Raw genomic sequence first — 144,179 nt, forward strand, 5'->3', positions numbered from 1 at the left:
GCTAACCTTGACGGAAGCGGAAGACGCAGCCTTGTGTCAACAAATTTAGGATGGCCTAATGGTCTTGCACTTGATAAAATTGGTTAGTTCTTTATGATATATTATCATGTAGCACTTTCTCAAATTTCACGTGCTTTCAGAAATAAACTCATTCTTTTTTTTAAATTAACACTGCATCACAAAAATATCTCTTGATAATCACATAGATCGTTAAGATACATTGATCAAACACAAACTTAAAACAGCTATATATCCCTTGCATTTTGACATTGTTTCAACGAGACTAACTAGAAAGCGATAAGACAATATCTCATTTCTTATCCAAAGGAAATAAACTCTTGTGAGTCATGAATATTTAGCGTGTATCTAATGAATAATCATGTCTACTAAGACCCATCATGCAACGGTAAATCACTGAAAGAACAATACAGGTGAAGACAGTTTGATTGGGTGTTTCATGGCAGTCGAGGAAATAACTTTCCTGAACCCAAACTTTATACCTTTATTTCCTAGCGTGGCATTCCACTTTAAAAGGAGTGTTACTACTAGCATATTATTTCGTGTTCAACATACACATATATGTTGACCAATCCAGTGTGTTTCACCTGTGTATGTAAGTTTTTGTATGATGGGCCGTGGCCATTTACCGAAATAAAATTATTATTATTATTATTATTATTATTATTATTATTTCGTGTTATTTCGACCGAATTCATTCTTTAAAAACTGAAGTCACCAGGAAGAAACAAATGTAAAGTACTCAATCCCAAAGCGTACTCACTTCACTTCCCTAGAACAGACTTGATGAGACATTCCCCTATATAGTCTTTTCTGAAAGAAGTCACAAACATATATTAAAAGTCACACTAATATGTCAATAAACTTAACCTCACAGATCAAAAGCTCTTTTGGTGTGATGCTGCACTTGATTCCATCGAATATTACGACTTACGTATTGGTACACGTCAAAGACTAATAACTCTATCTGATCCTGATGCCCACCCATTCGGTTTGGCAGTAGTTGGTGACTACCTCTACTGGACACAATGGGATAAAAGCCAACTACAGAGGGCTGATAAACACACTGGCAACAATGTTATCAGTGTTGGACATCAAATATTTGAGAGACCAAATGACATCCACGTATTTAGTTCTGCAGGTAGGTTTACAGCACTTGGAGAGAGAGAGAGAGAGAGAGAGAGAGAGAGAGAGAGAGAGAGAGAGAGAGAGAGAGAGAGAGAGAGAGAGAGAGAGAGAGAGAGAGAGAGAGAGAGAGAGAGAGAGAGAGAGAGAGAGAGAGAGAGAGAGAGAGAGAGAGAGAGAGAGAGAGAGAGAGAGAGAGAGAGAGAGAGAGAGTAATATCAAGTAATTCAATAAGACAGTGATTGCCAACTTATATGTACCCTCAAATTTAAAGGATTCAAATGGGAAGAAAGTGGGTTTTAAAAAAAGATACTGTAAAAATCGATCGCTATCTGTATGTATTTATTTCTCTTTTTCTCTTTGTCAGCAGCACCAACAACACTACCAACAACAACAACAACAACAACAACAACAACAACAGACATTCCAACAACAACAAATCGAACACCAAAAGAATCAACAGAGTCAGCCTCTAATAATTCAAAGCAATCATCTTCAAGTATTGCGATTGGGGGAGCTGGAGCAGGAGGAGGCATCTTGGTTGTCACCATCATCATTATAGTAATATTGGTCCTGTATTGTAGGTAAGAAAGATTGAATGTAAACTTGTTGTTTCGTGTGGAGTCTGTAACATCCACAGACATTCCCAAGATTTATTACAAGATACAGGCAACTCAACAACATTTGTCTTTCTAACACTTAATTATACATGCAAAATAAACGGAAGTGGTCTCGTGATAGCAGTCACAACAATATGGCTTCCCATACCCAGCGTGCACCTGTCGGTCAACCCAATTACAACTGTGAGGGCGCAAAGCCCATAAGCAATCTCAAAAAGATTATATTTCCATGCATTGTTTCGAAATATCTTGACATCATTAGGACGATATTTTGAAGATAATAATAACCATAATATCATTGTAATATTTCAATCAAAACCACTCATTTTCTTTCCTATACAGAAGAAAGAACAAAATAAAACGTCGCGACAACCATGACAACAACATGGTGATCTATGATGTATTAAATGACCCAGGTAAAGAGGGCATTTGTATTAATACAACAGCACAGATTTATGGTGATCAGGTTATTCCTTCTGCTCCACCTGCACCTGGGAATGTACAGCATGGATCAGAAGTCGACATGTGCAGGGCATCTCGTTTATACGAAGAACCCGACAAAAGAAAGACGAGAGAGAACCCTTATACATTTTATGATGGTTCTCATGTCGCATTACCGAGGAAACCAGATATCGATTTAAAGAAGGCATCTGGATACTACGAAGAACCTGTTACAGGTGAACTCCAAGCACAGAAAAACGCTGCTTCCGATAAAGCCAAGTTTTTTGATCACACATACATGGATGTGAATCATCATGCACCAGAGCAGCATCATCACAGTGGTGGTGGAATTGTTCCAAAGCCTTATCAGGAATACCTTCAAGTTGATATGAAGCAACCACGTCATGAGCAGCAAGGATTGGACCAGACTAGAATGAAACCATCACTCTATCAAGATATAAAGCAAACAAACCCCCAATATTCACAGTACCAAGACTTGAAACGACCCCAGCCGTCAGCCCAAAATGGATTGAAGATGGAGACAACCCCGTCACCTCAACACATCTATATGTCCATGAAATCAGACCCATCAACTGAAGCACAGTATGATTCTCTCAAGCTCGATGAGGGAATACAATCACCATGGTCACCACCACAACAAGGCGGTACAGTTGAGCTGGCCAAAGAACAACAGAGTGTAATGGAGCCAACCCAAAATCAGAACCAACAACAGCAACTCTACACCTCCATGAAGCCGTAAAGATCAGAGTATGCCGACATGGCGCCACAGCAGAATGTTGAACTGCCATTGTCTCCACCTCAGCAAGAAACAAAGTCACAACATCAACCTAACACACACTAGAACAATAAGCTCCAAGTCTGAATCAAATTCTATTATATAAAAAGGATTATGGTTTCAGGTAGAATAGAATATAACAGAATAGTATAAAGCAGAACAAAAGATGTTGTGTAATCAAGAAATTCCGACGATAACATCTCTTGGCGTCATCTCTTGGATGTTGGGACGGTTGCATGTTAGTACGTCCCCCACATGTTTACGACTACCATTATCCAGAAAAAAATTGACTAATCAAAAGTGTTAAAATCATAGACTGTCCTTGTAGATATGTCAGATTAAGACAAGGGTATCCATTATGGAAATGCAAATCATGTTCATTTTGGTCACTCAACTAGGGAATAGAATAGAATAGAATGGAATAGAATAGAATAGAATAGAATAGAATAGAATAGAATAGAATGGAATAGAATAGAACAGAATGGAATAGAATAGAATAGAATAGAATAGAATAGAATCAAGATAAGATATAAGAGAATAGAATAGAATGGAATGGAATATAATATAATTAGAATAGAATAGAATAGAATGGAATAGAATGTAACAACAACAAAATTAAATTAAAAAACTAAACTAAACAAAAATAAAATAACATTAAAAAATGAAAATAAAAATAAAATAAAATAAAATTAACGTTATTGTTCATAGTCTATACATTCGGTATTAGTTACGTTAAAGCTGATGACATACACATATAATAATCAAAACAACAGCAATAATAAAACGAAAGAAACTGATAACATAATAACTCAAATTACATACTTTGCGATGTTTCGTTTCCGGTTACCCGACCCCAACCTAGACTTCACTGAACTTTTGTTACATATTCGAGAAAAAATATATCAAAATAACGAAATTATGAAATGTCGCCAGGAATAGTGAATGGGGAAACTGACACCAACTTAAAAAGACAATATAAAACTGTTTTTTCCAATCTGTAATGGCTGTACATCTGATAGGAAGAAATAAACAACACAGAGACCATTTGGAAAACAATGAAAAACCTGAATTAGACACTCACACATGAACAAAATATAATAAAATAAAATAGAAAATCTACTACCCCACCTATTCTAGAATTGAGTAACCAGAACCACACAATTTTTTTTATATTAGGCCTAACAGACAAAGAAAACAGAGAGAAGATAGCAGGATAAGATAGTAGGGCTTAGTGTAATTTTAGGCCAGACATTAAACTTATTTTACAAGTCCTATAAGATGATAACAAATCAACTAGTTCTTATTTTGTCATCCAACTTACTATCTGCAAGTTTAGGAAGTAATCACATGTTGCTATGCAGACATCTGTGTAATAAACTACGAAGACATCATATTCATAGTTTGATCTGTAGATGTTAATCTGTAACACCAATTAATACTGAGAGAAACATCTTGTTGGTACTCTTCCTGTTTATTCCATGTGTTTAGTTTACATACTAATTTTGCTTAAAGGTTTAAATGTTATTTCTTTTTCAAAACTTATTTTCATTTTTCCTGTGTATATGTCATGTCTTCTGAAGTCCCTGTTATTGTTTAAATTTAGACCTTTGTGGATTGACATTTCACTAAGGGGACCTTACTTGAGTATAAGTAGTGTTTAAGACCAGTGTTGTTAAATGAAAGCTGGCACACACTGGGAATTCATACACAGTCGTGTTATATACTGTATTTCATTCGTATTGTACCCGGGATGATGATGATGATGATGATGATGATGATGATGATGATGATGATGATGATGATATGATGATGATGATGATGATGATGATTTTTTATTTGAATTTACATATTGATTAATAACCGAGAAACAAATTAAAACATTTATCCATTCACGTTATCTGAAAATATCACTAGATCATTACAACAATAATCTGATTTCATCGTATAACTTTATGTTATGTTTTTTTAGTTATGTTATGTTATGCTTAGCTACATAATGTTACGTTGCATTACGTTACATTGCTATGTTATGTTACGCTTACGTTATGTTAATATGCTATCGGCGTCATTTAAGTACTATAACATTTTTGAGACTACAAGAATCAGACAATGTTATATAGAAAGTGTGTTTAGTTGTCAGTGATATCGTACATCCAAGAATAACACAGACTACTCAAGAATGGTTGAAGGGACCATATTTGCATATTCAGTAATATATATATATATATATATATATATATATATATATATATATATATATATATATATATATATATATATATATATATGTGTGTGTGTGTGTGTGTGTTATTTACACTGCTCTACATACATATGTATTTAGCACCGTTTACTACAGCATAGACATTTTACATATACTGAGTTTATATATATATATATATATATATATATATATATATATATACATATACAGCTGAACTATAACTATTTTCTCCCCTAATATCAGATTAAAGTGACAAAATAACAAAATAGTGTAAAACCTGTCTATACACTAGACACAACTATAACACATCTATTATTCATAAACTGACAGTCATAAATTGTAAATGCAAGTCGATATTTTGAATATGAGTCGATGTTTATGAACAGATTTGTCACTGTATTTAAACAGAATTTAAAAAATATTAAACACGGTTTTAATACAGCTATGTAGTATGTCTTTAATTCTCCTTTAAGTTGCAATTTCGATAGTGTCGATAGTCCAGCAGTTATTGAACACATATTGCCTGGCCATGAGGGCTATAGCATCAGTTTATTACACCCGAAGGACTTACCAGAATCACATGCTATTTCCCGAGGCCGCAGGCCGAGTGAAATAGCATATGATTCTGGTAACTCACAGTCACGAGGGGGTAATGAAGGGGTGCTATAGCCCGAATATACCTCATGCTGTGAACTCGCGGTGGCAGACGACATCGCCAGAAGCTGCCATTTTGACCTGCTAAGACCTCGCGGTGGTCACGTGACCATGTAATAGTTGATGGTACTATTCCCCTATAGGGAAATAGTCATTCTATTTTCCTATCACGTGACTGATTCTAGCGAATCATGGCACAGCATTATCACTAGGTATATTATAATAAGCTTTTTTTCTCCTTTTTTATATTAATGTTGTTTTCCTTTATAAATTTCTGCGATTTTTCAAATTTGAAAGTCTTCATTTACAGATGACTGAGGAGTAAAAAGAAGCACTCTAATTTCATCTTGCCTGTGATCCGCTATTTTGGAAATCTGGGTTCATGGGTAAAGGGAGGTGTTGCCCCGAGCCTCACTCTGAGAACGCTTCCTTTCCAAAAGCCTCACTCTGAGTAACAGTTTCCCCAGTTGGACACTAGAGGGACGCTTTAAGCCTCATTCTGAGTACATTTATCGTGGCTGGACACTAGGGAATGCATTTGTCAGAGCAATATGGCGAACTACATGAACAATACCTAATATCATTCTATATAGCATATGCTTAGTGACAATATCATAGTTTCATAAGCAAAGTAGAACAGTAAGAAAGTACCCATTAGAAGGTAAAATAACAGCTTGCTGGACCTTTCCTTTCTGTAAATGTCACAGATTGGGCATTCCCTCCCCTTTGTGGGTTTACACATTGAGTATGATTTATATGCCAGTTACTGTCTTAAAAGTAGATTAATTGCATTGAATGTACTCTCAATATAACATAACCGCTGTGGACGTAAATAATGCCCCTTAGTTGATCGTACCATCTATATATGCCATTATCAAAGTCTGGGTTTTTAATGAGGAAGAAAGTATGAAATATATGATCATTAAGACTCCAATAAAGAAAGATGTGAAATGACAGTAAATTTTGTCATATATCGTTATAATGGACATTTAGTCATAAGTTAGAGAATCCTAATTTGGTATGAACTGTTGTATGGGAGAAGGGTATATGAATGTGAGAAGAGAAAGGTATATGAATGTGAGAAGGGTATATGACTGTGAGAAGGGTATATGAATGTGAGAAGGGTATATGATGTAATGCGTTAGTACAAATGATCTGTAATTTTAAATGCTATAAGTGCAACCAGTAGCTCGATCGCTGTGAGCTATGTCGCAGTTGGCAACTTGGCTTCTCATGATCAATGTCAACCTGGTGTATAGTGAAGAATTGTGAGTTTAACCATCCATGTATATGTTGTGTGGTTCATATCTGCAATACAGTTGTCCAAAGGGCAACATACCCAGCTTCATATTAGGTACACACTATAGAAACCACAAACCCAATTCACACAAACGTTCAGTGGTCATCCGATATACTTGTCCTAATGGAGCTTTTACTCCTAAGATCTGACCATCACATTGAATTTGACTTCTTGTGTTCCGCTAGAGGAAAAAACCATTCTGATTACAAATCATGTAATTTTTCGTCAAAAATAAAGGTTTGTTAGGGCGTGCCTAGCTATTGGCTAGGTTTTCGTAGCAAGGGACCCCAGGCACACCTGCTTGAATATGACAATTGTTGTATTTAAATGCTTCGTTTGTACGTTGTAACAGCTGTTCACCTGCTTTGTGAAAGGTCGTCAAAGTGAAGTCTTGTGCAGCTAGCCAAAATACAATCACCCTAGCACATACTTATTGAGAGTATTGCTAATCCATATTATCTCTATATTTACATTGTGATGAGACTCGAGTTTATAAGAAACTGGTAATTAAACACACACACATGTACATACTTGCGCGCGCATACACGCAAACAAACAAACAAACAAACATACCATATAATACATATATGATTTAAATTACTGACAAAGCTAAACAGAAATCATGACAATATCGTCTAAATATTAAGTTATACATGGAATATATCTCATCCATTTCTCATTTGAATTTCACTTGGTTTGATATTATTGACAAATACTTTCAAAACTATGGCACCATCTTAGAATTTATCTAATTGATAATGGTCACGAGCGTGTGTTTTGACAATTGCTGTTTATATTCTAAAGTGTCGATAATTTCATATAAAACTGATCGTAAATAATTCTATGTTGACAATGCTATTATTTTCGGTATCATATTATTTATAAAATGTGGGCAATCAGCCGTTCTCTTGATAATGTTTGCATATAATTTAGTTACTAATCAAGGATGTAACTTAATACATGGAGCACTGTCATTCAGATATGCCACTTACAGTTGGCGGACCTATTAATGAAACAGACAACACAAATCAAAATCAAATTTCTTGAATAAGACAGAGACGAACTCTGTGTATAAATGCACTGAATATGCACTGAATGTCACAATACTGTATCAGCTTTTCTTTGCTACTAATATTGCATCGAGCACTGTTCTCTCCAGTGTGAAACTTGCGTATACATACGTATTTATTGCTTTCCAAACTAATTGAGCGCTCTGCTTGGCGAAAGAAGAATAAAACTATGTGGGTGTGTATATATATAGTCTTTATCCAAGAGAAAAGGGACGTTATATGCCGAGTTTGACGCTTCCACATAGAGCATCAGGCGACTGATGACATTGAGATTATCAAGGTCGATATGTATACACGTAAATATCTGTGTATACACTGCTTAACAAAGTCAGACTAAACTTTTCCTTACGGAGGTTTACTTCTAAGGTTGATTAGGGAATATTCATTTTCATGGTGACATTTGACGATTAATTAAGATTTGTTGTTTAGTAGCATGCTTTTTTCAGCATTGATGATATTGCATCGAGAACTAATATATTGCATCGAGCACTGTTTTCTCCAGCGAGACACTTATATGTATATGTATTGTAGTGGAATTGGGCGTTGCCCAAAACCAACACAGTATCAAACCAGACTAAACTTGACCAAAGTCGGCTCTCTTGTATTTCCTGAGATATTAAGAGGACAGCACCTAACACTGTAATAGTGTGAACTACCGCCTTGAGACAACCCTTGTTCCTCACACACACAAGATCTTGGGATGAGATCTACAAGAAATATGAGCGATGCTGATCACATCAAAACTAACAGTTCACAGTGCCATGGTAGAATGGAGACTGTCCTGTGACAGATTAGGGAACCACCCCTCCAGACTCGGATCAGATGATCTGTCCGTGGACCATCCACACACATGAATTCACCACATGTGCAAGCCCCATACATGCACACACATAACCTGCTAAAACAAGGCTAATCACAGACCACATCATTTACTGAGGGTACTGTGACGATTCCATAACAATATTATATATATATATATATATATATATATATATATATATATATATATATATATATATATATATATATATATATATATATATATATATATATATATATATATATATATATGAATATATAAATTTCTGCACATGCCAAAAGCAATTGATACCTAAATGTGTTTTAGTAAACGGAATACTATAATTATCGTCTGCCATGCTGCATAAAACCAAAACAAGTACAATTGTATAAACAAAGCTTGAGCCCTTATACATCTTCATTTCTGACATGAGTATTATATTAAACTCTGTCAATTTCAGCAAAGCCTGTATTAATTACAATATCTACACGGTCCGTGTGATCACTAACCATAATTTCCGATATGCCTCATGTACACTTCGTACTCCCACACTAATAACAGATCAATTTCCGACAATTAAACTAAGTATCTAGAATTAAATAAGAACAACACGGTGGCAACGATAATGAAATAACAACCTCTATAATGACATAATTGCAAAACGTTTTTAAGTGTAGAAATGGTGAGATTATGATATAGACTGCTGCTACCAGAATGTTTGACGTTGACCGTATACACACCGTATATATATATATATATATATATATATATATATATATATATATATATATATATATATATATATATACTTAATGTATGATTTATTAATAGTAAGGTGATATTGTAGCATTCGTTTCGATCATAGTGGTGGGTGGTTGGCTGGATGTGTAGGTTGACGGGCGGAAGTACGACTGGGACTGGTAAACACTATTTCCTCTTTAGTGGTATTATTTTAAGCCTTGAATGTGTCATTTGTGAGGTATACACGGTGTGACAGTCTGATGAATCTCAGTTCTTCCACATCTGCATAATTTATGTCTGAAACCATACGAGATGGGTACTAGTGTCACCACACAGAATCTGTCCATGGATTGGAGGGGGGGGGGGTGTTCTTGACATGCCAAAGTATTTTCATTTGATACAAGTACTAGTATTCAAGTTAATGTACTAAATTCTTGTAAATATTTTTGATGTGACACATATCTCGCCAAAAGAATAGTAATTAAATTACCTCTTAGACATATCTTTAATTGGACAGTGTGTTCAAATTCCACACTCCCAGAACGCTGCAAACAATTCCAAAGATCTGGAATCAATCTTTCCAAGAACAATCATACTATTGTACAAGGTATATATATCCTTTAAATCTATTAAATAGTTGTCCTCTTCGACGGCTATAACCATCGGGTAGTAAAGAGTTGGGATGGAGTAAGCATGGTGCATACTTTGAATCATCCATGACAAATACGAAATTAAATAATCAAGTGCTATAATTATGATCCAATACAGTCTACACCTACGTGCACTACATATAATTGATTATTTTAATTATAGTTCTGTGAAGGTATATTTTTTTTTCAAAGTGTCACCTTAAGTTAACTTTGCGATGTAATTGTAAATTGAGGATTAGAATATGTATTATATAGCTAAATTGGTTCAATATATCAACAGGAAAATCTTACAAAGGAAAATATATTTCCAGTTTTTACCTCTTAAATTTCACGCGTGATTAATGTTTTTGAAAAATCCCAATTAGGGACACTAATATTATGTATGAGCTTGCCACACAACAATACATATATGGCAATGATTTATACTATAAGTGGTTGCATCCATTTTAAAGGAAAGGGGAATGATGGAGCACTCATTTGTCTCATAGCAAATGGTCTGGGGCTTCACCTTTCAACTTTACTCATCAGATGTCGTGAACAAAATGTTCCGACGACAGAAACGTCCCACAATTTCAGACTGAAAGTGTAATTCTTGAATCATACATGTACGCGGCAAAGTGAAGAGGATTGGGTGTATAGTTCAGTGTTCATAGTTTCCAATATGTGATCGGAAGAGCTTCTGGGAGGAAACTCGAATGCCCATTGATCATGACACAGTGTAGTGCAGTGCTGTGTTCTATTCCAAATGGTCTTGTTGCTGACCTGACGGGATGCCCACCATAGAAAAGTATACGGGGATGTGCGACCGAACTGGATCACAAGTTTACTACAAAATCACTAAATATTGGTACACTTTTCATCAAAATTCCGAAATCCTGATGTCGATAGCATGCTATAACGTCTTCATGATTTAGAAATACCTCCACAGTATCAGAATAAAGGCAATTGGAGGGTGATATCCCCCAAATCCTCTCAACGGGTCTGTTTTTGGATGATACATGGGTAGATGTACTTGGAGTAAACATGCCCCTATCCCCCACCCCCAACGTACATTTCCTGAATACCTGAATTACATGTACAGAATACATTGTCTTAAATGTTGAACGACGTAAGATATGCATTCACATTTTGATGAATAAAGTCCTAAACCCGACCTTCACCGAAATCCTTTAGTTTTTATGATGAACTTGAAAAACAAGAAAATTTTAGTATGCTATGAACAATTAATTGACTAGACTAACAATTTAATCACTTGAAAATCCTCCTTTATTTCATTCTCTTAACTTCTTACAGCAATGCTGTAATGTCTCATAAATTGAAATATTGAAAAAAAAATGAAATATTGACAAATCAGGTGAAAATTGTCAAAAGAATACACTAAACAGCGATGGATATAAAGTGTCATTCGACTTCAGGTTAGTATTGTTCACTCCTATTGGGTGTCCACCATTCTAGGAACCAATCAATAACCTTGTCTTTTACTCTCTCCTCTTTGCGTCCACGGAACGTCGACGATTAAAATCGTACTTGTCCACGAGGCGCTTTCTTGTTTCCAATTTCTTATCGGCTGAAAATACAGAAAAGGAATGCAATCAAGTGAATATGAATATTCTAGTTTTATGGGAAATACATGGGTTTCCTCAATGTATATTTATGTATGCACCAGACATACAAACATACGGATACACAGACAGACAGACAGACAGACAGACAGATAGATAGACATGGAAGATGACAATCAATAACGCCTTTTTGCTGTAGGTTGTTGAGGTATGTACTGTGGATTCATATGAGAAAACTTGTACATGTAGAGTAACATTAGGGGATGATGTTCACTCAACATAAAAGTAAACCAGAGTACATCATGAACTTTTCATAAGGAATGCATAGCTGTGATTCACAATCCTTTGAAAGTATGATTAACTTAGTTTCAGAAGAAATATTGAAAAAATGTAATACCTTGTTCTACGTCTTCGAATGGTACTCTTCGCTTGCCACTGAGGAAAAGATGACCGCCTTCGACTGTTTGTACATAGAATACCGTTAGGAGTGCTACAACAAAGAGACTCACTAGGATTGTGTGCTTCATTTTTCTAGAAGGGAGAAAGTAATATATTTAGAAGGTGCTATCTATAATACTATGATATAATAAACTACAAATGAAGTTAGTAAACTTCAAACCAGACGGCAATCTGCTTTATATTTTCACGGCTGCATTCGTATGGAATTCAGAGTAAAAACAAAACAAAACAACCAAAAAACCTGTTCTGTCAGCAATGTAACAATGTCATAACTAATTCCAGAGATTATCCATCATTCAATAAATTGTTAACATATAAAAATCATATGACTGGCTTAGGTTTGTCCTCAACATTTTTGTAAAGAAAATTTTAAGACTACATGTGAAGCATTTACAGAATAGCCCACAAGAATACCATGCACAAATATTTCAGATTTCATGATAAAATAAAATTATGTAATTTCCGATATAGTTATGGGGGGGGGGTACTCCTCAAATTTTAAGATGGGATGTGCGACCCGGCTGCATACATGTAACTACAGGATTGTTATGATGTTATCCTATCTACCAATATCGACACATTTTTGTTTCACAACTGTGCAAAGTGAGATTATTTTTACAACCAATCATTTTCAGAATTAATTTATCCATATTCATACTTCTCGTGTTTTATTCAATCATATTTAAAATTATATTTTCAAGTGATAGTTGCACCACGTTACACTTTACGACCATCGTTTCAACTAGTGCTGTGTGTGACCAACACAACCAAATAACAGTCACTGTGTAAACATGTAATTTAATACCATGTATGCAATTAAATATACAATGCCTTCGTGTGACCACTTATTTATGTCAAATTACTGTGTACAATTTTAATTAAAGTCAAACCTGAATCAGAATATCGCCCACACCAACGATATTTTCACTTGTATTACAGTAACATTATATATTTCGTTTTCTGGTGTGTTACAATCTTGTCAACATTGCCACAGTGGCAACGTCTTTGCTAAAGTTATCACTACCTTAACATATTGTTGCTAAATTATTGACAATGTAACAAGTTTTATCGTATAAGTACTCCAACGTGCAAAAATAGGCCCTTATCTTTCACACAGTGTATCAATATTGGATTGACATCCAACGAAAATGTAGCAATCCTTAAAATCATATGTTTGTATGATAATGGTATATCGCAATGGTTCAATAGTACAATTTGTGTCCAGCAGACGATGAAATGTATGTCACGCAAGATGGAGGAATGTATGGACAAACATTTTAAGAATTTTGTTGTGCCAGACGATGAAAAACATGTAGCAATGTTTAGGATTTTTTGTTGAGCAGACGATAACATATTTGTAGCAATGTTGAAGATTTATATCGCGGGAAACGTGGAAATGCAACAATGTTACTAATATGATTATATGCCGAGCCAGACGACATTTTGTTTCACGTTTATTGTTTTAAGTAGATATAGACGATTTGTGTCCAACATTGAATATCTGTAACGCCGATCTAATATTGCCATGATGCCAGGCTACGACTAGTTCATGGGCCGACTTATTTCAAAATATACAACATCTCGCCAGAATTGGGTGGAATTTCAAAGTTCATGACAGACATATATCCATGAACTGAATTGTAATGTATATACGGAAATTATGAAAATTATCCCTGGAATGAATGTGAAAAGGAAACTGAGAGAACATAGGCTCAAAATAAGTGAACAAGTAAACAATTAATAATTATACACTTGTCTTCCATTTTTAAATATAAACAACAACATGATGGCGCAGTCTAAATTTTCAAATAATATACTTGTTTCTAGTTTAATTTGTACGCAACAATGACTGAAAAATCAATGCAGAAAAATACAACTTTTCAAGTATCAGATTTATAAAGTGATTTGCATGAACCTGGCATAAGCAATCTATAGTGGTTGTTTATTCGACACATACGAGTGATAAGTATTTGAGGATTCGTGATGATTTGAAAACTTTTATCTGTAGAATAATACAGACCGGAGATGTTATCTTTGAATTGAATAGACGATAATACTGATTTTAAAACCTTCGGAGTGACATCGAAAAATCGTAAAAAAGATAAACTCACCCTATGTGTCTTACTTGGTCCGAAATGGTTCAATGATTCTTCGTCGTTAGTCGCGATAAGTGTGAGCTTGCGTTACAAGTCACTGGCTTTAAAGAACTGTTAATTAGCATAATGAACCACGGTTAATCATTTTATCAATTTCCGGCATTTACAAAAGGGGCAATCATTATGCTATATGTTTGATGGCAAATGCACTAATAGTTGACAATGCCAAGATAATTATATGATTTTAAGGTCTCCAAGAATTAAACAGTGTGGTGGAAAAATATGACATCGTATTATTTTTATCACTAACAAAGTTTTCAATTACCGACAGAAAGGATTAATCAAAGTTCCTTATTGTATTTATTTCATTGAAATTTTAAAAAGATGTAGAGCATGAACACACTTAAAGCAATATTTTACTGTGACACTGTGTAAAGAAGGAGATAGGCAGAAAGCTCGAGAGGTGAGTGACAAACAGAGAGACAGAAAGAGCCCAACAGACATACCAACATACAGATTGTAATAATGAAAAAAAAACAATAATCAGGCAGATAGACAGAGAGAACGAGGCAATGAAAGCAAAGCTGTATTAAATTTGATGAATATGGGAAAAAGTAATAATTGTAATAACTGCAGTTAGTATATATATATATATATATATATATATATATATATATATATATATATATATATATATATATATATATATATATATATATATATATATTTGGCCGTTGCAACAAGCAAATCATCTACGTAACAAATCAAGTGTTAGATTTTAGATTTGCGATTGTGCCTTTTAGTTTTGAGTTTAAGCCAATGGTTTAAACGAGCTTAGTCATTGAAATGGGTTGACGTGTATTACAAGCTGCAACTGGAGAGAATTTTGGAAATGTTTTGTTAGATATAGGAATTTGCTCATTATATTCTGAACTGTGTAGAGTCACGTGTTAATAAAATGATTTATGTAGCTGTACACATCATATTGTTTCAAAATATCCATTGAAATCGATAGTTTACTTGGGTCTGAATCTTAAAATCAGCGCCCCCAATGTGACCACAATTTCAACTTCTACTTATTACGGATACAATTGCCCTCTGAGTAACTTGTCGGTGTCTAATTAGTGGTATTTTATCAATTTTCAGTGAATATATTGTCTGATTATGGACAAACTGAAATTACAGCCAGTGCAGCCTTCAATTCTGAGAGATCGAAATGCATATTTAGAGAAGATTTTTGTGGAGTGATTCGCAAGGCCTCTTTCATTCACAGTCTGTCACAACTTTTGGATGTCGACTAAAAGGCGCCACATATGCCCACCTCCATGATTTATTTCGTTTTGATGAGAGGCGCCAACCCTTTTATGAGATCATTGGAAAATAATGCGTGAATCAAACAACGATTATAGTCATTCGAGTTACGTTGTCGTCCATATAACAATGTGTTTTATCACCACGTCTAATGTAATATATTTGTAATTATAACCCTTTCAGAGGGGATTCCGAATTCATTCATCAAATTTAACTGACGCGTATAAAATATTACAATATACAGATATATGATTTATTACACATTAGTTGCTGATATATGAATCAATAACTGTAGTTCAAAACCACAATTTACCTTTACTCTAAATTTATCACGTCTGGGAAAGTCAATCGGTTCCTTCAATATGTAAATGTAATAACTAGTTACCTTGCCCTTCTCAGCAAGGGAGACTAATCAAACGTAGATGTCATGTCAATGTTAGTCACATGACTCGGAGACGAATACTTTCCATTTATATTGATTTTTTATGTTATTGATAACTTTATTCAGTTTACTGATTTAGCTTTTTAATTAGTAGCCGATTGATATAGTTAGGATGCAAAAGGGAGCCAAATAGGAGAGAATGTTCGTAGCCTTATTGCTACCGCCATTACGGTACATAGCTAGAGTGAAGGGTGAACGTACGGTTACGCTTTACTGAAAATTTAATGTGTTCTGCATTTGAAGTAGTCAGCGTGACCTCACCTCTTTTGTGTTTGTTGGGTAATAAATAGTTCTATGCAACAGCGTGAATGCAACTGAAAGGCATGGGGAAGTTGTTTGTTCATATATTTCAACAGACGATACAACAACTTAATCTTAATTATTAACCAAAGAAATCTCGGATTTATTATATGCTAACCTTTACTGGTTGAATGAATGTAACAAAGCAAGCGAACTAACAATCACTAAAGGTTCAGTGACGTCGTCAGCCCCAGAGCAGAGCCCCAGAGTTGGGACATGAAAGAAATTCTATTCAGCGGTCAGTGCCGTGTGAAGGAAATAACACAACTCCAGGAGAGGTGTGCCGAGTTAGAAGGTAAGAGAAACACATACAACAACAACAACAACCGAAAAGGGTGCCGTCTGGTTCGGCAAAAATCTTGAAGTTACTAACAGTAAATAAGTGGTACATGGTGTCGTCTGGAGCGACACAAATTAAGTAAATTCTTTACATTTTCAGCCAGGCTATTAGGGTGTGGGTAGCATAAAGTCAGCCTTGACAAGGTAAATGTACCATAGTTGGTAGGATTTTAGGAAAGATTTTTGCCGCATCCGATGAGAGAATGTAACACAGCCAGTAAGATTATTTTGAGTCGGACAATGCTTTGTTTGAGGTTATCTGGTTCCTATTGTATGATAACATGATTTGTTGGTATCAGTACGGTCTACTAAGGAATCGAACGAGTCCCTCTCACTAGTGACACACCTACATTAAAGTGAAGGGTAGTTTGTCCTAGTACATTGTGTTGTATTTCGGGGGTATACTCCCATAGAAAATATACGGAAATGCGCCTCCGACTGGGTCAAATTTTCTTAAAAATTGAAATTTGTAAGACGTAAAAATCCCTAAAAATGGGTTGACTTTTCATCAGAAAATCCCCAATCATGTCGAGGACATCAGAAAATGTCCATATGCTGTAGCAATACCTTCTCAGCACCAGTGTAAACCAATCCATAACAATGGGTCTGTTTTTTGGATTATATATGGGTTACACCCCGTATGAAAATCTGTGGTGAGGTCATATTTAACTTGTCCAAACTTTGAGTTTTTTATAATTTTGGCATCCCACTGCTGCCACCAGTGTCACATATTCCACAGCTGCCAGATCCCACCATTGCCAACATTGTACCAAAATATCACAACTTATCAGTCAAATAGCTATTGACAATGAATGCAGTGAATACACTAGTTGTGCCGTCATGAGGGATGGGCCTCATAGAAGTGGAGGGTGGATTGTGTGGTTAGATATTGGTGATAATGTGGTGAAATGGGGATTTTGACAGTCCCGATAAGGTCGGTAGTGCAATATCTGTAGTCTTTTGGAGTTGTAGGTTTCATCTTTACCAATTGGACTCAAACACGGCAACTAATTAATGCAATGCCTCCTCACAAATCCACTGTGCTGGTAATAGTGGACCGGAAACAACTAAATTTCTTTAAAATTGTCGACGTGGTGGCAGCAGTGGGATCGAGTCCTTGCCTACTTATTCCGGGACTTGTGTCCCTTTTCATGTTTAGCAGGTTTTAAACGCATTTAAAAAAAAAATATTTCAACGGCGGGTTGGGGGGGGGGGATATGTTTTAAAGAAAGGCTATTCAGTATGTGCACGTGGGCGGGTCACTTTTAAGCAAACGGAATGAGGGGAGGGGGGATTTTACATAGCAGACCATGCTAGGTTTTCCTTGGCCCTTCCCCCTAAGCTTGTAGTTACTGAACGCGCCCTTACACATTAATGCCACGTGTGCAGTCAACAGTTTTCAAGGTATGGGCTTACAAATTATTACATTACGCTGGTATTGTTTCAGCAGCTTCCCTCTGGTATTGTGCATGACACCATTTATTAATGTTTCTTACGTTTAGAGATTTAAAAAGGGATTGCTTTACTTCCGTGTGAATGTAGAATTGTCTACGTGTCAGCTGGTACTTGGATTAAATTATCATGTTGTAATGTTTAATACGCGTGATGCGTAATTTGATTGACAGTTAGAAAATAAGTTATTGTTATTGTTGTTGTTGTTGTTTTTGTTGTGTGACTACAGAGGTAAACCTCTATAATGGGTTGTCAAAGTACGAGAGCGAGATCGAGAGAGGGAGACAAACAGACAAACATACATACATACATACATACATACATACATACATACATACATGTCATACATACATACATACATACATACATACATACATACATACATGTCATACATACATACATACATAGACAGAGACAGTAACTAACAGACAAAGAGACAGAGACAGACAGAGACAGACACAGATCAACAATAACACAGATACAGGAAGAAACTTAACTATAATTCATTTGGGGTCAATAGAAAAATATGTTTTATGAATTCTGCATGTTAGCAAGTAGTGCCGAGACTAAGTTTACCGATCGTAATACCTAAATATTGTTTACAAAACAAGGGATCGAAAGTTATACATTGAGTGCAGGGTTACATTTGGGGGCAAGGCTAAATATGTATTCACTGAGTTCAATACACCACGCCCATTGTGACGTCATGGCAAGCGAGTATATTGCGTCTAGACTTTGCATGTATGCATATCACGGCAAAACAAACGGACTCGTGTTGAATCGCGTGTAAACAAAGAATACATGATAGGTTCCATCACATTTCGTATGAGAAGACTAGAAAAATGTCAATCGTATTGCCAGGTAAATTAAGAGGAGATATTGTGTAATCTGACATCGACGAAAAATACAGTTCGGAGAGATAGAATACGCATGTTTACATAAATCACCTTCCTGAGGCTGAGACCATTCCATAGCTCACAGGTATGTATTTTCTTGTGTTGTGATAGTAAAACACCCTTCAATGTATGCCTGTGTAAAGTCTTTCATCTGGTTATAAAATGGATGAAATAATTAATTAAAATAAAGAGGGGGGGGGGGGGGGGCTGTATTTAATGTTCATACAGCTCAGGGCCCCTTTTACAATAAATTCACATTGTACAGGTATCACTTACATTATGTTATGTTATATGAAATGGCGGCCTACCCGTATGGTGTAATCAGTATTAAACGTTGATTTCGCATGCTATCGACTACTGTATTCGTTGTCGGCTGCAAAATATGTTTATAAAACGTCGTCTATTTTAGTGATGTTGAAGGTTGTTCTTCTAATCAGAGGAAGCGACATGCTAATAATATTGTCTGTTTGCATCATTTCATCTTTGTGATCACCAATCTAAAATATAACCCTTTTCAGTTTTTTGCTGATCTGTATTTCTATGGTTACAGTGTGGGTCCTGATTTCAGGAATAAAACACCGGAAACTTATCCTTTTTTTTGTTCAATGATAAAGATATTAGTGTGAGGAGATAATTATGTCGTACGGATACCAAAGAGCAGCAATTATAATTCATGCACCCCGACCACTCTGTCGCATACGCAAATGAAGAATGACAGACAGACAGACAGACAGACAGACAGACAGACAGACAGACAAACAAACACATAGACATAGTCAGGTACTCAGAGGAACACGAAAAGAAAAAAGAATGGGGAGATGTAAATTATTTGTAGCAAATGTTGCCAACCTCAATTACCTTTTTTTCCTAAAAAATTACATAATATACAAAGTGGTATGTGGAAACACAATAATATTATCATATAGTTGAGACTAAGTAGGTATGTACAGTTGTAGGAGAAGCTTTTAAAATTGACTATAATTCATAATTTGACACGCCCTTCTCATTTCGTAGTAATATACAAAAATAACGACTACATATGTGATGGCAATAAACGCCCACTCGAACTATTGTATTCATCATTATTCAAGCTGTTTATTGAAGAATTGCACACGATCGACAGTCGGCACAACGCTGATTTGAACGACAACACCCTCTGTACGTTTAACCTTTTGCAGACAATACACAGTTGATTCTGAAGTTGAATTGGTGTCGTTCAACTCAAGGTGTGAACGTTTATAATGTACTGATTTGAACGTTGTTTGAATATAACACCACATGCATTCGGTTTAATATACCATAGCATTTTATCTTGCATTTGAGTCAACCTTTTACTTCAGTTATTGACCATAATAATAATAATTATTATATTATTGATTTTGTTAAGTAAGAAATGGATTCTGGTTTTACAGCAAATTTTATAGCAATAATTTAGAGATGAAAACGAACAGCTGCACAGCCGATTAATGAACACAATCAAAGCATGCGCATTGAAAATTTGAATGCGATTTTTCGGGTCAGTGTTCACTTAGAAATATACAAAACATCAGGACATAATACACCACAGAAAATGCACGACACGAAAATGTGAAGGATTTATATTTTTCCCAAATAAAAATTGAAACTGAATTTAGAGGAATTCGTCCCAATGCATGAATGCGATTAGTATAAAATATTTAAAGTGACAGAATAGAATTGTTTTGGAAAGCGGTCATCACTTAACCTCATTTAACCTTTGACATGTCACGTGATATAAATACAGAAGTAAATGTCAGCGGTGTCACTAACTTGACTGTACTTGGTGGAAAACTGAGTGAAATCTAGAAAGCTTACTTGGTATAGAGTGCATATCTCTGTCATGCAGTGCTTAGCCGTCTGAATACCTAAATAAAAGCTAGCCACATTAGTAATTTACTCTGGTGTTTCTATCCATAGTTTTTCTCATGAATAGTACGCCGACTATTTACTTGAAATTATTTTATCACCAACAAAGTGTTCTATCCACAATTTATGAATTAAAAGCCATCGATTAAATTAAATTGGCTGTTAATTGATTGCACTACTGTCGTGTTCCAGCCATATTTTGTTTTTTTATTGATTAAACTGCTCCCAATTTAATTAAAAATTCAAATTATCATTAACAACAGGGTGTTCCATGCATATCTTGTTCTGATTAAAAGACGTCGATTTAATTAAAAATGAAATTTAAACAAATTACAAACCACTGCAATGGATATATGTTAATATGCAATATTCACTTTTAGCAAATTAAAATGTTATTTTAATTAAAATATGGTAACTGTATGAGAAATGCCAATGAAATATGTTTCAAACTTCATCTTCCTGTGTCTCGACTAAACTTAAGATTCGTCCCTACAAAAATATACTTCAGTCGTATTTGTTTCAAGCAGTCTTTCCTCGCCGTTTCATCTTGATTCATCCAAAGAGTTCATTAGACGCACGAACAATTCAAAATATAACCACAAACCACTACTACTGTCGGAGGAAATTATTTTGAATTTTAAAAATGTACCAGTGAACATAAAGGCCAGATCCGACAGCCGTGTCAAACTGTCCATTTTATTGCGTCACTTCAAAATACGTGAACATGTAAAAGCTAAAGTGTCACCGTTGACAAAAAAGTATTAAAAGTACTACCATGGTACTTATGTGACAGTGCATAACTGAATACTGGCCCTATCAGAAGAGATTATAAAGCTTAAACATTGTTTGTAAGCAACAATAGATTTGCGGTCGTAACGTATAATTTACTTCTTGGGGTGTGACAAGAATTGATAGGGTGTCAGATGTTGGGCATAGTTGAACGACACTACACTATGACCACTAGCATAAGGTGAGGATGAGGTCACAGACAAGTAAGAAGATAATTGTCTGTAATGAGGCTGAGTGCTATGCTTTTACTCTTATTGTTCGTATCGTCTTGTAGGAAATATCCTAAAATTTTCTCTAAGCGTTCCTACATTAATTACATGTTCAAAAACGGTTGACCATAACGAATCTGTAGACGGAGCTTTTAAACAGCAGGTGTTGGAAAAGTGTTTGTCAGGTCACACTGTCCTGCTAATGCCGGTCGAGACGACCTTGGATATCCTTTTCTGTTTGTAACATCAAAGTATTTTCAACAATAGGTTACTTGTGTTTACATCATGGAAGTAGCGACGCGATTCCAGTAAACATGTTATTGATGTATATTTTCTTTTGTTTGATTTTATGAATGCAGGCTCTGCCGATTCTGCGTATGGCCGTTTGAGTTCATCCACAATGACCTTTATATACCCCTATTGTATGTATTATTAGTTTTGAATTATAAAAAGGTTACTACCCATATTAAATATGATTACGTCATGATATCTGATTTGCACATTGTGTGGTTGTATGCGCGATATATGCTAACAATTCCTTTCAGTAACTTCTACAGAACTTGTATATGTTGTTCTGATAGGTATATGTTTTCGACTATGACTGTTATTTTCATTAATTTCATTTCATGTGATTAGTTTACTTATAAATATACTATGTGAGTTTTTGTTTTGTTTTCTTTATTGTACAGTTACGCATAAACATATTTTATTATCTTTATAGTATCGGGGCCATAGACTAGACTAGTTCTGCTTGAACTATTTCTATGTCCCTCACCAGGTACAGTTTTTCTTTTCTTTTCTATCAGTTGTGTATCATTTTCCCTTTGTGTCTGGTGAAAATAAATAATATGAATATGAATATGAATGAATATGGTGTTTGTGATATTATGATATATTGTGTTGTGTTGTTTTGTGTTGTGTTGTGTTGTGTTGTGTTGTGTAGTGCTGTGTTTTGCTGTGTCGTGTCGTGTCGTGTCGTGTCGTGTCGCGATCGTGCGGTGTGGTGTGGTGTTGTATTGTATTGTGTTGTGTTGTATTGCATGATCCTCTGTTTTCGGTAAACCTTTTTTCAGGTTATCCGTAGACGATCTCGCAGCTTGTCAGAAAAATATATTAGGAGCATTCCTATAGTTTCCCAACAAATATAGATGTTAGCTAATGGGGCTTACATAACACAAACTTCTAAACAACCAACTTCAAATGTGACCATTTATAACTGTACTAGATTTCTGTAAATGATAACATATATAATATATATTTATTTATTTATACAGGGATTAGCAAGAAAACAATTCAAGACTCTAGAAAAAACGTTTACTAACAACATCTGTCATAGATGGCCATAACGTGAGTCACTTTTTCTATACTATAGTATAAATATTTGCACTGATAATGTCATAGATCATTGTATTTCTGTATTGATAGACTATGAGGGAATCGCATTTGCGACGCGATTGCTATAAAAGTTAGCCAATTGATATATAATAATGTGTTTCATTTGAATATGAAATATTTGAATATAATCATATTAATGTATGTGAATGTATGTATACTATCGGAATTGTTGTTGATTAAAAATAATTATAAACATATCACAAAACACACACTTCATAACTCATGTTTCGTTTGAAACATGTTGAAACCCTGTTTGTTGTTAGTAAAACTATATACATTCGTTTCGTAAATGTACCAATTGAGTTATAATTTCATATTCCCCTGCTATAGGAAAGAAGACCTTGTGCCACTGGACGAGTGCAGTACAGAATATGTACAGCTTTGCGAAAACACTGGCCTGGGTACGGAGAATTCAATCCAAGAAGATTTTCTGAGTGCTGTTGAGAAAAGTAATTATGCTCGAGTTGAAGAAATCTTGTCTCAACATCAGGTACAGTTCTATTTTAACCCTATCACAAGCTTTAAAGCCATTCCAGACTAGTTACTCATAACAGGTATACAGAGCAGGGTCAGCTGTACAGGTCATCTATGTCTCACCTCGTGTAAAGCTCTTCCAAATCAGTTGTTAATGACGTATGGACCAAACCATACCAGGACAAAGCAAATCAAATCAGGCCAAGGTCGAGTCAAACTGAGCAGACACACAACATTAGAACTAAAGTTTAAGAAACATCTAAATAATTACATCACGCGCTGAGTTCCATAGGCATACGGCAAGATAAGCTACAATACAATTTGTCATGCCTTTTTTTCTCTCATTTGATATATGAAATAATAATGTGTCTCCTACACTCGTGTCTTATTCTTTAAAGATATTTGAGTTCCTGATTGTAACTAGCATTATAATATTGGCGTAACTTCAATGACGCTTAAAAATATTCAAAGGACCTCATTGGATTTGAAAGAAATATGATATGAAAATTAATTACACTAGAATTTCATTCGTCTTCTCTTGGTTGTACAGTGTGCAGAGCTTTGCAGCTATCAAGGTAAAAGGAAAGGGATATCCATAAAAGCTTTGGAAATAGCGGCAAAACGAGATGATTTCTTCATGATCAAATTGTTGCTGGAAAATGGAGCGAATTTGTTGGAAAGACCAGATTTTGACGGTAAGAAAGGTTTCTGTTTTGGTATCATATTTTATACAGAGCCTTCACATTTGTGCGTCATGGCTATTGAAGAAACTTGGCTTGAAGCATTACAGCTGATGAAAGTGATATCGTTAAATTATACATTACATTTGATTTGTTATTTGTTTCTTGGGAAGGGGTAGAGACATTAATGTTTAGAGCCAGATATATACCATGCCTCAAATACTGCACATTGGATTACTTTATCACAAAAATTATAACATTTATTGGCTAATAATGCACTACAAGCAGCAATGATCGTATGTATGTATGTATGTATGTATGTATGTATGTATGTATGTATGTATGTATGTGTGAGTGTGTATGTGTGTGTATGTGTGTGTACGCATGCAACTATGGGTGTGTGAGTGTGAAGATCTTCATCAAGAAATAAGCCTTGTTAACCCATGTTCAATAGTTAGTATTAATCATTTGTATGCGAAATCGTGATTTCTTATCAGATCCTACAACATTAATGGAAGAGAAGATTAATATGTACAGTGCTGTATCAAGTCCAGCATACATAACAATGACATATCTATATTTGGAGAGAAAGAACTCAAAGGAAGAAGGGAAAAAGAATTCAAAGGAAGAATTTAAAGATTTTATGCAAACGGCGTTTCATCTGATAGAAGAATTGAACGACCTACTGAAGGAGGAAATTTCCTTAATTTGGAAGGTTAGATTTATTCGTATTTTAGAGTTCTAAAGTGTGAACCTGTGTCAATGACAATTATAATTCTAAAATCATCATCATCATCATCATCATCAGCAGCAGCAGCAGCAGCAGCAGCAGCAGCAGCAGCAGCAGCAGCAGCAGCACGACCACCACCACCACCACCACCACCATCCTCCTCCTCTTCCTCCTCCTCCTCCTCCTCCTCATCATCATCATCATCACTACCACCACCACCACCACCACCACCACTATCACCACATCATCATCCGATCAGCATCACCTTTTCAATGTTCCATTAAAACGACGATGGCGACCATGACAATATTACTGAAACTATGTCAGAGAGACACATTTTGTAGTATTCAATAAATCAATTAATTTCCTCAGTACAGCAATGCCACACCATTTGATACAATGGAATACAGACATATTTTAATTGCTTTCAACCTTATATTCAGAAAAAAATATTTTACTGCTCATTTTATTAAGAATCTCTGCTTTTCAAAATTACCAGATTTTCTTCAACCTCACCCTTTCGAATGAGTTCAACAAGAAGATCACCGTTTCAAATGAATTATATATCGAAAACAACTAGGAATGTGATCGTTACCCCTTTTGTCTAAGATGTGCCGTTGATGATGCCGTTACATCTAATCCTGCCATGAATTATGAGAAAATCTCTCGTGGTGACATCATATTTACCATAATTTCTTTGACACGAATATCAAAACAAGATGACATAACAGCGGAAAATTACGTCTCAAAAATGTCCAATGAAACATGCAATGTATATATGTTTTTCACAGGCAAAGATTGCAGCTCTGCAGCATCGCTTGAAAGTGTTCACACTCCATGTGTTGCAATGTTGTCATTCAGTTAACGAAGTGAAGTGGCTCTTAGGCGGAGGCTATTATGATACTCATGACGACAAAGATGATCACTCCTTATGTGATGGTAGACACTATACTCTGTTATCTATGCTCACACTTGAGCGCAGACCAAAGCGTTTCCTCATCGCAGAGAAAGCCATAGCAACAGAGCAGAAAGAGGTAATATATCTTTACGTGTACTAGTTCACATAGACTTTCAACAGCCCGATGGTGGTGATAACAATCACTGTCTGTCTGGCAGACTAGAAACAAAGAAAAACTTGGTTCTACAAATATGAATGATCATTGGCTATACCTAAATTCGTATTGCTTCACTGATGAGATAACATTAATATAAGAACCTGACATTTATGTTTGATATTTCCTTCATAACAATGAAAAGATTATTTTAAAAGCATTGTGGTAAATTCTAAACTAGTTTATATATATGGAAATATGATCCGGCTAACAAAGATATCCTGTAGCAACTCTTACTTTTATTGTGGATGTTCTGTTCTCAAAAGCCTTCCCAATGTTTACCAAACGTTTCTAGTAAGTTATCAGGGATGTTTGATTATCTTAATGTTTGTTCTTTTAATACCTCAAGTACCAGCAAGTTACTTTTTATTTCCTTCTCCTTTTCTTAAGGGGTGAGTCCTACTTGCTATAATAGTATACACAATACTTTGATACCAACAGGAATAGCAGTGGTGTGGAAGCCATGCAAAAAAATACACCCATCGCGACTCTGTCTCGTTCCACTAATTTTAGACTTCAGTGCCTGATTCTGCTACGTGAAAGGAAAAGATCATTTGTTGGCTTGTGGTGCGGGTTATAATAAAATTAACGCAGAATACTTGTTTTCTTACAGTTTATCGCACATCCAATGGTGCAGAAATTTCTTCGAGGTCAGTGGACATGCGGACAACCTGAATGGACACAGAAAAATGGATTTGGATGGGAACTGCTATACGCTATCTTTGCTTTCTTTGTATTTGGCATCCTGCATCAAATCTTCCCAGTTCACATTATCTTCTGCACTAGAACAAGGCTGCATCACCTCTATGACAGCCCAAAGGCCAGCTTCCTTAGTCACTACTTTCATTACGCTTTCTTCTTAATCTTAATGTTTATATATGAAGTATTAGTACAGTTCAAAATTGAAGGTTCTGAAGTCAGAAATGAAGGCTATATGATGATAAACCATAAAATCATACTAGCAATTCTGATCATTTGGTTTATCACGTTATGCTTTATTGAGCTGGGGCAATTGATAACATATGGAGTAACTGGTTATTTTAAGAGTAACTGGAACCTATTAGATCTGTTTATTCTGGCAACGTTTTTCATCAGCATAATTTTAGCCAATCCGGACATAGTTGGTCAGATTTATGGAAATCCCTACATTTACATAATTTTGAGTAAGTTAACTGCTTTCACTTATGTCTGTGCTTTACTGCGATTCTTAAAGCCATTTCTTCTGTCTCACTACCTTGGACCAACTTTGCTCGTATTTACGTCAATGAGGCACGACATCATCCGATTTCTTATCATCTTTACCTACGTCATTGTGGCTTATGCTCTTGCCATGTATTACTTCTATGTGAATGTTGGGCCAGAAAACTCCGTCTTTGCAAAGTAAGTACTAGTCTGTAAGCTACGCATCATTAGGGTTACCTCACACATCGACCCACCCATTCACGAAAAAGGCCGTTGAAGGCATTAATATATATATATATATATATATATATATATATATATATATATATATATATATATATATATATATATATATATATATATATATATATATATATATATAAGCTTTAACTCAACTATCACAACTTTAACATTTTTATGCAATCACGGCCCTCTAAATACGTATAAGCAAGAACGTCAATTCAAAGGCTAATACAATACTATTTACATATTGTCTACAGGTTTTCATCATCGTTGACTGTTCTAATGACGAGTATATTTGGAGGAGTAGGTACCGAGTCGTTGGAAATAAACAGTCTAGTATGGCAGAACATATCGAATGAACACAATGAGTGGGTAGATATAACTATAAGATACTACACTGCAATGGGCTATATACTCTATGTATCATTTGGACTTATTGTCTTGATAATGCTGTTAAATCTATGTATTGCCATGCTGTCAGACAGGTACACTAAACTACAGGTATGTTATTGTCATCTACTGTCAATAGGCATGTATGTATGTATGTATGTATGTATGTATGTATGTATGTATGTATGTATGTATGTATGTATGTATGTGTGTTTTGTGTATGTATGTATGTATGTATGTATGTATGTATGTATATGTGTTTTGTGTATGTATGTATGTATGTATGTATGTATGTATGTATGTATGTATGTATGTATGTATGTATGTATGTATGTATGTATGTATGTATGTGTGTTTTGTGTATATGTGTTTTAAGTGTTTTTAATTGATAAACATGTACTATCATCAAGATGTATCTATTTTCACGAAGGTGACTTTCATATTGATGGCGAAGCGTGTTAAGGAATGATTTGTCGTCGTTGTTGTTGTTGTTGTTATTGTTGATATTATTATTATTACTGTTGTAGTTGTACTGCCGCACTCTCCGTTCAAAAGTGTCACAGTAACGCACAGATTTCCTAATTAAACATAACATTAACTTATAATAACTAAACTAACGTAAACTAAAGTAAACTGCTCAAATAATCAAAATAAAGTAAGGTAAAGTAAAGTATAGTAAAGTAAACTAATTTAAACTTTTAATAAACTTCATAATACGAAAGAAAACTATCAATTTTAGGTGGAATTGAACTGAAAGGATTGAAAATGACGTAATGGTATGACGTAATGGTATGACGTAATGGTATGACTAAATATAGATATATATATGCTTTCTTGTCACTTGTTTCATATCTTGTTTTGTTTTTACCATTAGGAAAACATTGATAGAGAATGGAAATTCGAAAGATCTTCAATATGGTTGGATTACATTGGATCAACAGGAGCGAATTTGAATTCATTGTCAAGTGTAGTTTGTTTATTGGTCGGTATTATTTGCACGGTTTGCATGATGTGCTGCAAATGTTGCAAGTGTGGTTTCGCTGAAACCGATGGGCCAGTCAGAGAAGTATCGCCAACGGTAATTGTAGTATCTCATTTCGTAGCTGTTACAGACAGACAGACAGACAGACAGACAGACAGACATAGACAGACAGACAGACAGACAGACAGACAGACAGACAGACAGACAGACAGACAGACAGACAAACAGTACAGGCGATGTTATCCATTCTATTTTAAAAACCTACACTACCAGAAAGCACGATATTTGATTTGCCTTTAGCACCCCACGAATCTAAGCACCCCACTACACCATGGCCATGTACATGATTTTGCCCAAGAATGGTTAATGCAGGCAATATGTTTACTTATATTACGTACTGATCAATGTTTTAATTTAGTGTCAAACGAATTGAGGTATTCCTCGGCGTTTATTCACATTTTCCTCGAACCTCGATATGAAAATGGTTCTCCAAAATGACTAAATGAAATTTAACTACTTCGACATATTTCAAGGTTTTTGTTCAGGTTAAGTGGTACATTATTGATTTTGATAAACATCTAAAAAGATCAGTTCTCGTTGAACTGTACATGCACAGTATGCGTTAAAGGGGGACACAAGCTCGTTTATATATGCTAACGTTGGAGGCCTAATACGTTAGGGGCGTAATAGTTGCTGTATATTTAAAAGGTATTCACATCATTCTACTTACTGAAGATGCTTTAGGATCACTTGTGATTGGCAGAACTCAAATTTGGTATTACGATATATCTTATATACAATCCGATGACGTAATTTATCATACGTATAGAAAAATGGTGAAGAAATCCCTATTATGCAATCAATTATTCTAACGATGCCATAAGACACTCTCAATGTCAAGGACAACATGCATGGACATTAATATTATACTAGAACAATTTAATTAAGGTTTTATGTAAGTATTTTCATTTGAGTAAAAAGTTTTTAAACTCAGTTTGTATCACTGTAATCGTTTTTGACTCCTTTGTACTAAATGTACATCTCTGTTTTTCAGAAAACAGACAAGCTTGAAATGACTGATGTCGAACCAAGAGTAAACACTGTTGCACTTCAGGTCAGCTATATCTTGAGATAGACTTATAACTATTGAAAAGTCATATTCGTGTAATATCAGGGCGTGTCGATTCGAGGAATAGTTTATACAAGGATATGTTAATATTCTTACCAATGATTATGTAAATCACACGACATCTCGCAGACAAACAACCTTATAGGAGAATTATGCGTCGAGATTTTCAAATCGGATTATCAACTCTTTGCAAATGTACCGTAGTTACTAGCATGGTCTGAGAGATACACGGAATACCACTAGCACCGCCGTAAATAAGCTACCATGGTTGACAGATTATTATACAAGTATGTATATACGAGTGCGATGTGATTGTGTAACATTGTGTAACTTTGCAAAGGAAACATATACGAATTAACACTGTTCGAATTTACATAAGATGACCGATTCAATGACTGATTCCGTAACTAAACATTTTCATCCACTATCACCATCATCACAAACACAGCAATCACTATCGAAACCACAACTATAACAATTCCCACAACAGCAACAAATATATCACCCCAAGAACCAAAGCCATGACCACCCCATCATCATCACAACTACCACCACCATAGCCACTATAAAGACCATCATCATCAACTGACACCCTAACAACCCCCCTCAACCACCATAACAACCACCACCACCCCGTCATCCTTTCAGCCATCACCGTCGTCACCGCCACCATCACCCGAACATTATCACAAAAACTTTCAGTCACCTTCAGAACCACTACCACTACTACCATCACCATAACCACTAACACCATTACACCCACATCATGCTACAGCCATCACCACCCTCAGAGCCACCAGTGTTGCAACCAACCATGGAGGTACCTCCATGAACCAACCAACCAACCAACCAACCAACTAACCAATACCAACAACAGGAAGACCTACCGCGACTCAAACACTATACTGTGCTTTGGTCATCCTGCTAGCATTACTACTACCTGTATTGTTTACAAATATATCATACAACGTATATGCTAGAATAGGTGACAAAAACCTTTCGTTCATTTCAGCTGGACGATGAACGTGGATATGGGAGTCTCCAGCAGAAGAGAGAACAGCCTACACATACTCCATGCCCAGCTTATCGCCAAGTTAGTATCTTCTCCTTCTCAGACTTTTGGTAAAACTGTACTGTGACAGAGTTTATTATAACATTTCAACTTACTATAGTGTGTGGTCTTAATCCATAATATGGCAAGCCTATTGATAATAATCGTAAAAGTTATTTGTACGATTAGTAATACGTTGTTCATTTTTTCTGTTTTCAGGGAGCAAAGCTAAAATACAAACAGGTAAAAGTGTCTAAGTATCCTATATAAAAATGTGAAGCTTTTGCAATTAACAGTTTCTAAACTGTACATATTAGGCAGCCATTCAATACGATGCAATGTAAACATATGGACGGATGAATGGATGGATAGATGGGGAGATGGAGGGAGAGAGGGATGGATGGATGAATGAGGAGTTATAGGGGATGGGTGGAGGAAGTAAGTTTGGATGGATGGGTACGGAGGGGTGGCTAGATGGATGGATGGGTGAGTGGGTGGTTTGTTGGGTGCATGAATGAATGGGGAGGACGGATATACGGAATATCAAGTATTGATGGCCAGAAAGATAGAGATATGTAGCTCCAGATTAGGTATTACGATAATCACAGATAATCCCATAGTCCTTTGCATCTGAGCATGCTCAGTATGAATTACAAGTTCTCTATTAGAGAATTGGAGACCGTGTGTCACGCATGCGTGCAAGTGTGTCTATGAGTTAGGCTTCAATTTCTAAAATACTAAATTAAGGACATATTTCTCTGATGAAAAATGCTTCATTTCCTATGTCTTACAGATATTGAATGTTTTACTAAAACGGTACATTGATAAGCACGTTGACCCACAGAAGGAGACCGCGTCTGCTACAAATATCCAACCGGAAGGATCTCATTGAGCGACAGCGTGAACGCAAACTATGTTACATCATCATACTCAATGTTGAAGTCTACTGTGGTACAACCAACATAATAAACTGTCTGTACTTTATGACTTCACGAATACTAGAATTCTTTTTCCGGTTTTGATGTTGTATCTGAGCATCCCGAATAATCGAATCAACCAAGCATATCATAGAAAGTATAATCATGAACACTTTTAGTAATTAATGTTGGGGAATAGATGATAATAATAGTGATGTGAAATCATGAAATGACTCTCCAGAACCCAAAGTTTATTTAAAAAATATCGTCATTTCCTGGAGTGGTGTTCTCCTTAAATTCTAATAATAATTATTAGTCTTCAGTTTAATTAACATTGATGGTTTACAGAATCATGGGTGTTCAACATTTTAATTTAGATATGTTTTAATTAAGTGATTATACTTTCGAAAGTTTTCTTTTGGTGGGGGTGGGTGTTCGTTGATAAGTTACTACATTTTGTTCTATATGATCATGTGCGCCATTTGAAACTTGTACACTGAGGTTATAAAACGAAGATAATAATATTTTCTGTTGTCTGAGTCGGTCACAATCAAACTTAGCTTTAAGTTTACAGATAAGGTATTTTTTCAGGTTAGTGTCCAACTCCTCACAACAAAGTAACCAGAACATCACTTCAATACATAACACTACCTACCTATTTCAGAATCAATAAACATTCTGGCCGACTGGCATATTTCCAGACATTCTATCCACATCTAAATTTTGATTTCTGCTTTTTATCTGGGAAATTCCATGTGCTGTAATTTTACCAGAAAAAGGATTAGAACATTTGTGTCTCGTCTCACTGTTTACCAAAACACTGTCAATTATCATTGAGAAGGTCGCTTGTCGTAGACTTGGCCAATGGCAAGGATAGTGTCACACAGTAAACTACTACAGCTGCAATGTCTACACAAGTTATATCTCTTCACATTCGACCCACTGACTCCCATTATGACCATTTATTGATGGCAACCACAGGGGCATGGAATTTGCCATATTTGTTTACAAATAGTTGTGTTTTGTTCATCATTTAATATCTCCTTCTTTTTTTTTACAAAAATTATTTGTTTACTCTTTTGTTTTGCTCTTTAAAATAACTTTTCCCTACCAGGTGCCATGTAATAAAGTAATGATATGAAAATGTGTTTTCTTTTTAAAAAAATAAATTTTAACTTGATGGTTTTAACAAACCAGTTTTACTATGACTATCTTATTAATTATTTAAAAGTTTGTTCTAATCAGCGCCCTCAACCATTGATCCTTCCTTGGTCCGTGCCTCAGTCCCACTCACCATGTAATTAGTCTTTTTCATGAAAATGGTGAGGAAGTCCGAAGGAGGGTCAGCTGTTGAAACTGAGCATAATGTTGGTGATGTAAAACCATAATATGACTTTCCAGAACCAAAAGCTCATGAAAATGCCATCATTTCCTAGAGCGCATGTGGCATTCTCCTTTATCAAACACAAACACACACACACACACACACACATTTACACTTTATAAACCCATTGCATGATCAACTCAATTCACCTTGACTTCTCTTTCAAATAAGCAGTCATGTGTAAGATTACTTCCCGATTCCAAAATAAACATTTAATACATATTTTACAGTCTGACAAAATTTTATCCAAATAATGAACTTTTATATCAACAACATCTGATTATATATTTACAAAGTACCAAGTGAGTTGTTACTTATTTAATGTAATTACATCATCCAATCCTATATAAAATCTATTAAAGCTGCAATGGAATGTTCTTTTTTTGAAAAGTACAATGACTTTCTCATAATATCATACACCGTAACAGTATTGCATCACCTGTACACGTAGGTAAACGTATAGTGTAGCTGTATACATGATAAATCCAATCATATAGATTTTTGGATCGCATCCAAAAATTAGCGCCCTCAACGGTGAGCAAGATTTCAGCCTCTTGCTGTGCTGATTATGGGAATATCTACCATTTGATTAATATGTCCAATGTCTAATAATTGGTACCTTAACAATGTTCAGTAGATAGAATTGTGGGTGTTTGATCAAAATAAATGAGACTGCTCTTTTGGCTAAACTAAGTTATGCTTACAAAAACTTTGCAGAAAATGTTTATTCTTAGTAAATATTTTGTCACACATACTAGTTATTCATAAGAATACAGGTAAACAAGTACTAAGTTACAGTTTTAGGTGTTTAAGGTATATCAAATCAAACAAATTTTAAGTTATCACTTGCAAACCCACCATGTTGAATGTTGCATCATGGGAAATATGATAACAAATATTTATCAATTAGTATTGTAAACAGTGTTGATACATTCTTTGTAACCACAAATAATCATTCCATAGTGACCCTAACAATTGTGGGAGGTTAATTCTATCAGTAGCTCCAGATTAGATATTACGATAACCACAGATAATCCCATAGTCCTTTGCATCTGAGCATGCTCAGTCTGGATTGTAAGTTCCCTATTATATGGAAGTTGGGGCACAGTAATTGAACTGACTTGAATATACACTCATAAAGAGTAACTGGAAAACGTCTTTACTCAGTACCATATGTAGACATTGGAATTTTAATTCGAGATTTATTTTCACTTATTTTACTGGAAAACAAGAAAACACATTTTAAAATAAGTAGTGCCTAAATTACCTTCTCGTACATGAACACAGCCTGCTCTGCATCCCCATATTCTATTCTCCTGCTTTCTGAGAAAAACAACAATAACAGAACAAAGAACTGTTTTAAATTAGTTCTTTTTGTATAATGATATCCAGTGAAGGTGTTACTCATATTGAATATCATAGTATTGGTTAGCAAGTGACTGTGTTGTTTGTCGACTTTGAACTTCTTCCTTCTTTTCACTACCATGCCTTAACCTGCTTCTTGGTAATCTTCTCATTTGAGTAAAGACACTTGCTCTATGGTCTGCATCAGACTAAAACAGAAAACGAATGAGATGCAATATATAAATGGCATTTAATAACAAATAGATTGTCAATAACTTGAATTTATAAATTAACAAATAAATATTTTTTAGTTGTCCAGACAAATAGAGAAAATATTGTCTTGACAGTGATACACAACTGAATATATGCACATGTACTGTGTCAGAAAAGTTATATTCTAAACCAGTTTTAAACTGAATGCCATCAGATTTTTGTTCCTACAGAGAGTAATTGTTAGAATGCAAAATTTAAATTTATAGCTATCATAGCATGATATACCCCCTCAATTGACTCAATTACTGAAAATTGGTATTTATGCAAATGTCTCATTAATATTCATAGATGTTTACCATTGAGGTTGCCTTTAAGAGAAAGATGATGGTGAGATATACTCTCTCACATACCGTATCGCTAAAACATACACTAGCAGTCATGTAACCTTCTCTTACAGAAGGTAAAAATCAATCAAATTATTCATTAGCCTTGAAAAGCTAAATTAACAAACTTTATAGCACACATGCTCTGTTACCATCAATGTAAAAATTGACAAAATTACATGAATTTTAAAGCTATGTACTAAATTGCCAAAAATCGTTCTTTTATGCAAATATCTAATTACTATTCACAAGATGTTTACTAAATCCTAATCAGTTCCAGCAATTTTACCCTGAAGAATATATTGTTTACCAAATTTCATTTGAACAGTGCCATCCATTTGTGAGAAAATGAAGACACTGAGACATATACAGGACAATAACATACAAAGAGAGAGACATCCGTAAAACATAACTTTCCCTAAAACAAATACAGATTGCACCTATCCCTAGAAATACTACACTCAAATTTTAAATTCCGTAGAGTAATACATATAAACATACTACATACATCCTACATACATCACAGTTGTCTGTGCATACATACATACATACATACATAGAAGTGCACAAGGAACGAATAAGAGTCCGAATAACTAGATGCAATCCGACGTTTCGAATAAAAATTCTTTTAAAGGATAATGCATAGTATACACGCACATGCAAACATGAACACACACATACGCACTCACACACATATATACATGTATACGTATTATGTATATCAGTATTTGCTAACTTAAAGGAGGTGAGGAGATAAACTCTACCATGATGTATTTCCCATATTACAGCCTCTTCATCAGTGGTAGTCAGTGTATGTTTGAAACACCATCACATGTTCATTGTTTGTCTGATTAATTTTCCATTTGTTTCAGCCATTAAAGTCCAGTTTTTTTTTTACTGCGTCAGTTATTTTAACCTTTTAGAGACTTAATTTTCTGTAACTCTGTTAATTATACACCACCACTCGTCAGATGTGGGATGGCGAGGATATACACAATGTCATATAAATACATACATACATAGTAATATATATACATACATACATACATACATACATACATACATACAGACATATACATACATACATACATACATACATACAGAGACATACATACATACCGGTACATATACATAGACATACATACACACACGTATACATATACACACATACACGCATACATACATACATACATACATACACACATACACGCATACATGCATGCATACATACATACATACATACATACATACATGCATATATACATACATACATACATGTATACATGTTATACAATCATACAGATAGACAGACAGACAGACAGACAGACAGACAGACAGACAGACAGACAGACAGATTCATTTTATCATGGTTATATCATAACTGAGCCTCAGTTCAGGAGTGCTAAAAGTTAATTAATAATATAATTACATCACGAGACTTGACTGCATTCTCTTGCATGCTTAGATTCTGCTCCAATCTTCTTCCTTCCGCCGTAAAACCATAGTATCTTTCGGAACTGACTTTTGAATGGGCAGCATTGTGAAGGAAGTAACGGTTGTTCCTATGCCTGTTGTACAGAACAAAATCACAGATGCAATTTACATAATTTAAATCTGAAGTGGGAAGAAAACAAGCACACTTGTGGACCCCTCTAATGATAGCCAAATTGTGTTGTTGTGAGTCAAAATGAGAAAAACTGGGATTTCTTGTGAGTCATCACATAGTAATTTATAAGAGCCCTATAGGGGAACACCAAATTTTGGTGTGTCACTAGAAATTGTGTGAATCAGTAGCACGTCAAATTGGCTTAGAGGGCACACTCGATCATCACATTGTAAGAGATAGGGGAACACCAAATTTTGGTGCGTCACTAGAAATTGTGTGTGTCAGTGACGCATCAAATTGGCTTAGAGGGCACACTCACCACATTGTAAGAGTTAGGGGAACACCAAATTTTGGTGTGTCACTAGAGTCTTTTGTACTTACAAGTTTCTTCTTGCTTCCCTTAACCGACCCTGTTCAGCCATTGCAGCTGACTCTTGCACTGCTGCAAGTCCAACCAATTCTACATTTGTTGTCTACAATTTAATAAAATTATGAAAAATATGATCTTCACAAATACATGAACATTGTTTTTAATAATTCAACACAAAAGTATTGTCAGATCAAACCTGTTATTCCCCTTATCAAAATCTTGGTCTTCGAAACTTTAAAAACAAACTTCATTAAACAATCCCTTTCCAACCATTTGTCCTGTATAATTGTTGTTGTTAAAAATAGATTTATAACGGTTACCATGATTTTCAATAATGAGGGATACACTCACACAGTGCTTTTTGAAAATGGCTATAAAGCATAATGAGGAAATTGGGATATTTCATATTCTCTTATCGACATGACAGTTTGTATTTAATGTTGATAATCTTACCTTTTCCATCTTTTCTCTGTCATTTGTTGCTTTCCTTTTCTGGCTGAGTACCCGTACACATTTCATACCGTTTTTTCTGGTGTATTTCATCTGCGCCTGTATGAATTCAAAGCAGAACTTTATTAGTCTGATAGGACAAAAAAAAAATGTTTGTTTCTGATAACATGACTTCAGAATATAAAGTAGGTAGGTCATGATTTTGGTTTATTTGACATTTTATTTTTTTAAAATTACTTCGACCCAAGATGCAGTACTCATCAGTCACAATACTTTCGTAACAGTTGATGAGGTGTATTAATTTTAGTAAATAAAGACTGTTATGTGATCCAGAAGTAGACAAACTCAATATGCAGACTGTGCTGTTATAGCCTGAAAATATATGGAATGTGATTTAAAAAAGAAAGTAACAAACCTTACTTTGGGAAGAAAATCTATAGAAATAGAATAGAATAGAAGTAAGTTGTCATAATTGTACCTTTTTGCATGTAAAAAATGTTTAGGGTTGGTAGCTTAAACTAGGGTAGGTTGGGTTATCAGAAATGCAGTTTTTTTTTTTATTTGATCTACATGTAAGTTAAAGTGTGGAAATGGGCATTAAAATTCTGCTGGGTTTTACTCAATGTACACATATAAGTAATTACAACACAGGAATTACTATGCTTCACAAAGACAACCATGAGCTAAATTTTGATGTTGCATTTCTTGACCGGCATAAAATATCACTTGAATGCAATTCTCAGTACCTGCAATAGATTTGTACCTTATGCTACAGGGCCAAAATAGAGCAAGAAAGTAGAGTTATTTTCACACGCACCTATAGCAAATTGAATGCATATGAAGCAGGTGGAGCAAAAGTTATGGTGTCAACCAGCAAGAAATCAAACGTTCATTCATTATTTATATGATGCACCTAGGCAGTAATATTCTATTTTTAGGTACCGAGAATTTGATGAGCAATTTTGGAGAAGTGTTGTAATTTATTTTGGCAAAAAAATTGATTATAATATTGTTTGTCTATCCACACTTACATGTACACATCATCAAATCTGGACTATATTTTTCTCTTACCAGTACACAGTACCATTCAAATACAGCAGAAATACAGCTGCTGTAATGTTTATAAGCAATACTGAAAATTGCAATTCCTGAGAGATGCCAATATCTGTATACTAACCTGGAATGGTACAGTCTCCAAGTTTTTGTCACCTTGAGTACATCTCAGTGTGAATCGGAATGACATGTCATTTTGTCTAGTTGTATTACCAATAGTTTTTGTTATCTTACTGTTCTTCTCCTGAAATGCCAAGTTTAGGTTGATTTATAGTAGAGGGAAGCAATTGGCCAATCCCGGGATTTATAATTTCATTGTTGCTTTTTAAAGATATTTTGAAACCAATGTTACGGCCTTTCATCTGTGGCAGTCAGTGTGTGTATGAAATACCATTTACAATATGAATCACATCTTTGTTGTTTGTCTGATTAATTTTTGATTAGTTTCAAGTAAGTCCTGGAGGTTTTTTTTTTTATTGCATCAGTTATTTTAACCTTTTAGTGACTTGTTTTTGCATAGACCCTCCACCGTTGTGTCTATGGTTTTTGTAACTCTGTGAAAATACACTCTACATATGTATGGTATCAGGATTTAAAGGGTAAAACCGGGGCCTGTGTACATGTATTGCAGACAAATGGATTATCCTGTGCATGTGGGTGATTTTGGCGAATGTCGGTTATCATTCTAAATGGACCATGGAGGAACTAACTACCGGTAGCTGTCACATAGGAAAGTTTGGTGAGCTGTAAGAACTTCGATTTTCAAGGAAATTAGTCTCATAAATAGGTGCATGTAATACCAATATGGAACTTGCAATCCAGACTGAGTATGCTCAGATGCAAAGGACTTTGGGATTATCTGAGGTTATCGTATTACCTAATCTGGAGCTACCGATAAAATAAACCTCCCACAAAGGTCAGGGTGACTATGAATTGATCATTTGAGGTTACAAACAATATAACAATATTGTTCATAATACTAATTGATTAGCAGTTTTTATCACATTTCCCATGATGCAACATTCAACATGGCGTGTTTGCAAGTTCCCTATTATTACAATGGATTAAATTAGTAAATCTCTACATGTACACTATTAGAATGCATTGTATTGCTGTCTTACCTCACTGTCAGGTAAGTTAATATAGAATGCTGGATGAACCATTACTACCAGTTCCACATTTGTAGCAATGATTGGGTTTTGATGAATCTGACGTATTTCTCTTGCCAACTCCAACGGGTGAAGCATATTGACATTACCACCTGAACATTTTGCACTTTCCTTGACAATTTCCATCTCACACGTGTCTCCTATACCAATGATAGAGATAGTAGTCTGTTGGCTCTTTGCATGCTCACCAATCTATAATAAAAAACAAAAGAACCATGTTGTATCAAAGGGTATTTCATTGACACCATGTGGACATTTTCATGTATGTACAGTCGATACACAACTAGATACTAACACCTCGTGTATGAGTTTGAATATATTGATGGCTATTCAAGGAAAGAACCATATGCTTGAAGTGAACACTGCAGTAACTATGATGACCATGACTATAGAGCATAGAGACCAAGTTTGGAGACCAAGTTTAACTGTTTGACGTTGAAGACGAAGGTCGAGGTCAACTTAGATATGTAGATTTTTCAATTGAGTTAGCAAACTTCAGGTTATCAGGCAAAATGGTTGCATTCTGTATTTGAGAACCAAAGGGACATGCAAATGTTCCATAGGTACTTGACTTTTGTGTATATTTTAGTGGAATGTGGCTCATGTATAGTAAAGATATGGCAGTGTACAGAAGAAATTGGACCTTGAAGATGGAGGTCAAGATGAATGTGTTTTCTATCTTAGCAGGACAAGCTTTCATTTATTTCATGTACACATACATTAATTGATGTATATGAGGTATACTTGTTTTTAAATTACCAAATTATGCTTTTGGGGCGGACATACTATGATGGTAAATTTAAAGGGTCTGTCAGTCTGTATATGTGGGTAAGTATGTACATACGTATGAATTCATGTATGTAAAAATGACTTAAAATTGAGAATCACTTGACCGATTAATAAATGTAGTTTGAATTATTATAGACACATAGACAAAGACTCACATATCCCCACCACTATTTTTGTATATTCCCCGAAAATGTTTCTACTTTTCCAACCAAAAATAAATTTGCTTCGCTTCTATCAACTTCAAACCCTTATCTTTTGTAACAGTTAGCTGTGTATTTTCTCTAGTAATGTCAGTTTATAATTTACATCTACTGTCACACCCATGTATTTTTCTCTCAACACTGTAACACCAACCGATTTTCTGATTAACTGTAATTCCTTTTGTATGATGGGCTGAGGCCCTTTACTGAATAAACTATTTATTATTATTATTATTATTACCACCACCACCATATTTATGTGATCTATGAAGTAAAAATGTACTCCTGGAATTGATTTGAGAAAATTTGACCAAAACCATGGTAGGATTTCTCACCTTGTTATAAAATGTGACATCTGATGAACCCTCACCTATTGAACCAAGTCCAACATTTGGTACACCGTCAGTACAAAGAATTATCTCTGATCCTGGTTTCTCAGACACCAACCCAACACACACAGTTAATGCTGGCCCTAAAGCTGTCGGACCAGTAATCACCATGGAAGAAATCTGGGCAGTTAGCGACCTAAACAACCAAGAAGATTTGACATTTCAATATTGTCTATTTTTTTTTGTTCAAAATTAGAATGAAATCAATGAATAGCAAGAGTGAGTTGCCATACAAAATAAAAGAGCAGCAATGGAATATACTCAAAATTATGTGGTTGCTTTAGAGAGTTATTTGTGGTAATTTGCATATTACTCATGGAATCATCATGTCATGAACAAATCTTAATTTACTCACCCCTAAGAACGTCCCCACCAAATTTCAAGCGAAAAATCTGTAGTTTTCGAGTTTTAGTATTTTGACCAAAAATCACATCTTTTGACTCAAAACGCACATCTCTGATGTGATTATTTTGATTTGAACAATTTCCCAACTAGACACCTAAAGTAATATAACCACCAAATATCAAAACAATCGGTCCAGCACTGAGCTTTTGACTTTGAGTTGTTTACACACACACACAGACAGAGTACACTTTGCCATGAGTATAGCACTACTGAACCTTATCAGTTCAGTTGTGCTAAAAATGTGTGCAAGTACATGTATGTCTAGCAACATGACCATGTCCATAGCAAAAGCCAAAGGATCACGTACATGTGTATATTGCAAAGATAACAACAGGGTAGGATAGGCAACTGGATAGTCATTCAGCAAACGAACACCTATACCTAGACTGTCGTCAGATGCTCATGCCTGTTTTTCCTACGTTTTATCTAAACTTGAGTCGTTGCGGCGCTCTGATCCGGCACAATACTACTATAATAGCATACTGATATTGAGGGCCGAGGGCCCAAGCTCGGGCCTTTGGCCCTCGATCTCTCGGGCCTTCGGCCCTCAATATCAGTATGCGATTATAGTAATGTTGTGCTGGGCTGATATAACATAGGAAAAAAAGGCGCAAGTGACTATCGACATTCTGACCTATACTTAGCATGGCAGATGTGCATAAACACTCAGCTGTTAAAACTGTCCAGTTGTGCTACAATGCCATTGGCACTATTTTATAAACAAATAATAACATTTTTGGAGCCAAAACGCACGTCTCTGATGCAATTGTTTTCATTTAGTATACAATACTTAATACATCTACAAATATTTGCTAAAGCCTTGCTTTCACTTATTTCGCTGGAAAACAAAATACAAAAATAGTGACCAAAACGGTTTCTTGTACATGAAGTCTGCTAATTAGTTTCGAGTACTAGCTGAAGACTGTAAAATACAAAAAAATTTCTAATTGCAAAAATCATTTATTATAACCACTTGTCCATGTACATACCATACACTGGCATTCATGTCTAAACCAGACCAAAAGGTCAAAGCGGTAAGTTGTCAAAGAAAACTATAATTCTTGAAACACCATTTCTAACCTGCAAGAGTTTTCAATGGAGTGTAGCCCAGTCCATCCTTTTCCTTCTGACTGACCAAATGCAAATAACTGATCATAATTGTTATTATCACATCCCGCTACTCTCACTGGATTCTGACAATCTCCATAAACAGAAACTGTATTGGAAAATGTGACCAACACAACTTGTTTGTCTGGCATTTCCAGCTTCAATCTTTCTAGTTGCCTAAGATCAAATCATATCATACATCATTGACTATTAGTATACAGCTACTATTAATGCAATACTGCCTAATCAGTGAAAACTATTACTAATATATATATATATATATATATATATATATATAGGGTACCTTTTGCCTCAGCTGCAAGGGTACTAGTAGATGTCTATTACCCCAGTGGCTATTTTACCGAGGATGAAAGCTGAGGGAAATAGTTGATATATAACAGCAGAAGGGGTAGTATTATGTCTACCAGTGTCCAAAAAAAGCCAGACAATAAATATTTTATAAAACATCACATTCTAAGGTACAATTATTATTATTTTCATAGTAAAATGAATCACCGACAGGACTTCCATGCTACATTAATAGAACCGTTTGGAAAATAGAAAATGAATTTAGCTTCCATGTACACTGAAAATTGTGGTCACTATATACATGTAGGTCACTGGGCCATAACACTTTATGGGGGGATGGGGGTGTAACAATTATGGTGTAAAGTGGCAAAATGCATGCACATACTATAAACAATAAATACCTTGTTACAGCACTTTTCACACATTCCACTCTTGTTATATATTCAGGAGTAGTTCGGCCCCGACAACGACTCCATTCAGCTAAAAAGTTGAACAAATTTCAGAATCTGATGTTTAGAAGAAAATCAGATCATGTGTCTGTCTCATTTTTAATGTGTGTAGATGTCTGTTTTGTGATTTACCCTACTGTGTTCCTTTGTTGGGTTCATAAAATATTCATTTTGATTTCTATGTACATTTGTCATGTCACCTGGACCCATCTGCTAACTTCTCTTCATCCAATCACATCCATCTTCAAATTCTAACATCCAATCACTTCCTTCCTTCTACATATCTTTCATCACATGATCTTTCCCTTATAACTATGTGCGGCATGTTAGATAAGGCAGAAGTGCAGACATGGCCGGTACGGCTACACGAGTGTAAATTTTGTGTATTTACTTCCAGGTTAGTTCATATTTTATCTCTCCAGATATTTTGTCATTTGTACCTGTACCATTTATTTTACTATTATTCATGTTAAAATAGTCATCTGAATTTTGTATTTTTTTGTGCAAGTATAAGAGAAGTGCAGGCTTGGACAGGATGACTACACAAGTGTAACTTTTGTGTAATATATATACTGGCAGAAATGCAGAATAAAGATAACTTCTGAGTCATCCTACAAGTTCAGAGATAAACCCAACATTACATATACTCAACAAATACCAAGACAATCAGGTGAAGTTATTTGATTTTATATCTCTTAAACACACACACACACATACACACACACACGTAATCATGCCCATAGCACTACTGAATGTACTCCTATGGAAAGGTATATGGATATTGGCAGCCATAGATCATTAATTCAAAATCCCTACACATGGGTTTAGTTTTCATCTGAAAATACCCTAATCATGGGTCGCGAGTACCCAGTACAGGTAAGTTAGCCCCCTCCCGGGTACTAAACCTAGTCATGCTATTAGAATTGCCAAAAAGAAAAAGTGACATATTGTTTCCATTTGTTGATGCAAACTGGTACACAGCCCTTTATACCTTATAATGTATATCTACACTTTGTTGAATACATGTAGCTAGACCAACCTTGAAGATCTGGTACACTGATACCACACTTCATTGAACCACTTACATCCATACAGTAGACAATAAGGCCTTTTGAAGCAGCCTCTGCCAGTACCTCAGGAGGGAGTGCTGGTTCAAGAATGAAATCGACCTGGTCTGTTTTGGGAATCTATTGGTGATTACAAATGTTGAAGATACAGAGAAAGAGAGAAATATGATACAAGTGCCAGGCCTCTATGACGAGATAATTATTAGTTGACATCACATGACTATATAATTACAATGTACAAGAGGTATAGGCATGTATGAGATTTAATAAGAGAATGTCAATTTTGTATGCTGGGTGGTTCAAAATCATTGGGTCTGTTAATTTGGGTATAACTGGGCTATGATCCGCAGACTTCCCATCTATTTAAATTATTAGTCTCTCAGACTCTGTGTCGCCCCTTATAAAATAGAGCACTGCTACTAAAAGAGTATTCAATACAACATCGGTAGAAGAGCATTATATAGACTTCATCCAGGGCATTAGGAGATCACAAGTCATTACTCGGAGTTTCACACTTTTGGCATTTTCAACCACATCAGAAGACCCCCCAGTAGAAGTAGCTTAGTTTGACCATCTTGTCATGCAATGAAATAACCAAAATCTTACAAGAACAAAAAAAAAGCTGAACTACTCTGAAGATCGCAAAAGCATGAAACTATGAAACTCTGAGTTATGATTTGTAACCTTCTGACTCCTTGTATTAAATTAAGTCCACTATCCCAAATATGTGTGTGTGTGTGTGTGTGTGTGTGTGTGTGTGTGTGTGTGCTTGTGTGTGTTTGTCTATGTGTGTGTGTGTGTGTGTGTGTATATATATATATATATATATATATATATAATATGTGTGTGTGTGTGTGTGTGTATAATTTGCTTTCTTGTTGACTTGATGACTCTGTTAGCAAAAACTATGTTTGGACATCTTCTGAGTTAGGTTGTTTTTATGAGTTTTTCATCATTATTTTATCAATAAACCTAGCCCAATAGCCCAAATACATGACTGTGCTAGATATACCAGAGGAAAGCTGATCATGTTTTAAGGTATACACAAAAGGTATCAATTCCAGTCCTTTTGCAGTTATATACGTACCTCTTCTCTGTCGACATCCAAATCTTTATTTTCAAAATCACAAAATTCACTGTCAATATAAAAGTAGAGTAAGAGATTAACCCTTTCATGACTAGAGACGAGTTTTAAATAATATGGGACCCAATTTATATGAATATTTTCATACTTACAATAATATTACTTTATTAGGAAGTAACATATCTTTAATTCCAGTCTAAAATGAAGTTGATATATGCCAAAAACTTACACAAAACAAGAATTTTGTCCAAACAATTTTGGCGGGAATGTTTTCAGTATTGAAGGGGTTAAAATGGTGCAAGTCAAGAGTTACTACTGATGGGATTACTATAGGTTTTGTGTTAGACTAAAGATGTAACACTGTCAAAATCACATGATTATATAATACTTTCTGACACTTCTTTATCATTTCAGTTAAAATGTTCCAGATACAGCAGCTAATTTCCATCATAAAACAATGTGCTGAATACATGTACTTGATTTTCAGGGTTTTAAAAAAAAAACAATTTTAACTTCATAACATTAACAAATATATGATACATCAGGCAAGGTTACATATGGACCAGACAATTAAATGTCATTCCCCAATGTTATTCTTTGTCCAACTTAGTAAATTCGAGTGACCTAAAGGGGCCTTGTCACTACGAGGTCATTAGACCCTTAGGTCACAAGTATTTTCTGGCTGAATGAAGTAAAATATTATGCAATGATATAACTATACCTCCTCAAGCATAATTTATGAAAAATCTGGTAAAATAACATTTTGATTCATATTTCAATGATCACAAACTCAATCAAATAGAGACATAGATGTCATCGATGTAGAACAACCAGGGTGTATGATCCACATTTTCCCTTGAAATGCAATAACTTGGATTAAATATGATACAGTTTACGGTGTCACACACGAAGGCTATAAAGTACAACATATATATGAAAATAACATACTGGACACTTAATTCAATGTCAATTTAATATTGCTTTTAAAGTCATTTTTTTAAAAATGTACTTATTGATAATATTTTAATTCTTACATTATATTGATAATATCTTATATTATATTGATAATATCTTCTTATATTGATAATTTCTTATATTATATTGATAATATCTTCTTATATTAATTGATAATATCTTCTTATATTGATAATATGTTATATTATATTGATAATATCTTCTTATATTGATAATATCTTATATTATATTGATAATATCTTCTTATATTGATGTTATATTATATTGATAATATCTTCTTATATTGATAATTTCTTATATCATATTGATATCTTCTTATATTATATTGATAATATCTTCTTATATTAATTGATAATATCTTCTTATATTGATAATATGTTATATTATATTGATAATATCTTCTTATATTGATAATATCTTATATTATATTGATAATATCTTCTTATATTGATGTTATATTATATTGATAATATCTTCTTATATTGATAATTTCTTATATCATATTGATATCTTCTTATATTTAAACAATAATGTACGCCCTCCCAGCCCATAATGGACGAAAGCAAACTTTGAACGACATAATGGGCGAGGCGACAGCCGAGCCCATTATGGAGTGCAAAGTTTGCTTGAGTCCATTATGGACTGGGAGGACGTACATTATTGTTATTATTTTAAAGTTTTGCCAATTTCAGTTAATTTGTAGACCGAGAAACGCAAAACAACGTATAATATACACAGCGCTGAACATCGTCTGCCATGTTCGGCCCGGAAGCTGAATACTAATCATAGCGACACACGTACGTACACGTACACACACATATACCCTTCAATGAACTGCTGTGAACACAAATTTGTTTCATGAATGCGTTGTATTTTTAAACAGTGGAAACGACAATCATAAGTAACAACATACATTTCGAAAAGATACCTAGTCGTATGAAGAAACAGAACAAATAAGCTTGTATTGTTATGCTCGTTCAGGGGCCGCGATGCCCAATAACGGAGTACATTATCAGTAATAATGTACAGCGATGACGTCACAAAATTCACTGGAATTGGTAATGCTATAATATAATAATTGATAATATCTTCTTATATTGATAATGTTATATTATATTGATAATATCTTCTTATATTGATAATATGTTATATTATATTGATAATATCTTCTTATTTATATTGATAATATCTTAAATTATTTTCTTCTTATAATATCTAAGTGGCATTTACAGATCTATGCGAAATCTGACTCACTTTGGACTTAACCTTTTCAAACTGACTGACAAGTATATATAAACACAAATAATCAAAATATTTCTGCAAATTCATGTTTGAATATGTCAGAAAGCAACAGATACATGTGCAGATTGGATGTGATCATGTTGTGATTGTAAAGACTATATTGTACAACAACTTACCACTTCCAAGTTGCTGAGGTGTCTTTTTCCTCTGAGGCTTTCAGTTCTGACATAGCTGACAGAATAGCCTGACATTGTTTACAAAACACAGGATCTCCAGTCACCACTTCTGGTTCATTCTCCAGAGTGCCTAGACTCAGCACCAACACATTGCTATCTCCCTTCACCTCCTTCACGGCATGATCAGATCCAGAAGTACCAGCACGATCAGATCCTGCAGCACGAGTCGTAGATGTATTTTCATCAGTGGCAGATCCGCATGCACCAGTTGGATATTTAGATGAAACATCATCTTTCGTTGAGGGTTTGGGATCGACCAGCTTAAGATTTGCAAAACGTCTTTGGCTGGTTTGTTGTGATTCTTCTTTCTTTGCTGATGCTAAAAACCACAAAGACAATCTATTAAAAATAGCGCCAATAGTGTTGTAGCAAAACTGTAAAGTTGAGTGTTGCTATGTGAAACTTCCTTAGTAGCTGGGTGACTTTGTCATTTTTCAAAAATATTATATACTTGACAATGTCTAAATACCTTGTGTTGTTAAATTTACTATATACACTGCCATTTGGTTGTTGTTATTGGCATGATGTGGTACTACATATAATATACATGTATTCATTATTTTACAAACAAAGTAATGTCCATTTGTGAACTTAACTGTGTCTGACATTTGTACCAGGTTTGGTTGGAATTTTCCATGCACGTCAGATGTGACATACATAATTTGAACACTTTTGTTTATTTGACCTCGAACATAAGAAGTCAATTGCAAGGTTAAAGGTCTCATTAAAAAGCTCATCATAGATAATATGGGTGTACACACTTAAATGGGTTCTTTAGCTATTGCTTCCAGAATTAATGGTTAAAATCTGAATATTTGCAACAAATATGGCCGCCATTGAACCATTATCATGAAGATCACAAAACAAAGTGAAGCGCATATGCTATTTATAGTGTCTGGTACTTGGACCAGGTTTGGTTGAATCAGCCTATGAATGTCTGAGATACAGGTGGACAGGTGGACTTCTGGGACCCAATGCAGAGTCACCTCCAGGCTTCATCGACTGGGGACTAAAAAGTGTTTGTGATATGCAGGAAATGGTTGGATTTCAATAACTGACCCTGAAGGACATGGTCAAAGCTAAAGGTCTCAAAAGAATGTTTACACTAAATGAACTGGTTTCATTTTGATAGACCCTGAGGTCAAGGTCTTAAAAGAAAGCTTGTAACTGGTAATATGGGGTAGACACTTGTCATGTATGGATTCTCTACGTAATGTTGCCATCAAATACCAAGGCAATCGATTAATGGTCTGGCGGTTTCAATTGGACTTAGTCATTTAGAAAGACACACACACACACTTACATATTTGTAAATTGTACATACATACACACAGACTATATTTGCCATGTCAAATGCACTGCTGAACATCAGTTCAGTTGTGCTAAGAATGTATAGTCACTGACAGGTTTCACCATGGAGCAAAGAATACATTGATAGAATATACTACATACGTATCACTTACTCGGAGACTGTTTTTGCCTATCTTTTGGTAGGTTGGTTACTGTGACTTCTTTCCTGTAATTATCCTCAATAGTAGGGTCATAGCATTCGATAAAGTCATCCTGTACAAATCGGATTGTGATAGAAGACTTGCCTACACCACCACCACCAAGTACCACAACCTACAACGCAATAATATTAATATGTAAATATTATGTTCTCCATTTATTGCATTTTAAATAATTTGTTATCAAATGTGATAATATCAAATTGATGATATTAATGTACAGTTATAATTAATATCATTAATTTGTCAAATGTGTTTGCAATTAAAGAAATTATTAATATTATAATATGATTAATTTGTCAAATATGTTTGTGACCAAAATCAAAATCATAAATGCAAATAACCAACAAACATTCATTGAAATGGTCTATAAGAATTCAATCAACTTTGAGAAAATCTTTTGTCGACCTTGAAACAGTGACTTAGCAGATGAAATAGCTCTGTTGTTTCTACAATTTTGCAATATATTAATTTACATGTAAGAGAGACAGACAAGGGGATCAATTCAACCTCAGATGCTGTATAGTAGAATGCTGTTGAGAAACAGTTCAACTATGCTACAATAAACGATTTTCTGGTCCCAAGATGTATTGCGTGAGACAACATATGTTGTTAGCTTTTGCTTTGGTTTTACTCTATTACATTTGAAAGATTATTAATTGACTTTGGCTGGTGTATACACAACATTGACTTTGTAAATGTTTCAACTAGATTAAATGAATTCAAATGCGTTTTACTTATAAGTTATATACCCTTAGGGTACGTATTCCATTATCACCATTCACACAAATGTCTTCACTATCTGATGTTAACATGCACTTTTATTGCCAGGTTAACAATATACTGTGTTTATTATCCCCCAGTGTTACATACATATATTCAGATATAACTTCACCTTAGAAATAATGGAATCGTCCAATTCAAGTGATTCTATGTATATGGAATGATTGCATGCACTCTCATTTCTATTAAAATATGCAGCAATGTTTTTGTCATTGCATTGCATGTGCACACTACCAGTTAACACATGCATGCAACAATGCCAGTAATCGATTCATGTGTAGCTATAAACTACAATAACATCCTAAAATATTTCTTTTTACCTTATATGATCCATCAGCACTCTTTGGTGTTTGTCTGACAAGCTCTTCAAAGCATTCTTTGATATTGACACCGGACTTGGCAGACACTTCCATTAATGTTATCCCATGATCCTTTGCAGTTTTCTGTCCCTCAGCAAGAGTCACTTTCCGATCATTTTCTAAATCAATCTTGTTGCCAACTAGAATCTAAGGAACAGATTATATTTTGTTTACATTTATGATTTTACCTAATTGCAATATCAATAGAAATATATCACAGAGCAATCAAATAGAAATAATAAGGACTGGAATCATTTTGCTAGTGGCTTCTGGGGTGTTTGGCTAACTGTGTCAATTTTTCAAACCACACGTTGATAACTATGGTTTAAATTCGGTTCACTAATTATACAAACTCAAATAAGACTAGTTTTATTGGATTCTGTCATTCAGTACCGTAAACAAGTTACAAGTGTACAGACAAAAAGCGGAAGTTTCTACCTATTAATAAATGATTCAATAAAACTCAAGGTGTGTCATATTGAGAATTAGTAAGTTGCCATAATAAAGTGGCCATATGGATGAGAATTTGGTATTTATTTTGGATTTTTATTTGATAAAACAGCTTCACCATGTTTTTCTACTTGAAAAAATAATGTGATACCAAGTCCATGTTCGCAACTCAATACATTGCAAAAAGATGCAAAAAAAAGTGTAAAAAGTTTGTTATTGTACGTACAATAACAAACATTTTACACATTGTTTAATGTTTTGAAGTTTATTGAGTTGTGAACATAGACTTGGTATATGTTATTTCACATTATGTTTTCAAGTAGAAAAACATAGTGAAGCTGTTTTATCAAATAAAAATCCAAAATAAATACCAAATTCTCATCCATATGGCCACTTTAAGAAAATAGTTTTAAAAAGTCCATTTGTACATATGTAGGTAGCTTAATAGAATTTAACATTTTCATAAATACTTACAGCTGGTACAGAATCAACATGTTTGACTCGAAGAATCCAATTATAAATTGATGCTGCTTCTTCCAAAGATTCACTGGATGTGACTGAGTAGACAACAAGGAATGCTTGACCTGTACTCATGTACTGAAAGAAAGAGGGATAAACCATTTCATTTAGATCTCAAGGACTCGGTAATTTCATCCAAAATTATTTCATTGCAGTGAAAAATGTTATTCATACCATTATAAGTATAATTTCTTCATAACCCTTTACGTTTAAAGGCTGACAACTTAGGGATAAATTACACAGCTTTACCAGAAACCAATTATGTCTTTATAAGGGGTATAATTATCTAGAGGGGAGGTTACATAAAATTACTACTATAGACATGTATTTCTCTTTGTTTGTACTTCTTAGCATCGAAGAACAGAAGCTGAATTTTAGGAACGTTTTTGTTGACACTGCAATGCTTGGGGGGCCCAATTTCAAAACATAACACCCTAACTTAATACAAATGAACTACAGCACATCATGAATGGGCTTGGGTGATTCACATAAATACATAATGCTATGGATGTTTTTGTGTTGGGAGAGAGGTGACATCCACATATTGGTAGCGCATGACTAGATCAAATTATGTTGAATTGTGACTTCAAAAACAAAACTCAATATTTAACACTTTATTTGAATTTAAAACCTTAAACGTTAATATTTCAATATTGTGTTAAATTATATGTGTGTGGTGGGCTGTGGTGGGATGGGGTAGGGGAGGGGAAAATAGTGTGGTTGTCTATACCAATTTGAAACTACAATATCGCTGAATAATAAAATATAGAAGTGAAAATTAATCTTAAGATTAGAGAAATGTCTCTACCTGGTCTCTCATAGCAGAAAACTCTTCTTGTCCTGCAGTATCCAATATATCCAACAAACATACCTAAAATGTAAAAAGAAATTCTATAACTCTGTGTGTTAGTGCTAAATCTCCCACACTGTATTCAAAGTGATTTACATGTACATCAGTAACCCTGGCATGCACATAATAAGTGGCATGCAAATAGGGCCGACACATTTATACTTCAACTCCCTACACAGGTATAGCATACAATCCATAGCAGCCTGTAAGCACATAGGATTAAAGTACTCGCATAGCAACCCCTATCCTACAAGGTCCCCAATTATACAGCTGGGTTGACTGGTGCATAATCATGGTTCAAATCTTGTTCAAGGATTTTATAATTCAGAAAGTATTAGCAGGTGTGCAGGATCAAACCTAACCACTGACCCACTCAACAATTGCTTGACTTAAGCAAGTCTATGAGCTATTTTCAAACTTTTATTTGAATAAATGGTTGAAACACAAAATGTGGTCTTTTTCTTTTGTGTGAAATAGTCACCTTAAGGCCCCCCCCCCCCCCCAAAAAAAATATATATATCTGGTTCTGGTCAGCATGCGCGTGCCCTGAGATCCTTTTTTTTCGATAATTTTTGCTTTCCCGTTCCTTATTTATTCCTGATATCAGGAGAACAAGCAGCTGAAATCTACCCTACATGCCAAGACTGCTTAAATACAAAGCCTAAACTGCTTCGAAGAAAAAGGAAGTTTTTCAAGAGATAAATATGATAGAACAGAGTATGTAAAGTGTCAAAAAAATGTGTATTTACTTATTTGCAAAAAAAATAAATATAAAATAGGGGAAAAAAAATTTGCATCGTCGCACCACTTTAGAAAGCTTACCCTGACCAGAACCAGATTTTTTTTTTTTTTGGCCTAATACTAAGTGATTGTGAAACAGTGCGGAGATCACTTATAGCCCTCAACTGGTGTTGGTGAAGGGTCTACATTGTGCAATAAATCACAGATAAAATGACATCATCACACTCATGACCTAAGACCTTATATTTATTTATAACATGGGTGGAGTTACTTAAGCAGCCCCAACATTGTGCATGAAAGTCTCTGCACACATTGGACATTCATAGTTTTCTATAGTGTGTTAGAAACACTATTGCCTACGGACTTACTGCCAAAGAAGTGTTGAGGTAATTGGCTCATTGTTAGTGTTTACAAAACTGTATCATTAATGTTGGCATTCGATAGAGTTTCAGCCAAAAAGTACTGATGCAAAGACTCACAGATAGTGTTCTCCATTGTAATGATGAAATTCATGACTGTTTGATCGATCAACAAAACTTTTTATAAATATAAAAATCCAAATGACTGGCTATCACCACAATTTATAGATATTTGAAGTCATTCCAATGAGATTTGTAGTCTTTTTATTAACAATACCATCAAATAAGGCCTTGAAATTTTGAAAAAAGAAGTGGAATTTGTCCTTTCTAAAGTTAACAAACAACCTTCCATCAATCCTTCTCTCAGAGTTCATATCAAGCCCCACCGTAAGTGTAGAACATTACCACACACAGTTGAGTTGGAATTTTGTTTACAAGATTTAAGCCAGTCTTTTTCCTCAAAAGGTGAGAGTGACCAAGTTGCAATGAACAATGGTCTCAGTCTATGACATCAGGTCTGTGACAGAAGTGTAGAGAAATTACATAGAATGACATTTACAAGACAGAAATGAGGATTGATTAGGATTGATGGCAAACAAAGAATTTAATTTTGAAAAAAAAAAATCTCCAAAGGGACTGTAGGGTGGGGCCCGTCTACCATCGACTCCAATTCTTCATGTACATAACAGAATCAATAACAAGTACTTTCTATGGTCACCTGTTGAAAGGTGGTGTTATTGTTCCTCATTTCTGTCTTGTAAATGTCATTCTATGTAATTTCTTTACACTTCTGTCACAGACCTGATGTCATAGACTGAGACCATTGTTCATTGCAACTTGGTCACTCTCACCTTTTGAGGAAAAAGACTGGCTTAAATCTTGTAAACAAAATTCCAACTCAACTGTATGTGGTAATGTTCTACACTTACGGTGGGGCTTGATATGAACTCTGAGAGAAGGATTCAACTGATTAGAAAGCATATTACTTCATATACTTTCTTGTAATAATTTAAAAAGCAACAACAACAACAACAACAACAACAACAACAAACAGGCAACAGCCTGATGTCAATTTTTTTATTATTTTCTTTCTCATTAAAGTGCTCGGTGCCATTTTGTTCAATGTTTTTACCCATTTCACAAAATACCTTAGAGTATTACAAAGTGTCATTTTTTCATTGGTTCCTACCCAAACAAAATGACTATTCCATAAGCTTCACTTAATTATTCCTACACTGAGGACAGAACATTTTAAGAAAAAAATCTTTTATGATTACAATTCTCTTTATAAACTTTCCTTGCTATTTGAGATTTTTCCTCAAGTATGACACATTAAACAACCAATTTTACCTCAGTCTCTAATTGAGATTCTCAATAATACTAGGTATGTACCGTAAAATAATATCAGCGGGTGTTTTACTTTTCCAGTTATCATTCAGCCAGAAATTTTCAATGATTGAATATCTAAGAAATTCAACAAAATTTCTACTTTTTCATTTATTTTTGCCCATGCATTCAAAAATACTCCAAATTTCTACAACAAATTGGCCCAATCTTTCTAATCAGCTGAAATATGGGTATTTGACACGTGTTTACATATTGCAATTAGGCAGAAAAATCAGAAAATGTTGTGATTAGGCCAAATAAAAAAAATTGTGTGGTTTCGATTACGCTCAATTTTAGAATAGGTGGGGTAGGTAGGTGGATTTTTTAATTTTATTTTATTATATTTTTTTTCATGTGTGAGTGTCTAGTTCAGGTATTCCACTTTTTCCATATGGTCTCTGTGTTATTTATTTCTTCCTATCAGATGTACAGCCATTACAGATTAAAAGAACAGTTTTATAGTGTCTTTTTAAGTAGATGTCAGTTTATGCATCCAATATTTGATTATGTTTTTCTTGAATACTTGTGGGATTACATTTATGTATAAAAATTATAATATTCTTTAAGCATACCTCTTCATCATCACTATCACTTTTACTACTTGGACTGTCTTTGACAGCACTAACATTCCCCAGGTCTTCGTATTGTAAAGGTTGATCTATTTCCTCTTCAGGAATAATTTCTACCTCTGTTCCATCTTCCGGTGGCAAGTACACATATTCACTTCCAAATTCCATGATGGAAAAATTCCTCTGTAATTGAAAATTTAATAATTGGCATCTAATTCTAATAGTTCACAAACAAAATCAAAATGTTTAAGACCTATGCAGTTCACATATGGACTAAATTCATTTGTCTGGTAGAGCTATACAAAAGTGTAGAACAAAAGAATGACCCCACAGCAACTATGTAATCCTAATACTGGCTCCAGTATTAACACTGTACTTAGTAGCTGTAAATGTAATCATCGTTGTGGTCATGAGTGATGTTGTTCTCACTTCAACATATTAAATCACAGACAAGTACACGGGCGGGGGGGGGGGGGGGGGGGGGTTACCGGTGGCCAGCTCTGGTGGGGGTGTGTTGGGCCAATGCTGGAAACTCCAGGCCCCATTTTAGACCCACTTTGACCAAAAATCAATACCAAATTTTAGACAATTACATGTTTTTAAAGGAAGAAAATTTTGACCTAAATACATTTTCCTTGTGAGGTAACATGGCAATTACCAGGGGTAATTAATGGTAGTTGTGATTTGGTAAATGACAATGGACAACATTTTAGACCAAGCAAAATTGAAAATACTGTAAAGAGGATCCTGTTTTAGACTCCAGCTCAAAAAAATGTAGACCCCATTTTAGACCAAAGGGCTCGAAAACACATCCCAAAGGGTGGTAGATATACAGATATATTAATAAAATAAGGGGCATAGCCCCCCCCCCCCCCCACACACACACACACAGTTAAATAAAACCAGAAAGCACACTTTTAGTCCTTGAATTTCAAAGAACTTTACTCAACTCCAACTACTGTGATTAAATTTTAACCACTACTTTCTTTTTGGAATACTCTACATCCATAATGTGTCTCTTTTATGATGATATTCAATTTTAAAATAAAAAGTTGTATGTATGTATGTATGTATGTATGTATATGTGTATGTATGTATGTATGTATGTATGTATGTATGCTTATGTATGTATGTATGTATGTATGTATGTATGTATGTATGTATCTCTCTCTCTCTCTCTCTCTCTCTCTCTCTCTCTCTCTCTCTCGCTCTGCCTGTCTAAGTCATTACATATCTGTGCGTGGATTAGATGTACTGCCACCCCACCCCCGGCCCCACCCCTTTCCACAATCGTGGCGGCCTAGTGTGAACAATGACGGTTATATTTATGAATAATATAAGGAAGTAAAAAATACACTATCTATGAACCGTTGTAAAAGTTGTTTACGTGCTACTAAAGGTGTAACCATGGAAGTAGAACCCCGGGGTTCTACTTCCATGGTGCAATGTTTACAATGACGTAGTCCTGTTTGCACTGTGCAGGCGTTTCGCTCGGAGAAGAAAGGGACGACATACTCCTGTATGCAAGCAAGACTATAGTATATTATAAGAAGGCCGAGTCTGTTGTATTCAGGGTACAAAGGCAATCATTTCAAAGGTAAACAGAACGTGTTTTTCATATCAATACACATCGATTCCGTAAAAATCCTGAACCTGTCACGAGCACGTCTACTGCGGCCGAGTCTGCTGACAGGCGCCGGTCACGAGACACTCCGATAAGAAGAATGAAGATGCATGTAACATCCATGGTATCACGTAGTCAGACAGCAGAAGGCTGTGCTGACAAGCCAGTGTACATAAACAGTCGAGCGTCAACTCACGTCACATGTTTGCCAATGACATAATGTATATGTAATTGCAGGAGAGGGAAAGACAAAATGTGTACGATTACTACGAATGAAAATATCCCAGACAATTTTCAGAAAACAGTTCAATACACGGACGTAGTTCTCAATCACGAGTCCTAAAAAACTGTGTGAACTGTCATTCTGAAAAGTTCACTTCGTGCATCCCCTCCGGCAGTTACAATGTAGGTCGATGCCCACAGGCATTTGTTTCCCGAGATATGTATCAGAATGTTTCTATCAGAATACAATAAAATGTCCATCATATCGATAATATTGACGTGTATAGCCAACTATTGAAAGGGGTAAAATTACACTTGCTTCTGTGATCGCGCAGGTCCACTTTAGACTGTCGACAGTCGTTCGTGCCTTTTTGCCATGTTAAACTTTAATATCTAAAACTAAAAAAGTTGCGGCCTCGCTCCGATTCGGAGCAATACTATAACCACGTACTGATCAGCGAGTGCCGGAGGCACTCGCAGTTCCTATCACTATCATTACGCATTATACAGTGCTACGGCGGAGCGAGGCGACGACTTTGATTTAGATGAAACGTAGCAAAAAAAGGCACGAACGACTGTCGACAGTCTAAGGTCCACTCACCGCGAAAGACACGTACTGTTTTCTTTCGCGGTGAGTGAACCTGTGCGATCACAGAAGCAAGTGTAATTTTAACCCTGTCATATATAGTTGGCTAAACACCTCAATATTACTGATATTATCGACATCATATTGCATTCTGATAGAAACATTCTGGTACATATCGGGAAACAAATACCTCTGGGTCTGTCGGCCTACGTATGCAGTATTTTGGTGATCGTAATAACGCTGAGCAAATACGTACCGAGCTCGAGCTCGTCTTCCAAGTTGCACAGCCGAAAATAACACCTCAGCTCAGTCGCTTGACAAAACTTCGGTCTTGGAATGTTTTTTTTTTTTACTCAGACTTGGTTTGCCTTATATTTGGTTCACACATCCAGTTAACAATATAGTCGCGCTGACACAGCCGACACGACTTTGGCCACACTACAGCGTTGCTTGCTTATTTATATCGGTGACAAAGGACGCTATTTTTAGCACTGATTCCTGATTGGTCAATTACCCAACAACTTTCAACATCTCTACTGGGATTGGCTAATATTAAAACATGATGTCATTACTATATAGAGTGAGGCCTCAGAAAAGATATTTATACAGGGGCATTTGCTAAGATTTTTTAAAAACCATATTAAAGTTTCACTAACTGGATCGAGGAGAGCATGAGAATGAATATCTTGAAGTGTGTAGCGGTCGGCGACGGTGCCGTCGGAAAGACTTGCATGTTGATGAGCTATGCGACTAACAGGTTTCCAGTTGACCATGTCCCAACTGTCTTCGATAACTACGCAGGTAGGCTCAAACATCACATACTCAATTCTTTTTCGAATTTCGTCCGTGATACATAGGATATGAGTTTCTTAGTCATTTTTGTTTGTTTTTCTCGTTTGTTAGTTGTTTTGTTAGTTGTTATTTTTTAGTTTCAATTCACTGCACAGTCTTTCTTTCATGAAATGTTTTGTAATAGTGAGTGTTTATTTAGCTTCTTCAACTTGTGTTTGACCGGTTTATTTGTGCATGCACATTCAAAGTTTAAATTTGGTTTGCTGCGGCTTGTAGTACAACTTGATCACACCAAAACAATTAGAAAAAAACACATTATCTTTAACACCAGACTACATCGACTAGGCTACAAATCCATTCTCGCAAACCAAACATAATTTTTCTTGAGAGACACAATGCCAAATTAACAAACCAATTCATCTTCACAAATATTCGAAGGTAAAAATTGTGTTTTAGCTAAAATTTTGAGTTGATCGAATCGCTCGAAAATTCGAAACATAATTATTTTACCGAACTCTAATACCACTCGTATCTTGAATCTAACTTAAATATTTCAAATGCTATGATTCGTTACAGTTTCTATAAACGTTGGAGACGATCACTATATGCTGGGATTATTTGATACAGCAGGACAGGTAAGCTCATAAGACTTTGATGGTCATGGTATCACACCACTACCTAAGTAAACTTGGGATGGGGGCGGGGGGGGGGGTCCTTTTATACATCATGTGAATTTCTACTCGGAAACAATCCCTTTATCCCTTACAAGTCGTTAGCTAGTTCTCATGGCGTGTGTGTGTGTGTGTGTGTGTGTGGGGGGGGGGGGGGGGCTCGTGTGTGTGTGAATCTGACAATTACAGATTGTAGAATGGGCTGTGACCTATGACCCTTGGTACTGCTTTGATTATTTATAGAAATTTGTTGTATCGAACGATTAGTGTGAAATGATTCACCAGCATAATTACGGACCATACACGTGATCAGTCAATCTTTCTTACACACACAACACACGCTACTACTGTCGTATATAGCGAAATGTGGTAGTAAATAGCTAGAATTCAGAAGACCTATAAGTTCATACAATAAGATATTTATGAACTTCAGCATATCAATTCGACAAAACTACCAAATGTGGCGGGGGGGGGAGGGGGGAGGGGGGTTTACCGTAGCATTAATGTCAATGAATGTACTACCCTTTCAAAGGGTAATGAAGTTTCGGGCATTGGTCTAAATTCGGGGGACCCGGGTGTGTATTTGGGAAGTTCATCAAAAAATGTGTTTAAAATAAATCTAACCGTGTCCCAAATCCCTCTCATAATGCAAAGTGGTCGTCCAACATTACTACCTACAAGTCTAAAATTGTATATTGTTTCGAGTAAAATTGGTTTGATTTGGTGTCTGGGAGCAGAGTCTTTATACAATCAGTACTTAACGCGCCCTCTCTACTCGGAGTGAGGGACGGGGAGCTCGAGTGGGGTGTTATGAGAACGGCCGATACATAGGCACCAACACATAGGAGTCTTTAAGGATACTGCCAGGAAAACATTTTAAATCCCGGCCCCACTATACATTCATAGTTATTACTTTCTGTGTGTGGATTAAAATTTAATAGAAAAATCAAAAGAACACATCCCAGAAATTATAGTTACTATATTACTTTCTACACCATTTTCACAATTCTTACACCTTGTATAAACTATATAATTACTTCGAATTCGTCCACAACTACCTTCAAATTACTTTTTACTGTCTATCTAATATTATTACAGTTGAAGCAAAAATCTTACCGAAGTTACTAAATTTTATCATCTGGCTCGACAAATTTAGGTTTAAGCAGAACTCTCCCGTTTTCAATCACATAGTGAGCAACAGACAAAACAAATCTAACAATGTTGACAGGTAGATGATATTTTAGTAAGATATGTTTTCTTCGTCAACGCGTCATGCAAAGATATATTTGAAATTATCTGGCTTCTATTGTAAGTATAAAGTATATGCCGACGACTTATGTAGCTACAAAGTGTTCCAATGTACTCTTTAGTCGTTCATTTTCTTTCTTCGTATACACAGGAAGAATATGACCGGCTGCGGATTTTATCCTACCCGATGACTGATGTCTTTCTACTGTGTTTTTCCGTGACGAGTCCAGCCTCTTTCGAGAACGTCCGAGAAAAGTGGGTACCAGAGCTCAGACACAACAGTCCAAATACGCCATTCTTATTGGTTGGCTTGCAAGTTGATCTCAGACGACAGCAAAACGTCACAGAACGATCACGTCATAATAAACCAATCACATTTCAACAAGGTACGAAAGCTGCGAAGGAACTTGGTGCTGAAATTTATGTAGAGTGTTCTGCCCTCACACAAGAAGGACTGAAAAATGTTTTCGACGAAGCTATTCTGGCGATGTTGAGTCCCAAAAAGAAAACAAAAAGCTCTGGCCGATGGTTAAAATTGAGCTGTCTTTCACCGAAAACGAGTTGAAGTTAAAAAGAGACAATCAGACATCGATATCATTGAAAGAAACTATTTATCATGAATACATGCTATGGACAAAGAAAACACCCCAATATTAGTTAGCGAGACAACCATTGCTACAGTAAGCAGCTTTACATGTAAAATGACAGAAATGTAAATGTTTGACAATTTTCAATTCTATAAATATGGAGTTGAAATTCAATGATTCTATCAGTATTAAACGACGTACACTTGCCAGTGGACGAGATTTTTTCACTATCTATTATAAATAAAAATAACTATTTCAAGCACAACTGTGTTCTCATAATTTATGTAAAATGATAACCAGAGTGATGAGTGGTTGTGAGTGCATGCCAGTCAGATCTGGGACACGTACGTTCGATTTGCCCAATCATGATTGTGATTAATCTGACGTCATTTCGGGAAACGAGGTTGTAAACAAAACGCTCAATCACGATCATTTAAAGTCTCACACATTTCCCATAAATTAAATGATTTTACATCGTCAAAATGATTACAATGATAACAAATTACAAATCTGACAGAACACAAAGTGTGTACGTCATGTTTTCTGTAATTTCCAACATGCCGTCAGCTACGCGCGCGCGCGATTCCATCTCATATGGCGTTCTCCGCCATCTTGTAATCACGTCAATCATGGTTCGGGGCATGATTACTGTGCTTACCAATCATGATTGTGATCGATAAATAGTTATTATTATTGTCCAAATCACGTCCCTGATCTTGAGATTAGTGACCGAAGGACCCGTCGTTGCGGGCGCTCCACACTGCTGTCGCTATGTGGTATGCGCGTGACGCATAGGACGTGTAGTGTCACGATATATAATATGTACAGTGGAGAGTGCAAAACGGTCCATCTCGTAAGATTGCATTAGTAGTTTAGTTACCATATAATTACTATTTACTATACTAATTATTAATTTAGACCCAGAAAGTGTTATGCAGGACAGGTAGAGAGAACTGGGTCATTTTCGCTATTTCTGGACCAATCCGGAAGAACTATAACTTATGCATTCAATTTGTCATCTGTGTACAGTACTGTTTCGCACCATTGTAGTCAGATTGAGCGGAAAATAACCAAGTTTACATGATCAATTCTGTAGTGCTGCAAACATATTCTTTTATCTGCTATTTACATTAATGACGTTATCTTTATCAAAGTTAGTTTAAAATTAGTGTCAAAATGAGCTTACATAATTTTTTTTGTGATTCATCACTTACAGCAATTTTAATTTTGTGGCCATGTGAGCGTTGATCACAAAGGGTCGAGAAATATAGAGTGACCGATAAGTAGGCAAAATTGTGATTTAAAGTTGGCTTCCTTGAAAGCACCGAATGGCATCTTCCAATAGTTTACGATTTCTTTTCTGATCACACCAACCATTTCATATCAAGACAGATAATAATGGGGTAAAATATTGATTTACAGCTCTGGTTGGCGAAAATGTATTTTAGAGAAAACAATATGTAATGGTAGAACTACAATCAAATGTTTGACTAGAATCGCTCCTAGCTCGTTACTTTGGAATTATCTCATTGATATTCATATGTTTGGAAAATCGCTACTTTTTGAGATATCGTATACTGTATAGTAAGCCTGAACACGGTCTGATCAAGTGCAAGGTTAAACGTGAACAGGCTCTAACTGGTCCATGGTATATTTTTAATGAAAAAAACAATACTACATTCGCTAAAACATCAAGAGCCACAATACCTTTTGAGTATAAAATTAGATCTGAAAGTAGAGTAATAAGGTGAAAGTTTGCTTTTGAATTATATACGCCATGCTAATTTGGTTTGCCATACTCTACTACTACTATATATAACTATATATGGTAGAGAAAACGATATGTAATGGTAGAATGTAATGTAATGTAATGTAATGTAATGTAATGTAATGTGTAATGGTATATTTAACTATATATACTGGAGGTCACTAAATATGCAATATCGAGGCGTGGTGACAGTTATGGTAATCATTTGTATTCTTTAGTGGTGTTTCTCGTGGATTATTACGTTTTGTGCATAAACCCAGGGTTGTCATTGTCACAGTGGATGAAAGCAATGAGTTTTGGGTAGGAACCACAACATGCAAATTGAATATTTTTTTTACCCTGACGTCCCTGTTACTTCTACAGCTTCAACACGTTTATCTAGATGATTGAATACACCTCAGGGTGTACAATATAGAGTTAAAGAAAGGTCGAGTTCATGGAGTTATAATTACCTAGTACGGCTTTAAGCCTTATATTGTTGGTTCAAAGGCGTATTGCAAACCTTCTAATATGATCACCATTGTGTGATCACATAATTATATTGACCCACCAGATTATTACTGCACTCAACAATGATGAATGTGCTTCGAATACGCTTCAATGACATGTATACGAAAACACTTTATAATTATACGTGACCAACACAAGCAATAGTAGTATTACAACATAATGGCATGAGCATGAGTCGAGGACGGGTGCACCATTGAGCTGAGGTTTCATGCTCTAGAGTTACATACATAGATTATCATCGATCACTGTGACACGTTAACGTTGATGATAGAATTGAATACCTCGAGCTCTGCATGTCAAACCCATACAGTTGATCTGTATACACGACTGCATGTAAGTACATACGCTTATTAGGTCAACAGGCATATATTTAAAGCTCGCCGGTTACCTCTCCAACGAGATGGTATCCCCAGTAAACAGGTTCATAAGGTTACAACGTCAATAGTATTGTAATGTTCTTTGATACACAACCAAGTTACTTTTGTTCATATCTACGTTTCGGCAATGTGAATGTTGCCTTCCTCAGGACAAACACTCGATGATTACTGAGATTTATCCTTTTCTCATCGAAATCCTTCCTCTGTTCTTTATTGTTCAAACTCTTACTTAAGTATTTAAATTAGTTACTAAACAATGATGCCATAATTTCATATCTTCTATCCGATTGGATGAAAGTAAACGATGATGTCGTTTTGCGATAATTAACTTAAAAGGATATCGTCGTGTGTGTAAAATTATAACTTATCATATACAAAGACCATATGCTGTCGCACTGATCAAGTGACCTGATTGCGATTGCACTTATTTGATATACACTCGACCAATCAGGTTTTATGTAGGGATATCATGTGAATACTGTACTCTTTTTTCTCCGTAGTCCTCGTTGCGCCTAGCCTTATGCAACACAAATAAGAGAAAAGGAATTGTGGATTTTGCTACAAATATGAACCCTACTTAGCAAAGAGTAATGTGAACATTGAAAGCAAAAATAGTCTGCAATATACATACAATTGCTTGATTTTGATATTTGTTTATATATCAAGTTTAAGGGATTTGAAAAAACAATTGATGCTCCTGGGTAGACAACCTGAATTGACTCTCTATGTATAACAGTTATAGGGTTATGAGGAAATTCGTTATTGTTTCTACTAATGTAGCCGCCGTTCAATAACAGACTCACTGCATGATCATTAAAACTAATGCGAGAGTTAATTCCCCTTACTCTAGATCATCTCTGACGAAATTTAAAGGACTTTTGTTCGTATTTGAATGTCACATAGTGTGTGTGATCTTTCTGCTGGCTTGTATATTTGAAAGTTTATTGATTGCAGAGCGTTTGTTTATCACTGAATATTCTTTCCTGATTTTAAAATCAGAAATCATTGCATTTCTTTATAGAAGACATTTTTGTGTTAATTGTTATGTTTTACATCATTGCTGTAAGTAATATGAAGAAAAATAACCAACACCGAAAAAAGTTGCTTGTTTACCTTGTTCAAATCTATATATTAACGGAAATACATTTTTAATGAGCTGTTCATGTCACAATTGAAGGTAAACTCATGTTAAGGTTAGACCTTGAACGCAGGTTGTATGGATCTATGGCCATGTTCTGTTAGCATGAGATTGATGTTTCTGATGTGCTCATCTATCAATGCACGTAAAACGGGTGTGTATGGGTCAAACATTCGCTCTTCACTATCCTGGGGTGGTTTTCGGTGGAAATTTCCTTCGTTGTTCTGCGCAATGCATCGACGTCTGTCTACCGTGAATTTAAGGTTAAGAAATGACAGCATGCGGTCAATACCGGACATCATGTCATTCATCAGATCTTCATAGTGAACCACTAATACAGGTGTTGTATTATTCAGCCAACACGTGACACTGCTTTCCCATTTTGAAGTGGTCATGTTCACAAAATCTTCCCAATCTGAATTGAAAAAGAAATGATATAACTAATCAAACATTTAAATTATAGGGTGAAGTTACCGTATTTTTTTTCAAAACAGTCACAGATTATCACTTTCTGATTTTACTATTTATTTGTACGACTAGATACAAAGGTATTGCAAGTGTCATGATATAATGTCAGATTATTGTCAGATTGTATAATAGAATAAAGATTTAATTTGAGAACAATTCAATACATACTATACAGCAGAATGTGAGCAAAGTTTTATCAATAGTCCATTTTGACTCTCAGCTAACTTTAATTCACCCTTTTATCTACTAATCTTCAAGAATAAGGGTGACATTTTCTGAGATCAGAAATCACAAACAATCAAACAAACAAACAAACAAACACACACACACATACATACATACATACATACATACATACATACATACATACATACAAACAAACAAACAAACAAACAAACAAACAAACAAACAAACAAACAAACAAACAAAATAAAAAAGTTCGAATTGAAAAATCACCAGTGTTAGGTCCTTATGGCATTAATCTCCTCATTATACCCAAATACCTGTACACGTCTTCATTGAACTATACAATATTCACACCCTAATTATGTTTGTATACCTTTCCTTGCCTTCGACTCGAAGTACCAAGGCTCTTCTGTCAATTGTATTTCCTCAGTATCAAAGTTAACCATTGGGAGTTAATATATATTAATTATCACGCCATGTACTAACGGTCACCGAGGTTTTTATCTAATTAGAGTTCCACAAATCACAGTTGATGAAAGACAGAGATACTAACCTTCACCTGTCATATTCTGTCGTGGAAAATACCCTGTATGGTTTGATGTATGCCTTCTACTGTACTCTGTTATCAGAAGGTCGTACGGATTTCGAATAAGCAAAATCGCAGATGAAAACTTTTCATTGCAACCATGTAATTTCACGATGAGAGTATTGCCTTTCTTGAAATCTTCAAGCTGGCCAAGAAAACCTGTTGTTTGCCGAAAGAAGTCAGCTGTACAAAACATGTTCAAACAAGACTAATTCCATATTATTAACAAGCTCTGTATGATAGATAACATATTATTTATTATCAAAGTGATCACTGTTTTGGAGATTATATATCATCGTGATGATCCCTTCTATTGATATATGGTCTAAATGATCTCTTTTAAAGAGATTGTGTTTAGTGTAGATAATCAATTCTATGGAGATTATCTATGATGCAGTTGAGCCCTTCTATGGAGATTTTAGAAACTGAGCGAAAGTAAAATGAAGTGAAATCATGACATGACTACAGAACCTAAAATTTCTGAAAATGCATTTTATTTCCTTGAGTGATATTTCACTGTTAATGGAATTAAAGGAAACGTTGGTGGCAAACATTAATCCTCGGCTTCGCCTTAGACATAATAAGTTAGCAAGCCCCTACCTAATAGTGTCTTGTTTATCAATTAACCTGGCATAGAGCAGTACTATTACTATCATATTAATTAGTGTTTTGAACAAAAACAATTAAGTTATATTACACTGAATGTGTTCCGAATTAGAAACAGATTTTACCCACCTCCACTATAGAGCTTTTTATCACCACCAATAGCTCCAGTGTAAAATCCTGAAGCAATCTCCAGGAGGTATCTTGTCCAGGTGTTTCCAGATCCAGGAAAACTTGTTAGAGCTACCAGGGGCCGGGTATCTACTGTCCAGTTGGGAAATCTTATTGTGCAATCTACTGTGAGTTGAAAACAATCATTCCAGGACTTATTTATTATTTATGAGGAATGATATGACCTTTCAGAGGACAAGATGGATGGATCAATAATTGAGAAATGATAGAGGTGGGAGAGAAAGAGTGACAAGGGAAGAGGGAGGGGAGAAAACAGTTCCTGGTAATTTTTACTTCTTGCGAAGTTATCCTACTATTTCCACAGCATGCTCACTGTGGTCACTTTACTTACACGGCTATTTCTCATCAAGTACTAGTCACGGTTATCCGGACCCTCTTGTCACTGAAGGCTCTCGCTTCATGATTACTACCCCCATCCCCACCCAAGTGCGAAAATAATCATGGTTGGGATTAGGTAAGGTAAATGTCTAGTGCTACCGTGGTGGGTGAAATGCTTCTGTGCAAGAAAACATTCACAGATACATAGTCAGCTATATAGTTAGGTCGTGACCTACTATATGTCGTGCCATGATATCCTTGATAAAGAATTTTGAATCGAAACTTTGGATTGCATTTGTTGATTCGGACTGTGTCACCTTTTCCTTATGCACTACACAAAACATGTATTCATGTATATAGATAACGCTATTGTACAGTGTGGGGCGTGAAACATAGCCACGTCACACAGACCAAATCTTTATAGATTTCATAGAAAGTGTGCTGTGTTTAATGTGTGTATTCGTCTACATAAACATTGGAAAGAAAATCGTTGCCTTGTAATTTCCAGCACAAAAATATACAATAAATTTCAAAAAACTGTGTAAATACAAGATACCTATTTGCATGTTTAAAACCTAGTCAAGGATTTTGTTTATTTGAATCATATTAATATTAACATCAATGGCCACTTTGATCAGTATATTCAATCTAATTAGAGTGGTTTAGATGTTTGTATTTACGTGTGTTCTATATGCGTAGTGTCAAAGTCACGTGATTCGTATCAGACGATGCTACGTCAAAAGGGCGGTCTACGTGTAACTAGCTGTAAATACGTGTTCAGTTTTGTCATTTTCTTATCTTAAATGTAATATTTCATGTTAAATTCGAAAACGAAACTGTAAATTATTTGTTTGTTTTCCTTTAAATACTTGAAAGAAAACGTCTAAAGTACCGACATGTTTGGAAAACAAAGTCACGTGGTTGGCCTTTTGGTCAGAAGTTATCAACGTGCACGTGCACATGCCACGGTCTTTCAAGTTTGAGTTCTGACCGCTTAGCTATACAAAACTCTGTACGCGTCAGTACGATGTATACGCCTGCACGATGATACTCTGGTTAGCGTAGGCTAGGCGTTCTAAAGTTTATCCAAACCTCTCTATTGAGACACTTGTTGTTTGTTGTTTTCTAACTGTGTAATCAGTGTTAATTTGAGCAAGTACAGTCACCACATTTTTTTGTGATATGCGATTTGATGCTTTTGAAATTGAGTGGCTAGACTCGATTAGTTTTCCGAAAACTATTTTCTAGTCTCTCACCCACAACTTGAAATCGTTTTCCTTTTGGATGTTATCATTTATTTCTTTTCTGTATGTTTATTTCTTGTGGGGAATAAATTTCAATTATAATTTCAATTTAGAAGCTGAGAATTTCGAATTCATTGGTTGTATTTGACATGCATTCTTTGTATATATCATACAACAAGAATACGAGGACATTAGTCCGTTCATTCATTGAATGACGAGGTTTAACATTCTTTTTTTAGAAAATGTCAATGGGTGAAAACAGACAGCTAGAATATGAAATGTATAAGAAAATATGTACTAGATATATTACAAACTGGTTCAAATTCCATTCTCAGAGTATTGACTGGTTGAGACAGTTTTTGAAGGAAAACAATGACGTAAACTTTGTATCCAAACCAATTTTACTTACGCGTGGATGTGTCCTTCTTCCAGTGTGCTCTTGTCAGGCTGCACGACACGTTTTTTTGAAGGGGGAATATCTGATCACTAAAAAACCAAATGTCACAAGCAGACTTGAAATATAAAGAAGCTGCCATTTGCGGATCATTTTTACATCAATGACATCGATACAAAAAATGATGATGACAAAGATTGAAAGGTAGTTTTATGTATAGAAGATTAAGTAGCATGTGTTTGACGACAAAACCCTCGTATATCCGATACAATAATGTAAATTTACATAGTGCGCATAATCCAGGCGCTTACATTTTTATGCCCCTCACATGGATCATGACGTAACGGCCTTTAGCATCCTCAACTCCCTGGGGATTATACAATTCATTGCATGTCTCCATTAGAGGATATGATAAAAAGGCTGGAGTCAGAATTTACGGCGGGGGGGGGAGAGAAATGGGGGAAGGGGTATGAAAGAGTCGAGGGTTCAAAGGGTGTGGGGTTGGAAATTATGGTCTGAAAGGAGGACCTGAAATATTTTGCACATGACTTGACCCGAATTAAACCTCAGGAGCGGTCGTTTACTGAGTAAATTAAAACATTTCACAATACTTTCTAAATCATATATTCAGTGATGAGTGGGATGACAGATTTGTGTATGCCTGTCTTCCTCTGTCTGTCTGTCTGTCTGTCTGTCTCGTTCTCTCTAGTCTCCCCCTCTCGTTTTGTACAGTTTCGAAGTCAGTAGCAAACAATTGCAAGCTATGGGCACCAGCTTTCATCTCAATCGAATTGAGTAAGAGTTTTCTTGTTATATATAGGTGAAACCAGAACTAACAAGGTAAAGCTGGTACTTCTACTTGCGATAGGATAATGCAAATGAGTATTCCTAATACACTATAATCTCCTCGTGCAAGATGAAAGCTATGTCATTTATTTTGATGTATATAGCCCTCTTCTCCTACTTTAACACTTTGAGAACAGTCGCTATTGTAATTGTTGACCTTGCAAATAACTGAAAATGTAGCAGGATACACCTCACCGCTCGCGAAAATAACTCCTCTAAGCCCCACTTATCCATTGTGAGGCCTTTGGGTTCTCTCATTGTGTGTCAATTTTGAAAATCCAACGATCACTATGAGCTATAGGTGTAGTAACAATTCATCAATATATTAGTAGACAAATAATTTGTAAAAACAGACACAAATAGATATCTTTTTTTTAAAAAAAACCGTGATATTGAAAGGAAAAATAAATACACAATTATATGCTTGTGACACAAATAGATTTTTTTTTAAAAACCGTGACATTGCAAGGAAAAATAAATACACAATTATATGATTGTGCTCGTAAAAGAAAATAGGTATTAAATAATGAAATAAAATGGATACATATTCACATTTGATAGTTGGAATTTCATAACAAGCATTAACCACTATTAAAATGTCAGAGCACACACCTAATAAATATAATACATGTGTTTGTATATGTATTTGTAAGTACAGAAGTGGTATCAATTTTGCTCTGTATTGTACAATTTGAATTGTTCTTCTAAATGACACTAAAGGAAGAATATTACTTCCAGCCTACTTTGCCACACGTGGTGCTGACAGATCATTAATTTTGTCTGTTTGCTGAATTATCTGATATCAATGGCTCTATTTTCACAATAGCAAGTCGTAAAACCATTGCGTCATTGACAATTAATATTTATGTGGCTATTTCTACATCCCATTAGCTCCTTAATAAAACATTTTTTATACCAATTTTTATATGAATATGATTGATACTAATATATATATATACATATATGCCTAGTTTATCCTGAATAATATCTCATCGTGTTTACATGTGCTAAATTCTATTGAGTAATCAAGCAATTGGAATGCTCGTTATGTCCGCTAAGCACATTTTATGTTTTTAAACGTTTAATATTTCTTGGGTGTCATTAACATTCGTTCATATTTCAGCATCACAAATGTTATTATGTTAACACGGAGGTAACTTTCTAGTTGATTATAAAATACTGCAAAATGTTCTTTTATCTGCCATTTACATTAATATGGCGTCATATCTTTATCAAAGTTTGTTTAAAAGTAGTGTCAAAAGGTGCTAACATCATTTTTGGTGTGATTCGTCACTTAGAACAATCTTAAATTTGTGGCCATGTCAGCGCTGACATCGATGGCATCTTCCACTTGTTTACGATTTCTTTTCTGATGTCTGTCTGTCTGTCTGCCTGTCTGTCTGTCTATCTGTGCTCCTCTCTCTCTCTCTCTCTCTCTCTCTCTCTCTCTCTCTCTCTCTCTCTCTCTCTCTCTCTCTCTCTCTCTCTCTCTCTCTCTCTCTCTCTCTCTCTCTCTCTCTCTCTCTGTCACAACACTATGATCGATGCAATGTAGAATATGATGGTACACATGAAGTTCGAGCTAATGAATGATGTATTTACCATAATACCAAAAACTTAGCAATGTATGTTGTATTTAAGGCAATGTTGTTTATCAACTCATCAACATCTGAGGTGTGAAAATATTCGAGATTTGGTTAGAAGTACGAAAATGAAGTTCAGCAATCGCAATGACGCCAGGCCCTCCCCTTAAATGGACGGAGTTCACTTATGTGATATTGTGCTATCGTCCCTTATCTGGTATCGCTGACTCATTGCTAGCGCTAGCTATCACAGAAGGTCGGTCATGGATACCACATTTACTGAGCTTTTCGCTGGTGCAGAGATCGCTGAAGCTTACCTGAAATTCCGGCCGACGTATCCGAAAGAAGTAGTTTACGAAATGATAGAATTCTTAAAATATAAGGTAATGTAACGGTGAATCATTTGTTTCTTTGCTTGTCTAGAAATTGGGTGATATTCAAAGAGTTGTGTGAATTGAATTTGATATCTAAAACATGGTGGGTATTCTGCACGTGACCCGACCTTGGCTATTGTTTACCTATACACAGTCTAGTGTACGTTCGTGTTCCGATTTTACACAACGTTACCTTTTTAACACATTACTATAATTAGATAGTAGGGACTGTCTGCTTCCCCTGCATCTTAGGTATCCATGAAAATGAAGAACATCAATTCAACAACAAAAATCCATGAAACGTGAAATAAAATGCCGTTTGGTCTGACAAAAATCTTACAAACATTGCTACATTTTATCGTCTGGCCAGGCAAATATGTCACAGACGTTGCTAGCTTTATCATTTTCCTCAACATAAAAATATACTTAATATTTAATATGATATCGTCTTGTACGACAAGAATTAAAGTATATTTGTTACAGTTTATATAATTAGCCTATTGATGTCTCAGAAATATCAGAGTGAATGCGCAAGGATACATTTAAATAACTGATAATGTAGCTCACTTTTAGCGCTAAGGAAGTGTAGCCATGTTGGTTAAGATATGTCACGGTTGACAATTCAAGAAGACGTGCTGGTGACGCTTTGGTCGCACCAGATGATAAAATACAACAGTGTTTAGTAAGATTAACATTTTTTTTCTATATGTCCATATGTTATGCACAGAATCCGGGTCCATGGAGGCTGGCCATTGATGTAGGTTGTGGTTCTGGTCAAAGTACAAGGTTTTTGTCTGATCACTTTGAGACAGTAATAGGATGTGACGTAAGCAAAGCTCAGTTGGATGCAGCAAAGGACAGGGAAACTCCACGAAATGTCAAATATGAGTAAGTGAGCAAGCATCGGGTGTGATAACATATGACAACTAGTAAACATGTCAACAGCAAAAAATGCACTGACATTAACTTTCAATTGGTGTTATATGCCGTTTGAACAAATCAAGTTTGATGAAGAGAACATTTCATTTTTGTTGGAAAAGAAGACATACTAGATATGGTCAAAATACAATTCAGTCTATATTCGACACGTAGTTCTGCAAAATCTTTATTTTAACTATTCACCACTATCACAATTGATGGGATTAGTATTAGAAGGACCGAAGTCCATTTTTGTGATTTTGCATTTGCATCAACTCTAGTAATCTCCATTTCTGATCTCAGGCCTTATTCTGAAAGAAAATTGCACAAAGACGTGACTTGCAGTTTGCTTAGGGTCAAAAAGGACAAGTGGAAAAAAGATGTTTGTTTGTGTTATTTCCTGAAGAAGACATAATTCATCAAATCCCCAATAAAATGTTCTTATAGTTTGTTGTTTCCTCTCCTATCTAAGTGTAAGCTTATTCCGGGCGAAGACATAATTTTGAAGAAAAAAACACGATTTAATGTCATAATGAACTGGGGACGAAAATATGTATTTTCTTCTCAAAATATCATTTTTGTACTTAGGCCCTTATATGGCACCCTCCCCTCCCTCTCCGTTATGAAAAGGATGTACTGTTTTGGCACTCCTCAAAGTCTTTGTATCTATTTCATCATCACCAGTTATGATATACCCTCGCAAAAGTAAGCTTCATAAGTGTTTCTCCAACATATTACATCTACTTGATGTCAGTTAAATGTCCAACCACTTATTTATTTGTCAAGTCTGATATAGGCCGAAATGGTGTTCTCATTTGCTTTCTCACACCTCACACTATATTGCGAGAGAGACAATAGTTTACAGCCAATGAATAGCTCAAACGGGTATCCATTTCTAGAAAGTGGAGTATGAACAATTAATATTAAATCAAGAAACCTGGTAATACTTGACAAATGAATGGAAACATGGTAGAAAACAAAGATGGCGGACTTCCTTTTTTCCAGCTTTGGCAGTGATGAGTCTATCCCAGCAGATGACAACGCCGTAGACCTGATTACAGTAGCACAGGCGATTCACTGGTTTGACTTAAAGAAATTTTACAAGGAAGTTGATCGGGTACTCAAACCAAATGGTTGTCTGGCAATATATGGACATGGTGTAGTGCAGTTTACTAGAAATACTAAAGGCCCTGAACTCCAGGCAGTACATGATGAAGTAGGCCAACACTAAAATGTGTTCACCTATTATATAATACGCTTATCAAAAAGGAAGAAGATTTGCAAAAACTTTAGAACAGTTACCTTTTTAAAATAATGTGCAGATACTTAAACTGTTTGTAAGACATGTGTGTTGCCCGTCTAACATTGCAAACTTGTATACAATATTGTCAGTCAATAGAAATGCTACAGTCTGAGATTAAAATGTGATGAAAGGCCCACAACTACCATTACATATAACTCTCGGTGATATCTGCACAATATGTGATATCTGTTGTAACACTCTCTTCTATCAATACTTGCTTTGCACTTGCAGCATTAATATTGTTTGTAGATGAAGTATATCTACGATATCATGTGCTGGGCTTATAATAAACATTGAACTAATGCACGTTTGGTTATGTTTGTATTTAGTTTCGCTATGGAACGTTAAAAGAATTCTGCCTGGACAGACATAAACACAGCCGAAATCGATACACGGATATAGCACTTCCATATGAAGAGACGGACAGGTAATCTTTTTGTTTATGTAATTTGTTTGTTTTGTTTGTTTTCTGTGTACGTAATCTTGCAACAGGTTCCATTGGGAGAACATTGCTAATGCACTGAAATGGTGTCTGTATATGAAAGATTAATAAATAAATAAATAAATAAATAACAAATTATAAGTAACGATTATACAGTGTGTGCATACATTACAATTCCGGTGCGAACTACTGATGTAATCGCCACCGTATTTCAATTTATACCACACATCTTATTCCATTTAAAAGAAATATGAGCTAAATTCAATGACATGTACTCCGTGAAGAAAGTCATTTCAAGAAGTTATGACGTGACTTTTGATCGGACATTCACAAATTGACAAATTCTTTAACCATACGAAGTGAAAGAATATATCTTATTTCGAAGTAATCAATGAATTGTGTTCGGTTTTAATACTTTATAGCTAGACAAACATAGCCAGCAAGGCACGCCTGACAATTCTCACTAACTGAATATTTAACTTCGTATATATTTTCAAACTTTCTCGATCTCTCTTGGAAGCTAATAATGCATTGTACCTCTTAAAACTTTTAGACTTGGCGAATAAACTGAAGTAGACTTGTAAAAAGAAAATATTGTGCTTCATATTTCCATATTTATTTTAAGAAATATTATATAATTGCAGATATGATTCCATACACGAAATAGATACTACTGTTGAAGGGTGTATTGGATACCTTAGTTCTATTACTACGTATCATAAATTCCTGTCGACATATCCTGAAAGAAAAGACATCTTGGAGAAAGTGCTGCAAAGGTAAGCTTTATTAGGCTTAAAACAATAGTGGTTTGGTTCCAGTTACCCGACCCCCACCTAGTTTTTCACTGCCGGCCCTAACTTATTTTGACATATGCGAATAAATTTTTTTTATAAAATCGCAAAAATTGTGAAGTCTCACGAGAAATAAACTTAAAAAGACGATATAAAACTGTTCTGGCTGTACATCTGATGAGAAGAAATAAATAACACATTGACCATATAGAAAACAATGGAAAACCACACATGAAAAAAATAAAATGAAAAGTCTACCTACCCCACCTATTTTAAAATCTAGCGTAACCGGAACCACACAATTGTTTTCATTAGGCCCTATAGGAATTAAATTCACAAATTTGAAGTTTTTATGTAATCCTCACGCACGATATTCAGTGTTTAGATTTTTAATTTATTTTGTGCATTTTTTCCCTGTTTTGTTTGTGACATCATGAATACTTTTTGTTGAATTAATTAGAATTAAGTCAAACAAATCCAATCTAATCACATCGAATCATGCGAAAGCAATTATATCTAAATTTAGTCAACCAAACCCAACCCACCCTGGCACCCACCCCACCAAACCAAATTGAATTAGATCAAATCGAATTATAAGGAACAGGGATGATACCATTCATAGATATGACTATCGTCTTGGTGTTTTTATGCCGTCATTTCATCCGCTCATGTATAATTTCTTTCAGGTTTATGACCATACTTGAGGCGGAATCACCACCACAGAAGACACGTCTGTTAATAGATCGTCCGGTCTTCCTCTTGATGGGAAGAAAACCAGGGAAATTATCATAAACAAAATCAAGGTTGAAAATGTTATTGAAATCCAACAAATACTAAATGAACTAAAGGGGAGTATTTCATTGTGTACTACATTTTCTCAGCGTCAGCGAAATGTTTTACAAAATTATCAGCTGTGGCATTTTCGGGTGTCTGTTTTTTTTTGGCATTTGTCAAATTTGTTACTATGGACAACAACCACAACAACAACAACAACAACAAAAACAACAACAACAAAAACAACAACAACAGCAACTGTGTCTGTGTATCAATTTAATAATTTAGTCATTAATGTAGGTTTTTTTCAGTAATACGACAATGTATATCTGCTTTAAATTTCCTTTACCGTGTTTTTTTTCCTTTGATGATAATAAAGTACATGTGTCCCACAAAGTTAGATGTTGTCGTGTTTGATTTTAATGAGTCATGTGCATAAGTAAGTTAAAGTTGCAATCGAGGGATAAACCATATACTAGTAGCTGAGATTTTCACATTCTGATAATTATAATTATATTTAATAAAATCGTCGAAACAAAGAGTGTTATCGCAAGAAAAACCATTACAAAATTTATAAAATAGGACGTCGTTTATATATATACCCTAGGCCAAATAAAAAAAGCTGTTTGGTTCCGGTTACCCGACCCCACCCCGTTTTTCACGCCGATCTTAAACATTTTTTTTACGTATTCAAGAAAAATGATTTAAGAAATCACAAAAATTGTGAAGTCTCGCAAGAAATAGTGGGTGCGGAAACTGCCATCAACTTAAAAACACAATATAAAACTATTCTTCCAATCTGTAATGGCTGTATATCTAATAGGAAGAAATAAACAACACAGAGACCATTTGGAAAACAATGGAAAACCTGAACAATACACCCACACATGAAAAAAATATATTATAAAATGAAAATTGAATGTAATCGGAACCACACAATTTTTTTTAGGTCTTATCTGTGTGTGTATTATCGTGCTATCGATACCTTTTGTGTGATCAGTCCCTAGGTAAAGATAAATCATTCAAAGACTGATAACCAACTCAAACAGGCACCCATACCCAAGCATCCCAAGGCCGAAGGAGCGACCTGTCCAGTGGAGTATATAAATGTTTTATCTGTCGACTCATGACTTAAAAAAAGTGCACAGTAATATGGCTACTACGAAGTCATACACGGAACTTTTCGCTAGTACAGCGATAGCTGAAGCTTACCAGAAATACCGAGGGACGTATCCAAAAGAAGTGACTGACAAAATAATTGAATTCCTACAGTATAAGGTATCGTAATGGTGAGCTCTGTATTGGCTTGCCTACTTACAGATTCGGCGATTTCTTTAGAGTTGTACGGAATTCTTTATTAACTAACAGTATGGCGTGTGCACAGTGACATGACCTATTCTTCCCTTCCATGTATACAAACGACATACTAGTAGTTGTATCGAATACCCTACGTAATGTTAATGGTAGTGACTGTCCCTTATCTTCCTATGTATACCTCTTGTAGTGTATTGTTGAGTGTATACGATAGGCGCTTAAAGTTCGTGGTTTAATTTACCATGGTCCGAACAATGCAGACGCAAGGGTTCACTCTCGTGACACCGTGTGACACCGGAATAGCCTGTGTGGCGCCATCTTGAAATACATTAAATTTGTATTATTCGAATAGTACTGGTGTGGTTTGTATTGCTTTCAGCGTAGCACGCGTCTCTAAAATAATAATTACGCTTTTGTTGTTACTTTTTTTAAAGAAAACCAAAAACTGCTCTCAGTTAACGTTACAATCGACAACAAAAACCCACAAATTAAGGGTCACTATACAATGTGTTTGATATATATAGGTCAATGACCTTAGGTTATGTTAGAATGCAATGTGGCTACTGCTGAATAGTGTATTTTACATTCTATTGAATAATAAAATATAGCCGATTTTAAGAAACATAGTAAGCATCCAAATTTGTTTTATTTTTTATTTCCAAGAAACTAGGAGCAAGACTTATAAAACAAAGTTGTTTGGTTCCGGTTACCCGACCCTTTTTATAGCTAGTTTTTCACTGCCGACCCTAAACGTTTTTTATTTTTTAATATTCAAGAGAAAAAAATAAAATAAGTCGGGAAAAGAAAAAGTGGATGTGTAATCTGGCAGCATCTTAAAAAAGACAATATAAAACTGTTCATCCAATCTGTAATGGCTGTACATCTGATTTGAAGAAACCAAAACACAGAAGCATTATGGAAAACAACGGGAAACATAACTACCTGAACTAGAAATATACATGTAAAAAATAAAATAAAAAATCTACCTACTCCACCTATTCTAAAATTGAGAATAATCGGAACCACACAATTTTCTTGTTAGGCCCAATGCAACAGTTTACAAAGCTTTTATGAGCTTTGATTTCAGGTAAATTGGCCCCAATGCTCATTATAATTGACTTATTAGCTTAAAATAAAAGATGCAAATATTAAAGTTGGGTAAGTGTTTAGTAAGGGAAACCTTCAAAATTTCAAATCCTTAGGAACATTTAATAGCATTTGTCATATGATTAATTGTATGTGCCATGTTATATTTGCTTCACAGAATCCAGGTCCATGGAGGTTGGCCATTGATGTAGGTTGTGGTACTGGTCAAAGTACAAGGAGTCTATTCAATCATTTTGACACAGTCATAGGATGCGACGTCAGTAAAGCTCAGATAGAAGAAGCCAATAAGACAGATCATCCAAGAAATGTGAAATATCAGTGAGTACTCACCACACGTTTCACGTTTTTCGAGGAAGAATCCTTGATTTTGCGAATAAAACTAGCTCAGTTTATATTTGCTATGTTGATCCACACAGTCGTTTTCTTTTTTAAATTAAAGCTTATCATTGGTCACTTTCATACTACAAGGTGTTTACTGCGCATGCTTTATAGTTCTTCTAATTAATATTGTCATGCTATTTACCAAGTTAGTTTATGTATATGCCCTTGAAATGGTATTTTCGTTCTGCTTCTTCGATTCCTTTCTTCAGTCACTCAAACATTTACTTGAAGCCAATGAATGAAGTCTATAATTACTTAAAATGTGTAATTTTAGTTTAAACAATGGTTCTGTTGCTTGAAGTAAAGTCCAATCTTACTTAGAGTGTGGATCCTTACCAGCTCATACGAGTAAATTGGCATCCTGGCTTGCCTTCGAATTCCCACCCATCACACTGCATTGTGAGGGAGACATGACGTGTTGTTAAAATTTCAATCTTCTCAAATGATCAATAATTGACCGATAAGTAATAACTCAGAAAAGGGTATTACAACTTTGTAGGTGAGGTTGACCAGACAGCATTACATCAAGTGGCCAACCTCTATATATTCACAATGATGCAATGACAACATGGCAGGTATCAAAGATTACAACTACTGATTTCTCGTTTTCCAGTGTTCGCATTAAAGACTGTATCCCAGCAGAGGACAACACCGCAGACCTTGTTACAGCAGCACAGGCTGTTCATTTCTTTGATTTAAAGAAATTTTACAAGGAAGTTGATCGGGTACTCAAGCCAAATGGTTGTCTCGCTGTATATGGCCGCGGTAATGTACAGTTTCCCAGACATGCTAAAGGCCCTGAACTCCAAGCAGTACACGATGAAGTAAGAAATCACTAACATATGTTTACTATTTATCACAAATTCGCATTAAATAGTACAAGGATATGAGGACCTTGCCAAATGTCAAAATATATTTGTGATTTCACGTACTACGCCATATACCTGTTATCACTGGTATAACTCTTCATATGATTTTCTGGGGTATTGTAGCGAAAAGACAGCAGGTAAATAGTTACTACTCGTTATTCACATTGTTACCGCTGAACTGTTTCATTCGTAAATACGGTGTAGTTAAAAATGTGCACCAGTAGTCACAATATACATTACAAGTGCCATTGTGATAATACGCAAAGAGTTTATATTTATTATAAACAATTTATTCCTGATGTTGTCGTATAATCAGTGTTAAATACAAAACAGTATCTCTCACTTTGCCACATTTATGACTGGAACTTCGGTATCTGGAATAGCGCATGATATTGAGACAATCTAAACAGAATAGTTCTCCTATTATCAAACAGTTTCGCTATGGACTATTACGAGATTTCTGGACCGACGGACATAAACACGTGGAAACTAAGTACACCAATATAGAACTGCCATATGAGGAAAGGGAAAGGTAACATTTGTGTTTATAAACACTTACACATTGATTTGTGTCAATAAAGTATATGTATTTCCAATGTGTTGGGTTAGATTCATGAACTAATGGACCAGGTATAACTACCGCAATAACCTATGCTGCACACGACATGCCATCAAAATGTAAAATGAGAAAAATACCTGGCGAACAGTGTTTATACAAGACTTATATTGTGTGAAAAGAAACTGTTGCATTTCATCTATATCCAATTTTACTTTCTTTGTGCATTTGATTACAGGTATGATACAATAGATCAAATCGATACTACTGTTGAAGGGTTTGTTGGTTACCTTAGTTCTTTGAGCGCGTTCCATAAATTCCAGGCGAAATATCCAGAAAGAACAGATGTTTTGGAGAAAGTTACGCAGAAGTAAGCTGTATTAGATATTAATTTCATAATGTGATTATACCGCACACAAGTTAGAAAAATGCGTTCGAACAAAATATAGGTTTTATACCCTAGTCTTCCTACGTCATCATAACCCGCAATTCAGGCATTGGTTCTTGGTGCTCGGTAAATGAGAAACTTTAGAAGTCGCCACAACTTTTACCAATATACATATACATACAGGATACCAATATATATATATATATATATATATATATATATATATATATATATATATATATATATATATATATATATATATATATATATATATATATATATATATATATATAAAAGTACAGGGTACTTTGGGAGGTATCATTTTATTAGTCCCATTTTTTCATTCAGATGAAAGATACTCGTCAAATCATATCTCTCTTTCTGCCAGAAATGTTTCTAAATATGACAGGAAAATTTAGTTTACCTCATGTTTCTGAGTATACGACAGTGATGCTGAGGTAACCTGTTTCATATTTGGCAAGGGTATTTAGTTTCCAATATATTAAGTCTTTATATCTAGTCTATATCTAGTCTTTCTACGTAATTGATTTTTCATGTATTTTATGTCCGTTTTTATTTGTAACTTAGGCCTAAAATATATTTGTTTGGTTCCGGTTATTCGGTTCACTTCACTTCCATCAATTGTACAATAAATGTTGTAATCAAAGCCAAGTGAATATGGATTCAGAAGTTGCAATGACATTGCCAATGTCTATACTGAGTATGGGCTAGTATTTGTTGTTATTAATTCTTTTGAAATCATTTCCCGTAACTTGAATTCTGTTTTCAGGACCCCCTCCCCAGAACAGAAATACAATAGTGAAGTTGCCCGTAGGAGATATAGTGGTGTAATCCCTTATCTGATAGGTGGTAGCCCCCTGGATAGTCTAGGGAAGTCCGCCCTCTGTGTAGCAGCCAGTCAGTTGGATACAAGAACGCATCTTTACATTTGCGCGGAATTTGCCTTGTAGTGCAATTTCCCCTTTGCATACGGATGTCATAGTGCGGGTTTGCTTTAAGTTTACAGACCAGGTATTTTGTCAGGCTAGTGTCCAACTCCTCACAACAAAGTAACCAGAACACCACTTCAATACATAACACTACCCACCTATTATTTCTGAATCAATAAACATTCTGGCCGACTGGCATATTTCCAGACATTCTAATTCACATCTAAATTTTGATTTCTGCATTCCACCTGGGAAAGTCCATGATGATGTGTTGTAATATTACTACAGTCGCAACCTCTGGTATACGCACTATCTCTTTACATTCCCCATTGACTGACATTATGACCATTCTAAGCCATCATGTTTTAATAGTAGTAGTAGTAGTAGTAGTAATAGTAGTAGTAGTAGCTGTTATTGTTGTTGTTGTTGTTGTTATTGTTGTTGTTGTTTACAACCACAATTGTGATTTTTCAAGCAATCTTGCATGCGCGACCAACATAATTTATTCAAACGTTATAGTGAAAAGATTACTAGATTTTTCAAATAAATGAACACATGATAAAAAGATTGACAAAGATAAAGTGATACATTTTTTCATGTATGGGGACGCTTGTCATGTATAAGCTGGTGAATTGTACCCCCGGACTGTACCCTGCATCCATTCACAATTTATCTTAGTTTAAGCCTGTATCATTTATTTTCATACGTTCGTCATTTGCAATTACGTATGTAAATTACTCTCATGCATGCGTCATCCGCTCATTGTATAATACAATTTTGGAAAATGATTGATAAGTGTAAATTATAGTCTACAAGCTGATATATAAATAGATTTCGTCCTTATTGATGGTTATCCATAAATGAATCATGGTTTTTATCTTAGGTATGTGGTCATTCAGTTTATTCATCCTCCCAATGATTCGACTCCTCCGCAATGTAACCTCTAGATGAACTCCAAAAACTCAACAACGGTAATTAACGACAGACCGATCCCAAAACCAAGTGCGCCACCAATATTTGCCCACAACTGATTCACAACTGAAAAGTATAACAACGTGGAAGTTATAAACGTCAGAATGATAAATGGAATATCTACATATTTACAACATGTGTCAGCTTAGTGAATATCGATATAGGAATTGCTTGAATAGAACATTATTGTAATCCGATTTTATACAGGTGTGTGTGGATGTTTCGTAATCATTGTAAATAGTATCAAGAACATAAGAATGAATATCAAATTTCTGAATGATGATTGATGAACTGCAAAAACAAACATTTGTTGTTGAATGATGATTGATGAACTACAAAAAAAAAAAACAAAAAAACATTCGTTGAACAATTTCACCAATTCACGCAAATCTACAACTTTCACTCCAGGAGATTACATTATTATGTATTTCATGTGACAAATTAGAATGATAGGTATCATAACCTCTGTGCGTTCATTATGCGATTTAATTAACAAAACTACTTTGAATACAACAATCAAGATGGCCTTACTGGGTAGCCCTCAACTTGTGACATCAGTTATGAGACTCGAATTAGATTTTCACACTAGCAAAATTTACAATTTAGATGGAATTGAAAAATGACAAACATTACAAATTATATAACTGATTTTAGTGTCTCTTGCTTAGATAGAAACCATATTAGAAGCTGTCTCATTGTCTAGTTTCAAATGATGGTTATTGGCAAATGGCATTGAATCAATTATAATGCAAATAACTGGAGGTGGGTACCATTATATGTTGCCATAGTAATACATGTTGGGAACGAGGGCTTTGTATTCATAGAACTACATTCTACTACATACTGATTTTAAATTGATTGTGCTCTCAGAAACAAATGTCAATGTATCCAATTAAGGGGGGGGGGCGCTGAGGCCTAACTAAAAGAAATAAGTTCTTTATCCTACACGAGTATAGGTGCAAGACATGTAATTATTTTCTACCATGTACTGTACTAAATGTACTGGGTTCCTGCTGTGTTGTATTTTCTTTTGTGGTTTGTGTTTTGTGTTTTTGTGTGTTTTCTACTCTTTTTTACCATTTCCATCCTCTGTTACACATTCTAATTTGCTGCGAATTTTAGAATTTTTACAATCTGTTCATCAGTTAAAATCCTACTCCATAAATAAGGTAATAATACCGTAACGACTTATTTTGTAAAATGGTATGCAAATTAGGGTAAGTAGTATTCACAGTTTTCGCGCGCAGCAGATTTTTTGAAATAGTGCGCAAATAAGGGCAATTGGTATACATAAATTTCATAACAAATTTTGTAAATGATGTTGAAAAGAGAGTAATTGATGCGCACATATCTCATAATAAATTTCGTGTAGTGATATATAAATAAGGGTATTTAGTATAAATACATCTCACAAATTTTGTCAATCATATCCTAGTAAAATTTTTGATTAAGGAACTAACGAGATGTAGAAATAGCCACATAAATATACATTAAATCAACCGTTTTATGAGTCGTGCTATTGTCAAAACTCAGACATTTAACTCAGACAATTAAACAAGCAGACACAATTAATGTTCTGTCAGCAACACGAGTTGCAAAGTAGGCTGAAAGTAATACTCTCCAAATAGTGTCATTTAGAAGAATTATTCAAATTGAAAAATACAGAGCAAAATTGATGGGACCAGTTCTGTGCCTGAAAGTACATATACAAATACATGTACTGTATTTATTTGGTATAGGAGAATAGTCTGCTGTGACTCCTTAATAGTGATTGATGCTTATTGTGACATTCCAATTCTCAAATGGGAATATATAACCATTTTAATCTGTTGTTATGATTTTTTTTGTAAAATATTGATGAATTGTTACTATACATATAGCTCACAGTGATCGTTAGATTTCCAAAATGAAATACACAATCAGAGAACTCAAAGGCCTCACAATGGATAGTGGGGCTTACAGGAGTTATTTTCGCGAGTGACATGATATATCCTGCTGCCGTTTCATAGTTATTTGCTAGGTCAACAATTGTGATGACCGAGAAAAATATTGATTCTTTTTAAGTGCACAAATCTGCTCTGAAAGTGTTTAAGTAGGCGAACAGGAGTATATGCATAGATATAGATAAATTTAATTTCTTTTCAGATTTGCGCGAGGAGATTATGGTAGATTAGGAATACTCATTTACATTATCCTATCGCAAGTACCAGCCTTACCTTTTCATTTCTGGTATTACCTATACTATAACAAGAAAACTCTTACTCAATTCGATTGAGGTGAAAGCTGGTGCCCAATAGTCTATTTGCTAATGACTTCGAAAGTGTACAAAACGTTGAGACAGTAATGTATCGCTTTACTACATACCGCTGGAAATAATTCACTGTGTATCAAACTACACAGTGATACAAAGTACATATCAAATAACGTGTTATATATTTGTAAAAAATTACGGCGCATTTTTTGGGCGTTACCTCCTCTTTTATTTAATCTATATCTTAGAAATACTCCCATCCCCTCCCCTGCCCCCCCCCCCCTCCTCGAGGATATGTATTTTGTGTACGCAATCAACATCAACAAATCGTTTTGAAATAAACCATGCACCATAGCCGGAGAAGAATTTGCAGTGCTTTGAAAGGCGTGCATGAAGGGTAGATACTGACAAATAAAGTGATAACATTCTGAATGGCTAATGTCGTTGGACAACATTTTAACCAGGACTATGCCTAGCTGTATCATTGGGGACCTTGTAGTACAGGGTTACGATTTAATTACTTATTCATTTGCTCTTATAGAGGCATGCAATGGATTGTGTGCTCCCCAGGGAGTTGAGGAAGCTAAAGACCGTTGCGCCATGAACCATGTCAGGGGCATCAAGTGTGAGCGCCTGGATCATGCGCAGTATAAATGTAAATTACTGTTATCATAATTATAACAATTGTACCGGAAATGCAAGGATTTTGTCGCGTAACACATGTTACTTAATCTGGTTTACAGAAAAACTGGCTTTCAATCTTTGTCACCCTTCATTTTTGTATCGATGTCATTGATGTAAAAATGATGCGCCAGTGGCAGCTTTTCTTTATTTCAAGTCTGTTTGTGACATTTGTTTTTTTAGTAATCAGAAATTCCACTCTTCGAAAAAACGTGCCGTACATTCTGACAAGAGCACACTGGAATAAGGACGCATCCACGCGTAAGTAAAATTGGTTTGGATACAAAGTTTACGTCATTGTTTTCCTTCAAAAACTGTCTCAACCAGTGAATACTCTGAGAATTGAATTTGAACCAGTTTGTGATATATCTAGTATATATTTTGTTATTATATGTTTCATATTCTAGCTGTCTGTTTTCACCCATCGACATTTCTATGAAAGAATGATAAACATCGTTCAAAGAATGAACGTACTATTTTGAGATATGTCCTCGTAATCTTGCTGTATTGTAGATGATATATACAAAGAATGCATGTAAAATGCAACCAATGAAATTCTGAGCTTCTATATAATAAGTAATGATCATTCACTGTTCAAAATAGTTAATTATATCAAAGTCATATTCATCACATTTATCGGTGTCTCAATAGAGGGGTTTAGATACACGTTAGAATGCCTACGCCAACCAGAGCATGATCGATATCGTGCAGGTCTTCTGAAAGGTCATATCATTCCTCATAAATAATAAATAAGCCCTGGAATGTTTGTTTTCAACTCACAGTGGATTGCACAGTACGATTTCCCAACTGGACAGTAGATACTCGGCCCCTGGTAGCTCTAACAAGTTTTCCTGGATCTGGAAACACCTGGACAAGATACCTCCTGGAGATTGCTTCAGGATTTTACACTGGAGCTACTGGCGATGATAAAAATCTCTATAATGGAGGTAGGTAAAATATGTTTGTAATTCGAAACACATTCAGTGTAATATCACTTTTTTGTTCGAAACACTTATTAATATGAAAGTTATAGTACGGCTCTATGCCAGGTTAATTGATAAACAAGACACTTTTGGGTAGGGGCTTGCTAACTTATTATGTCTAAGACGAAGCCGACGATAAATGTTTGACATCAACGTTTCCTTAAACTCCATTAACAGTGAAATATAACTCAACGAAATAAATGTATGTTCAGAAATTTTAGGTTCTGTAGTAATGTCATGATGTCTCTTCATTTAATTTCGTTTCTAAATGGAAATGCATTTTCACCTTTCGTGTTCTTTTATTCAGTGGTACACCCTCATTACACTTAGCAGGCATAAATATCTAACAGAAGAACGAGGTATATTCATAAACATTTATCTGAAAGAAATGTAGAATTGTGAATATTCAATTTCCATCTATTAAATATAAATTAAATATTATATATTAAATATTTATTAAATATAACTGTCTGGTAAGAACCATCAATAATGATGTTCCACTGAAAACACACTAGAGGTGAAAAAATAGTTCAATTTAGGGTTTGTTGGCATCTGAACGAAAAGTATGTCATGTGAAATCACTCTCTAGAACTCAAATTACTGCAGAGAACCCAAAGTTTATTTCATGGAGTGACATTCCTGTTTAAACTGTCAAGTAGACTAACTATAACAAAGTTACCATTTAAGGATTTCCCTCAGTTATTATTTACCATAGCAGAACAGCATTATGAATTCCTTATACTCACTCACTCATGGTCATGTGTATGATTATTGAACCTCGGTTTCTCACAATCTTTTTTACTGTGTAGTGGTTAAGAACTCTGTCTAATAATTATGTATCATAATCTCTATAGAAGGAATCATCTGCATCATAGACAATCTCAATAGAATTGATTATCTAAACTAAACACAATCTCTTTATAATCGATCATTTAGACAATATATAATCTCTATAGAAGGGATCATGATTCATCACGATGATATATAATTTCAAAGACAATGATCACTTAGATCATAAATCATTTGTTATTTATCATGTACAGCTTGTTAATTATAAGGAATTACTCTTCTTTGAATATGTTTTGTACAGTTGACTGGATAGATAGTTGACGATAAAAGTTAAATAGAACACAGCAACAATGTGATACGATTTCCTAAGTGGATGTATACAGCCATCACTCTATTCGTTTTCTATCGGCGGCAACAACAGGTTTTCTTGGCCAGCTTGAAGATTTCAAGAAAGGCAATACTCTCATCGTTAAAATACATGGTTGCAATGAAAAGTTTTCATCTGCGATTTTGCTTATTCGAAATCCGTACGACCTTCTGATAACAGAGTACAGTAGAAGACATACAAACCATACAGGGTATTTTCCAAGACAGAATATGACAGGTGAAGGTTAGTATCTGTCTTTCATCAGCTGTAATGTGTGGAACTTCAACTTGATAAAAACCTCGGTGACCGCATGTACATGGCATGACAATTATATTAATGTATATTATCTCCCAATGGTTAACTTAGTTCCTACTGAGGAAATACAATTGACAGAAGAGCCTTGGTACTTCGAGTCGAAGGCGAGGAAAGGCACAGCCCTAATTAGGGTGTGAATATTGTATAGTTCAATGAAGATGTGTACAGGTATTGGGGTATAATACAGTTGAGGACATTAATGCCGTAAGGACCTAACACTGTTTTTGGTGATTTTTCAATTCGAACATTTTTATGTTGTTTGTTTGTTTGTTTGTTTGTTTTTGTTTGTTTGTTTGTGAAATTCTCATCTCAGAAAAGCCCACCCTTATTCTGAAAGGTTAGTAGCTAAAATGGTGAATTAAAGTTAGCTGAGAGTCAAAATGGACTATTGATAAAATTTTGCTCACATTCTGCTGTATAGTATGTATTGAATTGTTCTCAAATTAAATCTTTATTCTATTATACAATCTGACAATAATCTGACATTATATCATGACACTTGCAATACCTTTGTATGTATTCTTACAAATACAACAGTAAAATCGGAGAGTGATAATCTGTGACTGTTTTGAAAAAATACTGTAGCTTCATCCTATGATTTAAATGTCTGATTAGTTATGTCATTTCTTTGTCAATTCAGATTGGGAAGATTTTGTGAACACATTCAGTTCAAAATGGGAAAGCAGTGTCACGTGTTGGCTGAAAAATACAACACCTGTTTTAGTGGTTCACTATGAAGATTTGATGAACGACATGATGTCCAGTATTGACCGCATGCTGTCATTTCTTAACCTTACATTCACGGTAGAACGGCGCCGTTGCATTGCGCAGAACAACGAAGGGAATTTCCACCGAAAACCACCCCAGGAAAATGAAGAGCGAATGTTTGACCCATACACATCCGTTTTACGTGAATTGATAGATGAGCACATCAGAAACACCAATCTCGTGCTAACAGAATATGGTCATAGATCCATACAACCTGCGTTTAAGGTCTAGCCATAACATGAGTTTACCTTCAATTGTGACACGAACAGCACATTAAAAACGTATTTCCGTTAATATATAGATTTTAACAAGGTAAACGAGCAACTTTTTTCGGTGTTGGTTATTCTTCTTCATTTTATTTACAACAATGATGTAAAACATAACAATTAACACAAGACTGTCTTCGCCTTAAAATTCTATAAAGAAATGCAATGTTTTCTGATTTAAAAATCATGAAAGAATATTTAGTGATAAATAAACGCTCTGAAATCAATAAACTTTCAAATATACAAGCCAGCAGAAAGATTACAGGCATTTTATGACATTTAAATACGAACTAAATTCCTTTAAATTTCGTTCAGAGATGATCTAGAATATGGGGAATGAACTCTCGCATTAGTTTTGATGGTCATACAGTGAGTCTGTTACTGAACGGCGGCTATATTAGTAGAAACAATAACGAATTTCCACATAACCCTATAACTGTTATACATAGCGAGTCCATTCAGGTGTCTACCAAGGAGCATCAATTTTGTTTGAAATCCCTTGACCTTAAGGCTCAAGTATCAATATCAAGCAATTGCATGTATATTGCAGACTAATTTTGTATTCAAGATTCACATTACTCTTTGATAAATATGGGTCATATTTGTTGCAAAATCCACAATTTCTCTTCTCTTATTTGTGTTGCATAAGGCTAGGCGCAATGAGGACTACGGAGAAAAAATTGAGTACAGTATTCACATGATATCCCTACATAAAACCTGATTGGTCGAGTGTATATCAAATAAGTACAATCGCAATCAGATCACATGATCAGTGCGACAGCATATGGTCTTTGTAAATGATAAGTTATCATTTCACTGACGATATCATTTTAAGTTAATTATCACCAATGCCACCATTGTTTGCTTTCATCCAATCAGATAGAAGATATATGGCATCATTGTTTAATAATTAATTTAAATACTTTCTTAAAGTAAGGGTTTGAACAGTACAGGGCAATGAAAGGATTTAGATGAGAAAAGGATACCATCTCAGTAATCATCGTCAGTTTCTCCTAATTTGGGAACTTGCAATCCAGACTGAGTATGCTCAAACGCAAAGGACTATGGGATTATATGAGCTTATCGTAATACCTAATCTAGAGCTACCGATCGCGATGAAATAAACCTCCCGAAATGGTCAGGGTAACTATGAATTGATTATTTGTGGTTACAAACAATGTATCAACATTGTTCATAATGCTAATTGATGAGTATTTATTATCACATTTCCCATGATGCAACATTCAACATGTCGGATTTGCAAGATACCTATTGCACAACTTTAGGTGCCTTCTTGGTTTGACTAATTAATACGAGGATGGTGTTGAATTGATCATGAAAGGACAATAAACATAGACATGCTACTATTATAGCCAAGTGGAAATGCTTTGCGCTTTTACATTATATTTATGTGATGGAGACGGATGTTGCATATTTTTGAATGTTTGTGACACATTGATCCATCCCATCTAAACTCTCTTAATATTTCATATATTAGAACATATCACTACATGCAGAATCAGCAGCTTGAAACAAAATAAGATATGGGACTGATTTTAAATATAAATGAAACAGCAATATTTAAAATAAAATCAAAAACAATTTACAATTAAAAAACCTATGAGATAATATCGAAACTGTCCACACACGAATTGAATTGATTGACATGTGTTGTAAGTGTTTGGACAGATTCAGTAATTGAAGTAAATGTGATTTTCACAATACCGGGGGGTACTGGCAATCATATTACAAATCATTTTCATTGTTTCTATATATCTCTATATTTGCTGTGTATCCCTGTTCTATGTATTTTAGTATAGCGTGTGATATGCCAGCGAATCAATAAAGCCTGTGAACAAACGGCATGGAAAAATTAAGTGTATGATTTCAATGATTAACGGATTTCTAAGCAAAATGATAAACGTTAGCAACAAGGTGTGTGTGTGTGTGTGTGTGTGTGTGTTTGTATATATGTGTGTGCGTTTCATTTTTAATTTTTCATAATGTTAGGATCCTGGTTGCGGTTACTCAAACGCTAGGCGGCCTTTTGATCTTTAATTGTCAGTCATACCAATGCTTAATTACATTGGACTTCTAGTAACATCATCCAGGCTTGCTTTGTAATGCACCGAAAGAGGTAATTGTGTGTCAGATGGAGATGTTACCGCGAAAAAGAAGATTTTATATTGTTTAACTATAAATGAATAAAGGCTGGTGGCATATGTGTTAATGTATATCTTTAGTTATTAATACATTACACACACACCTATCGCATAGGTATTGTTGAGATATTACCAGAGCAGAAATCCGCGAGTATACATAGTAATTTCTTGAGTGGCAAAAACAACGTTTATCGTAATGAATAATTACGAAAGTTAGATAATGTTTATCGTTGCCGTGTGATTTGACCGCTATGATTTCATCGTCACAGAACAGTGTAGTTTCAAGGGGGAAATGTATTCTTTTCCTAGTAATCATCGCGTTTGTCTCATATGCAATATTGGAATACAAGGTAAGTACGCAAACATTTATTTACCAATGACATTTTGTAGAATAAGAATGATTGTATTCACAGCCTGAATTTTCAACAATAGAGATTCACCTAATATGGACTCTTCAGTGCGACGATGAACGTACGTATTTTTCTAAAACAACGCATCACGTTTTTAAGTGGTGTACTACGTTTGCCTGCAATCTCAGTACATTTTTGCAACATTGCATCATACTATTGATCAACATCAGTCTGGCGGACTATGAACTAACATCTGTTACCAGAGAATACTGCATTTTCACCTCAAATAAACCGATATCATACAAGCATGGACACTTCTGTGTAATTATGCCAACCTTCCACAGCTAATGTCAGTCAGTTTCTCCTGGGGAAGGCAACAGTCATGTTGCCGAAACGTAGGTATGAACTAAGGTAACTTGGTTGTGTATCAGAGAACATTACTATATTATTGAAATTGAAACCTTATGAACCAGTTTACTGAGGATACCATCTCGTTGGAGAGGTAAATGGCGAGCCTTAAATCTATGTCTGTTGAGGTAATAAGCGTATATATATACGTACATGCACTCGTGTATACAGCTCAGTTGTATGAGTTTGACACGAAGAGCTCGAGGTATTCAATTCTATCATCAACGTTAACGTGTCACAGTGATCGATGATAATCTATGTATGTAACTCTAGAGCATGAAACCTCAGCTCAATGGTGCACCCGTCCTCGACTCCTGCTCATGCCTTTATGTTGTAATACTACTATTGCTTATGTTGGTCACGTATAATTATAAAGTTTTTTCGTTTAGATGTCATTGAAGTGTGTTCGAAGCACATTCATCATTGTTCAGTGCAGTCGTGATCTGGTGATATATTATTATAATTATATGATCATACTAAAAAGTTTGCAATCAACTAAAACTCTCATTACTCATACTTTACTTCACATATATCCAGATTTTAAAATCCTTTTTGAACATTAAGTTGTATTTCTTGGTGGCAACTGATGGCATTATCTCAAATCGTAAATATTTTAAATTGATTGATTTAATATGTATGTAACATAGGTACACAGCTAATCCAGAGCAGAATTCTATATATACCTAGCTCAACTTTATTATAGCAGATATATTTACTGATTCGCATAACAACATTTATCGCTGTCGTGTTATCTGGCCACTAAGATGACATCTTCACAGAATAGGATAGGTTCAAAAGGGAAATTTATTCTATTCATTGCAATTACGGTGTTTGTCATATATGTTGCCTTGGAAAGCACGGTAAGTACACATTTTTTTATTTAGTCATGGTATCCATTAGCGTAAGAAAGTTTGTATTCGCTGTCTTAACTTTCAACAGAAGCTATTTACCCACAGGCTGAAACAGAACTTCATCAGTCGCGATAAAGTATTGCAATCACCTTATATATATATATATATATATATATATATATATATATATATATGCAAAACTATTACGCTCTGCCACTGCGGTATAGAGCACTGTCTTAGCAGATTGATACTCACCGAGTTATATATATATATATATATATATATATATATATATATATATATATATATATATATATATATATATATATATATATATATATATATATATATATATATATATACATAGTTTTGGTAGTACTGGAACTCTTTCTTGGTTGTAACTCGGAGTTTCACGCATTGTGCGATCATCAGACAACTGGTTTCTTCCAGTACTACCAAAACTATTGCGCTCTGCCACTGGGGTATAGAACACTCTCTTAGCAGATTGATACTCACCGAGTTATATACATACATATACATATACATATACATACTCATTAATTGAGTTTACACTTTGTTTCCACATATCGCTCACTAATCACAATATCAACAATTTTCACTTACTTGTCATTGTTCTATTATTTCTATTGCACCAGTATGTAGCCATAGTACAATATTTGATTGATAATCTCGCTCCAACTACCATTTTGGAAACTTGGTTGTTCGAACTTGCTTGACAATTAGGCAATACAATCAGAACCTAACCCTATCCATGATGGCACCATATGATACTGGCCTATAGAAATGGTATTGAGTAACTTTATGAAAGTTAAGACATGTCTCCTACGTTAGGACACGTTGCTCAATGACATACTTATGTTATGAACACAGACTTGGTATAGGATTGAAGAGATTAAAGCGTTGGTTTATTAACATATATAAACATTTGCTATCCATATCGAAACTTTAGAACTAATTCTTACAATATTAATATCATTCCTTCCAGACGACTGCAAGGAGTGTAGTGTCTCGTAAACAGGGTATCACACCACCAGTACAAAAGTTTACAGATGCATCTGCCCAAACGAAACAAGGCTTACTTGATTTTAGGGAGAAAGAGGCAGTCTCTCGCGATGGCCTGTTTCCATACATAAATTACAGTCACTTTGGGATGGACTGGATTAGCACCATTAAGGAATTTGAGTGGTCTTATAGTAATTTGAATCGGGGTGACACCGTTCAAAAAGAATTAAATCCATTTGAAGCAGAAATCGACTCCTTTGGGTTAACTTCACTCTCCAAATCAAAGTAAGACAATTGTATACTTTTATATTTTAAGTTTGCTTCATGATTACGACAAATTGTTCGATACACCTGTATACTAATTTCTATGTTTAAGTGTTTATCTTCTGTGTCTGTGATATTATGATATTGTGTAAATGTTGGAAATATGATGAATGAAATGTACACACAGTGGTATATTATCAAGCCGTAAAGACAAATAAACATTTTGAACTAGCGAGAATTGATTTCATAATGTTTTCAAATTATGTTCTATTATCTCTACAATTCTGTCTATCTGTCTGTCTGCATGTCCGTTCTGTCCGTCCGTCCGTCCGTCCTTCCGTCCATCTGCAACATATATGGTCATGTTTTATTTTCTTATGAATAAAGAGATACTTTTTGTGATGTTAATTATGGAAATTAATTAAACCTTTTATCTTCCAGAGGAATGCTTATGTTTGGGTTCAGTCTCACTGACCGGGCGTAGCGGCTTCATGATTGCTTGTCTCACTATCTGTTTGTCTATCTATCTGCCTGCCAGTCTGTCTGTCTGTCTATCTGTCTGTCTGTCTTACTACATGTATGTATGAATGTATGTATGTATGTATGTATGTATGTATGTATGTATGTATGTATGTATCAGTCCGTTAATCCACCAATCCACCCGCCCGTCTGATTTCTTTCTTTCTTTCTTTCTTTCTTTCTTTCTTTCTTTCTTTCTTTCTTTCTTTCTTTCTTTCTTTCTTTCTTTCTTTCTTTCCAATCCTGAAATGTCACCATTTTTGTACTTCAGGTTATCACTAGTACAAGACAAGGCCTTCGGAAAGGGTGATTACATTCAAGTCATTATGGAAGCCTATGATGAGTATGGGAATAGACGCTTACGTGGCGGAGACTTTCTACAAGGCGTGATGACAAATGAAAAGCTTGGTACAAGAACTGCAGGGAGGGTATTTGATTATGGGAATGGCACCTATAGTATATATTTCTATGCTGCATGGAAAGGGGGTGCAACCATAGCCATCCATTTAGTACGCCATCGAGAGGCCATCTTATACCAAACGTTTTTAAATAGCTTTGAAAACAAGCGTATGGGGTTCCAGGCGAAGTTTACTGATGGTGAACTAGAAGAAATAAGAAACTGTACTATAACTAATGGACTCGGAATTTGGAAGGATAAATGTGGTTTTGTCAGTCCTTCATCTTTAGGGAAAACAGCCTTTATTTGTGAAAAACCAGAGAAATTGTCTTGTGAGGACTTAAATAGCACAACTCATAATCTCGGTGACATGATAATTAATACAGCAAGGGATATCGAGGGAATGTCGTATCTTTTCGAAGGGTAAGTACAGTCTTAGTGAAACGTTAACGTATAAAACAGTACAATGGTTAACCTAACCCATTAAATTGGGTAAAAGGATGTTACTTGATATAGTGAAGCGATTCGTTGCAGCAATAGCCCTTATCAAAAATTAGGGTCAACATGGACATTTTACACCTAATACATCATCTGAATGTTATAGTAAATATTTACTACTAACGAATCAAAATCGACCAGTAAATACTTTAAAAATAGATGGAAAATTGTAAACCTAAATGATCAGCGATAACCTTAAAGTGACCATAACCTTACCGGAAAAATCGTAAACCTGAGACGCACCAAGATGTCCCAGTGATTATGGCAACCCCCCCCCCCTTTGTTTGACCTCTCCAAAACTGCTTTGAATAACTCGTTCAGATGTTCATTTATAATTTTTACCTATGATAACATTCTCTTTAAATTCATTCAATTAGCAAAGTTCAGTGTATGTCACAATCTTACGCTAATATTTCAAAACATAAACTATAGATGCCGAAAACCTTCTATAAAGTATTCATTCCAGCTTTTTTCCGATACACAACTGAACCCTATCATTGAGTATGCCTAAGTAGTGTGATATATTCTTGTTTCACATCGATTGTTCTGTGACTGTCTTAGCAGTGATCAACGTGTTGCACCATGGGTGTTTGCAAACATCCATATGTGTTAGATGAACATGACTTGTGACTACTTAGTGCATATTACCTTAAAATATATAATCGTTATTATTGACTCTAAATACATACATACATACATACATACATACATACATACATACATACATACATACATACATACATACATACATACATGCATACATACATATACATCTCTACTGACTCCCATGTGGGAATACGAGGCATCTGCTAGGACTATAAATGTGATACAAGTTTCAATTTGCCATTTTATTGTATTTAAATGAAATTTATGTGCTTTGAAATCATCATATAAAGAATTCCTATGTTGATTATGTAAGGTACAATGAGATTTTGTGTATAAACTAAATCCACATGCTTTTATAGACAATTGCTGGTGTGATATTCTTAAATGAGACTTTAGTAGTATTATACCCACTTTCTTCCTTTGTCTGCCACTGAACATTTCGACGTCTCTTAGCAACGGTAGCTGTTCACATTCTGTCGCAAAATTTGGTTCTGTTGGAGCTAATTTGACAATGCATTTGTTTGTATAGCTGTGTTTGTTTTGAATTGCCTTAATTTAATTGCTTTTACCTAGTAAGTGAAGCTACAACCAAAATTATAGTTTGGCCCTATATACAACTTTGAGAACGTTTTCAGCCTTTCCCTGCCTGTCATTTTTAACTGGTGTTTTGAAGTTGAAGATGCGCGTTCTTAAATGTTTACGCCACTCCACGAAATACTAAATACATTTTCATAAACTCTCTGAAACCATTGAGTCCTAGTGAGTTTTTGTTGATTGTCAAACCATGCCTAATTAAAACTTCTTTTCTATTGTTCTATCAGTAGTACACTATTGCATTACGAGTCTTAGCTGACATGAACATTATGTTTCAGATAAAGGAAAATATTTCTGACTTCTATAAGCTTTTTTACTTTCAGATGTTGTATGCTTTAAGGGCGTGTTTCCCGTTTTGGGGCTTGTTAATGCTAGAAAGAGTTGTGTAATGTCGAGATTAGCTTCATCAAACTCTTGTTTACCTTCAAATATTATTTTCTTACATTTTTAACTCAGTTGGCCATTTGATGTTTGGCCTTTGTATGTTATTTAACTTTATTTGTTTGAATGTACCAATTCTACAAAAAGGAACTAATACTGAATACTTCCATGCCACCATCACGGATAATCAGCAATTACTTTAATCATGAATTTGATGTCGTTGAATATCATTCTTTATACAGAGAAAAACAAACATCAGCTATTGGAAATCCAATTACAATCAAAATTAAAGGTAAGCATATTGATTATTCCTAAAATTTACACAAGAATTAGAAAATGGCGGACAAAAATTTTCTACATAGTGAAAAAGTATATCCAGAATGGTGGACAAGTATATCTATGCACATATCCATCCAAAACTAATTATTAGTAATGTGAATGATCTTAAGTGTGTATTACTTTAAACGACCATTATCTTCAATTAATCATTTTCCCATTAGCTAATTATATACATATATATCTTGACTATTAAACGCATTTGTAAATTGTAGTTAATATATATTGTTATTATTATTAAAATTATTATTACTATATAATATTTATCTATTATTGTAACTATTATTTTATTTGAATTACGTTTAGATTGCAGCTCAGAATGATTAAAATATTGATAACAAACTCGAGAAGTACGTACAGAATAGAAATCGGAATACAGTTTTGGAAAAAGCAACAGATGACAAATATTTCATTTCATGAGACACCTTGACTTGAATGTTGCTCACATTACTTTATTATTTCATCATAGATTCTAATGTGACACCAAACCCTCCGTCATGTGGACCTGACCTACCGGTTGCACTGTCCAGTGGTTATTGGAAGGACAACCTGACCTTTGCCCCTTTAATGTGTCGCAGTCAACAATGGCAGAAAGAAGACATGGAGAAGTGTCTTTTGGGAAAAGAAGTATATATGTATGGAGATTCAACCGTTGGCCAAATTGAATCACGTTTGAGGGCTCTTAAAGTTCTACCATCTGAGTTATTACAAAGGCAATACCTTTTTCTCAGGGGTGGTTCTCCTATTCAGTATGTTGAAGGTATGATATTTGAAGGTGATTACATAGATAGAATAAGAAATTGCACTGCTGTTACCCCCGTGGTTGTGATGAATTTCTGTTTCCATTTTGGTGCCTGGACAACAAGAACTTATTTGGATAGAATCTTTGGAGCGAAATATGCCATTCTCAGACTATTCAAACGATGCCCAGAATCTATTGTCATCATTAAATTAGCACATCCACGAGAGAACGCTGACAGTGTACAGAAAGTTCATAGCTCTAACTACAGATTTCATGACATGAACAGAATGATCCGTCGGGTCTTTGGTGGCATTGGTGTCAGCTTCTTGGATATCTGGGATCTTGTAGCGTCCCATATCTCCAAAAATCAGGTCCACATGCCTGGCCCCGTAATAATGCAAGAACTTCATCTCATGTTATCGTACATTTGCCCAGAAATGGTGAAGAAATTGTCATACTAGGCCATTGCCTGAACGTATTCGTATTTTCGTCACCATGTGCTAGTCATATCTTGTTGGTAGGATGCATGATTGTGTCTATGTAACTTTAATTAACTGTCAGTAAAAGACAGCTAAACTTAATGCCACAACCCATTATTTCTTTCCTTCTTCTTGGTACTGAAAATCATTATGGTTCAATCTTAATTATAAATCAAAATAAACCATCTTAATTATAAATTTATGGATTTATGGATATGCGCTCCATGGATTTGGGGAAGTATCGTCAGTGACGTATTCATTTGCATATTTATTAGCATGCAAATAATGTGTTCGGTATTGTACTGCTGTGCAAATAAAAAAAACTATCCGTGCGAACTGGTGGAAGTAATCTCTGGTACATATGTAATTACGGTCTCCCTTACCCTTTTACCTGAGAATGTAAAATATTTCTTCTTTTCAATGCTGAAACAATTGGGTAATAAATAATAGATTAATGATAAATAGGTAATGTTTAAGGTCTCATTACTCTACCTTTAGATCAAACGGTAACTGGCCACTTTCATAATCAAAAGGAAATGTAGCTCTTAATGTACTATTATACACATGTTAACTGATCGCAAGGGCAACAGCATACATCTGTTTCCTCGAGGGACTGTGGGTTACCCCAACACAGACAGTCCCTAGGGCGAAACCTCGAGGGAAACAGTCTGTGTTTGGGTGACACACAGTCCCGAGGGAAACTGACGTATGCTGATGCACGAACACGATCTAAAGTCCACATATATGTAAAGTGACATATAAGTGATGATAGTGTAAGAAGTAAACAGTTCGTCTGGAATTCAATGAGATCCGCTAGTTTTATTTTAACCATAGATTCCAGACGAAGCTTTGCATAGCTGTAGATGACATAACAATGGATTCAAAAAAGGGATTCCTTAAAAGCTAGAAATCGCAAAAAATGGGTTAAATCACAAAATTTAAAATTCCATATTTTGATAAAATGCATATATTCTAAAATTCATGCATATTTTTTTCAAACTATGAGTCAATTTCTTTCATTCCATAGCAAACTTCATCAAAAATATTAGTCTGTTTCATGTTATTTTTTTGAATCTATAAAGTAGAATGTTCGTATAATGTAATAGAAATGAATATATATATATATATATATATATATATATATATATATATATATATATGTATATAAACTCTCTGTGTTGAGCTTTTTTGTTTTTAATTTGTTGTGTTGGGAATTGTTCACTTTGTTTATCCAGACCTGTGGATTTACCTGGAAAGCCTTGAAAGTTCCACAGCAACGTGATATTAAGTTCCACAGCAACGTGATATTAAGTTCCACAGCAACGTGATTAAGCGTGCAACATAGTCCCATCACGTAGTCCCAAACCTGAATGGAACTCGATAGCATTGTGTGTGATTGCGTATATATGTCTGCATAAAAGAAAATCGATGGTAGCAATTCCCAACACAACAAATTAAAAACAAAAAGCTCATCACAGAGAGTTTAAATAAAAATATATAGTCATTTATATTAGATTATATGAACATTCTACTTTATAGGCTCAAAACAATAACACGAAACAGACAATAATATTTTTGATGAAGTTTGCTATGGAATGAAAGAAATTGACTCATAGTTTGAAGAAATATGCATGAATTTTAGAATATATGCATTTTATCAAAATTATGGAGTTTTATATTTTGTGATTTTACCCATTTTTGGCAATTTCTAGCTTTTAAGGAACCCCTTTTTTGAATTCATTGTTATGTCATCTACAACCATGCAAAGCGTCGTTTGGAATCTATGGTTAAAATAAAACTAGCGGACCTCATTGAATTCCAGACGAACTGTTTACTTCTGGCTGACACTTTCATCACTCATACGCCACTCTGCATGATATGTTGGAAAATCCTGTGATCGTTAGGTTTTTGGTGTCAGCTGATAGCATTATCACCAATGGTAAATATTTCAAATTTGTTGATGTAGTAGCATATGTATGTGCTCAGGTTTTTCCTGAGCACAATTCTGCATACATGTGTCAGATAGGTACATAGGTACTTCCAGAGCAGAATTCGAAATATACATAGTGCAAATACAGCAAATGTATGTATTGATTTCCATAACAATATTGATCGCAAGCGCTGTCGTGTTATCTGGCCACTAAGATGACATCTTCACAGAACAGGATAGGTTCAAAAGGGAAATATATTCTATTCATCGTAATCATGGTGACTGTCCTATATGTTGCATTGGAAAGCACGGTATTAAAAGTATACAAACTTGTATTTAGTCATGGTATCCATTAGCGTAAGAAAGTTTGTTCTCGCAGCCTTAACTTTCAACAGAAGCTATTTACCAACAGGATGTGTGTGTTTCACTTTTTTTTTCAAGATGTTAGGTTACTGGTTAAGACTACTTAAATGCTAGGCAGCCTTTTGATCTTTGTCAGTAATACCAATGATTATACTGGAATTACAGTAATACCTTACAGGCTTCCTTTATATTGCACAGAGAAAGACCTGCTTTATTGGTGTCAGCTGGAGATATTATCGCAAAGATGAAGGTTTTAAAAGAATATAAGCTTGTAGCATATGTTTTCAGGTATATCTTATTAGGGCATAATTCGCCATACACATATCACATATGTTGAGATATTACCAGAAATCCACATATCGAGTATACCGACTAATTTCTTGACAAAAGGACGCCTAGCATGTAAGTAATCACAACCAGCAACCTAACATTATGAAACATTAAGAACGAAACGCGCGGGCACACACACACACATACATACATACACACACACACACACACACACACACACACACACACACACACACACACACACACACACACACACACACACACACACACACGGACATACACCAGCATAATTTAACCTCCCCTTACGGGAGGTAAGAACACAGTTGTGTGTTTGTTGCTAACGTTTATCGTTTTGTTTACTAGAAATCTGTTCAACAGATTAAAATAATATACTAAATTCTTCCATGCCGTTTCTTCACATATTGCTTTATTGATTCGCTGGCATATCACACGCTATACTAAAATACAGGGACACACTTCAAATATAGAGATATATAGAAAACAATGAAAATGATTTGGAATATGATTATCAATATTGTGATAATTACATTTACTTCAATTAATATATCTGTCCAAATACTTTACCACATGTCAATCATTACAACTGATCTGTGGACATTTACGATTAGGTGGGATGGATCAATGTGTACACACCAATTCAAAAATAAACAACATCTGTCTCCATCACATAAATCTAATGTAAAAGCGCAAAGCATTTCGACTTGGCTATAATAATAACATGTCTATGTTTATTGTCCTTTCAGGATCAATTCAACACCATCCGCGTATTAATCAATCAAACTAATAATAACGAATGGTTTAGCACTATATGTTTGTTCCATACAGGTTACTGTGTTTTTGGTACATATACGTCATCATCTTTACCCTCGGCCTGAATTTGCATTAGTGTTGAAATTCACTGAGTGAACAATGGAAATATCATCTGTAGTCAAACCACCGGTTACCAGGATTGGTTGCTTGATGGATGATGACAACTTCCTTTTACAACACCAAGCAAGAACACCGACGACAGCTAATCACCCATCAAGCAACCAATCCTGGTAACCAGTGGTTTGACTACGGATGATATTTCTATGGTTCGTTCAGTGAATTCAAAACCAATGCAATCCAGGCCGAGGGTTAAGATGATGACGTACACGTATTCATTATGAATTAGGAACTTGCAATCCAGACTGAGTATGCTCAAACGCAAAGGACTATGGGATTATATGAGCTTATCGTAATAGAAGGGGTAAAAAAACTCTACATGAGGTCAGCACCCCCCCCCCCCCTGGTAATACCTAATCTAGAGCTACCGATCGCGATGAAATAAACCTCCCGAAATGGTCAGGGTAACTATGAATTGATTATTTGTGGTTACAAACAATGTATCAACATTGTTCATAATGCTAATTGATGAGTATTTATTATCACATTTCCCATGATGCAACATTCAACATGTCGGATTTGCAAGATACCTATTGCACAACTTTAGGTGCCTTCTTGGTTTGACTACTTAATACGAGGATGGTGTTGAATTGATCATATAAGGACAATAAACATAGACATACTACTATTATAGTTAAGTGGAAATGCTTTGCGCTTTTACATTATATTTATGTGATGGAGACGGATGTTGCATATTTTTGAATGTTTGTGACACATTGATCCATCCCATCTAAACTCTCTTAATATTTCATATATTAGAACATATCACTACATGCAGAATCAGCAGCTTGAAACAAAATAAGATATGGGACTGATTTTAAATATAAATGAAACAGCAATATTTAAATTAAAATCGAAAACAATTTACAATTAAAAAACCTATGAGATGATATCGAAAATGTCCACACACGAATTGAATTGATTGACACGTGTTGTAAGTGTTTGGATAGATTCATTAATTGAAGTAAATGTGATTTTCACAATACTGGCAATCATATTACAAATCATTTTCATTGTTTCTATATATCTCTATATTTGCTGTGTATCCCTGTTCTATGTATTTTAGTATAGCGTGTGATATGCCAGCGAATCAATAAAGCCTGTGAACAAACGGCATGGAAAAATTAAGTGTATGATTTCAATGATTAACGGATTTCTAAACAAAATGATAAACGTTAGCAACAAGGTGTGTGTGTGTGTGTGTGTGTGTTTGTATATATGTGTGTGCGTTTCATTTTTAATTTTTCATAATGTTAGGATCCTGGTTGCGGTTACTCAAACGCTAGGCGGCCTTTTGATCTTTAATTGTCAGTCATACCAATGCTTAATTACATTGGACTTCTAGTAACATCATCCAGGCTTGCTTTGTAATGCACCGAAAGAGGTAATTGTGTGTCAGATGGAGATGTTACCGCGAAAAAGAAGATTTTATATTGTTTAACTATAAATGAATAAAGGCTGGTGGCATATGTGTTAATGTATATCTTTAGTTATTAATACATTACACACACACCTATCGCATAGGTATTGTTGAGATATTACCAGAGCAGAAATCCGCGAGTATACATAGTAATTTCTTGAGTGGCAAAAACAACGTTTATCGTAATGAATAATTACGAAAGTTAGATAATGTTTATCGTTGCCGTGTGATTTGACCGCTATGATTTCATCGTCACAGAACAGTGTAGTTTCAAGGGGGAAATGTATTCTTTTCCTAGTAATCATCGCGTTTGTCTCATATGCAATATTGGAATACAAGGTAAGTACGCAAACATTTATATACCAATGACATTTTGTAGAATAAGAATGATTGTATTCACAGCCTGAATTTTCAACAATAGAGATTCACCTAATATGGACTCTTCAGTGCGACGATGAACGTATTTTTCTAAAACAACGCATCACGTTTTTAAGTGGTGTACTACGTTTGCCTGCAATCTCAGTACATTTTTGTAACATTGCATCATACTATTGATCAACATCAGTCTGGCGGACTATGAACTAACATCTGTTACCAGAGAATACTGCATTTTCACCTCAAATAAACCGATATCATACAAGCATGGACCCTTTTGTTTAATTATGCCAACCTTCCACAGCTAATGATCAAGTTGAAGTGAGGAACGTTCCTAAGACTATGCAATTGTACTACTATCATAAATCCCTTTCACATAACATTTTTGCATTCAAGCCATTTCCATGGAAAACACACACATTTTTAAAGTGTTCAACTGTGCATAGCAAGATTGGAAGTTCCCATTGTGTGTCTTTTATTGACACAGTGAAATTATTTAATGTTTTTTTTTTACTCAACGTGTACATTATAAGTGCTGCTTCTCGAAAGTTGCAAGTTTAATAGTTCTATCCCACACGCTTTGTTGTACTTGTAGGGCCAGATAGTGTTGGTTGGCGAAAAAACTATCACGTCGAACTCAGGGCAAAATATTTCAGACCATTACAAAAATTCTGACTAATCGTATTTCAAAATTTGTTAACCAATAATAATCCACATATTCAGCGTTTTTGTGTTTTTCGTTTTTAAAACGTGTCCTACAGACAAGGAAAATACAATTTTGTACAAAATGCAAACGTTATTTTCCTCCGTTGTCAAACCGAAACAGTATACATTGACAGTACAGTTATGCAAATAGACATGGTAATTGTAAAAATTTGAAATATACTTTGAAAGATAACTGTACCTGAATACTTGCATCCTGTTAGACAGGGAAAATACTACACTTGATTAACTGTGTATCTACGCAAACACATCATTGCCATGATCTGCCAATGGTCAGGCAATTGTGATGATTGTCGAGATCTGCCTGTGACCAAATTTCAACAACTGTCAAGATCAACCCGTCATGCCCACCAAATACATTGACAAGTATCAAGATCGGCTTTAAAACACCGAATGTGGCACTGTCATTTTTTTCCATTGTTTGCCAAAGTCAACAATTGTTGAATGCAGTCTATTGTCATCAAAGTCTAGAAATTTTTAAGTTTTCTCCAGAATCAGCCACAAATTGAAATCAACAATTATTAAGATTTGTTCATGGTCAGCAAATGTCGAAAAGAGGATAAATGAAGTCTATATTTGTTGGCAGATTCTATTTTTGAAATCAAGAAGAGTGACAAAACAGCTATTGATAGTTTGATTAGGATTATTCATGTGTATGCATATAATGTAATGATCAGCGTTCCAGACGTATACAATACAGGCTAAATCTGATGGCCCTAAATTTGACTTGCCCTGTATCATGGAAATACATGGCATGCCCATGTATTGACTCAATATACTGGTTTGGAAATATACATTATTATATAAGTTCTTAAGAACTATATTACTATTCCTCTGACCTCAGTCACGTGTGTAAATTATACATATTGTAGCAACCGTTGAGGGCACTCTCAACTAAGGTACGTAGGTGGGCACGCATTTTCATGTATTTGCCCCAATTACGAAGATTTGTCTCACCCTACGAACAGCAATGCCTTCAGAGACAATGAAAGTACCTATGTGTATGTACAAGAACGAACTTCCAATCCTTGTGTGGGACTTACAGGATGCATTTCTACAACTTCAGGGGGGGGGGGGCAGTCCGGCGATCAAAGTGAAAAGTAATAGAGGGTAGAGTACATGGTCAGTAGTATGAACTATTGATGATGGTTTAAAATGAATATACACACAAGGCTTAGCTACTGGGAAGAATTCTATTCCGTTAGCAAAGAGAAGCTTAAACTATGGCTAATAATACCAACAATGCCACATCTAGTATGTCCGTTGCATTATGTGGGTCAGGAGAAATAATATATTCATGGTTACATAATGATGAATATTCGTGAGAGATATTTTATACTGAAGAGGTAAGCCCATAGGAGTCATGAATATTCATTTAATACAATCGTGGTTGTATTATTTCCACTGACTTCTCTAATGCAGTGAGCCATTGCAAATAGATCCTATAAAGGCATAAGATCAACTTGATGTTTCTTTGAAATCAAAAATAGTTTTAGGTAAAGTTAAATCATGACATTACTCTCTAGAATTCACATTTTATAGATTGCTTTTAATTTCTGGAGCTGTGTTCACCCTCGAGCTGCTTAGACAGACTTAATATAGTGTGTCGTTTGAACCTTTGCAAATAGAAATCATTTTTGAAGTCTTAGTGAAGTTTTTTCATTAATGAAATATCAAACACAAATTAACATCTCTCATCCACGGCGCAACTTCAGACCTTATCCTTACAATGTTAATATCATTCCTTCCAGACAGTTACAAGGAGTGTAGTGTCTCATACACAAGGTATGAAAGCACTTGAACACAAATTCACAGACGTGTCTTCGCAAACGAAAAACGACAGACAGGATTGTAAGGTGAAAGAGCCAATCTTCCGCGATGATATTTTTCCGTACAGGAAGTATAATTACTTTGGGATGAACTGGGTGAACATCGTTGATGAGTTAGAGTGGTCGTATAGTAATTTGAATCGAGATGATACTGATCAACAGGAATTCAAACCCTTTGAAGCAGAAATCAATTCCTTTGGATTAACTTCACTCGCCAAATCAAAGTAAGAACATTATGAATTGTAATCTTTTTTAGTTCCTTTCATGCAAGGATTTTATTGATAAACATGAAATATTTTTTTCTATTTATCTATCTATCTATCTATCTATCTATCTATCTATCTATCTATCTATCTATATATCTATCTATCTATCTGTCTGTCTGTCTGTCTGTCTGTTATAGACTATCTCTCTGACTGTCTCTGACTCTGTATGTGTGTGTGTGTGTGTGTGTGTGTGTGTGTGTGTGTGTGTGTGTGTGTGTGTGTGTGTGTGTGTGTCTTTATGTCTGTGGGTTGGCGGTGGCCGAGCGGTTAGCTCGTATGCCTTTTAACTCTACAGCCTGGGTTTGAGCCCGCCAGGTGTCGGCTGGGTTTGATTAGATTTACCACGCTGTAAGTAAGAAGAGTGTCGTTCAGTTTGACTGTACCGTACAACGCAGGGTTTCCTCGGGTCTTCCGGTTTCCTCCTGCACTAACAGTGAACCAAAGGAGCCTATAAATGGGACTAGCTCCTGTTGGTCTGTCATTAGATAACTAAATAAATAAATAAATAAATAAATAAATAAATAAATAAATAAATAAATAAGTTAACAAATGAATAAATATCTGCCTGCCTAACTGTCTACCCACCGAATGCCTGCCAGGTCATGTATGTATGTATGTACGTAGACGCTGACCGCCAATTCATCCATCCGTCCATCTTTACTTTTTTTCTACTAACCATATCTTTCTTTCTTTCTATCTTTCTTTATATTTCTTTCTCTCTTTCTTTTCTACTCACCTATAGCTATCTTCTGTCATCTGTCTTCTCTATCTATAAAACTATCTTTTTCGATTTTTCTATCTGTTACCAGATCCTATCCTGAAATGTCACCATTTTTGTACTTCAGGTTATCACTAGTACAAGACAAGGCCTTCGGAAAAGGTGATTACATTCAAGTCATTATGGAAGCCTATGATGAGTATGGTAATAGACGCTTACGTGGAGGAGACTTTCTACAAGGCTTGATGACAAATGAAAAGCTTGGTACAAGAACTGCAGGGAGGGTATTTGATTATGGGAATGGCACCTACAGTATATATTTCTATGCTGCATGGAAAGGGGATGCAACTATAACCATCCGTTTAGCATGCCATCGAGAGGCCATCTTGTACCTAAACTATTTACATAGCTATGAAAACAACCGTGTTGAATTCAAGGCAAACTTCACAGATGGTAAATTAACAGAAGCAAGAAATTGCACTTTAAGTAATGAACTTGGAATATGGCAGGATAAGTGTGGTTATGTCAGTCCATCGTCTTTAGGAAAAACAATCCTACTTTGTGACAAGCCGAAGAATCTGTCTTGTAAGCACTTATTCACGACAGCGCATAAGCTCCATGACATGTTTATTAACACAGCAAAGGTTGTGGAGGGGATGTCGTATCTTTTTAAAGGGTAAGTGCAGATGTAGTGAACAGAACATTTGCAACAAGAACTTGTCTAAGAACAATGTAAGCATTGCTAGTCACGGGTGATCATACATTGACACAAATTGCATTACAAATTTATCAGACTGGGAAAAAAATAAATCCGTATAATGGACAATCTAGTCCATCAAATTGATTAAAAGACGTATTATACATTAAGGAGGATAAGTACGGAGATAGTGAACAACTAGATTCAGTTAGCATACGCATGTTACAACTGCCATGTCAACTGAATGTTGTATTAAACGTTTACTTCTAAATATATCAAAATCTACAAGTAAATACTATAAAATAGGTGGAACATTGAAAACTTAACAGAATAACGATAATCCTTAGGTAACCCTAACGCTTATTAGCAACATCGATATGAGCTACGAATTTTCAAGTTATATATCAAATCCTACTCCTACCTCCTTGAACCTCGCTAAAAATCACTTTTTAGAAATCGTTAAGATGTCCATGTATACGTTCTCCTGTTTCATGCATAGTTTATAATCTATACATAGAACATCAGGAAACAAAGGCCATTGAAACAGCCACCCATTCTCCATTATGATGGTATAGGTGTGTGGATGACACACCCACTAAATTCAAGAAGTGTTATGCTCAGGAATTCACCGGCCGTCTCAATAGTCTGATCCTAGAATTAAGTTTACCATTGAAGAACATGACAGATCAGTGGCATTCCTTTTGATACACTCACCGTTATATAGGAAGATGACTCATGAAAACATAAAAATTAAATCTAATGCAAACCCACTCATACAGATCAGTATCACAACTTTGAATCCAACCACTCACTACAGTATAAGCCGTACTCATAAGTGGGTCTCCCTACACTAAAACACTTGCATTAAAAAGAACCTCCACCCCTGCATCAATTGCAAGCCAACAAGACCTCTGAGGCAATTATTGGTGTTCCAAAGTACAAGACTGAGAAGGGGAATGTGAGCAGAGTCATACATGTATATCAAATTTCCCTGCCATGTTTAGACCAAACTTTCAAAAGACATATTTGGGAGACTGAAAGATCACTTAAACCAATGATTTTATGAAGTGAGACATCCAAGTTACAGCACATTGGAAGTTCCCAGCATAAAAATAAAAAGCCGCACAGCATTCTGTTCACATTGAAAAAGTGAACATCATATCCTTGATACAGAAACCAAACATTTTAAGCGACGGGTGAAGGAAGCCATTTGCTCATCAAGGCAAACCAACCATCTCTAAACAGAGACGAGTACAGACGGCGTTACAAACTTCCACGTACCTATTACCCCTTATTAAGTTCACATATTCTGATTAATTGCTGATAATAAACACGCATATATAACACGAAAATATCAGGTAACAATTTTCAAGATTATGTTTGAAGTATTTCTATGTTATTGAACTTTATTTGTAAAATATGTCAATTTCAGAGAAAATACAGCAATGTGACCGTCACACTTAATAAAGCAATTTAATGATTTGCATTAATTTATTAATTTGTTCATTTCTTTCCACAGACAAAAACAAAAATCTACGATTAGAAATCCAATTATTATCAACATTAAAGGTAAGCATATCGATTGTTCCTGGAATATTTACAAGTATTAGAAAATGACGGATACGAATTTTAAATTTGGTTGACGAGTATTTTCAAATTGGCGGATAGTATTTTCAAAATGCTGATTATATATGCAAGAATATACCCCAACAAGAATAATTCAAGTTATTTCTGCAATGGTCAACAGTGTGTATTGCTTTAAGTGACCAATTTAATGGACTATAATGTAATTTATAATAGAATGTTGAGAAAAATGACACCATTCAAATTTAGCTTTTACTCCAGGATGATTATAACATTGATATTGAACTCGAGAAGTGCGCATCGGAATAAAAAACAGAAAAACCGTTCTGGAGAAAGCAGCAAAAGACAAATGTTTTCACCTGACGAGACACTACGACTTTTATATTGATCGCATTCCTTTATTATTTCATCACAGCTTCTAATGTGACACCAAAACTTCCGTCATGTGGACCTGACCTACCGGTTGCACTGTCCAGTGGTTATTGGAAGGACAACCTGACCTTTATCCCTTTAATGTGTCGCAGTCAACAATGGCAGAAAGAAGACATGGAGAAGTGTCTTTTGGGAAAAGAAGTATATACGTATGGAGATTCAACCATTGGCCAAATTCTCACAAATTTGGAGTCTCTTGACGTCCTACCGTCTCGGTTGTTACACAGGCATTTCCTTTACCTCAGGGCTAGTGGTATTCAGAATATTCAAAACTATATATTTGAAGGTGACTTCGCAGATAGAATAACAAATTGCAATGCTGTTACCCCCGTGGTTGTGATGAATTTCTGTTTCCATTTTGGTTCCTGGACAACAAGAGCTTATTTGGATAGGATCTTTGGAGCGAAAAATGCCATTCTCAGACTATTCAAACGATGCCCAGAATCTATTGTCATCATTAAATTAGCAAATCCGCGAGAGAACGCTGACAGTGTACAGTCAGTCCATAGCTCTAACTACAGATTTCATGACATGGATAGAATGATCCGTCGGGTCTTTGGTGGCATTGGTGTCAGCTTCTTGGATATCTGGGATCTTGCATCGTCCCATATCTCCGAAAATCAGGTTCACATGCCAGGCCCCGTAATAATGCAAGAACTTCATCTTATGTTATCGTACATTTGCCCAGAAATGGTAAAGAAATAATCACGATAAAAGATCATTGTCTCCAACCTATTGTGTTTTCATCGGTTTACCCAAACGTGTCTTGTTGGTACGATGCATGACTGACTCTTTGTCATAGATCGAGAAGCAACCACGCATTTTACCACGAAGAAATGATTGGGACATGTAACTGTCATTCATTTTAGTGAAAGACAGCTAAAATGCAACAGACTGTTTTTGGGGAGTCAAAATTTTACAACTTAACTAATGTAAACTAGAACTTATTATTTTGGAATAGGTATCATCGGTATGTATGACCATTGCATACCTTGTTTGTTAAAAGTATCGTGATTTTTTCTTGGGTTCAACTTGAGTTCCTCAGTTACATGTTTCACTTATATGGTGCTTGAAATCGATTCCTCTCTTACCTGAAAAGGACGTAATAAACAATAAATGCTAACGGATGCACTAGGAAGTTGGTGATTATTAAGTAGTGTTTTAATCAATCTATTTTGGTATAATGATGAGAATATGAATGTATGTATGTATGTATGTATGTCTGTCTGTCTGTCTGTCTGTCTGTCTGTCTGTCTGTCTGATATAGACTATCTCTCTGACTGTCTCTGACTCTGTATGTGTGTGTGTGTGTGTGTGTGTGTGTGTGTGTGTCTTTATGTCTGTGGGTTGGCGGTGGCCGAGCGGTTAGCTCGCATGCCTTTTAACTCTACAGCCTGGTTTTGAACCCGCCAGGTGTCGGCTGGGTTTGATTAGATTTACCACGTTGTAAGTAAGAAGAGTGTCGTTCAGTTTGACTCTACCGTACAATGCAGGGTTTCCTCGGGTACTCCGGTTTCCTCCTGCACTAACAGTGAACCAAAGGAGCCTATAAATGGGACTAGCTCTTGTTGGTCTGTCATTAGATATATAAATAAATAAATAAACAAATAAACAAATAAATAAATAAATAAGTTAACAAATGAATAAATATCTGCCTGCCTAACTGTCTACCCACCGAATGCCTGCCAGGTCATTTATGTATGTATGTACGTAGACGCTGACCGCCAACCCATCCATCCGTCCATCTTTACTTGTTTTCTACTAACCATATCTTTCTTTCTTTCTATCTTTCTTTATATTTCTTTCTCTCTTTCTTTTCTATTCACCTATATCTATCTTCTGTCATCTGTCTTCTCTATCTATAAAACTATCTTTTTCGATTTTTCTATCCGTTACTAGATCCTATCCTCAAATGTCACCATTTTTGCACTTCAGGTTATCACTAGTACAAGACAAGGCCTTCAGAAAGGGTGATTACATTCAAGTCATTATGGAAGCCTATGATGAGTATGGTAATAGACGCTTACGTGGAGGAGACTTTCTACAAGGCTTGGTGACAAATGAAAAGCTTGGCACAAGAACTGCAGGGAGGGTATTTGATTATGGGAATGGCACCTATAGTATATATTTATATGCTGCATGGAAAGGGGATGCAACTATAACCATCAGTTTAGCATGCCATCGAGAGGCCATCTTGTACCTAAACTATTTACATAGCTATGAAAACAACCGTGTTGAATTCAAGGCAAACTTCACAGATGGTAAATTAGCAGAAGTAAAAAATTGCACTTTAAGTAATGAACTTGGAATATGGCAGGATAAGTGTGGTTATGCCAGTCCATCGTCTTTAGGAAAAACAATCCTACTTTGAGACAAGCCGAAGAATCTGTCTTGTAATCACTTATTCACGACAGCGCATAAGCTCCATGACATGGTATTTAAGACAGCAAAGGTTGTGGAGGGAATGTCGTATCTTTTTAAAGGGTAAGTGCAGATGTAGTGAACAGAAAATTTGCAACAACAACTTGTCTAAGAACAATGTAAGCATAGCTAGTCACGGGTGATCATACATTGACACAAATTGCATTACAAATTTATAAGACCAGGAAAAAAATAAATCCGTATAATGGACAATCTGGTCCATCAAATTGGTTAAAAGACGTATTATACATTAAGGAGGATAAGTACGGAGATAGTGAACAACTAGATTCGTTGCAACATTGGCTCGAAAAACAGTGTTAGCATACGCATGTTACAACTGCTATGTCAACTGAATGTTGTATTAAACGTTTACTTCTAAATATATCAAAATCTACAAGTAAATACTATAAAATAGATGGAACATTGAAAACTTAACAGAATAACGATAATCCTTAGGTAACCCTAACGCTTATTAGCAACATCGGTATGAGCTACGTATATATCAAGTATATATCAAATCCTACTCCTACCTCCTTGAACCTCACTAAAAATCACTTTTTAGAAATCGTTAAGATGTCCATGTATACGTTCTCCTGTTTCATGCATAGTTTATAATCTATACATAGAACATCAGGAAACAAAGGCCATTGAAACAGCCACCCATTCTCCATTATGATGGTATAGGTGTGTGGATGACACACCCACTAAATTCAAGAAGTGTTATGCTCAGGAATTCACCGGCCGTCTCAATAGTCTGATCCTAGAATTAAGTTTACCATTGAAGAACATGACAGATCAGTGGCATTCCTTTTGATACACTCATCGTTATATAGGAAGATGACTCATGAAAACATAAAAATTAAATCTAATGCAAACCCACTCATACAGATCAGTATCACAACTTTGAATCCAACCACTCACTACCGTATAAGCCGTACTCATAAGTGGGTCTCCCTACACTAAAACACTTGCATTAAAAAGAACCTCCACCCCTGCATCAACTGCAAGCCAACAAGACCTCTGAGGCAATTATTGGTGTTCCAAAGTACAAGACTGAGAAGGGGAATGTGAGCAGAGTCATACATGTATATCAAATTTCCCTGCCATGTTTAGACCAAACCTTCAAAAGACTTATATTAGGGAGACTGAAAGATCACTTAAACCAATGATTTTATGAAGTGAGACATCCAAGTTACAGCACATTGGAAGTTCCCAGCATAAAAATAAAAAGCCGCACGGCATTCTGTTCACATTGAAAAAGTGAACATCATATCCTTGATACAGAAACCAAGCATTTTAAGCGAAGGGTGAAGGAAGCCATTTGCTCATCAAGGCAAACCAACCATCTCTAAACAGAGACGAGTACAGACGGCGTTACAAACTTCCACGTACCTATTACCCCTTATTAAGTTCACATATTCTGATTAATTGCTGATAATAAACACGCATATATAACACGAAAATATCAGGTAACAATTTTCAAGATTATGTTTGAAGTATTTCTATGTTATTGAACTTTATTTGTAAAATATGTCAATTTCAGATAAAAAACAGTAATGTGACCGTCACACTTAATAAAGCAATTTAATGATTTGCATTAATTCATTAATTCGTTCATTTCTTTCCACAGACAAAAACAAAAATCTACGATTAGAAATCCAATTATTATCAACATTAAAGGTAATCATATCGATTGTTCCTGGAATATTTACAAGTATTATGACGGATACGAATTTTAAATGTGGTTGACGAGTATTTTCAAATTGGCGGATAGAATTTTCAAAATGCTGATTATATATGCAAGAATATACCCCAACAAGAATAATTCAAGTTATTTCTGCAATGGTCAACAGTGTGTATTGCTTTAAGTGACCAATTTAATGGACTATAATGTAATTTATAGTAGAATGTTGAGAAAAATGACACCATTCAAATTTAGCTTTTACTCCAGGATGATTACAACATTGATATTGAACTCGAGAAGTGCGCATCGGAATAAAAAACAGAAAAACCGTTCTGGAGAAAGCAACAAAAGACAAATGTTTTCACCTGACGAGACACTACGACTTTTATATTGATCGCATTCCTTAATCATTTCATCCCAGCTTCTAATGTGGCAACAAAACTTCCGTCATGTGGACCTGACCTACCGGTTGCACTGTCCAGTGGTTATTGGAAGGACAACCTGACCTTTATCCCTTTAATGTGTCGCAGTCAACAATGGCAGAAAGAAGATATGGAGAAGTGTCTTTTGGGAAAAGAAGTATATACGTATGGAGATTCAACCATTGGCCAAATTCTCACAAATTTGGAGTCTCTTGACGTCCTACCGTCTCGGTTGTTACACAGGCATTTCCTTTACCTCAGGGCTAGTGGTATTCAGAATATTCAAAACTATATATTTGAAGGTGACTTCGCAGATAGAATAACAAATTGCAATGCTGTTACCCCCGTGGTTGTGATGAATTTCTGTTTCCATTTTGGTTCCTGGACAACAAGAGCTTATTTGGATAGGATCTTTGGAGCGAAAAATGCCATTCTCAGACTATTCAAACGATGCCCAGAATCTATTGTCATCATTAAATTAGCAAATCCGCGAGAGAACGCTGACAGTGTACAGTCAGTCCATAGCTCTAACTACAGATTTCATGACATGGATAGAATGATCCGTCGGGTCTTTGGTGGCATTGGTGTCAGCTTCTTGGATATCTGGGATCTTGCATCGTCCCATATCTCCGAAAATCAGGTTCACATGCCAGGCCCCGTAATAATGCAAGAACTTCATCTTATGTTATCGTACATTTGCCCAGAAATGGTGAAGAAATAATCACGATAAAAGATCATTGTCTCCAACCTATTGTGTTTTCATCAGTTTACCCAAACGTGTCTTGTTGGTACGATGCATGACTGACTCTTTGTCATAGATCGAGAAGCAACCACGCATTTTACCACCAAGAAGTGATTGGGACATGTAACTGTCATTCGTTGTTAGTGAAAGACAGCTACAATGCCACAGACTGTTTTGGGGGAGTCAAAATCTCTTGAATAACTTCACTGGAAATATATTTATAATCCTTCTTCAGTAAGGTGAATACTCTATAGTTTATTTGCAGCTTTGTTTGTTCAAAAGGTGAGAGATTTTTATGACTTTATGTTCTGTGACGATATATTGATGTCCGAGATTGACCTGCAATCCAACCAATAACAATGGCATATTCGTTGTATCTGAAATCTTGTACCAACTTTTGTCAAACATTAAGTTTGTCTTGTGCTGCGAATTTTACAACTTAACTCATGTAAAAGAGAACTTATTATTTTGGAATAGGTATCATCGGTATGTATGACCATTGCATGTTTTGTTTGTTTGTTTGTTTGTTTGTTTGTTAAAAGTATCGTGATTGTTTCTTTTGGGGTTTAACTTGAGTTCCTCAGTTAATGTTTCACTTACACGGTGCATGACATCGGTTCCTGTCTTACCTGAAAAGGACATAAATAATAAACAATAAATGCTAACGCACGCACTAGAAAGCTGGTGATTATTAAGTAGTGTTTTAATCAATCCATCTTGGTATAATGATGAGAGAATATGTATGTATGTATGTATGTATGTATGAATGGATGGGTGTATGTATGTATGTATGTATGTATGTATGTATGTATTCATGTATGTATGTATGTATGTATGTATGTATGTATGTATGTATGTATGCATGTATTGAACAAATATTTGGAAACATATGTGGCCAATTCCAAGCCCCTATGATTAGATCGAATCTACATTACCAAGTGAATGAAAACCCGAACTAAAACATTCTCTATCCAGAACTCTACACTCGCCTTTTTCGACCACTATCCTCTTGTAGAAGTGAAAATATCACAGAAACAAACAAACAAACAAACAAACAAACAAACAAACAAACTATCCATTCTGGTGTCTCAACATAGAAATCCGAACACAATCAAAAGTACCTCGCAATCATTGCATACTTTTGTCCGAAATGGAAAAAGGAAGAATGCAACTAGAACAATAACGCAATGAACACAAACAGTGAATAGTCCAGCTGTAATGTGATACATAACGATTTAATCGACATCACAGAAATTAAAATTAAGAAATGGTCGGCATATGCAACATGCAAGTCATACCAGAAAAGAGCACTCATCATAAACCAGATAATCTCATCGAAACTTCTCCACAGACTTAACTGCACCACTCCAAGCAAAGACACATCTCATATCTCCAATCTCAATTCCTACTTATGAGATGTGGCAAGGTCGTCACTGGATTCCGACAGAAACACTGTGCGGACAAGGACTTATTCGCCTTTCAACCCGTCTGACGTCGACACTACATTGTACTATAGGAAACATCACACGATACCTGTACCAGGATGGAAATGAACCAGCATTGAATTCAGTTTCAACGCAAAACTTTTCAAAAATAGGTGACAATGTAGTAATTTCGCGGCCTGGCAAGCAAGACGTCCTATAATCATAGGGCCAGCGAACCATCGAGTGGTTCAGGATTTACATTCCCCATACGCACATCATTTTACAACCACACTTTTAAAGCTTGCTTCCCTTGATCTATCATACACTATACGTGCGATGACGTTGAGAACAATGGTGTTGCTAAGCGTTTGTCGCTTCAACTTGACCACCTGTGCGTGTTTGCTAAGCACTCAGTAGGATCTCGTGAGACAGCTTGTTTGTATTGGTCAATGTTTAGTTAATGCTGTTATCATGTTGATGTAGACATTCTAAAGTGCAATGTCAAATACCAACTGAGGTCAAGGTAGCCTGATCAAATCATTGACAATAGTACAGTTCGCCAAAAAGAAGCCTAGTCAATGCGGACCATATTTTTATGTCTATACCCGTACTCCTCCCCTTCAAACCCCACTTTTTAGCATTAGTATGACGTGGTTGACTCTCCTTGGAGACATTCGTCAAAGCGCATTGTGTTATCAACAACACATTCCACTAATGTCATGGTTATTATTTCATGTTTTTCTCAATTGACTATTTGTTTTTAGATGTCATAGTTAATCTTTCACCCAAGGCACAGGTACATGTATATAAATTATCAAGTTTATCTAGATCAGGCGTCCTTGGACAGCGCATGCGTTTTCCCTACTTTTGTGAAACTTTTAGTTGTCAATACAGTGCTTCACCTGTGCACCTCACCTTTCCTAACAGGAAAAAGAGCAGGATGAGGAGTTTATGGCTCACGGTAGTTTTCGTTGGTCTGCTAGCTGGTAGGTAGATTTTCAATCGAATCTATATCGGCAAGGATGGAAATCAATACATTATCGGATAATGATTACTCAGAGATTTCTTGTTGATTTTTGTAACATTTCATATTGTCTAGCAGATTATGCCATCAGATATTGCACGTGTCATCGGCCGCTGATGTAATATTCTCAGTCATTTTAGAAGTTTGGAAAAGTGCCAACACCCCGTCTGAAACCCTTAGTCTTTATGTGATATAAAAGAATGAACATCAGTTGGCAGGAAGAAAACGTCAGCTGGCTCAACAAAAACCTTCGTTACTAACATAATTCTGGCTCGACATATACCTTCGACAAGTTGGGTTGGAATTCGTTGTCGAATGTAACATGTAACAAACTATATACTCATGCTGTATCTTTACTTAGTGCAGATGCTATGTGCGCACTTCAGAAGGACATCGTTTGAACTTTTAAAATAATAGCATTTTGACTTTGTACCGTTTTATAGATAACTTCAATAGTTTGACTTTGTCCCTTTAGACAACTTCAATGGACTGATAGTGAGTGGGGGTCAATCGCCTGTTTATGATGTAATATCATCGAGAGCAGTGCTCAGTGGCATTCTGTCTGAAAGAGTTCCCCTACAAATGAAACGAGCAATATTATCACGATATGCTATGAAGGTAAGTAAAAGATTCAGCCAACCCAGAGTGTATTCCTGCTTGCTCATTAATATTCATTCTAATTTGCATATCGAAGTTGGTATTCCTGACATATATTATAAAGAACAGTCAAAGTAATAACAAACAAATAAACGTACGTACGTACGTACGTACATACATACATACATACATACATACATACATACATACATACATACATGCAGGCAGGCAGGCAAACAAGCAAGCACACGTGGTATGCGTTTGCTATAAATATCGTTGTCATGGAACGATTTCTAGTGGGTACTTTACTGCAGTGGTGTACATTTTAATTTTATGTGATATTGTTTCAAGGTCATTCACTAAGCTGAATCATTAAAACATGTCGAGTTGTAGAATTTGCGTATTTCTGTTGAGTCCAACAGTAAAAGAAATTTGGTCTATTTGCAGCTCGGCACTGGAGGTTTTATGACTGATCCAGTTATACGTTCCTTACGTCACCCTGAAGATAATATGTTGACTACATTGATCAAGATTCAGCTTCTCGCTAAGGAAGTGAGAAATACTGTATCACGTGCTCTTGAACGGGACGATAGAATTTACACGTTTCAACTTAATACTGACTGCAACTGTTCTTATATGTACATGTAAGTATATATTATAGATGCCATCCATCGGGTTTGAATTTGAAGATATCTGTTACCCAACTTCTAGCTTAATGAGGAGTTGAGATGAAATTTTAAATTTGAACGAAGCCACCCACACCTTGACAGTCAGTAAAGTGGCCATATGGATGAGAATTTGGTATTAATTTTGGATTTTTATTTGATAAAACAGCTTCACTATGTTTTTCTACTTGAAAAAATGATGTGAAATAACATATACTAAGTCCATGTTCATAAAACTCAATACATTGCAAAAAGATGCAAAAAGTGCAAAAAGTTTGTTATTGTACGTACAATAACAAACATTTTACACATTGTTTAATGTTTTGCAGTTTATTGAGTTGCAAACATAGACTTGGTATATGTTATTTCACATTATTTTTTCAAGTAGAAAAACATAGTGAAGCTGTTTTATCAAATCAAAATCCAAAATAAAATACCAAATTCTCATCCATATGGCCACTTTAAGCTAATAGCATCATGTCTTCGTTAAATCAAATGATTCTGCCCAGCGATAAGTTAGCGTGTATTGTGGGCAATCACGTTATACTATACTTATACACTGTTTACGTCATTCTTTCAGTTGGGCTTTACTCATTTGCATTTGTTCAAACAACTTTTGGAACGTTTTGACTCATATTCGACCACCGTAGAACCAGTGACGTAGACACGGGTTGTTGTGACGTAGAACAACCAGGGTATATAATCCATCATACATATTTTCTTTTCAAAGGTTGTTCGTGGTATGATAATTACTAATGACTCATAATTGTGATTTTTTTCAGAGATGATGACGATGAGATGAAAGGTGTTGCTTTAGATATATACAGTGAAGGTCAGTACCTGGTTATGCACGCTAGCGCTATAAAAATAACGTTACATCAGTTGTACAAGAAACCGACAATTTATCCAGTATCGTAAAGGCCAGGAATACACTCCAGGTTCTTTCAGAGATTTTGATTACTAAGGATGACGACAAATAACTAACACGTAATAGGAGCATTAATTATACTACAGTCTGTTCACTTATGTATGTGGGAATAATTTGCAATTAAAATGAGCTAAAGTCTCCCTTTGGGTCATGATTAAAATGTCATTGTTATCTGTTTATAACTTGTAGAGGTATGGAAAAATAACAAAATAACAAAACAATCGTAAAGAACAATCGTACGTAACCCTCATGACCCCACTGATGAGACTTCATTTAATACTTTTTCGAATTTCCCGGGTATTATCAATAAGGCACAGTGATTGGCTGAACAGCTTTTTAGCGCTTACAAACATTTACAGAGATATTCAGTCTGACGTTTAGGTTGCAAAAAGTGGAATTTCTCTTGTTCAATTGCTATATCACTGAGTAAAGTAAGAATATCTATAGACGGATTCAGTTTTTAAAAATTGGCTTGCTCGTTACGGCAACTATCGAGAATGACATCCGCCCTCCGTCACCGACTTTGGGCTAGCGAGAATTACGTATTTATGTATCGTTTGTTTCGCCTTCTTTATTTGTATATTTCAGTATGCAAAGTAGCTGGGAAACAATGTCTCTTTGTCCATGCTAGTTACAGTTATTGCATGCATAATTATGCTGATAGACTCGGACTTGGTAAAGGTATGGTATAGTACCCTTTACCTACACATTATAATGTTGCAGTATTGCGATGGAAATGACATGCGCTCTCTGTGATCGACCTTTGGACTATACATTGGGAACACTGCTTCAGTCTCTATGTGATTTCAGCCGTTCAACTTTAGCAGAATCTACCCAAAAATCTTATTCTGAGTTAACTGGTTTGGGTTTTTTATTTTAACTCTACTCGACGAAGGATTGGATCTCTTCTGAGTGATTTTGATTGGTTTACAGCCACTTGCACTCTCTGTTGTTGCCATTCAAATTTTCTACACCCGGCCAGTCAATTCTATAGATAGTAGATTTGTATTCTGTGGAAAGTACCCTGCACCCCGTTTTACCAGGTCGAAAAAAACCATTACAGTATCATAAATATTCTCTTTGCAATTCGAAAGTCATATATATTTCCTAAGATATCTTTCACTTCTAAAATAAATTAGGGTATAATTTTATATATTCTATTACTTTCTTTCACAACATTTTGGAAAAAAAAACATTCCTCACTTGCCAATAAAATTATCAAAATTATTGTCATGAATTACGGTTTGGGGATGTAATTATTACTTCATATTAAAAGTATTCTATGTGTATACTTAAACATCACTTGCAATTAACTGAACTCAAACCTTGTATTAGGATATAACGTATAAATGATCCGATGACGTAATTTATTATACGTATCAAAAATGTACAGGAACTCCATAAATTACTATGATATCAACTGTTTTACATCAATGCCAGAACAGACATTGTAATGTTATAGAAGACATGCATCGACATAAACATAATAGAATAGTTTGATCGAAGTTTTAGTAAGTATATTCACATAAGTGAAAAGCTTACAAACTCAGCTTGTGCCACTTTAAATTCAATAACTTCATTTATTATAAAGTCGATATTTTGAGAATGATATCATTCAATACAAAAATGGACTACAGATAACCATAGATACGGAAGGGAGTTCTCTCCATTGTTTATGGCTAAACCGAGTAAGGTAATTATTGCGTTTGTTACTTCTTTCGCTTCTCGGTTCTTTTCTGTTGTTTTTTTTAGGACTCCTGCAAAGACAGATTGATGCTTGTACTGTAACATATTCAAGCGATGTTGAAACATTTGCTTCCTTCAGTAAAGAATCCATACATGAGTATAATGGCGACAGTTCGTTCTTTGTCAAAAAGGGAAATCCGAGAAACTTTGATCCGACCGATATCACTGGAAAAATAATCGGTTGGTACATTGTACACATGTGCTTTCGTTCATAAAGCGTTATTCTGCATTTTGACTGGGAGAGAGCAACTCTGGTTACCTCTCTAGTTAATACTAACTTATAGTATATGTGTTTTCCATGCATTTCCTGGTATATGTGAGGATGTTTTAGCAACCCTTTACTCGAGAGACTTAGAATACGTATACGAATCAAAGAAACGTACTAGTTTGAAGCCTTAAATATAAACGTATCAAACTAACTACAGTTGTACTTTTACTCTGTTAAAAACAAGCTGTAAGCCATTTTCAGTTAAAGTCAAGAAAACAAAACGAATGTTCAATACATAGATTATAAATTAGAGCTCGAAAATCAGGGATCATCATACATAATTTTGAAACATAGGTCAAGATTAAATCAACATTGAGCCATTTTATTGAGTATTAAAATATGATTAATGTGATAAAGGTTGTTGTTATGTCATCTTAAGACATCTTCAGACAAACCCATGTAGGAAAATTTCAAGATGGCTGAACATTTGTCAAGTGCATCAAACTTCCTTTACAAAATTTCAAAGTTGAGTGAGTTACGGTGGTGTTATTTTATCACTCAAAATCATATGTTACATCCAGTCAATAATACAAGTATACTAGCATCAGGAATAAGTCCTACCTGGACAATTTCTTTCAGGTGTTCCTGTAAGTCATCATGCCAATGGATATTGTCTACGGAAGCAGGGGGTCAAAGGAGCAGATGGATTGCAAGCTTCACATGTCATCTTTTATGAGAATGAAAAAAGTCTTGGAGTAGCTTTAAAGGATGAAAAGGTAAGATATGACATGATTAAATAACTGCAGGAATCAAATATAGAAACAGAAAACCAGTATGTATGTATGTATGTATGTATGTATGTATGTATGTATGTATGTATGTATGTATGCATGTATTATGTATGAATGTATGTATGTATGTATGAATGTATGTATGTATGTATGTATGTATGTATGTATGTATGTATGTATGTATGTATGTATGTATGTATGTATGTGTGTGTGTGTATGTATGTGTGTGTATGTATGTATGTATGTATGTATGTATGTATGTATGTATGTATGTATGTATGTATGTATGTATGTATGTATGTGTTTGTATGTATGTATGTATGTATGTATGTATGTATGTATGTATGTATGTATGTATGTACCTTACGCGTGAATGGTGAATCGTTAATGCCTTAACGCGTAAATGGTGAACGGATCTTTTTTAAATGCGTGAATGGTGATTTGGTGAACAATGCGTTATTGGTGAAGGATCGTTATTATCGAATTTAACCTAGACTGGACGCCGGTCGCGACTTCAGTCCCAGGTCTTTTTGAATGACCAGTGTGATCTGATGTTTACTCCCGCTGATCTCAACCTTTAAATGCGGAGTTTTCTATTGGTTCACACATTTTAGAAATCAGAGTGAAACTATTGTGCGGGTTGCGAGTCGATGTTATTTTTGCCATTATACGTTAATTCATTCACTTTTTAAACCCAGGAAACTTGTTTGCTGGTATAGCCACTGGGGTTATTGTGAGAGACAGGGGTAGTCTGACAAACAGACCAGAGTCTGAGTCAGAAAGACAACTGAAATTAATTTTGTTCTAAAATAGTTGTATCCATAAATCGTCCTTACCTCCACATTGTTCAAAACAGCAGTCACCACTAAAGACGCAACTATGAAGACAGCTACAATAGAAGTCGGAATTGTACCAATTACATTATGCATCATAATATAATTTCCCTATTGATTGAATGTTAAATAAAATCGGCAAAATCAAAACCTTAAATCAGTAAATATATGCTATAACTCGAGATGAGAAACGAAATTAATTAAAGACTGTTGTTCAGTTTTTCAATTCGGTGAGGATCTAGGCATACGAAGTTTAAATGTAATATAACCATTTGTATAGAAAAGAGCCAGGAAAAGGCTCAGATAATTATGTATCTGTAATATAATAGCATCCTCTAATAAACATTTATCCCCTTAATGATCTACTTGAACCAGTAAACAGTTCTAATAAATCTTTAACTGAATCATTATCCATTTATATATAGAAATCTAAAATACCAAAATCGGTTAACTAACATTAGGACGAGATCAATAGTTCAATGTACGAAAAAAACTAAATTCTTTTAATTAGCCCTCAGACTCCCCTCCCCCCTCTAACTAAATTGCCCAAAATTGATAGTTGTTTCAGACCATACAATCAATTTCAAATTAGTATGTACAGTAGTAGTATGTAGTGCTATGAATATAAAACCAGTATGTAATGAGTAAAAATAGTGGTCGACACTTTTATGTATATTAGTAACATGTATTACAATGCGAACATTTTCCGTTTCTCAATTTCACATTTTGTTAGAAATATTTGTATTTGGTACGATATCGATAAGAACTAAAATGGTTCGCACCCCCATCCCCATAGCAAAGGTTAGTTTTTATCCTTCATTGAAATATTGATATTGCCCCTTAGTAAATGGAATAATTGTCCCCATGTCTCCTGTTTATATCAAAACATGCAATATTACACCACTCTGTACAGTATCTTATCCACAACTCTCAGATTGGTATGTTTGGCGGTTCCTTACTATAAAGAATAACTTTTATTATGTCTTTCAATAAAATATGTTGACACACTCCTAAAATATCTATCACCTACAAAAAAACTCACTGTCAATTAAATGGGTATTCAGAAACTCGTCATTGGCAATGCCATTTTTTGCAAATGTTAAAAGGGTTTTTACAAAACCCTGTACACTATTGAGATTTGTCTGACACCCGGGAGATGATGTCTGACAGTAAAAATCAGAGAGAGTTATGGGTAATATATTGCACAGCATCATCCGAAGTTAGAATTTATTTTGTTAAAAATGTTTACCGTATGTGTATTGTACAGTCGTTTTAAAGCCCCTCTCAGTACAGGAGCCACCAGCCACAAAACGCATCCACACAGCAGGTTGGGTCAATAAGAAATCGTATGGTGATGTGAAACCAGAATGTGTCCATATAACACTGTTGTCCTGGGTTGGACAGCAAAGAAGACATTGCGCTCACGCGTCACGCTCGGTGTTGGAACCTTGAAATCGGATAATAAGTAGCTTTCGACATATGCGTACGCGTATGATATCCACCGACATTGGGTATCGTTTCGATAGTTGGCTACTTTGAGGTACGTAGACAATTCCATTGCAATCACCTGAGAGAAAGAGAGAGAGAGAGAGAGAGAGAGAGAGAGAGAGAGAGAGAGAGAGAGAGAGAGAGAGAGAGAGAGAGAGAGAGAGAGAGAGAGAGAGAAGAGAGACAGACAGACAGACAGACAGACAGACAGACAGACAGACAGACAGAGACAGAGACAGACAGACAGACATAGACAGAGAGACTGACACAGACAGACAGACAGACAGACAGACAGACAGACAGAGACAGACAGACAGACAGACAGACAGACAGACAGACAGACAGACAGACAGACAGACAGACAGACAGACAGACAGACTCTCATGCCCGGCTGATATTGATCAATATACAAGCAAACTTATTTGAGCTATCGCCAGTACTTGACTATTTTACATTTAATACATGTTTTACATTCTGTGTATGCACGAAATACATTCTTCTGTGATCTGGGATCACAGATTTCAAGCAATATATACATTTAATATATTTCCAACGAGTAAACGGAAGCACAACACTCGTTTGTATCATTCACATCAATTGTAAAAGTATACTGTTACAATTGGTTTATTTACTAGTCTAGTATATGACCTTTCTAATATGGTCATTTGGCAAATGACAAAGTAATATACTTTTTCACTTGACATGGATGCTCTAAACAATAACAGTATGTACTGGAAATGTTTTACTTTGGTGTTATGGATTGTAATATATGTTTTTACATTTTATGGTTGCACGAAAATACATTCTAGGACTTGGAGATGAAAAAATGTTGATACATTTTCAAATATGTTTTTACATTCTATGGTTGCGCGAAATACATTCTAGGATCGGTCCGTTTTAATCCTGCAAACTACAGAGGAATTACATTCCTACCGACTTTGCAAAAACTCTTTGAACTATGTATTTCTCATCGCCTAAAACCATAGCTCCCAGAAAAGAAAATATCACCCCCACAAGGCAGTCATCAACCTGGTCTGAGTAATACTACTACAGCGTTCTGTATTCTAGAGATGATACCTCATCACGTTGAATGGCGTAGCAAAGTGTGTACGAGTAGCCTAGACATTCACAAAGCTTTTGATTCTTTATGGTGGAATAGTCTATTTCACAAATTGTACACCATGGGTGTAAATTCAAAACTTTGGAGGATCTTACAAAGTATGTTCTATGAACAAAAAATGTCAAATTGCCATAGACACGTATGACTATCCTATATTGCAGGGTGTACGACAGGGAAGCATTTTTCTAACCCTTTTCCTATTTTATGCAAACAACTTCTTCGTTGAACCAGGAGTCACATGACAGTATTATCGTGTGTTACATTGGTTCGCTATTTCTTGGTTCGACAGCTTTAGCAGATGACATTTCAATATTTTAGCACCAACTCGTTCTACATGTCGAAAATGCTTGATATTATAAGCAAGTACTGTTTGACACGCCGACTAAAATTCCCAACCTCAAAATGAAGATTATTATAGTTTTTTGAGAAATAACCACTTAGAGAACGTGATTGCTCTAGCCTGGAATCCATGCGGATTCGATTTTTTACTTTCGTCTTTCCAATCACTTGACCTGAATTGACTTGATATGACAATTTAGTATACATGTAGTTGGAAATAAGTACAACATAGTCAGTAATAATCAATACATGCTGAATTAACTCATTTGACTCATGACTTAACTATTGATTCGACTCGACTCAACTTGACTCTTGACTTGAATTAACTTACCTTTAAGTGACCTTACTTACCTGACCTTGACCTTCCTTTACTTGACTTTGCTTGAGCTTGCCCTACATTTACATGACTTATCATTACTTGATTGTCGACTTGACTTTTGACCTGACCTGACCTGACCTGACCTGACCTGACAATTTAGAGGGTGGGCAAGCGGTATTTTCGTACTTTGTAATCGGGAAATTTTATTTTTCGTTATTTGTAAAACATTGCAATAAAGTCCTTAAATTGTAATTCACTGGTAGGCGTACTTCGTAATCAGCTATTTATTTTGACTGTAATCAGTAAAAGTACCACTTTTTCGTACACGTAAAAGGAAACTACATACAAGTGTAATGTAATTGTATGATGTTACAAGGTTTAATACAAGCAACACTAAACGCGATCCATCACATGTTCGTATACAAGACATTGCAAAAATAACAGTCATATCAGAATACAATGTCTTTCTCTTCTTTTCTTGGGGGGGGGGGGATGTTGGTTCCAAGCCCACGAAGATCAAAGTTTGTCAATGGAAAGGAAAAAAATGAATGTTCCTCTTGAACTGGGGACTTTAGCGGTATTAATAGTAAAAGTACACGAAAGATCACTCGTTTAATTGTTGGGCTTCATCATTCATAATTCATCAGCTCACCGGAAACATTCAAATGTTGTATGATTCGCTAAGTTTAATACCTTGAAGTAGGATGGATGGATGTATGATAAACAATGCTGTAGTTGCTTAAAAAGTCTTAGACTGTAATTCGCTATTTAAATTTCTGTAATTGTACGTGTATTTATTAACGACATTGTACATGTACTATAATGTTATTCATTCACAAATTTCTCTATAATTTCATTGATAAAGCAATATGTCTATTTTGATCAGAAATGCGTATTTTTAATCTGATGATACCTCAATATAGCACCAGAGCACATATGTTTGGTCTCAAAATTTCAAAACGTTTCAATGGCTGGCGGGGAGACCCCTACTCGATCTCTCCGCTTCCCCGTTGCTGTAGTTCCCACCTAATTGTATTGTTTTACCTCCTGTTTTAGAATTGCCTATATCTCTAAAAACATATTCAACAGCCAATCATTCAACACAGTTTGTCAAAAATGTAAGAAGACACTGACTGCTCATTTCACCATCCATATGTTATTCTAATTTAGAATGTCTTTCCAGCAATTTTCCCGTTATAATGTAAAACGTAAACTCCAGTTTAATTTCTTCGTAATTCGAAATTTGTGTTTTTTCATCGTAAATGTAAAAATTGACATTTTATCTGAGTAATTTGTAATTCAGCACTTATTTTGTTTCTGTAAATCGTAATGGGGACACCCTTGCCCACCCTCAATTTCTAATACTGTACTTCAAACTCATGGAGGTGTACACAGTTTAAATATTGAACATATTGTACTTCTAAAGCTATACCCCAAATAATATTAGGAATAAATGTCAGATGAAACCATTTGACAATTTCACACACACACACACACACACACACACATGCACACACACAAATGTATTGACAATCTATAACATCGACATATTGCAGTCTAACTCCGAGCATTCAAGTCAAAGTATCAACTTCACACACACATAGATAATGCAAAGCACTAGTACTAGACAATATAATTTGATACATATTAACTTATTTGACTTACGGTTGCTGAACTCTTCTCTGATGATGAGCAACTGAATACTGCAACAAGAATGTACATTTAGCAATCAATATAGTTCCAAGTCCGAGTGTTTTCAGTCAAAGTTCAAAGTTGATATTGTCCAAGAGTGCACACAGTTCACTCTACTACTAGTACTAGTTCAAAACCGTAGGCAAGTCTATAAACATATTTTAAAGATGATCACGATGAAAGTACTTTAGACCTCAAACCATGCTGACATTAACCATACATGCACTCTATGCAAAGATTCCTTTAATCCAGGGTTAGGAATATTGCAACAAAAATGTTCATTTAACAATCAATACAGTGCCAACTCCGAGTATTTCAGTCAAAGTTCAAAGTTGATATTGTCCAAGAGTGCACACAGAGATCACTCTACGAGTTCAAAACCGTTGGTAAGTCTGTGAGCATTTTTAAAGATGACCATGATGAACGTACTATAGACCCCAAACGATGCTGACATTTACCATACATGCACTCTGTGCAAAGATTCCTTTTATGCAGGTAGAGGAAAAACATTGACAACTTTACACTTCAATTCCAGTCTGGATGAAATGTCTGTTCTTAGAGTATCCACACTTGTGTCACTCTACAAAACACCTGTTACAGTTCACTGTGGCTGGCTTCAGATAATGTCTACACGCACTGACAGTGAATATGAATCTGATTGGCAGAAACTCAGAGTCAATGTGTCTGGAAGAAACGAATGAAACTTCAGACTGAGGTACAATTACACATATAGTGGGAGTTCAGGATAAAAATATGTTGCGATCCATTGGCTAAAACATCCACATCACTGCGCTGTAATTGTGCTGGGTCTTGTCTACTTTGAAACAGCATACTGGGCATGCATGTTAACCTCAAAATCCAGCCAGGCGTCAATCGAACATGTTAATTCTCTGTTAATTTGCATTTAACGTAATCAACTTAGCCACCTGATAGAACTATAACGTGATAACTCACTACCAATAAATTTACATACAAATTAAATCGTCACTGATTTACATACAACGGATAATGCTTTGTTTTTGGGTCAATCCTAAGTCAATGTCAAGGTTAACACACTTTCACTAAACGCGTCACCACTTTTTGACACCGAGTTTTACAGTAATAGTATAAACAGATTATATGAGATTACATTTAAAACCTATTTATGTATTTCTTTGATATATTGATAACAGTGTACATTTTATGTTCATGAAGGTAATAGAATATCAGTATATTTCGATTGGGTGCATTCCTCAGTTTTCTTTACTAGGAAATAAACACCTCTAAGCAGTTTCACCCTTTGTCTAGTTTATCTATCACACCATTCTGCATTGTTCTGCTTTGCTGTTTGGAGTCCTATGATGTACGATCAATATTAAAGTAGACAAATGGTATACCAAACATGTGATATTTAATTAATCTACAAACTGTTGTGTTGTCATTGTTTTCAGGACATTTGGGACGACATTAACAATGCTGCCATAGTAACGGTGTTTGCTGATCATGACTCAATGGAACCCTCGGCCATCACTATAGGGACAGATAATCCAGAGATGTCGTTCAGTGATGCTTGATCTACACTCTTAGTGGTCTGAGATCTACACCAGCGTTAATTCCACAAACTTTATTTTGATCTTCATTATGTCATTTTGTTCGTTACTATATTTACCAAGTGAAGGAGTTTAAAGTGACGGTTTCGTGTTGGTAATGCCATCATATTACGTTATTATTATACGGATAAACCGGTTATTAAGTGGATATTCTGCCGAATAGTTTACGATGTTTTATTGTATTTCCATTCATTGTGTTCCATTAATGTGTTCAAAGCAAACCTCAAGATTCATTTTAATTACTTTATGACTGGAGATGGCCTTCCAGTTGAATTTCGGAAATTCTGATGGCTTTCGGAAAACGTTTTTTTTTTCACATTTCAAAGCAAAACAAGTCTTAAACACAGAATGGATATGTTCTAAGGCGTAAAACAATTATGTGGTTCCGATTACATTCAATTTTAAAATAGGTGGGGTAGGTAGATTTTTTTTAAATATATTTTTTCATTAGTGAGTGTCTAGTAAAGGTTTTCCATTGTTTTCCAAATGGTCTCTGTGTTGTTTATTTCTTCCTACCAGATGTATAACCATTACAGATTCAATTTGGAAGAATAGTTTTATATTGTCTTTTTAAGTTGATGTCAGTTCTGCACCCACTATTTCTTGTGAGACTTCACACGATTTTCGCGATTTTATTATTATTTCTCTTGAATACGCAAGTTTTTTTTATTTGGCCGAATATTACTTAATCTTTATATTCATCTATATTTTGTTGAAACATTGAAATTCGACTTTGGCCAAAATAATGGCCATTATTTGTGAAGAAATAAGCTAAAGTTTTCGTTCACATCGAGTCTGAGAGTAAAATAAGGAAAATAAGACCTTAATATGTTTTGATTGAGAAATGGGAAAACATATTTAGGAATGACTGAAGTTTGAAAAACTGAACGTTTAATAATAGTTTATGGTTCTTTTCAAATCAATACTTTGACTGCAGCTAAAGAAAATATTGACGGGGAAACTGGCGATGAGAAAAGCTGACACCAACCACATGATAAAAATACACTGACTTGTATGAATAGCAATAGCAATGAATATCGTATAAAAATTTGCGTCTTAAAAATCAAATAAACGAATACCATATTACGCATGGTATTGGTATCTACAGTTTGTTTTGTAATATGACATTTATGTGTATGTGTTTCGTGTAACCTCCCAGAAGGATCTCAATATTAAAGAATGACATCATCACCATGCAGGGCATTTGCTGTGTGGTGTTACAATTCGACCTTGTATAGTAATAGGCTGACCTTCTTGAGATGTTAATGCATTTCATGGTCAATTAAAATATGGCAAGACATTAAAGCTCAAAATATAGACATGAGCGCAAAGCACACGTCTGTGAAAGTGGGAAAAAAATGACATGATTCATCTAACAAGTTCAGATACATACATGCATGCATACATACATACATACATACATACATACATACATACATACATACATACATACATACATACATGCATGCATACATGCATACATGCATACATACATACATGCATACATGCATACATGCATGCATGCATGCATGCATGCATACATACATACATACATACATACATACATACATACATACATATATACATACATACATACATACATACATACATACATACATACATACAGACTTGCAATATGTAATAGTAATTTGAAAAAATATACTATCAGTGTGATGCTCCGACACTAAAATAAATCGCCGGTCCATTTTTTCTGAGCTAAACTTAGTGTTTAAGTAGATTGTTAATCATACAGAACCTCTGTATAAAATTCAATAAATAAAATGTTGGCATTTCTGTTATTTATATTGTATTGAGGGCGTATTACTAGTAAGCTGACCTTTCTTTTCAGATTGATGCTGGATTTGCGCATTCGTGGATTCTTCCGTCCGATTCTGGTAATGAAACATCGAGTGAGATGTTTGGTGGTACACCCGATGGTATCATGGGAATTGGTAGCATGTTGACTTGTTCAGAAGGATTGTATGTGGGTACTCGCAAGGATAATCCATTACTGGAGTGGTTTGATGAAGGATTCAGAAAAATCAAACAGAGTGGAAAATATGCAGCTATTTGTCACAGAGCTGAAGCTACCCATGGTGAGTATTGTACTACTATGCTCGATACGCAAAATAGACGAATCTTTCCACTGAGGGTTAGTTGTCATGAGTCACAACTCTGAGACATGCAGGATTGACTCTTTTTGGCTGCAACAGTCCAGCAGCATCCTGCTGCAGGACTGTGGCAGGAATGCACGCATGACTGAAACGTTTTCCCTGTGTATACGATGTTTAAATAATGAAATAGTTCTGCAGTACCCTACAGTTTAGGAAAATGTATTTATTTCTTGAAGTAGTCTTCCCTTTTAATCAACACTTGTTGTGTATTCTGTTCCTTTCAGGTAAGAAGGGACCCATCGCTTGCAACTTGTAAGTGAAAAGTGTCGCTGAAGAACTCACACGTAGAACTCGTGGAAAAAAATGCTGACAATACAAGACTACTGAACAGTGGACGACAATCAACAGATTAATTCCTGAAAAATGTTTAGTTTTTTTTTCTTTTTATAGGTTATTCAGATAGCATTATAATAAAGTTTTTTATTCTTCTTCGTGCAGTACTTTTTTGTTTTATTTCGTTTTTTCTTCTGTGCACTGTGGTGGATATATGGCGCTATATAAATGTTTTTTTTTTGTTCTGTAAACATCTGATTTGTTGGTTATATTTGAATTCACAAACTCTTTCCCTTGGAACTACCAGCTGTAAAATCAATACTGTTGCTACTAAGCCAGATGGACTATAAGGTTTCAGTTTGTATATTGGTGGGGCGATGTGTTTTGTAGCTGATTTATTGAACAAAATAAATACTGACACTGATTGCATGCAAGCATAAAAATGATATATTTTGTCTCATTGTGAATATGATCAACATCATTGATGGATGCAATGACTCGGGTGGAAATTCAAACGCTATTTGTTTGTGTTCAAAGTGAGATAACATTTAGCAATTGATGTGCGCATAGTGTGCGCCATTAGGCCTAACATTGTTTCGTTCCGGTTACCCGACCCCCACCTAGTTTTTTCACTGCTGACCTTTAACTTATTTTACATATTCAAGATAAAAAATAAAGTAAAATCACAAAAATTGTGAAGTCGTTTAAAAAAGTAACAAAATATACTTTGGCAAGAAAATCTACATAAACATGGATCGGTCGGGTTATCGGACACTAAACGTTTGATAATTATATCGAATTTTAGAATTATGATTGTCACCTTCTACGAAAAGCAAACTTTATGTTAGAAGGTTCTCATCCGACAGAGTGGCAAGATACGACATGCACACATTAAGCATCATCATGAAAACGTCACTTCACCGATATCTATGCTACGTGGTCCTTAGTGAAACAGGGGCAAGATATGTGTATTGAGGCAAGTGATAAAACATTTTATGTTCAACTTATAATCAAAATATCTAGTTCGAGGTTGCTCACATTTGCCTTCTACTTGTCTCATGCTATGATTACCACTCATATCAATCACAGGGTGTTAGGATGACCTGCAGTGACGTTAGGTAATCTCTCAACTATGCAAATGGCCGTTTATCCAACTTCTTTGTTTGCGAAAGATATGGCCACTTCCTTATTGGCTACTGATAATCTCTCTGGTTAAGCCTATACTAATAAGGTACAATGTAAGTTACGAGCTTAGGTCATGATAGCCTGATTAATTCGTGTTTAGAGATAGCAGATACCAAGACAATGGAATTTCGCAGTGAGGCCTTGCCCTAACTCGGGGGTTCGCCCTCGAAAGCGACCCATGGTCGCTTATCGTATTGTTTCGGGAGAACACCCGAGGTCTACTACAGCTAGACTTGTCGATGTTTTACTTGGAACAATTCCGAAATTGTGTTATTGATCAAACCTTGTCCTATACCATGCCAGCTACAGCGCATGCGGTCAAAAACCAACTTTTAACAAAACTGAACTTTGATTTCGTCTCACGTGTCATTCTACTAGACGGAACAAGATGAAAATTACATGGAGCTCTATTCTCCTAGTTGCTTTAATATTCAGTGGTAGGTAGATACATACGTAATTTTGTGATGCTTCGTGGTGAAAATTGGCCAGTCGGTTGGTTGGTTGGTCTGTCAGTCTGTCTGTCTCTATGTATGTCTCTCTGTCTCTCTGTATCTGTCTGTCTCTGTCTGTCTGTCTTTAGGTCAGTCAGACAGTCAGCCAGTCAGTGTTAACAGTTTTCAACACATCAAACTCGACTCCGTTAACAAAGGCAATTCTTGCGTTGTTAAGTTCGGTTCAGCGCCATGATCTTACAGCCTCACGTTGGCTACTTCGTCGATGCTCTCATCTCCTCTCCATATTGTGTACTTTGATGGCAGCAGTTCAATCCCAAAATTAACCTGACCAATCATGTATGTTATATGTTGAGCTGTTAAGTTGTTAAGGTTATTACGAAAATTTGAAATGTAAAAATATGTGACAAATACTGCTAATGAAATATCAACTCGCTATATTACGCGACTCTCGTTTCTATTGTTCAAGATACCAGACTTTGTTAACACTTTAACTAAAAATATTGAGTTGTTACTTAATATTAACATTTCACCTCATGAATTTCATTATTCGACATTACTTAATATTTAGACAACTATGGCGGACAGTTAGTGAACGGTGGTCGTACACATTACGAGGGTCGTTCATGGTACGATGGTATCTCATCTAGATCAGAGCTCACTGCCTTTCTGTCTCAAAGACTTCGTATTCAAATGAACCGAGCAAAGCTGTCGCGATATGGTATGGAGGTAGGTGCTTTATCACATACATGTCAAATAAGAGTTTTGCCCTGCAACATGTTCTGTGCAGACCCTGTATCATGCTGTGGTACAGATCTGTGTCCTGAGCGTAGAATCAAAGTCACGTGGTTGTAAAGGAATGGGGCGAATTTATAATAGCCGGGTAGGGGAGATAAGGATCAAATAAGAAGGACGCGGCAAAAACAAAGAACAGAACCTGTTATCAAATCATTATGTCATCCTGAACATTTATTCAATACATTGATCCAGTTTCAGGTTTTCGCAAATGAAATAAGAGAGACTGTGTCACGTGGTCTGGAACGAGACGATAGAATTTATACGTTTCAACATCACACTGACTGCAATTGTTCCCTCATATATATGTAAGTATACATGTATTGGTTTCGTCCGTTCTTCAATACTTTTACAGCTAGTCTTCGATGTATCGGACAATCAAATAAAAGTTGAAAATAACAAATGGCACATTGCATACGAATGGTAAATTATTAGTTGTTCTAGTATTCTGACATTTTATATGTATAATACACATTTTGTTCATGCCATGACACCGAGTCTGGCCCTTCTGATTATAAAAGATGTATTAGAGATGTATAATCTAATCTAATTTATTTCAGTGATGATGATAATCAGATGCAAGGCCTTGCTATAGATGTATACAACGAAGGTAAGTATTAATACGTTAGTTATTCAGAATGAAACAAATCAGTCTTAAAGAGATCCAACTACCCATATCTCAGTGTTCAATGCAAATTTAGCAATCCAACGGATCATCAAACTTATCTCCCCACCCACTTGTTCACACGTATGTATGTATGTATGTATGTATGTATGTATGTATGTATGTATGTATGTATGTATGTATGTATGAATGTATGTATGTATGTATGTATGTATGTATCAGCCATACTTTGTCGTTTACTGTCTGTGTGAATTACAAAGTTTACAAGTCTTCATGAGCAAGGCTCTCACTTTGACTATCTGAGGTTTTCAGGTATTTTAACAGATACCACACCTCCACTACGACTGGTATCCGCCAGAAATATGTAATGGCTTGATTTCACAAGAGATATAAGTATATGTAACAAAAGTAAACACAAACATTTACTAAAACTTATTGACATCTAATCTTCGAACTCATGGTTTAATAAACCATCAGCTCAATCCATATTTTCTTAAATAATTATTTTTAATTTATTTGATATCATTATGCACTTGTTTATGACCTTATGTATATTTACAGTATGTAAAGAAGCTGGAAAAAAGTGTCAGTTTGTCCACGCATCGTATGATTATTGTTTCCAAAATAACAAGGAAAGATATGGACTTGGCAAAGGTATGTTACAGGACGAAAAAATATACTTCCCTTAAGTTATATTTCCCACATACCTAACTACCTACCTACCTACATAACTGCTTACTATATCAACCAATACAAAACAATACAATACAATACAATACAAAACAATACAATACAATACAATACAATACAATACAATACAATACAATACAATACAATACAATACAATACAATACATACAATACAGTTCAGTACAGTAAGTACAAAATGCAATGCTATACTATACCATACGATACTATATTATACAATACAAAACAGTGAAATACAATACAATACAATACAATACAATACAATACAATACAATACAATTCACTATAATAACTAGCAGTGACAGGCAAAGAAGTCTATAGTATGGCAGAAATATATCAAACACCTATTGATTGTGTATATCAACTCTGAAATAATTCACAGATTAACTATAACGATAAAACTTCTTTCTTTATTTTAGGATTAATAACGAGGCAGTTTGATGCTTGCACTGCAACGTATTCAAGCGAGGCTGCACTAGTTGTATCTTTTAGCAAAGACATCATACAAGACTATAAGGGGGACGCTGGCTTTTTTGTTAAGAGTGGAAATCCAGGAAATTTCGACCCAACCAATATAAGTGGAAAGAGAATAGGTATGTGCATCCTGGGACAATCGTATTTTATGCATGAATCTACATTGATTCAAAAACTGGTATTCAGTGCCAACAGTTGTACAGTTTAGTCGTATTTCATCCCTTTACCTTACATGAGGATGAGATATTGTGGTTATGATGTCTATTTCTCTGTCTGTCTCTCTGTCTATCTATCTGTCTGCCTGGCTATCTGTTTGCCTGTCTGTTCTCGTCATCATTTTAAAAAACAGGGTGACTTTATATGTTCTTTGAGGTAATGGCTGGAAAGATTCAAATATGGTGAAGATGTGACAAGAGTAATGACGGATATTTGGGATAAATGGCATAAATAATAGTCAATCGTATCTTATGCATGAATCAACATTAAGTCAAAAGCTGTGATCGTTAGTGCCAACAGTCATGCAGTTTAGTCATATTTCTTCATTTTGTCGTACATGAGGGTGAGGTATTGTGGTCATCCTGTCTATTTCTATGCCTCTCTATCTGTCCACCTGTCTATCTGTCTGTCGGTCTGCCTGTCTGTCTGTCCTCATCATCATTTTTAAAAAACAGGGTCACTTTATATGTTCTTTGAGGTAATGGCTGGAAAGGTTCAAGTATGGTGAAGATGTGACAAGAGTAATGACGGATATTTGGGATAAATGGTATAAATAATAGTCCGGCAGTCTATGTAATGGTTCTTGTGCTATCCACTTTTCTGGGTTTAATTTGTTCAGGAAAAGCTAATAAACAAACTACGATTTAAAAAAAAAATGTTTTAAAGTAAGTTTTTCTCCTAAAAATATGCTAGCTCTACTACACACTATTCAACTTTTGAAGCCCTCAGAGACAGGCTATTGTTTCTCTATTAGAGAGAATATTCGTGATGTGTTAATTTCCTAAACGTTACTCAGTATTTTCAAGGACGAATAGGATTTAAATTTATAAAAAATTAATATATTTTCAAATCTATATGTGTATGCTTTCTTCTTTTCATTGTAATATTTGTCACATTGCATTGTATTGGTTTGTATGTATATATGCATGTATGTGTGTGTATGTATGTATATATGTATGTATGTATGTATGTATGTATGTATGTATGTGTGTGTATGTATGAATGTGTGTATATGTACATATGTATGTATGTATGTATGTATGTATGTATGTATGTATGTATGTATGTATGTATGTATGTATGTATGTATGTATGTATGTATGTATGTATGTGTATTTGTATGGGATTGTGGACATGTTCACACATATCCTGCAATAGAGCCAATAGTTATAACTAAAGTGAATACTTCTTTTATTTAATTCAAAGGGTTTATCAACAGTTATCCGAGTAACAGGCACTGTCTTAAGAAAAACAACATCCTAGGAGCAGAGACATTGCATTCTTCGCAGATGTTCTTTTACGAGAATGAGAAAATTGTAGCGATAGCCCTGAATGAAAATAAGGTATAAAAAAGGCAAGGTCTAACTAGGCAACTTGACAACTTAAGTCTGTGCTAAGTAAGCATAGTCATGGTAGACTAATTGAAACTAATATAATACGTACTCCTCAAGTCCAGGTAAATAGAGTAGCATCTTTAAACACTTGATCAAGTGAACATTATTATTATATCACATTATATTTATTGTATTGTATTGTATTGTAATGTATTGTATTCAATTATATTGTATTATATTGATATTGTAATATACTATGATAATACTATAATATTGTCTTGTATTAATCATATACACTATTTTATATGTATCATCATCATCGTTGTTGTTGTTGTTTGTTGTTGTTGTTGTTGTTGTTGTTGTTGTTGTTGTTGTTGTCGTCGTCGTCGTTGGAATGTTGTAAATTTGACTCATCTTTTCTCAAGAATGGCATCTTTGGACTTATGGATTGTATAAAAAAGATTAGAAAAGCTATTTGAAACAGAAAACTTTTCTATTTCTCTGACTTGCCTCGTCCTCCCTTGTAGACATAGATTGAGTTTATATTTATCCCCTTTCAACAGATTGATGCTGCATTTTCGCATGCGTATCCTTACAAACACGATGATGAGATTACTCATAATGAGATGATTGGTGGTACACCTGATGGTGTTGAATCCATTGGCGACCTTGTAAATTGTTCAAAAGGGGTACGAGTGGTTACTCGCAAGGATAATCCGTTACTAGAGTGGTTTGATGAAGGATTCAGAAAAATCAAAGAAAATGGGAAATACGCCGCTATTTGTCACAGAGCTGAAGCTACCCATGGTGAGTATTGTGAGCTATGTGCACATTGATGTAAATGTTTGGAAAATCTATGACTGATTTCCAATGAAATGGGTGTTTGAATCGATAAATTTGAAGAGAATACAATAAACTACTGTCAATAGCTAATAGATCAGCAATGCTACTAATGATTTTAAAAAGTCAAAAGACACATAAAGCTTAATTCACTTAACAAAACATTAAACTACACTCAAGGTGGACGGAACACGGGTAAGAAAGGACCATTTCACTGTACAATATAGCGCAACATTCTACTAAAACCGCAACTAGCATAGTCGGACGATTGACATCAATTTGATAGAATAGTTATTGTCCATCTAATGCATAAGTCTGTTGGCCCCATTAGACAACAATGGATAAATACTAGCATGATGAAGATGAACAATGTCTAAAGTTGGTGTTTCTTGGCAATCACGTGACATTTATATGACGTTTATATAATGAAATAGTTCTCCAGAACCCACATTTACGAAAATATCTATATTTCCTGAAGTGGTGTTCCCTTTTAATTAACAGTTATTGTATTCTTTTCCTTTCAGGAAAGAAGGGACCTGTTGCTTGCAACTTGTAAGTGAAAAGTGTTGCTGAAGAATTCACACGTAGAACTCGAGAAAAACATTTAAAATACTTCTACCATTCTACAAAGTAGGAGACGAAATTTAACAGATTAATCCCAGAAAAATGGCTATTCAGATAGCATTGCAATAAACACTTTGCTTTGTGATTTGGTTTACATGTCTATCTTAGTCTAAAGCCTTCAATTTTTAAATCATTCTTATTAATATTTACTCTTTTAAGCGTTTTACATTTGTTGTGAGAATGTTTGTGCACAATCTTTGTTTTTTACCTTTTTCAGCTTTGTTTTCTTAGCGTGCATTATTTTTTTGTTTTATTTCATTTTGTTCTTCTATGAAGCCCCTATGTGCACTGTGGTGGATATATAGCATTATATAAATGTTGTTATTATGTAAACATTTGTTGATTTGTTCATTATATTTGATTTTACAAAATCTTTCCCTTGCAGCTACCAGCTGTAAAATCAATATTGTTGCTAGTAAACCATACTAACTATAAAGTTTCAGTTTGTATATTGGTGGAGCGATGTGTTTTGTTGCTGATTTATTGAACAAAATAAATACTTACACTGATTGCATGCAAGCATAAAAATGATATATTTTCTCTCACTGTGAATATGATCAACATCACTGATGGATGAAATGACTCGGAGGAAGATTGAAACATTCTTTGTTTGTGTTCAAAGTGAGATAACATTTATCAATTACACCTAAAAATTGTTTGGTCCGGTTACCTGACCCCACCCATATTTTCACTGCCAACCGTAAACTATTGTTTTTACATATTTGAGAATAAATAAATTGTCACAATTGTAAAAAAAAAAATTAAAAAAAAATAAAAAATGATTGGCAGCTTAAACTAGGGCGTTCGAGTTATCGGAAACACACATTATTTGGTCTAATTTAAAACAATTTAAACTAAAATTTACGACTAGAATTATTCAATGTATATGTATATCCAGACAATTAAAATCCCCCCCCCGCTGATATCCTGACCCTAAATGATGATATTTATATTATAATTATGATTCTCATCTGGTACGAAAACGAGAATTTAGGTGCTTTTAAAAATAAACTCGTTATACAAATAGTGTTTCTTTTTGGCATGTAATGCCTGTGAAATATAAACGCTGCCTGTCAAATATCTCGGATGTTAGAAGTTTCCCATTCGACAGAGTGGCAAGATACGACATGCACACATTAAGCATCATGAAAACGCCACTTCAGCGATATCTATGCTACGTGGTCCTAAGTGAAACAGGGACAAGACGTATATAGAGGAGTGTGATGTTCAACTTAGATTTAAAATATCTAGTTCGAGGTTGCTCATATTTGTCTTCTCCTTGTATCATTCTATGGTTACCACTCATATCAATCACAGGGTGTCAGGATGACCTGTAGTGACGTTAGCTAATCTCTCAACTATGCAAATGGCTGTTTATCCAACTTCTTCGTTTGCAAAAGATATGGCCACTTCCTTAATGGCAACTGATCAAGTTAATCTCCAATCACTGGTTAAACACAGAACTGTCCTATATAAAGAGGATTATGGCTAATCTACGCAAATGTGGGAAAGTCAAACTGATGTACAGAGCACTAGCTTCTGGGTCTTGTTTTCAGCATTTTTTCTGTGCTCCGAGAAATACACAGGTCATGTATCGTGTACAAATTGTTTGTGAATGTCGTAGGATGGTAACTTGATACACAAATTAGTTGAAAACCAATCTGTTTGTTTCATAGACTGAAAAAACTTTCAAAATGAGACAAATTCAACTGCAAACAGGTGTGTAGATTGTGTGTCACTCAGGATTATTCAAATATGCGGCTTTTGCATGTGAACACCCCAGATAGGGACTGTTTATATTTTTGGTGATTTAATTACTTTGCCATTGAGTCATCACAAGTTCTCCATCTCCGAATATACAGTCAGTCATATGCAAAATAGGGTCCCAGGCCCAGGCAGTCGTATGTTACAAGTTTAGGTCATGATAGCCTGGGTAATTCGTGTTTAGAGAGCGAAAGCGACCCATGGTCGCTTATCGTATTGTTTCGGGAGAACACCCGAGGTCTAGCAGATAGACTAGTCGATGTTTTACTTGGACCAATTCAGAAATTGTGTTATTGATCAAACCTTGACCTATACCATGCCAGCTGCAGCGCATGCGGTCAAAAACCAACCTTGAACAAAATTGAACTTTGATTTCGTCTCACATGTGTACAAGATGAAAATTGCATGGAGCTCTATTCTCCTAGTTGCTTTATTACTCAGTGGTAGGTAGATATATATATATATATATATATATATATATATATATATATATATATATATATATATATATATATATATATATATATATACGTTATATCAAAGTAATTTTGTCATGTTTCATGGTGAAAATTGGCCCGTTGATTGGCTGCTTGGTTGGTCGGTCTGTCTTTCTGTCTCTGACTATCTGTCAGTCAGTCAGTCAGTCAGTCGGTAGGTTGGTTGGTCGGTCGGTCGGTCGGTCGGTCTGTCTGTCTGTCTGTCTGTCTGTCTGTCTCTATGTCTGTCTTTCTGTCCCTGTCTATCTGTCAGTCAGTCAGTCAGTCAGTCAGACAGTCAGTCAGTCGGTCAGTGTTAACAGTTTTCAGCACATCAAATGCGACTCCGTTAACAAAGGCAATGCGTTGTTCAGTTCAGTTCTGCGCCATGATCTTGCAGCCTCACGTTGGCTACTTCGGCGATGCTGTCATCGTCATCAGTGCTCTGTTTCTCCTCTCCACATTTTATACTTTGACGGCAGCAATTCAATCCCAAAATTAACTGACCAATCACGTATGTTATATGTTGAGCTGTTAAGTTGTTAAGGTTATTACGAATCTTTACAATGTAAAAATATGTGACAATTACTGCTAATGAAATACAACTCACTATATTATGCGACACTCGTTTCTATTGTTCAATATACCAGACTTTTTAAACACTTTAACTAAAAATATTGAGTTATCACTTACTATAGGTGGTCCATGAACATTTCACCTCATGAATATCATTATTCGACATTACTTAATATTTAGACAACTATGGCGGACAGTTAGTGAACGGTGGTCGTACACATTTCGAGGGGCGTTCATGGTACGATGGTATCTCATCTAGGTCAGAGCTCAGTGCCTCTCTGTCTCAAAGACTTCCCATGCAAATGAACCGAGCAATGCTGTCGAGATATGGTATGGAGGTAGGTGCTTTATCACACAGATATAAAAGAAGAGTTTTAACCTGCAACATGTTCTGTGCAGACTCTGTATAATGCTGTGGTACAGATCTGTGTCCCGAGCGTAGAATCAAAGTCACGTGGTTGAAAAGGAATGGGGAGAATTGATAGTAGGGTAGGGGAGATGACGATATATTAAGGAGGACGCGGTAAAAACAAAGAACAGAACCTTTTATCAAATCATTATGTCATCCTGAAGATCTTTTCACTACATTGATCAAGTTTCAGATTTTCGCCAATGAAATAAGAGAGACTGTGTCACGTGGTCTGGAACGAGACGATAGAATTTATACGTTTCAACATAATACTGACTGCAATTGTTCCCTCATATATGTGTAAGTATACATGTATTGCTTTCGTCCA

General features: G+C 35.2%; 9 protein-coding genes and 1 long non-coding RNA gene across 12 annotated transcripts in view; 7 read left to right on the top strand and 3 right to left on the bottom strand.

Moving 5' to 3' along the window:
• LOC144451797 (uncharacterized) overlaps window positions 1-5,217 on the top strand; it is a 22,434-nt gene extending 17,217 nt beyond the window's left edge. The window contains exons 16-19 of the mRNA XM_078142700.1: window positions 1-82; window positions 896-1,159; window positions 1,514-1,727; window positions 2,106-5,217. The exon at window positions 1-82 is cut by the window's left edge and continues 46 nt beyond it. Coding sequence (XP_077998826.1) covers window positions 1-82; window positions 896-1,159; window positions 1,514-1,727; window positions 2,106-2,964 — 1,419 coding nt within the window. The 3' untranslated portion in view covers window positions 2,965-5,217. The remainder of the gene's footprint in view (window positions 83-895; window positions 1,160-1,513; window positions 1,728-2,105) is intronic.
• Window positions 5,218-11,703: 6,486 nt separating this feature from the next.
• Window positions 11,704-14,645, bottom strand: LOC144451787 (uncharacterized). Its single transcript, XR_013482307.1, has 3 exons — window positions 14,568-14,645; window positions 12,395-12,528; window positions 11,704-12,002 (listed from the first exon to the last, which is right to left on the bottom strand). It is a non-coding gene; the product is annotated as an uncharacterized LOC144451787 (long non-coding RNA).
• Window positions 14,646-16,657: 2,012 nt separating this feature from the next.
• Window positions 16,658-33,572, top strand: LOC144451458 (short transient receptor potential channel 4-like). Its single transcript, XM_078142298.1, has 13 exons — window positions 16,658-16,900; window positions 23,449-23,521; window positions 23,900-24,059; window positions 24,594-24,738; window positions 25,221-25,438; window positions 26,245-26,487; window positions 27,179-27,945; window positions 28,248-28,491; window positions 29,255-29,458; window positions 30,417-30,476; window positions 31,504-31,584; window positions 31,762-31,785; window positions 32,336-33,572. Exons 2-13 carry the CDS (start codon window positions 23,511-23,513, stop codon window positions 32,432-32,434), a joined length of 2,256 nt encoding a protein of 751 aa, XP_077998424.1. The 5' UTR covers window positions 16,658-16,900; window positions 23,449-23,510; the 3' UTR covers window positions 32,435-33,572.
• Window positions 33,115-59,055, bottom strand: LOC144451457 (circularly permutated Ras protein 1-like). 3 transcript variants are annotated; one of them, XR_013482295.1, is made up of 19 exons: window positions 58,896-59,055; window positions 56,211-56,390; window positions 53,111-53,173; window positions 52,258-52,380; window positions 51,295-51,480; window positions 50,147-50,306; window positions 48,624-49,002; window positions 46,234-46,282; window positions 45,119-45,266; window positions 44,032-44,110; window positions 43,295-43,498; window positions 41,756-41,945; window positions 40,384-40,623; window positions 39,387-39,506; window positions 38,213-38,308; window positions 37,771-37,862; window positions 37,213-37,351; window positions 35,111-35,396; window positions 33,115-33,217 (listed from the first exon to the last, which is right to left on the bottom strand). XR_013482295.1 is itself a non-coding variant. In XM_078142296.1 (18 exons), the coding sequence occupies exons 2-18, from the start codon at window positions 56,373-56,375 to the stop codon at window positions 35,244-35,246; spliced, it is 2,586 nt and encodes an 861-aa protein (XP_077998422.1). In that variant the 5' UTR covers window positions 56,376-56,390; window positions 58,896-59,055; the 3' UTR covers window positions 34,111-35,243. The 3 variants fall into 3 exon arrangements, 2 of the variants coding, with proteins under 2 accessions (XP_077998422.1, XP_077998423.1); XM_078142296.1 differs by lacking the exon at window positions 33,115-33,217 and having other exon boundaries at window positions 34,111-35,396; XM_078142297.1 differs by lacking the exons at window positions 33,115-33,217; window positions 35,111-35,396; window positions 37,213-37,351; window positions 37,771-37,862 and adding an exon at window positions 38,625-38,643 and having other exon boundaries at window positions 38,220-38,308.
• A 244-nt stretch (window positions 59,056-59,299) lies between these two features.
• Window positions 59,300-62,124, top strand: LOC144451341 (cdc42 homolog). The gene is made up of 3 exons (XM_078142154.1): window positions 59,300-59,440; window positions 60,008-60,066; window positions 61,502-62,124. Exons 1-3 carry the CDS (start codon window positions 59,311-59,313, stop codon window positions 61,913-61,915), a joined length of 603 nt encoding a protein of 200 aa, XP_077998280.1. The 5' UTR covers window positions 59,300-59,310; the 3' UTR covers window positions 61,916-62,124.
• A 3,662-nt stretch (window positions 62,125-65,786) lies between these two features.
• LOC144451798 (sialate:O-sulfotransferase 1-like) lies at window positions 65,787-67,166 on the bottom strand. The gene is made up of 2 exons (XM_078142701.1): window positions 66,938-67,166; window positions 65,787-66,145 (listed from the first exon to the last, which is right to left on the bottom strand). The coding sequence occupies exons 1-2, from the start codon at window positions 67,164-67,166 to the stop codon at window positions 65,787-65,789; spliced, it is 588 nt and encodes a 195-aa protein (XP_077998827.1).
• A 5,247-nt stretch (window positions 67,167-72,413) lies between these two features.
• Window positions 72,414-76,770, top strand: LOC144451799 (putative methyltransferase DDB_G0268948). Its single transcript, XM_078142702.1, has 6 exons — window positions 72,414-72,533; window positions 73,252-73,412; window positions 74,448-74,658; window positions 75,075-75,172; window positions 75,832-75,963; window positions 76,665-76,770. Exons 1-6 carry the CDS (start codon window positions 72,414-72,416, stop codon window positions 76,768-76,770), a joined length of 828 nt encoding a protein of 275 aa, XP_077998828.1.
• A 1,134-nt stretch (window positions 76,771-77,904) lies between these two features.
• LOC144451801 (putative methyltransferase DDB_G0268948) lies at window positions 77,905-82,338 on the top strand. The gene is made up of 6 exons (XM_078142703.1): window positions 77,905-78,030; window positions 79,331-79,491; window positions 80,168-80,378; window positions 80,858-80,955; window positions 81,218-81,349; window positions 82,158-82,338. Exons 1-6 carry the CDS (start codon window positions 77,905-77,907, stop codon window positions 82,336-82,338), a joined length of 909 nt encoding a protein of 302 aa, XP_077998829.1.
• A 3,943-nt stretch (window positions 82,339-86,281) lies between these two features.
• Window positions 86,282-90,937, top strand: LOC144451606 (sialate:O-sulfotransferase 1-like). The gene is made up of 4 exons (XM_078142495.1): window positions 86,282-86,482; window positions 87,004-87,168; window positions 88,415-88,603; window positions 89,316-90,937. Exons 1-4 carry the CDS (start codon window positions 86,344-86,346, stop codon window positions 89,672-89,674), a joined length of 852 nt encoding a protein of 283 aa, XP_077998621.1. The 5' UTR covers window positions 86,282-86,343; the 3' UTR covers window positions 89,675-90,937.
• A 41,869-nt stretch (window positions 90,938-132,806) lies between these two features.
• LOC144451875 (uncharacterized) lies at window positions 132,807-133,566 on the top strand. Its single transcript, XM_078142790.1, has 2 exons — window positions 132,807-133,023; window positions 133,326-133,566. Exons 1-2 carry the CDS (start codon window positions 132,843-132,845, stop codon window positions 133,355-133,357), a joined length of 213 nt encoding a protein of 70 aa, XP_077998916.1. The 5' UTR covers window positions 132,807-132,842; the 3' UTR covers window positions 133,358-133,566.
• Window positions 133,567-144,179: the final 10,613 nt, after the last annotated feature.

This window comes from Glandiceps talaboti, chromosome 21 (genome assembly GCF_964340395.1).
Source record: "Glandiceps talaboti chromosome 21, keGlaTala1.1, whole genome shotgun sequence".
Taxonomy (NCBI): Eukaryota; Metazoa; Hemichordata; class Enteropneusta; family Spengelidae; genus Glandiceps; species Glandiceps talaboti.

Excerpts from the sequence above, each read along its gene's own strand:
- LOC144451606 (XM_078142495.1), top strand. The coding sequence starts at position 86,344 with ATGATGCGCCAGTGGCAGCTTTTCTTTATTTCAAGTCTGTTTGTGACA. Across the intron at positions 87,169-88,414 it reads TAAAAATCTCTATAATGGAG|GTTTTCTTGGCCAGCTTGAA; the intron begins GTAGGTAAAATA and ends CGGCAACAACAG. Across the intron at positions 88,604-89,315 it reads ACAGAATATGACAGGTGAAG|ATTGGGAAGATTTTGTGAAC; the intron begins GTTAGTATCTGT and ends TTGTCAATTCAG.
- LOC144451341 (XM_078142154.1), top strand. The coding sequence starts at position 59,311 with ATGAGAATGAATATCTTGAAGTGTGTAGCGGTCGGCGACGGTGCCGTC. Across the intron at positions 59,441-60,007 it reads TGTCTTCGATAACTACGCAG|TTTCTATAAACGTTGGAGAC; the intron begins GTAGGCTCAAAC and ends GATTCGTTACAG. Across the intron at positions 60,067-61,501 it reads TATTTGATACAGCAGGACAG|GAAGAATATGACCGGCTGCG; the intron begins GTAAGCTCATAA and ends TCGTATACACAG.
- LOC144451875 (XM_078142790.1), top strand. The coding sequence starts at position 132,843 with ATGTTTGGTGGTACACCCGATGGTATCATGGGAATTGGTAGCATGTTG. Across the intron at positions 133,024-133,325 it reads CAGAGCTGAAGCTACCCATG|GTAAGAAGGGACCCATCGCT; the intron begins GTGAGTATTGTA and ends TGTTCCTTTCAG.
- LOC144451799 (XM_078142702.1), top strand. The coding sequence starts at position 72,414 with ATGGATACCACATTTACTGAGCTTTTCGCTGGTGCAGAGATCGCTGAA. Across the intron at positions 74,659-75,074 it reads TCCAGGCAGTACATGATGAA|TTTCGCTATGGAACGTTAAA; the intron begins GTAGGCCAACAC and ends GTTTGTATTTAG. Across the intron at positions 75,964-76,664 it reads TTGGAGAAAGTGCTGCAAAG|GTTTATGACCATACTTGAGG; the intron begins GTAAGCTTTATT and ends AATTTCTTTCAG.
- LOC144451457 (XM_078142296.1), bottom strand. The coding sequence starts at position 56,375 with ATGGAATTTGGAAGTGAATATGTGTACTTGCCACCGGAAGATGGAACA. Across the intron at positions 40,624-41,755 it reads ATGTCACATTTTATAACAAG|ATTGGTGAGCATGCAAAGAG; the intron begins GTGAGAAATCCT and ends TTTTTATTATAG. Across the intron at positions 37,863-38,212 it reads ACAGAGAAAAGATGGAAAAG|ACAACAAATGTAGAATTGGT; the intron begins GTAAGATTATCA and ends ATTAAATTGTAG.
- LOC144451458 (XM_078142298.1), top strand. Across the intron at positions 31,585-31,761 it reads CATGCCCAGCTTATCGCCAA|GGAGCAAAGCTAAAATACAA; the intron begins GTTAGTATCTTC and ends TTCTGTTTTCAG. Across the intron at positions 31,786-32,335 it reads CAAAGCTAAAATACAAACAG|ATATTGAATGTTTTACTAAA; the intron begins GTAAAAGTGTCT and ends TATGTCTTACAG.
- LOC144451798 (XM_078142701.1), bottom strand. The coding sequence starts at position 67,166 with ATGTTTTGTACAGCTGACTTCTTTCGGCAAACAACAGGTTTTCTTGGC. Across the intron at positions 66,146-66,937 it reads ACAGAATATGACAGGTGAAG|ATTGGGAAGATTTTGTGAAC; the intron begins GTTAGTATCTCT and ends TTTTCAATTCAG.
- LOC144451801 (XM_078142703.1), top strand. The coding sequence starts at position 77,905 with ATGGCTACTACGAAGTCATACACGGAACTTTTCGCTAGTACAGCGATA. Across the intron at positions 80,379-80,857 it reads TCCAAGCAGTACACGATGAA|TTTCGCTATGGACTATTACG; the intron begins GTAAGAAATCAC and ends ATTATCAAACAG. Across the intron at positions 81,350-82,157 it reads TTGGAGAAAGTTACGCAGAA|GACCCCCTCCCCAGAACAGA; the intron begins GTAAGCTGTATT and ends TTCTGTTTTCAG.